Raw genomic sequence first — 144179 nt, 5'->3', positions numbered from 1 at the left:
GAGTACTTAGGTTTTACTGGCTCAGAAGATAGATATCTGGCTTAAATTTAGTATCAAATAATATGAAGTCTTGACTGATTTTAAAGTTATTTTTTTTTAAAATCAGGCTGGAATTTGGGGTGACCTCATGGTAGCTGAGTTAGACAGACAGTCCCAATTACCATGCTTAAAGGACTTCCCAGGTGGCTCAGCTGGTAAAGAGTCTACCTGCCAATGCAGGAGACTCAGGTTTGATCCCTGGGTGGGGAAAATCCCTGGAGAAGGAAATAGCAACCCACTCCAATATTCTCGCCTGGGAAATCCCATAGACAGAGGAGCCTGGCAGGCTACAGTCCATGGGGTCTCAAAGAGTCAGACACAACTGAGCATGCACACATGCCCATGCTTAAATCCCAGTATAATACTTTTCTTTTAGACAGGCTGATGGTGAATATTCTCATTCTGGGTTGTGGACTGAGGGAGACTATCTGCTTCTATTTTAGTCTGAAGGAGTTTTCTGGGATCTTTGCTGAGAGCTGAGTTTAACTGGGGAAGGAAGTTTGAGCACAGTGAGCGTGGAGCAGGGAGGGATGACAAAGATAAGGGAGCAGGATTAACAAGGTGTATACACAGACAATGAGGACTGGACATGGGGCATTTCAATGGATATTGCTTTACTGCTTCCAGGGCCAGTAAGGTATATCTCTGGACATTATGCAGGACTACAAAACAACGAATGGACCATCTTCCAGAGTCTGTGTGACCACAGTTGAGCCTCCGTTTGGAGGCAAAATGAGTAAATGCGTGTGTTGCTCATTTAGTGCTTATGGAGGGAGAGGATGTCTTATACTGTGCTTGGATGATGCATTCTTTTGACTCTTTGAACACAGAATAACTGTTTAGGCATCTACACTGTTTATTCTCTCTCCCAACCCTTCAAATTAACAGTTTTTCTTCCATCATTCATGTCTTGCCTCAAAGGTTAGTCCTCCTTGGAGGCCTTCCTCTGAATTATTGTGTTAGGGCCAAACCTAAGTTAGTTAATGAAATCATGAGATTCCAAAAATATAATATTCTCTTCTTTTCCAATTTGGATTTCATTTGTTTTTCTCCTCTGATTGCTGTGGCAGAACTTCCAAACCTATGTTGAATAATAGTGGTGAGAGTGGACATCATTGTCTTGTTTCTGATGTAGAGGAACCAAAGTTAAAATTTTTACCATTGAGAATGATGGTGACTTACCTGGTGGTCCAGTGGTTAAGAATCCACACTCTTCCACCAGCAGCGGGCAAGAGTTTGATCCCTGGTTGGGGAACTGAGATCCCACAGGCTTCACGGTGCAGTCAAACAATTAAAAAAAAAAAAAAAGAATACATCTCTTTGGACTGGAAGATGCTTTGTTCATTCAGGAGGATTCTAATATGAGGGGTTATGTGTCTATCTTTCTGCAGTGTTTGCAGAGTTTGAGGTCGGCTTCAGTTATTTTAACAACTCACACTCAAACACACTATGAGGAATTACACAAATATTGGCTCAGCACCTCATATATTAGCTGACATAAAATAAGAGCTAAATAAATACTTATTAAATGAATTAACATAGACATTTTCACAACCATCTTTTTGATAAATATTATCTATATTTTACAATTGCCCAGGCAACAGTAATAAGAGCAATTGCTTGTATAATAGGCTGACCTGGGAAAAGTCACCAAGGAATATTCAGGGCTATTTAGAACCATTAAATGTTTGCCTTGCCTTCTGAGCAGCAAGGCAAACAGTTCTTTTCACAAGAAGATATTGTAATTTGTCTCCTTCTCTGCTCCTCTAATTCATTAAAATTAAAATTTAAAAATCTGAATATCTCCCAAGGGTGTCCTAACAGCTCTTGGTGTTTTGTGTGATTTCTTTGTTTAGCGTACGGGTAATCACATGCCTTGGAGCTTCCCTGGTGGCTCAGGGGTAAAGAATCTGCTTGCAAAGCAGGAGATGTGGGTTCAATTCCTGGGTGGGTCAGAAAGAACCCCTGGAGGAGGGCATGCAACCCACTCCAGTGTTCTTGCTGGGATAGTTTCACGGACAGAAGAGGCTGTTGGGCTACAGTGCGTGGGGTTGCAAAGAGTCGGGCAGGACTGAAATGACTGAGCGTGCGTGCAATTACATATGCCACAGAAGGCTTGACTGCTCTTTCAAACATAGTGGCACTTCATTAGATTTTGAATAGACTTTAATATTTTGCCTATTTTTTGATGGGAACAATCTGCTTTCTTGGTTTTGGAAAAAATTGGGACAAATGTATGTAATATAGAGGTCATCTGAATTTAAGATTCAGGAAAGAACTATTGAGCACTTACTTACAAGGGGTCAGGGCTTCCCTGGTGGCTCAGATGGTAAAGAATCTTCCTGCAAAGCAGGAGATCTGTGTTCAATCCCTGAGTTGGGAAGATATCCTGGAGAAAGGAATAGCAACCCACTTAAGTATTCTTGCCTGGACAATCCCATGGACAGAGGAGTCTGGCTAGCTATAGTCCATGGGGTTGCAGAGTAGGACACAAATGAGCAACTAACCCACACATACAAGGGGTCACACATGAGTTACATAGTGCCAGATACTTACATATACAGTCCTTTGTCTAATTATGTCAATGATAATTTCAGCATCTTTCCTATAAATTATCTCATTGTTGGACAACTTCTGCATAATTGACCTTTTATTTTGGACTTGTGTGAATCTGCTTAAAAACACATTTGTAATTTCAGCAATTGTCTAATTGCTTATTATAGAATTGATTGATTATAGTTGATGAAGAGCTTGCTGAAACCAGGAGCTGTTCATCCATAGCATTTATCGCTTAGAGCCTGACACAGGGCACTGACTCAAAATATGTCTGTTGAAAGAATGAATGAGTGAGTGACCCAGGAAACTGGTCACATCCTGTATTTTGTGTTTCTCTCTACTAAATTTAGGGTGTGCCATGCATGCCCTTATGATGCCATCTGTTAGGGATTTACTCAATAAGTTTGACAAGAGCAGAAAAAAGCTAGAAGCAGGACAAGTGCATAAGTTAATAAGCTAGCCTCATATAGCTGCTTGGGTATAGATAGAAAACATGAGACTCCTGGGTCAGAGACTAAGGGCTTTATCATCCACTGTAAAATCAGTAGCAAGAGTATTAGCCTAGTCGCACCGTTCCACAGCCCCCAAGTTGCATTCAGCCACAAAGAGGCCACAGAAAGGCCAAGTAGAGCCTTTCTGCTCAGTGGGTGCACCACAGAGAGGGCTTTGGGATTAGGGCCTCTCCTGCTCTTACAGCGAGGAGTGAGCAAGCCTGTGCTGCGACCAGAGGGACAGCACCTGCTAGCATAGGTCCACGTGGCGCATTTCTCACTTCTCAGGATTACCAACGGCATAAAAACAAGTCCCGAGAAGCAGCACAGCAGCGTTTTCACGGAGTGAAAGCCTGGTCAGGACCTTGTAATTTTGGCCTTCACAGCCAAGACATGCAGGGAGTGTGAGACGCCCATGGCAGGCTGAATCCAGCACCAGCGGGAAGACACTTTCACAGGATGCGGAGAAGCCTGAGGCTCTGAGAGGTGAAATGACCTGTTCACGGTTATACCTGCTTTCAGGACAGAAACCCATTTCTCCAGACTCTAAACCCCAGCACTCTTTCCAGGGCACTACCCTTGCCTCTCCATATTACTTTGGTCATTCTTATTCCTTACAGCTGTACCACGATTTTCAACTGCTAAACAAGATTCCTTATGTATTCCTTTGCTTTATTTTATATCCACAAAAATAAGTGCTTTGGTCCTGTGGTTCATGGCTTCACAAAGCAAACTGTATTGAACACTGGGACAGCAAAATGTGCTATGGAAAACCATTCAATCCTCAAATATGTTTAGAAAAGACTGCACATACTGCTCCAGAGCTAGAGATTCATAACATAGGGAGCATACCTTATAAAGCTTAAGAGAATGGGCTCTGAAGTCAGGGAGATTTGGGTTCAAAAACTGTTCATTGAGTTTATGATCTTGACCATGGTATTTCAATTTTATGAGCTATAGTTTCATCCTCAAAAAGTGTAGATGATAATATCTTTTCCACAAATTTGATGAAAAGATTAAATGAGGTGATGTATTTAAAATGCTTGGCACATTATCTGACATATAGCTTAAATATGGGTTGATAAGTTTGTCATAATTAACACCGAGTAAAGGTTCTGAGAAATCCTGCACTAAAGAAACCTGCCAAACAAGCAGCGTTTCTCAAATATTCAGACCACGCAGCAGTAAATCTATTTATTTTTTGCATTGCTAATCTTAATGTTGCACAGATCTATTACTCTGAAATACACATTAAACGGAAATTTACTGAAGAAACAAAAGGGTTCTGCCTCATTTAGAGATGGCTAAACCAAGGAATTAAACTCTATAGAGAGGAGTTAAATTTCATGAATAACTTCCCTAGTATCCTTGAATCACTACACAAAACAGGAAAAGTTTCGCTTTGGGGATGTTCTGAAACTCCGGTAAGGGTTCTTGGCAGTTTCTGAGATATGTTAAAACATCCCAGCTTGTTGACTTAACTGTATTCCACCAAAGAGGCTGATTTCCCTCTGTCACCGCAGGGGAACATCTTCTGATGGCAGGTTCAGTGACTTTTTATTCCAGGGGAATGTGGCTAATTATCTGAGCAAACACACCACTCCAGAATGCCAAAGACTCTTCCTAGATGCTGGTAAACATAGGTGGGACCCAGCAGTCAGGCAGCTCTGCTTTCAATGACAAAAGGGCTCTCTGAGCTTAGGTTGGTCCAGACTTTCTGCTCAGAATTTAATAAATATTGTGCATCCTGAGTTCCCCAGCTGAGTGCCCCAGCTTTTGGGGGGAAAGCTCTCTGTTTAGAAAACTCTTAGTTGAAAGGTCAAACACACAAGAAAGCCTTTGCCATTGCTTCTAAGAACCTGCCCTATACTGCCAGGGTGTACTGGTTTGTAAGACGAACTATCGTCACTCTTACCAACTTTGTGTTCAATGATGTCTTGTTGGTAGCTTGACATCGGCCTCGGTGGGAGCTTTTCCAGCACAGAAATCAGGAAATGCTAAAAATCAGAGCTTCTCCCACCCCCAGAGCTGGCTATCAGCACACTGCCACTGTTTTCCATCACCTTAACCCACGGGCATTGCATGGATTATTTGCTTTGCCCACTAGACTTGAGGGCAAAAACTGCATTTGCATTTCCCCATGTGTTCAACATCTATCACACGGGTAGGTATTCAGTAAAGGTGGTTGAATCCATAAATGAATTAATGATTCTGTGAACCAGTCACTTACATGTGATTTTATTTTCTGTGAGGGTGGAAAGAGTTGTGTAGGTATATGCTTTACATTATTAAACAACGTTGATGCTGAGGCTGAAGCTCTAATACTTTGGCCACTTGATGAGAAGAGCTCATTCATTGGAAAAGACCCTGATGCTGGGAAAAACTGAGGGTGGGAGAAGGGGGTGACAGAGGATGAAATGGTTGGAAGGTATCACTGACTTAATGGGCATGAGTTTGGGTAAGTTCCAGGAGTTGGTGATGGACAGGGAAGACTGGCATGCTGCAGTCCATGGGTCCATGGGGTTGCAAAGAGTCAACCATGATTTAAGGAGTGAACAATATTAAACAATGTGGTCAGTTCCACTGGAGTACTTGTACTGAATTAGGTTGCAATGTATGGAGCTGTTCCAAGGATAGTTACTCTGTATCTTTATTCCCAGAGCTGGATTGCCTGATTGCTATGGCATCACCCTGGGTGACCATTTGGTGGGAGGCAATCAAAGCTAAGTCTAATTGCTTTCTGGGGCTACTAACCCCTCCCATTCTCTCAGGAACTAGATGGGAATGCTTCCTCCTCAGAAGGAGATTGAAGTTATAGCTTTTGCTAGAATCACAAATTATTCGTTAGGGTAGAATGTTCTGTGTCAGTATGGTTTCAATCAGGATACCTGATTGAAAAAACTTTATGATGAAGTAAAGTAAAATAAAGACTTTATGATGAAGGATCACTGTTCTCAAGGTTTAAAGAGGGTGGTGTTGACAGATGACTAAGAATTGGTATTTTAGTCAGAACTGAACGCAGAAACCACATTTTATTGAGGATTAAAAATTAGGGTCTAAAGGAGGAAATGACTTTGTCTAACTGTGCCATTAGGATGGATGAAAGACCTTACGATCACCTGGTTCTTGTCCTTTACATGCTGAGGCCAATGATTGTGGCCACTGTGTTTTGTGTTTGGTACTAAGAGAAGTTAAATTAATTCTGATGAGAACGAAGGAGTTTTATCAGAAGAAATAAAAGCGATCTTTTATTCTGTGCTCACTGTGGTGCCAGGCCTGCGCTAAGTGGTTTACATATATTATTTAATCAGCAAAATCAAATGAGGGAGAGATGGTTATCTTCATTTTTACAGATGAGAAAACTGGGACCCAGAGTGATTGACTTAGCTGTCCATGACCACACCTAGTGGTCTGAACTACTTAGAGGCAGACCGGTGCTTGCATCTAAGTGTGTCTCCTACCAAAGCCAAAGCTGTTAACCAGTACAGTACAGTCTTCCATATACTAGGGCAGGGCTTCCTTCTCCTTCCCTCAGTATAATAGGTGAGTTTATGACAAAGATGGTCTCTACTACACAAAGTAGGCATGTGTATGAGTTGCTAGAACCAGAAGCCCAAATGAAGCAGGAACAGCCTCTGGAAGGCAGCCGTGCCCTAGAGAGCTTATGCCATGTGGTTTGGTAGCACAAACAGAGATAGAGGAGGAGGTTTGCTACATTTGAGTGCAGTAAGTTAAAAAAAAAATCAGCTCCAGTCAAATGCAGGAAGTGCATCTCAACCATGTCCATGTTGAAAGTATGAAGGTTTTACTGTATAAAGAGCAAGACTGAATAGATGCAATTTAAGTTCTGTACTTGAGGGCATTAGAAGGCTACACCTTGTGTCCTCAACTAGTCCCCAAAGCACATTTCTTTTGCAATGGCTCTTTAATCATTTCTACTGAATAAAGGTGCTACTTGCCTTGGGGTCAAGCAAATTTAAGGTGAAATCTTGGTCCTACCATTTACCTACTGGCTGTCCTTGGCTAATCACTCAGCTCTCTGAACCCTGGTTTTCCCATCTGGACACCCAAACAAGGAACAGAGCTGCCTTGTACCTGTGAAGTAGCATTTAGATCCACTTCATAGTCATTCTTTCACTGGCATCTCTCAGTAACCCAGAGCCACTGGCAACGTGGTAGCAGAGCTAGGAAGCCGACTCAGAGCTTTCATTTCCACGGCTAGAAGATGCTGGTACAAAGAATATGGGTTTTACAAGGAGAGCATCCTGTATACAGAACCTCTTCTAGCATGCTTAGCTTTTTGTAACTCCTCCAAGTCTCAGCCCCTTGCTGTAAAATCCCCATACAAATACTTCACTCTTGGGAAATACTGGTCCTTCAGATATATTTACATCCTTATCCCAGAATCTGTGACTATGTTACCTTTCATGGCAAAAAGCACTTGGCAGATGAGATTAAGGCTCTTGAGATGGGAAGATCATCCTGAATTTCTCTGTTGGGCCCAATGTAATCACGAGGGTCCACAGAAGTCAGTGATAGGAGGGTCAGCGTCAGAGAATGGGATGTGACAATGGAAGTAGAAGGTGGATAATGCAGGGAAGGAGCTGTGAGCCCAGGACTGCAGGCAGACTCCAGGTGGTGGAAAACGCGAGGAGATGAATTCTCCCTTGGAGCCTCTGGAAGGGACATGAGTTTAGCACTTCTGACCCCCAGGACTTAAGATAACAAGTTTGTGCTGTTTTAAGCCACTAAATCTGTGGTCATTTGTTACTTCAACAATAAGAAATGCACATAGTAATAATGATAATTTATAATAATAATGATGATTAATGACAATAATAATGAATAACAATGCTGAATATGGTATCTATGTCCTTGACATTTTCCCAAGTTTTATAAATGCATATAGATTTTATATATCTTCTAGCATATATTTTACATATTATTATGTAATAAAAAATAAATAAATATTTTACATATTATTATGTAAAGCATATTAATTAATGCTTTATATATTTATATTGAGATACATTTCATATGTTATATATTTACATAATATTTCAAACAACCCTCACAAAAGCATTTTACATAGGAGGAAATTGAGGCAGAGAGAGGCAAAGTAACATCCTCAAGGTCACACAGGTAGGGATAGGAAAGGTTGGCATTTGAATGTAGGCCATCTGTAAAGTACCTACAGAGAGTCTGGCACATGGTTCCTTCCTAACACATGGAGGCCAGTTATTGCTATTCTCGCTGCATCACACTGCTTCTAAATCTCTACAGCCATGAGAGTCCTCCTATGGAAGCAATGACTGGCACTGCTGAAGTTTCTTTTTCTCTATCTCTTTTTAATTTGTTTTTTAATTGGAGTATAATTACTTTACAACGTTGCATTGGTTTCTGCTGTACAACCATGTGGATCAGCCACATGTGTCCGTATATCCCCTCCCTCCTGGACCACTCTCTGCCACCCCTCTAGGTTATCACAGAGCACAGTGAGCTGAGCTCCCTCCTCTTCCTGCTAGCTCTCTGTTTGACGCAGGGTAGTGTCTCACAGGGGCTGCTCTCATAGCTCAGTTGGTAAAGAATCAGCCTGCAATGCAGGAGACCCGGTTCAATCCCTGGGTCGGGAAGATCCCCTGGAGAAGGGAATGGCAACCCACTCCAGTTGGAGAATTCCATGGACAGAGGAGCCTGGCGGGCTACAGTCCGTGGGGTCACAAGAATTGGACACACCACCACGGTGTCTCACATGCCCCCTCTCCTCTCCTCCCTGCGCCCACCCTGTGTTCACAGGTCCGCTCTCCATGTCCATCTGCATCTCTATTCCTGCTGGAGCTCTCCTCTCTTGATTACAGACACAGTCTGCAGAGCCGCCCCCTGCCCCCATTCCAGGATCGGGCGGAACCAGTTCTTACCCTCCTCTGTGGGCACCGGGGTCGGGACACTGAGGTGTGGGGAGACCGCCCTGGGGGCGTGCTGGCTGCTCCCGCCCTTGCCTTCCCACGCCCGCGTCCTCCTCCTTCGGAAACCACAGATCGCCCAGCCAAGCCCTGGGGACAGGATGATGGAGCCGGCCGGTGCTTGCAGCTGGGCTAAGTCCACAAAGGTGATAATGAGCACTAAACGGAATCTGAAGGATGGCTGCAAAAATTGCTGCAGTTGATATTCCTGGCAGCCATCTGCTGCAGAAGCAGGCTGGAGTGGGTCGTGCCACGTGGCGCATCCTGTGGAGACAAATGGTGGCAGCAGTGAGGAGAGCTTTCGTTTGTGTGGCTTCTCTGAGCAGCTTTAACATATATTATCTAATTTTGTTTCTAGAAAACCCCTGTGAGGTCAGACTCCTTTCACAGGTGAGGGGAAAGGAAAGCACACACCTCAGAGGACTCATTTCATTACTGGACCCTTTTTGCCTAATGGTCGCTTCAGAAAGAGTGATTCTGGAATGTCAGGAAGGACAGACTTTGGGGGTCGTGGTTGGGAGGGGTCTCCCCAGACCCCTCACTAGGACAGTGGCTTTGGTTGCACTGTTGACAGCCCCAGGCCAGCGGAGCTGTGCTCATTTGAAATTGTTCTGCCTCATAAACATTAAGGAAAGTGAAAGTGCTAGTCGCTCAGTCGTGTTCAACTCTGCGACCCCATGGACTGCAGCCCATCAGGCTCCTCTGTCCATAGGATTCTCCAGGCAAGAATACCAGAGTGGGGAGCCAGGACCTTCTCCAAGGGATCTTCCCCCCACCCAGAGATTGAACCCAGGTCTCCTGCATTGCAGGAGATTCTTTACTGTCTGAGCCATCAGGGAAGCCCTCTCCAAGAACTGTTAGGACCCGTATCCAACCCCACATCTTTACCCTCCTCTCAGCACTTGGCTGGCTCTCCCCAGATCCGTTCTCAAGTCCTGTGCCCCAGGTGGAAGGAGTTGCTCTAAACCCTGCAGTCCCATACATGGGCTCCTCAAAGCATGCTTTGCCCCGGGGACATCCCCAGCCTCTAGAACTGGCTCTGCACACAGTAGGTATGCGATAAAATAGATAGACAATTCAAGGAAATATTTAGGTTCATGAGACACAGTTTTCCATTTGTGGTTCTGTAGAACATTTTTAGCAAAAGGCGTTTTTAAATCAACTCATTGTTTTGTTGTTTGTCTGTTTAGTCCTATTTGTTAGTCTTATTTCACAGTTACATAAGAAGCTTGAATAAGCCTTGTGACAGAACCACAGTGGTCACTATTTTAAAATCGCAGTGTGGTAGAAGAGCAGGAAGTCCCAGGAATCAGATAAAATGAGGACTGAGGAAGAGTGAGTTCAAGGTCATACAGTGAGTTCATGGTTCACGGTAGAGCCATGACAAGAAAGAATGGACTGATATATATATACACTGCTGCTGCTGCTGCTGCTAAGTCGCTTCGGTCATGTCCGACTCTGTGCGACCCCATAGACGGCAGCCCACCAGGCTCCTCCGTCCATGGGATTTTCCAGGCAAGAGTACTGGAGTGGGGTGCCATTGCCTCCTCCAATATATACACTAGCATACGTCAAATAGATAGCTGTGGGAATCTGCTGTATAGCACAGGGGGCTCAGCTTGGTGCTCTGTGGGGACCTTTAAGAGTGGGATTGGTGGGGAGGACATATACACATGTTCAACAGGGAGGGAATATATATATATATATATAGCTGACTCACTTTGTTGTACAGCAGAAACCAACACAACATTGTAAAGCAGCTATATCCCAATAAAAACTTTTTAAATTTAAAAAACTTAAATTTTTTGTATTTGTATTAAATATTTTGTATTTAACTTTTTGTATTCCCTATAGAAAAAGTATGATAGTAGTTCTTATATGCACACATTATTTTATGTAACCTTCAACCTATGGGCCTTAGGAAGATTAAATAACTTGCCTACAACACAGTTTGTAAAGTGAAAAGTATTAGTCGTGTTTGACTCTTTGTGACGATATGGATTATAGCCCGCCAGGCTCCTCTGTCCATGGAATTCTCCAGGCAAAAATACCAGGGCAGGTTGCCAATTTCTTCTCCAGGGGATCTTCCTGACCCAGGGATTGAACCTGGGTCTCCCACATCACAGGCAGATTCTTTGCTGTCTTAGCCACCAGGGAAGCCTGTGTTTTATACTTTACAATTTGTAAAGAAAAGATGAAAGTTGGATTCTGACTTAGGACTTTGAGTCCAGAGCCCTATCCTTTAGGGAATCAGGTTTCCCCATACCTTGAATTATTTATAATTTATCCTAGTTCATGGCTACATCTTCAGGAGTCACACTTAATTAGACCTCTTGTTACACAGAACATCTTACTATATTTGTTAGAAATAAATATAATTTCTAGCCAGTGGAAGAGCTGATCCCTACTCCCACTGACAGTCTCCAGTTTAAAATGTAAATTGCTGAATTCTTTTCCTAAGGTTACAGAGTGACTTTTATAATCCTCTACTATCAGAGTCTTGGTATGCCTGTTACTAGTTGATAGTTGATCTGTGTTTTGTTTTTTTGCCACTTTATTTCTTTTTTAATGGAAGGATAATTGCCTTATAGAATTTTGTGGTTTTCTGTCACACATCAACAAGAATCAGCCATAGGTACACCCATGTCCCTTCCCTCCTGAGCCCCCTTCCCATGTCCCTCCTCATCCCACCCTTCTAGATTGTCACAGAGGCCCTGTTTGAGTTCCCTGAGTCATATAGCAAGTTCCCATTGGCTATCTATTTTACAGATGGTAGTGTACATTTCCATGTTACTCTGTGTTTTAAACTATACATCATATAAAATACTTTCATACATTCATTATTCTACTGGATTATTGTAGCAACAGATATGTGATAACCCATATTATTCTCCTGTTTTCCAGATAATAAGACAATAACAGTGGAGTCTATAGAACTGCACTGCCCAAGGTCACAGTGCCCAAGGTCATGGTGCTTGGAAACTGCAGGACTAGGACCAGCCCTGCCAGAGAGTTGAAGATTGCGTGCTCCATCCTTCCCTGTGAGGCCTGTGTTTCTGCACTGGCTCCCGACGCAGGTGAGTGTAGAAGGGGAGGGCGGTGAAGTTTAGGTTTGGGCAACCAGATGTGCATGCATGGAATGTGCATCCTGGTGCCTCGTACACCTTCGTCCTGAGAGAACTATTTTCCTGAGCCCATTAGGAAAGACCAGAGCACAGGGGTGGTTACTGCTCAAAGGGGCCTGTATAGGTAAGTGATTAGGCAGCCTGGGCTGCTGTAACAAGAGCCCCCAGACTGGGTGGCTTAAACAATAGAAAGTCATTTTCTCACAGTCTGGAGGCTGGAAGTCCAAGATCAAGGTGCTGGCAGGTTCGGTTTCTCTCTCTTTGGCTTGCACTGTGCCCTCACGTGGCCCTTGCTCTACGTTTGTGCATCCCTGACGTCTCTTCCTCTTCCTATAAGGACACTAGTCCTGTTGGATTAGAACTCACCCTTACCTCCTCATTTAACCTCAATTACTTTTAAAGGCCCTGTCTCTCAACTGGGGCTTCCCTGGTGACTCAGCAGTAAAGAATCCGCCTGCTATTCAGGAGACACAGAAGGCACAGGTTCAATCCCTGGGTTGGGAAGATACCCTGGAGGAGGGCATGGCTACCCACTGGAGTATTCTTGCCTAGAGAATCCCATGGACAGAGGAGCCTGGTGGGATACAGTCCATGGGATCACAAGAACCAGACACGAATGAGTGACTAAGCATAGCATAGCACATCTTTCAAATTGGTTGCATTGGGGGTTACACTTCAACATGTGAATTTTGGGGGACACATGGTTGAAATGCATCTTGTTCAGAGAGTATGCCCTTCTTTGCCACAGCCTGTTTAAACATCTTCTATAGCTGTCGTGTGTATGGGCTTGGATGAGTTGTTTTTGAGACTACTAAGTCCCATTGATTTCCTCTCCAAACATTGTGCTTCCAAGCATACTGTACACATTGAAATGAGAAAGCAAGAAGAAAGAGATGCTGTCGTAAAGCTGCAAGCAAAAGGGGGGGAAAAAGACTGTGGAGAGATGGAAATAAGAAAACTGATAATTCTTTCTGAGCTGGAAAACAAAAAAAAATCAATTGTTACGACATCATCCCTGACAGTGATCTAGTTGAGATCAATTCAGGAAAAGTTAATAACACCTGCCTGAGTTCCACGGGAGCAGACTGTCAGTTTTATAACCAGTTCTGTAAGCGATGGATACCAGCTTTCAAAATAAATACAAATGAATGTTGGGATCTCAACCGTTACAAGGGGATTTGTTAAGAAATAATTCTTGCGTTCTTTGAACTGCCTGAGACAGCAATCAGCTTCGAGACTCAAATCACTTCTAGGAGGTGGCTTATTAGAGGCTGCACACATGCTCCACCAGACCCAGAGCTTCGACATGAAGCTCGGAGGGGAGTCTATGCCAGGGCTGTCTGACTCTGATGGAAAACGCCTGAGTGGTGTTGCTGTCTTCTTTTTATTTTATTTCTGTAGTCTACCAAGGACTTGTGTCAAGCAGCAGATCTTCCGCCCAGCCAGTTTTGGCAGGTGTTTGAATTGTGTTCTGAACCCAAAGTTCAAGGCCAGTGTTCCAGGTCAGTTTCCTGCAGACATTGGTTGAGAAGTACACCCCTCTCCATTGTGATGCAAACATCTAAAGCTGGTGCCCTCCCCCAGGCAGACGGCTTCATTCTGGACTGTCAGATGATCCTCTCATCTTCTCCATGTACACACGTCTAGTTCCTGAGAGCTTAAGGTGTGAGCTGTCTGCCATCGAGCCACCTGGTTATGAAGGGCGATTCTGAGCCCCCAGACTTGAAAGGATGGGGTGTGGCAGGGGCAAGAGATGTGAATCTTTTAGCTAGCATCCCAGGAGTTTTTGCATGCCATAGCTCAGGAACCACTAATTTCTAAGAGTTCCATAGGTCCCATAACTCCTGGACGACTGAGAAAGGGAAGGGACCTAAATTTTGTTCATTTCTTCACGCAGCATAGACTGCTAGTTGCTTAAAAAGTCCACATCCTGTTCTTTATAGGAAACAGCTAAACTACATTTCCCAGTCTCTGCTGTAGTTAGACATGGCCTGTTTGATTGAGTTCTAACCAATGGAATGTGTCTCTAGGATTGCTCAATAAAATGCAGGATACTCAGTTAAACTTGCATTTTAGATAAAATACATTTTGTATAAATATGTTCCCAATACTGCATAGGACACATGACTCATACTAAAAATCTGCCTTAAGTATCTGGAATTCAAATTTAAGTGGTTAAAATACAGGATGCCCACTCTGTGTTTTATTTTGCTACACCTGGCATCCCGGAACATCAGTAGAGTGGCAGGTTTCAGTCCCAAGCAGAGCTCACAGACACCTCCATGCGTGCGCCTCCGTGTCCTTCCCCGTTTGAGCTGAGTGGATAGAGATGATGCTCAGGGAGATTTGCAAAGCCAGATGAAGACGGCAGGCCCACCGTTGGTCTGGGTTACTGAGGGATGGCACGAAGGAGGGCCACTGCTCACTCATTCGTCCTCTCTGACCTGTTCTGGGAGCAAAAAAGATACATCCACTGTCTCTGAGCTGTGAAAACCGTGGGGCTCTCTTTCCCTCAGCAAGTGGCCTGCGCAGATGATACACTTCATATACAACAGAAGCTGCACATATGAATTAGTAATGAATCTTCCTGCAATTCCCTCAAACTGGTTTTGTCCCTATTTTACTCATGGGGTGAATGAGACTCAGAGCTGTTAAACAACTTACCAAATGTGCATACATGCTAAGTCGCTTCAGTCATGTCCGACTCTTTGTGACCCCACGGACTGTAGCCCACCAGGCTCCTCTGTCCCTGGGATTCTCCAGGCAAGAATACTGGAGTGGGTTGCCATGCCGTCCTCTAGGGGATCTTCCCGACCCAGGGATTGAACCGAGTCTCTTTGTCTCCTGCATTGGCGGGCAGGTTCTTTACCACTAGCGCCACCTGGGAAGCCCAAATTACCAAATACCTTATCACTAAATATGTGGGACTTCTCACATATCTCAGTTGGTAAAGCATCTGCCAGCAATGTGGGAGACCTGGGTTCAATTCCTGGGTTGGGAAGTTCCCCTGGAGGAGCAAACGGCAGCCCACTCCAGTATTCTTGCCTGGAGAATCCCATGGACAAAGGAACCTGGCAGGCTACAGTTCATGGGATCACAAAAGACTTGGTGCTATAAAAAAAAATATATATAGAGAGAGTAATATTTTTTGGTGGTAGAATATACATAACATTTCAGCATTTTAAAGTATCAGTTCAGTGGCATTAAGTACATGCCCACAGATGTGCAACCATCAACATCACTCATCTCCAAAATGCTTTCCTCTTCCCAGTCTGAAACACTGTACCTGTTAAACCATAGCTCCCCATTTCAAGCTAGTTACTTTTTGAAACTCTTTGTATTCATCTGTAAATTTTTTTTTAAGTTCTATCAGTTTATTGCTACCAACCCGTCTCCCTCCACCCTCATGCACACATGCTCAGTCATGTAACCCCAAGGACAGCCAGGCTCCTCTGTCCATGGGATTTTCCAGGCAAGAATATTGAAGTGGGTTGTCATTTCCTTCTCCATTATCTGTAAATTTGAATAATAAATAAAATTCCCTTTAATCATGAGATGTTCATAGTTTAGTGAGCTTCAGGTGTTAGTTCTAAATTAATTCATTGATTTGATTGGGGGGGGGTGCATCTAAAATGTTCAAAAGAGACTTCTCTGAAAATTCAGTCTCACTAGTACCTCTGTTCCCTAGCAACCAGTTCCCTAGGTGGGAAACAACAGCTGTTGCTTGTGTTTGTGTGTTTTGTGTGTGATGTGTGTGTTCCTGTGTGTATACTTTTAGTTGTATCCTCTGCATGCACACACACACACACACACACACACATACTGTCTTCTATTTTTTTTTAATTTTATTTTTAAACTTTACATAATTGTATTAGTTTTGCCAAATATCAAAATGAATCCATCACAGGTATACATGTGTTCCCCATCCTGAAGCCTCCTCCCTCCTCCCTCCCCATACCATCCCTCTGGGTCGTCCCAGTGCACTAGCCCCAAGCATCCAGTATCGTGCATTGAACCTGGACTGGCATCTTGTTTCATACATGATATTTACATGTTTCAATGCCATTCTCCCAATACTTCTATTTTAACCCAAATGATAGCATGCTATTGTAGAAATGAATGAATATCACCCATATGAGAAAAAAATCCCTGTTTATTCAGAGCTTGCCATAGCAAGAGAGTCAGCCACCATCGTTATGTTTGACAGAGACCCAAAGCATGGCAGGAGACTGAGAAAACTTCACAGGGAAGCAAAGAGAAGCCTTCCGACAGGCCCTGATGAAAGTTTGTTGGCCTGGGGAAGCTGGAGCTGGGCTAATTCGAAGCAGACCCCCCTATACGATCAGTCTGGCCTGCTCCAATTTGTCCAGAGATGAACATGGGGACAACAGACAGGGAGGCTGGTTACCCCTGACCAAGTTGTGACCAGAAGCTGTGGTTTGGCTCCCGCGCTAGTTGATGCAGGGACTATATGTCAGAATTTTACTGTCACGTATGACCTGACCACTGCCTGATTGTATATGCAGTCTTTCATTATCTACACTTTCCATTTGTTGATTTTTTTTTGTTAGACTAGAGCAATATTGGCCTTTTCAGTATAAAATCCTATGAATTTTGATATCAGAGCATATTCAGGTAACCATTATCTCAATCAGGATTCAGAACAGTTTTATCACACTGGGAACACTCCCTCTTGCAAATGTAAACAAACCATCCCTGGTTTTTCTATTGTTTTTGCTATCGCTTAGTCATGTCCAACTCTTTTGTGACCCCATGGACTGCAGACTGCCAGGCTCCACTGTCCATGGAATTTTCTAGGCAAGAATACTGGAGTGGGTTGTCATTTACTACTCCAGGGGATCTTCCTGACCCAGCGATCAAGCTTGCGTCTCTTGTCACTCCTGCATTGCAGGCAGATTCTTTTACTGGTGAATCACTGGTGAAATCCATTGAATCTGTTATACCATAAGATGCCAGCATGAATTCATTTCCATTCAGCAGACATTGAGCATACTTTTCTGCTTAACTACACATGCTGCTGCTGCTGCTAAGTCGCTTCAGTCGTGTCCAACTCTGTGCAACCCCATAAACAGCAGCCCACCAGGCTCCCCCATCCCTGGGATTCTCCAGGCAAGAACACTGGGGTGGGTTGCCATTTCCTTCTCCAATGCATGAAAGTGAAAAGTGAAAGTGAAGTCGCTCAGTCGTGTCCGACTCTTTGCGACCCCATGGACTGCAGCCTACCAGGCTCCTCCATCCATGGGATTTTCCAGGCAAGAGTACTGGAGTGGGGTGCCATAGCCTTCTCCATGACTACTACATAGTTGTAATAAATAGAAGGGTGTTACTCAATAGTTCTAAATAGAGAGATAAATAATGATTATGATTCCAGAAGCTGGGGAGTGGGGAGGCTCTCATGATCACCGTGGAGGTATGAGAAGGGATGGGTAAGTGTAATGTGAAAAGGATTGGTGCCTGGTGGTTTAGTCAGTCATGTCCAACTCTTGTGACCCCATGGGCTGTAGCCTGCCAGTCTCCTCTGTCCATGGGATTCTCTATGCAAGAATACTTGAGTGGGTTGCCATTCCCTCTTCTGGTGGATCTTCCCTACCCAGGGATCAAACAGGCGTCTGCTGCATTGACAGGCAGATTCTTTGGTGCTGAGCCACCAGGGAAGCCCCTGAAGAGGATTAAAGTGCCTCTAAATACACATTGCATGAACATAAATAAACCTGTGTGATTCTGTAATTTTGCAGTTGTATCAAATATTCTGCCATGCTTTGCACTTTAGTGATGGAGTATGGAAACTGAGGTCCCAATTTTACCCTCTAGGATTAAAATTAGTGAGGAAGTCCTCCAGCCAAACAGAACAAAGTACAGCATGCTCAGTGCTATGACAGGCACCTGCAAACACCACAGCTAGCCCAGAACGCGGGGTGGAAAGTGTTCAGGGAAGGATTCCCATCTAAACCGAATCGTGAGATATGGGTAGAATTTAGTCAAAGGGGAGGGTGGTGTGCATAAAGCAACATGCGAAAATCAGCAGAGAAGACAGTGTGAAGTGCCCAGTACAGGGTGAAAGAGGGCTAGCACACGGGGCCTTGTGTGCCATGTCAGTATTCTGGAATTTTCCCCCAAAGGCCATGGTGATTTTTATTTAGTTTTTAATTCATGCACCAGGCCTTCACTGCTGTGCATGGCTCTCTCTGGTTGCAGTGAGCAGGGTCTACTCTCTAGCTGTGGCGCGTAGGGGCCACTCTCTAGCTGCGGTGCCTGGGCTTTCGTTGTGACGGCTTCTCTTGCTGCAGAGCACAGGCCCTAGGGCACACTGACATACAGGTGTTGCCCCACAGTATGTGGAACCTTCCGGACTAAGGATCGAACCCATATGCCCTACATTGGCAGGCAGATTCTCAGCCACTGGCCCACCAGGGAATTCCCATGGTGATTTTAAACAGAGGGTTCATGTAACCATTGCAAAGCTGTGTCTGACTCACCAAGGCAGAGTTAGGGCTGGCTTCTCCTATGCCCTGAACGTTCTACACCCTTCTTCTTCAACAATTATCTCACTGAATTCCCACTGTTGGTAATTGAAAGGCAGAAGAGCACATGGGAATTGAGTCAGATAGAAAAGGGTTCAAACACCAACCATAGCGTTTATCCTTCTTTCCAGCACTTATTTCCTTTGTTTCCTTGGGCAAGCCATTATACTTCTCTAAATGCCAAGTTATACTCTGGAGGATGGGCTCATTCCCACATCATAAAGTTAAGAGTTAAGATTAAATGCTGTAATCAGTGCAAAGTCGCTTGCCACTTAGTAGGTCTTCAAGAAAATAGTAGCTATGATGGTTTGCAATGTTATCTCCCCAGTTTATTACATTCTAGAGTGCAGCGTCTTTTGTATTCCTTGCATGCTTGCAGCCCACATCTATCAAGTATCTGTCACAAAGGGTGTGCTCAGTAAACATTTGTGGAATGACTGCATAAATCAGATTCAGAGTTTGGAGAGATCAATTTGGGCTTTGGAAAATAGGTTGGTGAAAAATAAGCTTGTATGTTAGTTTATCCAGCAGAAACATCACCCTTCATTTTAAGCAAACAGGCTAGTTTGTGAGGCTGAAAGAAGCAATTTTGGTTATTATAAAAAGCAGTTGGCACCAATAGTCAGAAAAGGTTTCTTTTGGCATTTTAACTTGATCATTACTTATAAATAGCATTTTAAATTATCACTAACATCATCATCATAGGAAACATGATTTATGAATTTTTTTGTGTGCCAGGCTCTGTGTTAGGCTTTTATTTGGACTGGCCTATTCATTCTCACCATAGCCCTAAGAGGCAGGTAGTCTTACCTGCATTGTACAGATAAGGAAACTGAGATCTGGAGATAGAGTAACATGAATTAATATGATCCAGTATTGGTGTTAGTAAAGGGATAATGTGGTTTTTAAATTTTATATGTCAGTTGGACTAGGCCATGAGGCCCAGATACTTGTCAAGCACCCATCTGGATGCTTCTGTGAAGGTGTTTTTAGATATGACTAACATTCAACTGAGTAGATTTTGAAAAATTAAATTGTCTTCCGTGATGTGGGTGGACCTCATCGAATTACTTGAAGACCTTAAGGATAAAAGACTGAGCTACCAAAGGAAGAAGGACTTCGGCTTCCAAATTGCCTTCAGATTTGAACTTCAGCACTAACTCTTCTGCAAGTTTCCAGCCTGCACACCTGTCCTGAAATGTGGGATTTGCTAACCCCCATGATACGAGCTGATTCCTTAAAATAAACCTTTCTCTCTTGTTACATAGGACATATATATATTTCTACATACATTTATATCCTACATAGTTGGGCTTCTCAGGTGGCACAGTGGTAAAGAATCAGCCTGCCATTGTAGGAGACACAAGAGATCGTGGTTCGACCCCTAGATTGGGAAGATCCCCTGGAGGAGGGCATGGAAGCCCACTCCAGTATTCTTGCCTGGAGAATTCCATGGACAGAGGGGCCTGGCGGGCTATAGTTCATGGGGTCACAAAGTGTCAGACATGACTGAGAGACTAAAGCACATATTCTACATAGAACATATATTTATATGGTAATATGTAATATACATAGAGGCTTCACAGGTGGCTCAGTGAGTAAAGAATCCACCTGAAATGCAGAAGACACAGGAGATATGGGTTCATTCCCTGGGTCAGGAAGATTCCCTGGAGGAAGGCATGGCAACCCACTCCAGCATTCTTGCCTGGAGAACCCCATGGACAAAGGAGCCTGGTGGGCTACAGTCCACAGAGTGACAAAGAGTCATCAGACATGACTGAAATGGCTGAGCATGCACAGACATGTGTAATATATAATAGAATATATATATTTGATGAGGATGTATATTTTGTGTGTACACATATACTATGCATATAACAGACACATCAGATACATATTGTATAATGTATAATGTACTGCGCTGTGCTAGGCCGCTCAGTCGTGTCTGATTCTTTGCAACCCCTGGTGGGACTGTGGCCCACCAGGCTCCCCTGTCCGTGGGGATTCGCCAGGCAAGAATACTGGAGTGGGTTGCCATGCCTCCTTCAGGGGATCTTCCCCACCCAGGGATTGAATCCAGGTCTCCTGCACTGCAGGTGGATTCTTTACCAATCTGAGTCACCAGGGGAGCCCAGTATATAATAGGATATGTATGTATGATGTGTGTATACATATTCTTTATATGTATTACACACACATCATACACACACACTCCATATATACATATCCTATTGGTTCTTTTTCTCTGGAGATATCTAATATAAATATCATTATTCTATTTTACAAATGAAATTGAGGCATCAAAATCCCACAGCTAATAACTGTTATACCTCAAAATTCTTTCTTTTCATTTAAGATTGGGACACACCATTGATATTTATATGATGTTCCCTTCCCTCTCCTGTTTACTTTTGGAAGAGAAGGAAAGAAGGGAGATGTTAATGAAGGAACCTTAATAGAAAAGAGGACTGAATCCCGAGGAGGGTGACAGAGGGCAGACAGTGCAGACAGCCATGAAGCGAGCAGCCTGTTTCCTAAAGGCATCATAGTCATTTCCCTGGCTCCCTAGGGTGGCTATAAGTCATCAGGTCTGTTCCCGTAGAGTCACATGACATGGTGATCAGTAGGCCTTCCTTAACCCTATCAGACGCTGCTCCTTTCTGCCCATACGGGGATGTTATTCCCAATCATGTCATCTTGCTTTCTTCCTTTGTGGCTCTAGCAATAATCTCTCATTGTCTTGTTTAACTAAGTAAGTAAGCGAGTAACTACTTAGTTTAGTTGCTTATTGTCTGCCTTTCCAACTAGAATGTGCATGCTGGGAAGAAAGGGGTGTTTCCCATGTTCACTCACTGCTTCTGTTTAATTTAGAGCACGCTGTGGAAGCTGAATGAATGAGTGAATGCCGTGTTTTTCCTCACCTTCCTGTCTTCACCCGCTCTGTCTCCTTTCTCATTCTTCATTTCTTGGCCATGCCATGCAGCATCGTTCCCCCAGCAGGGGTGGAATCTATGCCCCATGCAGTGGAGCTGTGGAGTCCTAACCACTGAAGAGACGGCAAATTCTACTACCTGTTTTCCTCATCGCCTTCCTAATGGTACCCATCACTCCAAACCCAGTCTAAACTTCCATGTGACCCCAAGCCCTCCATGGTATGATCTGTCCCAGCCACACCTGACTTCTTGCAGCGCCTAAAACATGCAGTGTTTTCCCCTAGTTCCAGAGGCTCTTCCCTTTGCCTAGGATGCTCTCCAAACTCTCTCCTCCCTTTGCTCAGCCAAACCAGTTTGAACATCCCTCCTCTAGGAAACCTTCCCTGACTTCTGATAATATTGAAATCAATATCATTAACAGATCCTGTTATGCACTGTTGTAATTGCTTTCCCACCCTTTTTCTATGTTTTCATGATCGATTCCCTTTGTAATAATCAATACCCTTAAAATAACTTTCTATGGCTCATCAAGTTTGAAAGAACTAGTTCAGTATATACCTTGGCTTTTTGTGCTCAGTGTGTTCAGTCATGTCTGACTCTTTGGCGACCCTTTGGCTTCTGTATTTTAAATAATATTAAAGCAGTCCCAGTTTTCTCCTTTTGCTGCTATATCTACAGTAACAAATTCTTTGACTAGCAATAGAAATGGTGTTTAAGAAATATCTGTTGGTTGAATGACAGGACAGTATTCAATGATGTATGCATTTGCACAACTGTAAAAACAAGTATATGTTCAGTGATGAAATATAAAAATAGCTATCCAATTTTACCCACACAGCCCGGCATTTCTCATGATGTGCTAAGTTAAATATACAGGGTGACAACAGACAGCACTGCTGTACTTCTTTCTCAATCCTGAACCAATCAGTTGTTCCATGCAGGGTTCTAACTGTTGCTTCTTGACCTGCATATAGGTTTTCCAGGAGACAGGTAAGGTGATCTGGTATTCCCATCTCTTTAAGAGCTTTCGACAGTTTGTGATGATCCATACCCAGATGAGTTACAAGCTAGAATCAAGATAGGTGAGAAAAACATTAACAATCTCAGATATGTGGATGCCTCAGATATGCCTCAGATATTTGGCAGAAAGCAAAGAGGAACCAAAGAAACTCTTGATGAGGGTGAAATAGGAGAGTGAAAAAGATAGCTTAAAACTAAATATTAATAAAACTAAGATCATGGTACCTAGTCCCATCACTTCATGGCAAACAGAAGGGAAAAAGGTGGAAGCTGTGACAGATTTCCTCTTCGTGGGCTCTAAAATCACTGTGGACTGTGACTGCAGCCATGAAATCATAAGACAATTGCTTCTTGGCAGGAAAGCTATGACAAAGCTAGATAGTGTGTTGAAAAGCAGACGTCACTCTGCCGACAAAGGTCCATATAGTCAGTGGTTGCATATGGTTGTGAGAGTTCAACTGTAAGGAGGGCAGAGTGCCAAAGAATTGATGCCCTCAAACTGCAGTGCTGGAAAGGACTCCTGAGAGTCGCTTAGACAGCAAGGAGATCAAACCAGTCAATCTTAAGGGAAATCAACCCTGAATACTCATTGGAAGGACTGATGCCAAAGCTGAAGTTCCAGTATTTTGATCATCTGATGCAAACAGCTGACTCATTGGCAAAGCCCCTCATGCTGGGAAAGACTGAGGGCAGAAGGAAAAGAGGGCATCAGAGGATGAGGTGGCTGGATGGAATCACCGATGCAATGGACATGAACTTGGGAAAACTCCAGGAGATGGTGAGGGACAGGGAGGCCTGGCATGCTGCAGTCCATGGGGTCACAAAGGAGCAGGAGGTGACTAACACTTTCACTTTCTGGCTGTGGTGCACTTGGCCAGCAGACTTACATTTTGGGATTATCAGAGCAGTTACCAGCAGTAGACTTAACAGATGTTAAGAAGAAAGAGTTTGCAGAGGGCTACAGTTCAAAAGCAGAGACATTACTTTGCCAACAAAGGTTCGTCTAGTCAAGGCTATGGTTTTTCCTGTGGTCATACATGGATGTGAGTGTTGGACTGTGAAGAAGGCTGAGTGCCGAAGAATTGATGCTTTTGAGCTGTGGTGTTGAAGACTCTTGAGAGTCCCTTGGACTGCAAGGAGATCCAACCAGTCCATTCTGAAGGAGATCAGCCCTGGGATTTCTTTGGCAGGAATGATGCTAAAGCTGAATCCAGTACTTTGGCCACCTCATGTGAAGAGCTGACTCATTGGAAAAGACTCTGATGCTGGGAGGGATTGGGGCAGGAGGAGAAGGGGACGACAGAGGATGAAATGGCTGGATGGCATCACTGACTCGATGGACATGAGTCTGAGTGAACTCCGGGAGTTGGTGATGGACAGGGAGGCCTGGTACACTGCAACTCATGGGGTCGCAAAGAGTCGGACACGACTGAACGACTGATCTGATCTGATCTGACAGTAGTCTGAGCTGCATTTATGAACCATAGTGCTTGAACTGGTCTAGAAGGAAGTGTAGGATTTGCACATTTGGAAAGGAATAGAGGCTTTCAGTCATGGCATATACAATGTACATACTTTATCATGGAATGTCCTGTTTTAAGTGTTTATTCTATGGCCTCCCTACTCAAAATCTAGCCTGGGAGTGTGTTAGAGGTGCAGCATCATGGGTTCCACCCTAGAATCTGCATTTTTAACAAGCTCTCCAGGTGATTCCTATGTAATTAAAGTCTGAAAACCATGATTTTCTATGTTAACCTTGGCACCTCCCACCCACCTAATAAACTGGAAGGTCCTTTTAAGAATAGGGCATGACATATTAGAAGAATATTTATAGAAATAGTTTAGGTGCACATGTATTTATTTAATCCATTCAACCCACATGATACTGGATGCTTGGGGCTAGTGCACTGGGACGACCCAGAGGGGTGGTATGGGGAGGGAGAAGGGAGGAGAGTTCAGGATGGGGAACACATGTAACCTATGGCAGATTCATTTTGATATTTGGCAAAACTAATACAATTTTGTAAAGTTTAAAAATAAAAAAAAAATAAAAAAATTAAAAAAAAAACACCACCATGTGAAGTACACTATTGTTATACCCATTTTTCAGAGATGCAAATTGAGGCTTAGGGAAGTCAATTGTTACTTGTTATTTCAAGTCTAATGCTCCATCTACTATACGACCAGGATTTCTTTTATTCTTCACTCTCCTTCTGATTATCCAACACCATGAAAAACAAGATTGCAGGTTCAGAAAATTCCTAAAAATCATACATTTTTGTAATAAGCTGGAAGGAAATTTAGAAGTAACATTGCCAATTAAAGTTGAAGAAACGACTCTGCTCAAGGTCACAGAGCTAGCGCACGAGTGACGTAGTGAAACGAGCCTTCAGATCTCGGGCTCCGTGTCCAGGATGCTTTCCTCTACATCTTGGCGCTCACCTGTTTGTTGTTCTTACTCCTGCGACTGCCTTTTTTTTGCGTGTTACAAACATAGCTTCCTGGAGTAGCCTGGTTTTTAAGGGCCACTTTAAGACAGAGCCAAATAAGCACTTTGGGTAGAAAGCAGCTTTAAAATGTGCCTGGGTGGAAAATTACCTACAACGGACTGTACTTAGAGTCGCTGTATGGTTTCTGGTTATTTCATAGATGTAAGAGGACACGGGCCTCCTTTATATAAGTAGGTCCGATTCTGAGCCCCCCTGATGAAGTTTAGTCACCTGGATTCTTGCTGGCCTTTTCATTTCCCATCAGAATGTCTTCCAGCCCTGACTGAGTCTTTGGCCTTTTACTAGCATGTAGAAAATTGTGATAATAACTGTTTTTTGGGGGGAAGACAGTGCTGTCATTTTGGTTCACCTTTGGTTCTGACCTGTCATTAACATCGCCTGTGCATCAAGCTGCGGGTAACTCTCTGGAACCCCAAAGGCTGCCCCAGCCAGCTGCACAAAGCGGAGTGTCAGACTAAGTCTCCAAAACCTTTCAAGGAGTTGCTCTCCAAATCAGAGCCTGATTCTCAGCTCATAATAATACTTTTGTTCCAAATTTCGTTTTCTCCCTCTTCCTTGCTGTTCTTAATGCATTCTTGAAGCATGCAATCAACTTGAAAGGGACAAGTGCTCAAATTCAAGATCAGAACGAAAGCTGTCGCCTTCTTGACTGCTCTGGACTTGTGAAATTCTCTACCCTGGTCTCTTTCTTTGCTTTGGTGTCCTTGCACAGTCTGCAAAGCTTTTCCCAGGTTTATAACGAATAGTTTTACTCCCCACTTCTTCCTTTTAACCCAGGTTGGAAGTAATTAATACAATTCTAACTGGATAGGAAAAAAGGGAGGATCTTTGTAACTAAGGAGGGAGCAAGGCTATTACCACCTAAACCCAGGCTTGATTCATCCGGGTACCATGTGCTTCAAACAACTGCTTTATGTCTTCGGTGTTACTCTCTTTAGAGTAAAGTCCCATTTATTCAAGGAAAACTCCTCCAGTTCTGGCTTCTGCCTGAGACAAGGGAAGAGGTAGACTCTTACATACCTTACATGTTTGCTAAGTCCCTTCAGTCATGTCTGACTGTGTGACCCTATGGACTTAAGTCCTCCAGGCTCCTCTGTCCATGGGATTCTCCTGGAAAGAACACTGGAGTGGGCTGCCATGCCCTCCTCCAGAGGATCTTCCTGAACCAGTGATTGAATCTACGTCTCTTATGTTTCTTGCATTGGCAGACGGGTTCTTTACCAATAGTGCTACCTGGGAAGGCCCTTATTTATCTTGTGTTTAGTTGCTCAGTCATGTCTGACTCTTTGTAACCCCATGGACTGTAGCCCGCTAGGCACCTCTGTCCTTGGGGATTCTCCAGGCAAGAATACTGGAGTGGGTTGCCATGCCCTCCTCCAGGGGATCTTTCCAACCCAGAAATCGAACCCAGGTCTCCTGCATTGCAGGCGGATTCTTTACCACCTGAGTCACCAGGGAAGCCTTGTTTACCTTAATAAGTATCTAAAAACAGTGAAAACCAACCAGAGCATTGAAACCCTGAAGATTAATTCTATCATCCTGGTGAGTTTGCCACTCAGCAGGGAAAGGAAAATTCCTATTAGCTGGCAAGTCCACAGAAAGCCAATCTTGAACAAACAAAAGATATGAAGGAAGAGAAGAAGCAGCAAAGCAATGTGCAGAGTGGGAAGAAGGTGGCTGATCTCAGGCATGCAGAGGGGACTGGAGGTCATTGGCTTGAGTTTAGAAGAACCCTCTGGGGCTCATTTGGAACATGTCAATCTGACTTCACACTCAATTCAACCAGCTTGGTTATCTAGTTTTCTCAGTCTGCAGGAGATTCAAAGCAACAAATTAGGAAGCATGAAAGAGCCTGTAAGAAGCAGCGCACTGACAGTACCCAGAAAGGACATGCCAGCTCTCAAGGCAGAGAGTGGAAATCTGTGACATGCAGGCTGAGGAGTCTGAAAAGCAAAGAAGTCAAAGGCCAGCCAGAGTTAGAAGCGAGTCCAATAATCAAGGTTCCTAACAAAGACCCAGAGTCTTCCAAAAATGTTGATTTATTTCATGTATTGTACTTTAAGAAGACAGAGAAAAATGTAATATTTTTAAGGAATTTTTTTTTAAATGAAGCCTTTTGATGCTTAATGTAAGCCTTATTTACTTATCTGGAAGAGTCATTGCCATATTTTCTTTTCCTGGCATTCTATTCCCATCTTTAACAAATAGTTTTGTGCTCATAGTCCATGCCAGCGACTATGATGAACAGACTAAGCCATAGTCCCTGTTTCACATTCCTAACAGTTTAATCTCAAGGACACAAAATCAATGCTTAATAAGTAAAGTTTAATGAATGATGATTATTCCATTAGAATACAGACAAATGCCACCATAGAGGGACATTCTGTGCTACGTGAGTCTGCAGCATGGGGCGGGGTGGGGGGTGATGAAGTCAAAGGTCAGATGGCTCCCCCAAGGACTTGCTGTGTGTTGTTTGAAGGGTGAGAACTAACTAGGGGAGAAAAGGGGACTGCCTGTGTGTTCAGTTGTGTCTGGCTCTTTTCGACCCTTTGGTTGTATCCCTCCAGGCTCCTCTGTCCATGGGATTTCCCAGGCAAGAACACTGGAGTGGGTTGCCATTTCCTACTCCAGGGGATCATCCTAACCCAGGGATCGAACCCACATCTCCTGCACTGCGGGCAGATTCTTTACGGCTGAGCCATTATGGAAGAGAAAGGGAGACAAAATACTTGCAAGCAGAGAAAACCAACTCCTATGTTGGAAATGGGGATGAGCAGTCAGTGGGGGGCTGAAAAGTGAGCAGTTGGGGTACAGAGAGGAGGGGGAACAAGGGCTGGTACATCTTGGGATGAGGCTGGGGAAGCAAGAACCAGACCACGTTAGCCACTGCTGCTGCTGCCAAGTCGCTTCAGTTGTGTCCGACTCTGTGTGACCCCATAGATGGCAGCCCACCAGGCTCCCCCATCCCTGGGATTCTCCAGGCAAGAATATTGGAGTGGGTTGCCATTTCCTTCTCCAATGCATGAAAGTGAAAAGTGAAAGTGAAGTCGCTCAGTCGTATCCGACTCAGCGACCTCATGGACTGCAGCCCACCAGGCTCCTCCGTCCATGGGATTTTCCAGGCAAGAATACTGGAGTGGGGTGCCATTGCCTTTTCCGACGTTGGCCACAGTGGGCCTTATTCATGAATCCTGTCTTTAACTTGAAATCCAAGGAAAACCTTTGGAAGCCTACCTGATCAGATTTTCATCCTACAGGGGTCTTTGGCTGCCCTACAGAGGATTAACAAGTGGGGGAAGGTTGGTGGGGATGGTGGGCCAGTGGACATGGAGAGAGCCATTGTAATTCAAGGGGGCAATGGCAGTGGTTCGTATAAGATCAAGGGTGAGACTGAGAGAGCTAGACAGAACCCAGGGACATTTCAGGAAGTCAGCATGAAGGTTAGTGATTGGCTTCATAAGGGAAGTGAGGCAGAAGGGGTTCTATGGACCACGCCCAGGTTTCTGCCTGCACAGGTGAGTGGTGGTACTTAGTCACTGAGACAGGGAACTCTAAGAAGAGGACACAGCTTAATGAGGACCTCTCATTGAATTTGAGAGGTCCTAGAGACACCTTTCTCAGCTCTCAGGACTCGGCATGTCAGTTATCACCACTTCTTGAAAGCTTTCCCAAAGTGCTCACCATCACCAATCATGGGCCGGACACTGCTTCCTTAGAGAGCCTTGTGGACCTCTGTTTTCTGTGTAACCCAATCAGAAGGCAGCTTCTCTGGAGGAATCTTTTTTTTTTTTTTTTAATTTTGTTTTATTTTTAAACTTTAAAAAATTGTATTAGTTTTGCCAAATATCAAAATGAATCCACCACAGGTATACATGTGTTCCCCATCCTGAACCCTCCTCCCTCCTCCCTCCCCATACCATCCCTCTGGGTCGTCCCAGTGCACTAGCCCCAAGCATCCCGTATCGTGCATCGAACCTGGACTGGCAACTCGTTTCATACATGATATTATACATGTTTCAATGCCATTCTCCCAAATCTTCCCACCCTCTCCCTCTCCAACAGAGTCCATAAGACTGTTCTATGATAGACTTTTTTCTTTCTTTGCGTTCAGCCTGTTTGCTGCATACAGTAGAGGCTTAACAAGGATATCTCAAATGCGTGATGAGGAATGAGTAATCCGCAGGGGTGTTGGTGTTTCAGAGGTGAGGCTCCGAGCCTCAGAGAAGCTGAAAACCCCTCCCAGAGCACAGAGTGGCCGTGTTGGGACTCAGTCTCAGGTCTGTGAGATCAACTCTAACAGTCTTTATCCAAGTTCACAGGGGAGCTGGATCAGTCAGAGCCCAAACTGAAGAGCACATTACGTTAAGGTTTAAGTAGGGGCTGTTTGCAAAGATTTTGGGGTGGGGTGAGTGTAGGAAAACACAAAGGGTAGTGCGATCTTGGTGAGTGTCCGTAGACCTAGTCCCTCCCTTGGGATCTGAAAGGCGGTAGGGACTCTAGTAGAGGTGAGCACCTTGAGAAGAACCAGGGCCTTTGGAGTGGGGACAACTGGTTTGCGGTGACCTCATAGGGAAGGAGTCAGGGACCCCCAACCTCACCCTTCCCTTTCCCTCTGCTTTCTTACTGGGGCTCCCCACTTAGCTGGATTCAGTAGGAAGCCAGGGGGACCCCTTGATATAGTCTGTCTGAGCTGGCCTGCAGGGTGATGTGCAGGATAGAGGAGTGTAGAAAGGGGCGGGGACTCTGGAGGCTAACAGAGGGGTCTCACCCAGCACAGAAGGCAATTTTTAAGCCTGACTTTGAGGACTGAGCACAACGCTTGCCCAATGAGTCGAGGTAAGATATAGAATTTAACAAGCTCATTTATGATGCTAGGCAGCTTTGATGAAGAATTCCTAGATGAGAAACAGCAAATGGTCAAGGATAGAGCACTGGAATCAGAAAATATTTCTCGGTCCACTTTGCCTGCTCTGGCCTGCAGGCTCCTCTTGTGGCAAATGGAAACACCATTTGCTACTTCACAGGGTAGGGAAAGGATCAAAGAGGAAACTATATATAAAAATCCCTTTAGAGGTAATTCCCTGGCAGTCCAGTGGCTAAGACTTCGCCTTCCAGTGCAGGCGGCTGAGGGTTCAATCCTTGGTCGGGGAGCTAAGACCCCACATGTCCTGTAGCCAAAAAATCAAAACACAAAACAGAAGAAATACTGTAACAAAATCAATAAAGACTTTAAAAATGGTCCATATGCAAACATTTTTTTAAAAAATAATCCTTTCTAAGATTAAATAACTGTACAATTCATTGTGGTAAAGCAGAAAAGACTAGAAATGCTAGTTACTAGCTGATTGTGCTGTTTCATTGGTGCCTCAGTTTCCTTATAAGCAAAATACCAGTGATAATACCTATAACACTAAATGTTTTATGAGGATTAAATGAGATAATACATATAATACAGACTTTAACATGTAATACCCACCCAACAAAGGGCTTTCCAGGTGGCTCAGTGGTAAATCGGAGAAGGCAATGGCACCCCACTCCAGTACTCTTGCCTGGAAAATCCCGTGGACGGAGGAGCCTGGTGGGCTGCAGTCCATGGGGTCACTAAGAGTCGGACACCACTGAGCGACTTCACTTTCACTTTTCACTTTCATGCATTGGAGAAGGAAATGGCAACCCACTCCAGTGTTTTTGCCTGGAGAATCCCAGGGACGGAGGGGCCTGGTGGGCTGCCGTCTGTGGGGTCACACAGAGTCGGACACGACTGCAGCTACTTAACAGAAGCAGCAGCAGCAGTGGTAAATAATCTGCCTGCCAATGCAGGAGACACAGGAGACATGGATTTAATTCCAGGGGTGGGAAGGTCCCCTGGAAGAGGAAATGGCAACTCACTCCAGTATTCTTGCCTGGAGAATCCCATGGACAGAGCAGCCTGGAGGGCTAGAGTCCTTGGGGTCACAAAGAGTCAGACACGACTTACTGATGAACACCCACACACAATAACTGATTACTATCATTCTATACCCATTTCTTATTTCTACTCCTGGAGGTACCTAAAGGAAACTGTACCTTACACATCTCTGTATCTCCCCCAGAGTTCACTGTAAGACTCCCTGCACCCCATTGCCACTGATCAGAGGGACAATCACCTTACTTGGCACTTTCAAAATGTTGCTGCCTAGAGAGCATTTGGATTGTACTTAAAAGCACCCTAGACATTGTAAAAATAATTTGTAGGGAACCTCTAGAAAAGTCAGTTAACTCCTGCCATTCAGACCAACTTGGGCAAGATTATGAAGGTTTGAGACGTTCCTCTAAATGCAGTTATGTTTGTAAAAATATGCAGTATTTTGTAAGAATATTTGTGTGTAATAATATGCAATAAATGTGGCCACACTGTATGGCTAGGAGCATGCCGGTAGGAATTCTCAGTGCTTAGAGAACCAGGGAGGAGAGGCACAGGGAGACAGAAGAGAAAGCACGTGGTTTTCTCATTGAGATCGGAAGTGGCAAGTAATAAGCTGTTAAGAAATGGAACTTAGGAGAATCAGACCCTGGGATAAGATGAGGTGAGTGAGAAGTTCACCTCTGACTCAAATTTCAAGGTGACTGCCCAGACCTCAGCAAGCAACACAGACATTTTAAGGCAACATGTAAAAGAATCAAATCAACAAACTCCTGCCCGCTGGCTGGCTCATGAGTTTCTAAATAAAGTTGTACTAGAAACAGGGCCAAGATTAGGATGAGACTAGTAAGGCAGGCTGGAGCAGAAAATGGCAGCCCGCTCCAGCGTTCTGGCCTGGAGAATCCCACAGAAAGAGGGGCCTGCCGGGCTACAGTCCATGGGGTCCCAGAGTCGGACACGACTGAGCAACTGAGCACAGTGCAGTAAGACAAGATTGTATCACGGAGGGTCAGAATCTGTCCTTACTTAAGATTTAGATAATTTATCCATTATAGATTTTGTTGCAGTAATTTTTAAAATATTGCTTTAAAATAGTACTTATTTTGGTTCCTGAGTTTTGGGGGCTCCCTAAAACTTTGTGCACATAGGGGTCACTCACTTGCTTTACCTTGGTCCTGACTCTGAGCAGCAATATGCTTTTGGGGGTATATTTATATATATATATAAATATATATATATAAAATATAACATATGTACATATATGTGTACATATATGTGTATGGAATTTAGCATATACTACCTTTTTAAAAAATTAATTGTTTATTTTTGACTGCACTCATCTTTGTTGCTGCTCACTGGCCTTCTCTAGTTTTGGAGAGAGGGGGCTACTCTTCATTGCGTGTCTGTGGCTTCTCATTGTGGCAAGCTGGCTTCTCTTGCAAAGCACGTGCTCTAGGGCACTCTGGGCTCTAGGGTGCTCCGGGCTCTAGGGCTCTCTGGGCTCTAGGGCACAGGCTCAATAGTGTGGCTTAGGTTTAGTTGCTCTGCTGCCTGAGGGATCTTCCCAGACCAGGGATTGAACCTGTCTCCTGCACTGGCAGGCCGATTCTTTACCACTGAGCCACCAGGGAAGCCCAACATATATTTCATCGCTTCTATGTCCCTGTGAGATGGGTACTGTCGTCTTCATTCTTGACATGAGAAAACCACCTCCGAGAGAGAGGAGTAAGTTGCTAAAATGGCACGACTGACTGGAAAGCTCATTCTTCCTCATGCTTCAGGCATGGCTGACTCTAAACACTCCTCTCTAACTCAAGCCGCCCACCCCAGAGCAGAATCTCTGCAGAGCTGGCAGCCTTAAGTGGTGACTGTTGGTCTCTTCCCTGCGTGCCCCCGCCAGACAACACTACATGGGCCAGAGGAGAATCATATGCCCTGCTCTGCTTCGTGCTTTGTAGCAGCTCAAAGGAAAATAGCCAATCTTTTCAGCTGCAACATGCTGGCTGCCAGAGGAGGAGAAGAGTAGCAGCTGTTCCTGGGAAAACACGCCATGTCTCTTACCCAGATGGGCAGCAGTGGGCTCCTGGCTGAAGCTCAGGCGAAATGGTGGTTTTGTGGGTTGAAACTTGACTCCACTCTGAGGAGGCTCATCTTACAGTTGATCCATTTCAATATTTTATAGTTCACCAGCGCATGGGGGCCCTCCATAGAGCCCTAACTGTTCGAAGATGGCCCAGGGACATGCCAGGTTCCTAAAGGGGATACTCAGAAAGCCTGGGTGGCTTCCCGTTTAAAAATTTATTTGACTATTCCCTCGAAAAAACAAAGGCGCTGGAAAACTAAAGTCTATTAGACGTGCTACAGCAATGGCATCGGAACCGCTGCCACTCCTGACTTCTGAGACTGATGAAGATGCGCTGATAACAATAACTGGCGTTGGAATCATGCGCCACCTCGTGAAACAGAGCAGGACCTCAGGCCTGAGAGGGGAAGGACTATTCTTCTCCCTCTGTCTTATGTTTCATTCTGGATCAGAGACCCAGGTCTTTATTAAAATACCAGAAAATGATGTCTCCATCCGTTATGGACTGCATGCTTGTGGCCCTGCCGCCAAATTCATATACTGGAATTCTAACCCCTCATATGCTATGAGGAAATGGGGCTCTGGGTTGCAGTTTGGTCCTGAGAGTGGAACCCTCAGGAGTGAGATCGGCATTCTGTTAAGAGGAACACTTAAGACATAACAATTTGCCCTCTGCTACATGAGGAGACAATGAGCAGATGGCCTCTACCAACCAAGAAGGAGGACCTTCACCACAAAGGGGTGTGTCTTCACTTTGATCTTGGACCTCCCAACCTCTACTACTATGAGAAAGAACGGTTGTTTAAGCCACCCAACCTATGCTATATTTGCTGTAACAGTCTGGACTAAGTCACTACCCCTCTTCTAAATGGACACTCTTTTGAGGGAGTGCAAATATTTCCCCTTTATGCTCACATCTTTTGAGTATTCTTGTAAGACCAACAGACCATAAAATAGCTTCTCAGAAAACAAGCAGAGACAAAGGCGAGGAGCAGTACATTATACACGTAAGGTGGTGCAGTAAATGTTGGTTGAATGAAGAAAGGATTCCAAGAGACGCTGGACCCTAGGCACTAGGAAAATGCTGTTGATGGGGGTCAAGGCTGGCAGAACACTCCTGGTAACACAGGTTAAGACTACACATTTAGTTTTATATACATTCTGAATTATGAGTATAGAAGAGTATGGATATAATCCCAGATGGGATTATATGTTCTTCAGAAGAACATGAGAATAAAGCAGGCCAGCACAAGAAATTGTGATTGGATGTGTGTTGCTGATAACAATATGAGGAAGGTATTCCGTTAGTGAAAAAAGTGTTGAAAGCGTCAGTTGCTCCGTTGTGTCCAACTGTGACCCCACGGACTCAGACCCACCAGGCTCCTCTGTCCGTGGGATTCTCCAGGCAAGAACCCTGGAGTGGGTTGCCATTTCCTCCTCCAGGAGATCTTCTCAATCCAGGGATTGAACCCAGTCTCCTGTATTGCAGGCAGATTCTTCACTGTCTGAGCCACCAGGGAAACCCTGTACATAAGGAAGTCTTGGTACATACAGGCTGCGAAAGAAACCGAACAGCACCGGGCCTCCTGCTCACAGCAAACGCAAGGCTGCTGTGCATGCGGGCTGCGAAAGAAACCGAGCACCACCGGGCCTCCTGCTCAGAGCAAACGCAAGGCTGCTGTGCATGCGGGCTGCGAAAGAAACCGAGCACCACCGGGCCTCCTGCTCACAGCAAACGCAAGGCTGCTGTGCAGGCAAAATAAGCAATAAGAACAAAACCCCCAGACAGACAGAACATAAGCAATCCTCCATATTTACAAAAATACAGAAAGAGGCAAATGACTAAAGACTCAACGGAAGAGTGGGCCTTTGTTTATGATCGAACTCCCCCCAAATGTTTGGAAAACTCTTGAAAAGATCTATGAGATATAATAAGACAAGACCATTATGAAACAAGAGCAGAAAGCTAAAAGGGAGAATCTGTGAGAATCATCAACCCCATAACGTGAGGGTGATTTGTAAGACAAGGGGAAGTGTTGAAGAAATAAGATGAGGAAGAACAACAAGTAACATTGGGTAGCAAATTAACATGCACATGGGGAGTGTATGTATTTCTTAAAAAAGAAATATGAAGAAATAATACAGATATTAAGGAATTGCATAACAGAACAGGATTGAATCCAAGAGCCATTTCTTTGAAAATATAAAGAAAATCAAACTTTTGAAAGTGTCTTTTGAAAGAGAGAAAAAAGAAATGAAAAAGACTTATAATAATAAACAGAAGCATTTAAATTCTGAAAAACACGTGTTATAAAGCTCTATGACAATAAATTGGAACTTGGGTGAAATGGATGAATTTTGCCTGAGAAGAGTGTTTTATTAAACTGACTTAAAAACAAATGAACATATCAGCAATCAAGGACTAAATGGATGAGTTATCAAAGAATTACCTTCAAAAATATTTAGATGGTTTAAAACTTTGAGGAAACAAATGATTCTTTTGTAACCTACCCTTATTATGTGTACTCTATAAAAGCTTAGAAAAATATGACAAGATAACCAAATCATTTTATAAAAATACCACATGCTTATTCACAATTCTGACAAACATAATACAGGCCAAAACAAAACAAAACAAAAAAACAAAAAAAAACTTTTTAAAATGGACTTGGGTTTCCCGGGTGGCACTAGTGGTAAAGAATCCTCCTGCCAATGCAGGAGATGCAAGAGACATGAGTTTGATCCCTGGGTTGGGGAGATCCCCTGAAGTGAGAAATGGAACCCCACCCCAGTATTCTTGCCTGGAAAATTCCATGGGCAGAGGAGCCAGGCAGGCTATAGTCCACGGGGTCGAAAAGAGACAGAAATGACTTAGAGACTAAACAACATCTATTATTTTTACCCCAAACAACTTGTTTTTTACACTCATCCTCTGCTGCCCCTTCTCCTCCCACCTTCAATATTTCCTAGCATCAGGGTCTTTTCCAATGAGTCAGTTCTTTGAATAAGGTGGCCAAAGTATTGGAGTTTCAGCTTCAGAATCAGTCCTCCAGTGAATTTTCCGGGTTGGTTTCCTTTAGTATTGGCCAGTTTGATCTCCTTGCAGTCCAAGGGACTCTCAAGAGTCTTCTCCAACACCACAGTTCAAAAGCATCAATTCTTCAGTGCTCAGCTTTCTTCACAGTCCAACTCTCACATCCATATATGACCACTGGAAAAACCATAGTTTTCACTATACTGACCTTTGTCAAACAACTGATGTCTTTTCTTTTTAATACTGAGATGATTGGATAGCATCACTGACTCAATGGTCATGAACTTGAGCAAACTCTGGGAGACAGTGGAGGACAGGGAGGTCTGGTATGCTGCGGGTCCATGGAGTCGCAGAGTCAGACATGACTTAGCAACTGAACAACAATCAAAAATTTTAAACAATATTAGTTGGCTCTGTGATAGCCTATATTCTCAGATTTTTCTTTACCTCTGTATATCTTTCCTATCTCCTTTAAGGGTCATCTCATTGATGCAATGAATGTATATGATGTATAACCTTTCAATTTTCTTTGTTTTCGAGATAAGTGTACAGAAGGATGGCATTGAGGCAGTGGAGTAGTCGCTACCGCTTCCAAACAAGGGAGCATGAGATTTAGTATCAGACACTTCCAATTTCAGAGTCTAGCTCTGCAGTTTCTGAGTTCTGACCTTAATTATTCTCTCAGCCCATTTTCCCGATCTGAACTCTAATATGCTTGCAGTGACAGTAGTGGATAGCACTACTTTGCTATCCATGTTTTGAAGCTTAAATGCTTCCTAGGTGGTGCTAGTGGTAAAGACACCACCTGCAAATGCAGGAGACATGAGATGCGGGTTTGATCCCTGGGTGGGGAAGACCACCTGGAGGGGGAAAAGGAAACCCACTCCAGTATTCTTGCCTGGAGAAGCCCAGGGACAGAGGAGCTTGCCAGGGTGCAGTCTGTAGGGTCACAATGAGTCAGACACAACTGTAGCAACTTAGCCAGCACACACGGAGATTAAATGAGACAGTATACATACAGTAAATAGGTGGGCGTTTGGTAACTAGCAAAAGATCTATAAATGTTTATTAAGTAAAGATAAAAGTAAACTCTTCTAGGACTCGAAGGATAATCTTTTTGGTATATACTGATGTATTCTCAGATTGATAACAGAGTATATCACTTAAAGTAATATATAATGCGGAAAATCTCCAGGTTGTACTCTTTGTCTGAAATAGATTCTCTTGTTCTTTCTCTCAAAGCAGTTTTCTGTTTTCTTTGAAATTTAGAGACTGAATCTTTAGTGAGGGCTTCCCAGATATCCTACTTTTCTGAGACAGATAGTCAAAGCTCTGAAAACAAAAGAAAACAAAAGCTCTCCTTTCCTCCTCTGTCTGGAGGAAAGGAGCTGTGGCGCTTGCTGCCTGAGGGAAATCTTCCCCTTTTCCTGGCATTTTACGGCTAACAATGCCTATGAGTCTCATTTCAGATTCTGAGTCTCCTGAGTAGATACAATGCTTCCTGAGTCTTTCAGGATTGAAATTAGGCTGTCCGGATCCATGATTCTGTGGTTTATAACAGAAGACATAATCAGACATGGAACAATTTGGGTCTTCTTTTTTAAAAATTTTGTTGAGTTTTGTCTGCACTGGGTCTTCGTGGCAGTGGGTGGCTACCTAGTTGCGGTGCGTGGGCTTCTCATTGCGATGGCTTCTCTCCTTGGGGAGCACAGGCTCTAGAACACGGGCTCAGTACTTGTGGTGCTTAGTTGCTCTGTGGCATGCAGAATCTTCCTGGACCAGGGATTGAAACTGTGTCCCCTGCATTGGCAAGCAGACTCTTAACCACTGGACCACCAGGGAAATCCCAATTTGAGTATTCTTGGAGGGCTGTGTGCCCAGGATCTTTCAGTGTCCAAGATGAAGGGAGATAGCAAAACCCCAGATAATGAAGACTGCACATTCATTACCTGGGGTTTTCTATTCTATTCATTCTATTCGTTCAACAATCACCAAGCACCATCTAGCCAAGTGCAGGTTAGCAAACTATTACTGTCAACATAATCTGCTTCTTCAAGGGTTTTAGAAGACAGATTTTCCTTTGACATATCGAGCTCAGCCTCATGGCTAGGGATAGCAGAGGTGTTTAATATTCTGCAACACTGCTTCCCTGTTGCTGCCAGAGAACTGACAATGACCCAGCCAGACCCTGCTTACGATCTGCCCCTCACCCTCCTTCCTGCAACTCTAAGTAGAGACTCTAGCATACTTAGTGTATCTGTATATGTAGTGTATTCAACATGTAGTATATCTGTTACCCAGCCCAAATACCAAACTGTATGGTGGTGTCTCCACAGTTTAGTACTCAGTTCATGTGCTAATACTTGTGACTTGAGGTTGAGAGCAGTGATGAGTTCGCTAAAGAAAAAATGAGCCTTGGGCTCCATTTGTACGTGTGTGTGTGAATCTGGTTTGATTGCATAATTGTGCTTGTTTCTTTCAATTTTTTAATGTATGAATGTCTCTGAAATCCCAACTAGATTAATGTTCTTTATGAACCTGGATCATATTATAACCTCAAATTTTGATGCCTCTTGCAGTTATCTACTCTGTTTGGAGTACATTCAGCTTCATGATTCATACATGGTAGGCACAGAAATATCCATTTAATGAATGTATCAATGATTGATTAAATTAAAAAGAGAAAACAAAAGAGTAGGAAATAGGATGGGATATATAGTCAATGTGTGGTTAAGATGGTAGAAAGTGATGGCAGAAGCTCTCAATTAGAAGGCAGAGGTCAGGGAATGAGGAGGATTTTCCTAGTGTTTCCAAGTCATATCTCAGATTGTGAAGGTTGGGAAACAAAGATTTAGGGAAGAAAAGTGTATTCCTAAGGAGCTGGAATTCTCTCACACTAATCATTTCCATTCAAAGTCTAGGATTCTTAGATTTTAAGAGGCCATGTTACCTAATTTAAGACACAACTTTCAATAAGACATTGCCTGTCCCTATTTCTGGACCAAATGTGGAGTCCTGAGCAGCTGGAGGGAACTTGCAGGTCCACGGCTCCTGGTAGATGATTGCTGGTAAGTTCTTCTTTAAGAAGACCAAGCGTTCTGAAGGGATGCAGGTGGATAAGAAAGTACTCTGAAAGCAACTTTCAGTGTTAACCTTGAATCAGTTGACTTGGACAATTACTTGGACATAATGATAGTTCACTACTATTGCTGAGTACAGTCACTGTGTGCCAAACACTATTTATCACATAATCACCCCATTTAAATGTTACAATAACCTGATAAATTAGACAGTTTTTAGATGAGGAAAATGAAGCTTACTAAGTTAAGCAGTTTGCTATGACCAGTGCGTTGTCTTGGCAAAACTCTATTAGCCTTCGCCCTGCTTCATTCTGTACTCCAAGGCCAAATTTACCTGTTACTCCAGGTGTTTCTTGACTTCCTACTTTTGCATTCCAGTCCCTATAATGAAAAGGACATCTTTTTTGGGTGTCAGTTCTAGAAGGTCTTGTAGGTCTTCATAGAACTGTTCAACTTCAGCTTCTTCAGGATTACCAGTTGGAGCATAGACTTGGATTACTGTGACACTGAATGGTTTGACTTGGAAACGAACAGAGATCATTCTGTCGTTTTTGAGATTGCACCCAAGAAATGCATTTTAGACTGTTTTATTGAACATAAGGGCTACTCCATTTCTTCTAAGGGATTCTTGCCCACAGTAGCAGATACAATGGTCATCAGAGTTAAATTCACCCATTCCAGTCCATTTTAGTTTGGTGATTCCTAAAATGTTGACATTCTCTCTTGCCATCTCCTGTTTGACCAATTCCAATTTGCCTTGATTCATGAACCTAACTGCCGGAGTCCAGCTCCAGCAGCCAGGGGATCAGCCTGAGGAGATGAGCAGTGTCGGTGGGAAATGATGTAGCCTCTGACTGGAGGTATGGGACTACATGTTTATTTCAAGCATCAGGTTCTCTTTTATACTTTTTCAAAAGCATTAGGTCAGAGGTTTGACATTTTCAGCTCCCCCTCACCCAGATTATTGTCTCATTGTTGCCCTTCAAACAGAGCTCCTGCTTCAGCCATTCTCTCAGAAGCCTGTTTACTTGTGATTACATTGTAACTCATGCTTATGTCTGGGCCGCATACCACATTCCTCAGTTTATTTCTTATCTTTTTAAATCCTGCTTGCCCCTCCTATCCTGAGCTCACTATCTCCTAAAAAGGCTTCTAACTATTTTTAATTATTCCTAAACCCTAAACTCAGCAAACTTCTTTTGCCATAAACATTTCCCTCACAAACAGGTCTCAGGTAACAATCTTTCCCATGGCCTCAAGCTGTGGCCTACATGCTCATCCTGGGACATTCTTTGCAAAAATCCTTGAACAAATGTCAATGGTTACTTTACAGATTATTTTCTGGGCACAACTGCAGAAGGCTTTGTGCTTTCTCATGCTTCTCTCAAGAACAATAAGCACCTTAACATTCTTGCCAGTCAACTCAACCGAAAAAAGGAAGAAACAAGTCAGAATCACAAGAGCTAACTCCTTCATCCCAGGTCTGTGCTTGTGGAATGAGGAGAGGGGGCTGGGGCCGTGCCTCCATTTTGTCAGTAATGCCTAACATGGTTCCCAACATGTAACATTCCAGGTTCCTATGCAATATTGCTCTTCACAGCCTTGGACTTTGCTTTTACCATCAGTCACATCCACAACTGGGTGTTGTTTTTGCTTTGACTCTTTCTCTTCATTCTTTCTGGAGTTATTTCTCCACTGATCTCCAGTAGCATATTGGGCACCTACTGACCTGGGGAGTTCATCTTTCAGTGTCATCTCTTTTTGCCTTTTCATACTGTTCGTGGGGTTCTCAAGGCAAGAATACTGAAGTGGTTTGTCATTCCCTTCTCCAGTGGACCACATTCTGTCAGACCTTTCCACCATGACCCATTAGTCTTGGGTGGCCCTACACAGCATGGCTTAGAGTTACATTGAGTTAAACAAGGCTGAGGTCCATGTGATCAGATTGGTTAGTTTTCTGTGACTGTGGTTTTCAGTCTGTCTGCCCTCTTATGGAGAAGGATAAGAGGCTTATGGAAGCTTCCTGATGGGAGAGACTGACTGAGGGGTAAACTGAGTCTTGTGGAACTGTGTTCCCTCCCTGCTATTTACCTGGGGCCAAACTATGGTGGACGTAACGATAATGGTGACCTCCTTCAAAAGATCCCATGCATGTACTGCTACACTCACTGCCTCCAATCCCCCCCCAACCCCCCGCCCCACAAAAGATCTTCATGACCTAGATAATCACGATGGCATGATCACTCACCTACAGCCAGACATTCTGGAATGTGAAGTCAAGTGGGCCTTAAGAAGCTTCACTAAGAACAAAGCTAGTGGAGGTGACAGAATTCCAGTTGAGCTATTTCAAATCCTAAAAGACGATGCTGTGAAAGTGCTGCACTCCATATGCCAGCAAATTTGGAAAATGCAGCAGTGGCCACAGGACTGGAAAAGTCAGTTTTCATGTCAATCCCAAAGAAAGTCAATGTCAAAGACTGGTCAAACTACCGCACAATTGCACTCATCTCACAAGCTAGTAAAGTAATGCTCAAAATTCTCCAAACCAGGCTTCAACAGTATGTGAACTGTGAACTTCCAGATGTTCAAGCTGGTTTTAGGAAAAGCAGAGTAACAACAGATCATATTGCTGACATCCATTGGATTATCAAAAAAGCAAGAGAGTTCCAGAAAAAATCTATTTCTGTAGATTCCTGTGAGATCTACATCTATTTCTGCTTTATTTACTATGCCAAAGTCTTTGACTGTGTGGACCACAATGAACTGTGGAAAATTCTTAAAAAGATGGGAATACCAGACCACCTGACCTTCTTCTTGAGAAATCTGTGTGCAGATCAGGAAGCAACAGTTAGAACTGGACATGGAACAGTTAGAACAACAGACTGGTTCCAAATTGGGTAAGGAGTACGTCAAGGCTGTATATTGTCACCCTGCTTATTTAACTTATATGCAGAGTACATTATGAGAAACACTGGGCTGGATGAAGCAAAAGCTGGAATCAAGATTTCCAGGAGAAATATCAATATCCTCAGATATGCACCTCAGATGACACCACCCTTATGGCAGAAAGTGAAGCAGAGCTAAAAACTCTCTTGATGAAAGTGAAAGAAGAGAGTGAAAAAGTTGGCTTAAAGCTCAACATTCAGAAAACTAAGATCATGGCATCTGGTCGCATTCAGTTCAGTTCAGTCGTTCAGTCGTGTCTGACTCTTTGTGACCATTTATCGCAGCACGCCAGGCCTCCTTGTCCATCACCAACTCCCGGAGTTTACTCAAACTCATGTCCATCGAGTCGGTGATGCCATCCAGCCATCTCATCCTCTGTCGTCCCCTTCTCCTCCTGCCCCAATCCCTCCCAGCATCAGAGTCTTTTCCAATGAGTCAACTCTTTGCATGAGGTGGCCAAAGTACTGGAGTTTCAGCTTCAGCATCAGTCCTTCCAAAGAAATCCCAGGGCTGATCTCCTTCAGAATGGACTGGTTGGATCTCCTTGCAGTCCAAGGGACTCTCAAGAGTCTCCTGCAACACCACAGTTCAAAAGCATCAATTCTTCAGCACACAGCTTTCTTCACAGTCCAACTCTCACATCCATACATGACCACTGGAAAAACCATAGCCTTGACTAGACGGACCTTTGTTGGCAAAGTAATGTCTCTGCTTTTGAATATGCTATCTAGGTTGGTCATAACTTTCCTTCCAAGGAGTAAGTGTCTTTTAATTTCATGGCTGCAATCACCATCTGCCGTGATTTTAGAGCCCCCAAAATAAAGTCTGACAGTTTCCATTGTTTCCCCATCTATTTCCCATGAAGTGATGGGACCAGATGTCATGATCTTAGTTTTCTGAATGTTGAGCTTTAAGCCAACTTTTTCACTCTCCTTTTTCATTTTCATCAAGAGGCTCTTTAGTTCCTCTTCACTTTCTGCCATAAGGGTGGTGTCATCTGCATATCTGAGGTGATTGATATTTCTCCCGGCAATCTTGATTCCAGCTTGTGCTTCTTCCAGCCCAGTGTTTCTCATGATGTACTCTGCATATAAGTTAAATAAGCAGGGTGACAATATACAGCCTTGACGTACTCCTTTTCCTATTTGGAACCAGTCTGTTGTTCCAGTGGTCATGTATGGATGTGAGAGTTGGACTATAAAGAAAGCTGAGCGCTGAAGAATTGATGCTTTTGAGCTGTGGTGTTGGAGAAGACTGTTGAGTCCCTTGCACTGCGAGGACATCCTACCAGTCCATCCTAAAGGAAATCAGTCCTGAGTATTGATTGGAAGGACTGATGTTGAAGCTGAAACTCTGATAGTCTGGCCCCCTGATGTGAAGAAATGACTCATTTGAAAAGACCCTGAAGCTGGGAAAGTTTGAAGGCGGGAGGAGAAGGGGGTGGCAGAGGATGAGATGGTTGGATGGTCTCACTGACTCAGTGGACATGAGTTTGAGTAAACTTCATGAGTTCGTGATGGACAGGGAGGCCTGGTGTGCTGGAGTCCATGGGGTTGCAAAGAGTTGGACAGGACTGAGCAACTGAACTGAACTGAACTGAAGTTAAGTGGTTAAGTTCACACACTTGGTAAGTCATAAAGCTAAAGAGTCTTTCTTCTTTACTTTGCTCTTCCATCACATTGGGCTGCCTCTGTCAATCAATTAGACTGGACTATGGGTTAGGGGCAGCTAAGAAGGAACTTCTATGCATAATCCATTGCCATTCTGTGGCCTTAAACTAGCAACCACTCTGTTACTAGACAGCACTAAGAACTTTACATGGATTAATGCATTTTATTTTTGTGAGATAATTGCTACTGGTATCTGCACTATATAAAAACGAACCCGCAAACAATACTCAAAGGGAAATAAAATTCGACTCTTTTTTTTTTTTTTTAAGATTTTTGTTTGTTTGTTCCGTGTGGACCATTTTTAAAGTCTTTATTCAGTCTGTTGCAACACTGTTGTCTTCTGTTTTGTTTTTTTCGTAGCTACCATGTGGGATCTTACCTCCCAAGCTGGGATTCAACCTGCATCCCCTGCATTGGAAGGCGAAGTCTTAACCACTGAGTCACCTTGATTGATTGACTGGGAATTCACCACTGGAAGTCACCTTGATTGACTGATTCAAGGGGAAGTCTCATTGGTTCTTAATTATACCCAGTAGAGACATAACCTGTTGGGAGATAGTTCCAAACCATCTTCCATGTGTTTGTTCATCTTAGGAGAAGAGGCACTGATCACCTCTGTTCCGGACTATCTTTTCCAGCATGTCTGTATGGGGAAGAGTCTTGAAAGCTAGGAATTGTGTCCTCTGAAACAAAAGTCAGGCAGGCTTACTATCTAGCATAGTAAAGTGAGTAAGACAGTGTTTCCCTTTGGATGGAGGGCCAGACAAGCTTACTGCACATTATAAAAGATTTGGGTTCCCACACCCAGAGTCCCTCTCCCGAAACACAACCTGTTGTGTATTCAGGTGTGAACTGACCCTTTTTGAATCACCCCATGGGAATTTGGGCTTAGAGAACTGACAAAAATGTTAATACTCTAACAATTGCTGTTGCTGTGAGTAGTAAATTGGCCTTTGTCTTTGACACAGGAGTCTTATGTGTCATACCAATATCCATTAAACTGTGACCAGCAAACTTACTAGCTTACAAGTAGAGTACAAATCTCTGAACCTTCAGAGCTATATCAAATTCAATTCAGTCTGAGTCCAAAACCCATAGTCTTTACCATTGCACTTTTGTGCTAGCTGTCGTGTGCTCAGAGGTAAAGTGATATAAGCTGAATGATATTATCTTTTCTCCTTCCTCATTGAGCCATCTTTTTCATTCAAAATACTTCCTGAGGAAAATGGCAGTTTTGACTTGTAAGCCAGCTCTGATTCTGTTTTCTTGTCCTTTATACCACTTTTAGAAGATGTTTTAGACTCTGACAGTGAACCCTCTTCAGTAACTAGGTTTGGGGTATGGAGGAAAGAGTCTGTGGTCTTCTGACTCTGTGGGGATAAAATAGGGAACTTAATCTGGGGTCAAGGTGGGGGCAAATACCAAGCAACTTGACACCGTTTTTCCTCATCTTACTTGTCCTTTCAACACACACACACACACACACACAGAAGGCTCTAAATTACAGTTACTGGCTTATATACCCAGTAGTTTGCAGTTTACTGGCCTATCTCAACTCATCCTATGAGCTGAATTTACCACAGTAGCCTTCATATATATATATATATGTAATTCTTCACCATTAACCAATTACAAAAATTCAAGCATTAGTTGCCTATTTGAGTACAGCAATCATTTTGTAAGGTTCAGAGAGGTTAGGTGACTTACCAAGAGTCATACTGTTCTAGAATTAGAACTTGAACCAGATCTACTGACTTCCTGCCCAGTGTCTTCTCTGCAGAGATTTCTCTCACTGAATTTTTCTTCAGTTCAAATTGGCCTTCATACCCTTTGTAAGGATGTCCATGCTTTAACAAGAAATGAGCCCTCAGCTAATCTCAAATGAGCAACAAACTAGATAATTTCAGTCTACAGGGAAGTGATCAAAATCTTGCCTCTCCAATATTCCAAACTAAAGGAAAGCATGAAAGTGCAATTTGGAGGTCAAGGAGCACACGGTAAGTATTCAATTTGTATTGATTGAGTCACAAATTAATGGAATTTCTCTCCGTAGAATAATACATACCATCTCCGTCTTCCACCTTCTTATTATGAGATAAGTATGGATTCCCAGGTGGCTCAGTGGCAAAGAATCTGCCTGCCAATGCAGGCGAGGCAGAAGATGCAATTTCAATACCTGGGTCAGGAAGAATCCCTGGAGGAGGAAGTGGCAACCCACTCTAGTATTCTTTTTTTCCCCCCAAGTTCTGATAGGAAATTCTTCAGTTTAGTTCAGTCGCTCAGTCGTGTCTGACTCTTCGAGACCGCATGAATCGCAGCACACCAGGCCTCCCTGTCCATCACCAACTCCCAAAGTTCACTCAGACTCACGTCCATCGAGTCAGTGATGCCATCCAGCCATCTCATCCTCTATCATCCCCTTCTCCTCCTGCCGCAATCCCTCCCAGCATCAGAGTCTTTTCCAATGAGTCAACTCTTCACATGAGGTGGCCAAAGTATTGGAGTTTCAGCTTCAGCATCAGTCCTTCCAAAGAAATCCCAGGGCTGATCTCCTTCAGAATGGACTGGTTGGATCTCCTTGCAGTCCAAGGGACTCTCAAGAGTCTTCTCCAACACCACAGTTCAAAAGCATCAATTCTTTGGAGCCCAGCTTTCTTCACAGTCCAACTCTCACATCCATACATGACCACTGGAAAAACCATAGCCTTGACTAGACGGACCTTTGTTGGCAAAGTAATGTCTCTGCTTTTGAATATACTATCTAGGTTGGTCATAACTTTTCTTCCAAGGAAATTCTTAGATAACTTAAAACATAGAGACCCATGCACTTCCAACTTAAAATGATTCCAAAGTTACAAAATTTATAAGTAAATCACGGGCAAGCTCTGAACCCCATGTACCATGAGTTCACTCCAGATACAGACCAAAATACCATTAAAGCTGATTCACAGCAACGGACTAGATGACACGTGACAAACGACACCAGCAGGAGACGCAAGAGATGACCTAACTGCATAAGGTGAAGCAACTTCGATAAAAACTGTTGGGTTGCATCACACTGAGAGTCTTCAAGTGCCAGGGCCCAGTTTACATGGTCACGGCCCTTGGTGCAGGTGCACGGTCAGGACAGTGGCTGCAGGGCACAACACTGTCCCCTGCCCTGACAGGGTTGGGAAGTTTTCTTTGGAGTCAGTTCCTGCGAGTCCTGCCAGCTCCACCCTCGGGCTCCTTGGCACTAGCCTGGGAGAAGCAGGTAAATGGACAGGCTCCAAAGGGCTGCCTGCTGATGCGCCCTCGCAGGGTCACATACGTAATCCAGGAACAAGACATTTCTGCCTGGACATGACGCTGGCTCCAGACCCAGAAAAAGATGCTCTTGGGTGGGCATGGACTAGTTCCAGGGCCTAGGAGTTGTCCACCACTGCTTGGCGTCTGCTCAGAAGCCCATGGTCCCCAGGTCAACCAGGTCCTCTTGAAAGCCAGCTTCACACTGAGGACCCTGCAGAAGGTGTCAGCTTTGCCTGTGGAAGGCCGATGGAAAGCCTCCCACCACCGCCTTGCGTCGGGTCGAGACCCCAGCGTCCCAGGGGCGTGTGGGCCGGCTAGGCTGTCAGGGGATGGACGCCCTCCTTCCTCTGGCGGCAAGGCAAGGGCGGCGGCTGCACCTCCCGCAGTCACAGGCGGCCCTAGCGCGTCAGGTCCGGGGCTTCTCCAGCTTGTCCCCCAGGCTCTGCCTGTGCCTCACCAGGGCGCGGCCACGGCAGCTGTGGGACGTGCATTCGGCGTCGAGGTGCAGGTCGTGCTTGCACGGCACGTTGACCGGAGCCAGTCAGGCGCCCGACGACGCGTCCTCACCGTGTAGGCACGCAGGTCCTCTCGGCACAGGTGCAGGTGGTGCGCCAGGTCGGGCAGGAGCACACGGCTGCCGCCAAGTGCATACGGGAGGGAGTGGTGGCACAGCTGCCTGTGGTCCCGGGCCGGCCACGGCCACAGCCCCTGAAGAAGCCCCGGTAGAAGCAGCGGCAGCGGTGGTGGTGGTGGAAGCGGGGCGTGGGGAGGGGTGGGGTTGGGGGGGTGGGGTTGCGGGCTCGCGAACGCGTCGTTGTCTGCTTTGAGCGGGAACTCGAAGGCCACGTACTCTTCTAGCCAGGCCAGTACGGCCGGCTCCTTGGCCGTGAGGCCCTAGGCGTCATGCGGCCTGGGCGGCAGCAGGTCACCACGCTGGCCTGCTCTGGCTCCAGGGAGTGCCGCTCCTCGTCGCCCAGCCACACACATACGCACGCACGCACTCACACACACACACGTCATTAGAAATTTTATTCCTACCTCATAGGAATGTCAATCAGATAATTTTCAGAGCAAAACTTCCTCCAGATGTGCCAGTGTCTTAAGAAGTTTTCTTTTCTTTTCTTTCTAAATTCCTCAAAACTTTTATGTGAAAGTACTGTTTCAGTGATTGAGGAAATGAGAATGATGAATTAAAAAACCACCTCTTTCATTGAATATTTTGCATTCCTGAGGTGATTTCAGAAATATATGCAACCAGCTCCACCCCCCCCCCCCAAAAAAAAGCATGAAAGATGACCGTTGTAGAGAAAAGGTCAAGTCGTTGTATGGGAACAGATAAATGGAGTCCAGTTAGCACTACTGGTAATGGCTTTATTACAAAGATGTGTTTGAACCAACCAAGTCTTCCAGGGTGGGTAGGGTTTTGTTAGAGAGAAGAGACCATTCCTGGCAGAAGGAATAGCATAGACATAAGGGATGGAAAATAAAAGTGAAAACTAAATGAGAGGGAAAAGTAGAATTATGGGGTTTGGGGAAAAATATAATGGACAGTGAAGACAGGAAAGTAGGAGAGGGTTAGAGTGAAGAGTGTTCAATGACGTTTGTGGACACAATGCACGTTGATTTATAGTCTTTGCCGAGTCATTGAAGTTATCTGGGGAGAGATGTAGCATGAATCATACTCTCCACAACACGAATTACATGTGTTGGCTGCATTTTCTAGAAACAGAAATGGAAACTTAGAAAAATAACCTTCCCTATGTCACCATATTGGTGACAAAGGAAAGCTTACAGCCCAAGTCTTTTTCTTATGTGGCAGCCTCCAGCATGGAAAATGACCACTTTTGTAGTCCTTTCCATCACTACTAAGGAACAAAAACAGAATGCTGAAGGTAAATGGCCTGGTATAATTGCAGTGGGGAAAACTGGCAGTCCCTTTTCATTTTCTAATTCAAGGATTCTTAAATTTTAGAGTGCGTACAAATGACCTGGGATTCAGATTCAGGAGGTGTGGGAAATCACCTGAAATTCTGAATATCTAATAAGTTTCCTGGGAATCCTGATACCTTTGATTCTGGAACCAAATTTTGCACAGCAGGGCTCCCCAATGTGCCTCTTGCCTCCTAGCCCTATATTGAAGACACACATGTACTTTAAATTTCACGCACCTTCCCCAAAATGAGCTCAGTAACATTTCCTTTTGTGTGTTACCCTGCGTGGGTTGTGTCTCTGGCTTGTGAAGGAGAATTGAATTTGTGAAGGAGAATTGACTTTGCAAGAGCACCTAGTACTGTCTGACCCATGTGGCCTGGCTTGGCTTGGCTATCCATGTTCTTATTGGAAATCCCTCCTTTCTTTTATAAGGGAGGTCCCCAGCCTTTTTGGCATGAGGGACCAGTTTTGTGGAAACCAATTTTTCCACAGACTGAGGGGCAGGATGGAGCATGCAGCGTAGATCCCTCACGTGGGCAGTTCACAGTAGGGTTCCGTGCTTCTTGATCTGACTGGAGGCAGAGCTCAGGCAGTAATATGAGCTCTGGGAGTGGCTGTAAATATAGAAGAAGCTTTGTTGGCTCCCCACCTGCTCACCTCCTGCTGAGTGGCCAGCTCCTAACAGGCCACGGACTGGTACCTGGAGCTGGGGACCCTGGCTCTATTACGTCTACAGCTCACTCTCTTCTCTCAGTGATTCTTTCCAAGTGAAAATATAGATTAATTATTTTAGGGGAAAAAATCAATGAAAAATTAGGATTTTATTTCTTGTGAAAGAAAGTTCAAATTTAAAGAACTTTATGAATTACCATTTCTAAGCTAAAATCACTTGGTGATTTAGAAGTTCAGAAATTAAGCTATGATGCTTTAGGCAGCTTCTGCTTTGGAAGATCTGAGCCCTGTTCAGAGGAGCCCTGGCCCCCGCAGGTTTCTCTCCACTCTGTATCGTCTCTATGAATTCTGAGAAGCAGGTCTCTGGGCTGACTGTGCCAAGAGCATCACGGGTCTCAGCCTTATTTGCTCTCTGCCGTTAGACTCCATTTCTTCTCCAGTGCCCTTTCTTTTTTCCTCTCTCTCTCTCTCTCTGCACTTTGAAGCCCGTCTCATTATTTTTCTTTGATCTCTAGTTTCTCTGACTTCTTTCTATTGTCTTTTTGTTAGTTGTCATGGGAATAGTATTAGTTGAAAGGGCCAAATCACGAGGCTACAGGCAGACCTAGTCTGTACTCAAACATCCATGGAATACTTGTTGCATCTGGAGAAAACTAAGTGATCCCTCATCACTTCTTAAGGCAGAGAACAACAACAATAGCAAAACCCCAAGACTTAGTGAGAAACTGACTTTTCCAGCGAATCTGTCTCCTGACTGATTAGACACATGAACCTTAGCTTATGCACGTTCCTTTATCTTCACTGATACGGAGACGAGGAAGAGCTGACAACCATGGATTCCTTAGAGTGCACCAGATGCTGTGCAAGGTAACTTCCATCTATAACTCATTTTAGCCTCACAAAAGCTATGTAAAGTGGGAATCACTGTCTCTGTGGTACAGAGGAAGAGACTTAAGTTTCAGAGAGGGTAAGCAGGTTTCTTAGAGCTGCTCAAACTAACCAGTGGCAGAGCTAAAATGAAAACTCAAGGCTCTGTAATAACAAATCCATAGGAATGATAAAGACTAAAAGTGGAGATTAATGAAGAACAAGGGAACAAAAAGCAGAAAATATCAACAAAAGAAAAAGTTTGTTCATTAAAAAAAATCACTGAAATCGGTAAGCTTCAAGCTGGGTGAATCATGAAAAAATAAGAGAAAACACAAATGATTAACGTCAGTAATGAAAGAACAGGCATCACTAACAATGCTACGTAGACAGTGAATGCATAGTAAGAGACTAGCATACATAGAATGCCCACAAACTGGATACATTAGATGGAACTGCTAAGTCCCTGAGATACAAATTATCCAAACTGACACCAAAATAAGTCCTAAAATTGCCCTGTACTTACTAAAAAAATTGATTTCATAGTTAACAATCTTCCCACCAACAAACTCAAGGGCCAAATGGTTTCACTGGTGAATTCCATTGAACATATAAGGAAGAAATAATACCAGTCTTATATGAACTCTTTTAGAAAATATAAAAAGAGGTCCACATTAACCTGATACCAAAACCAACAAAGATTAGAAGAACAAAAGCTACAGACCAATGTAACTCATGAATAGGGATGCAGAAATCCTCAAAAATATGTTACCAAATAAAATTTAGTAATATATCAAAGTGATAATACATTAGGAAGAAAATCAATTTATTATGGAAATTCAGGTTTGTTTAATATTTGTAAATAAATCATTGCCATTCAAAACATTAAGAATAAAAGACAAAATATCCTAGGACCCTGCAATTCCATTTCTAGGTGTTTACCAAACAACAACAACAAAAACTAAAATCACATGATAGGTCAAAATAAAAGCCTTTTGTGCACACAAAAGAATTTGTATGTATATGTTTGAAATAGCTTTCTTCATAAGAGCTGAAAGCTGGAAAAAGCCAAGATGTCCATTAATAGGTGGACAGATGAACACGTTGTTGTATATTCATACAATGAGATACGACTCGGTTATAAAATGAAGCAATGTCTGATAAATTCAAGACTGCAGGTGAGTTTCAAACATACACAAAGAGAAGCCAGCTCAAAAAAGAGTACATATGCTTCCATTTCTTTAAAATTCCTAAGTAGGTAAAACCAAGTTACATTGATGGAAATCAGAGCAGCTGTTGCTTCCAGAGAGATATAGTGATTTGCTTGAAGTGACAGGAGGGATCGTTCTGAGATAATGGGATGTTCTCTTTCGATAGGTGTGTTTGTTATAAAAGTATATGTCTCTATCAAAACCTTCCAACCCACATACTTAGGATGTGTGTATTTCACTGTTTGTAATTGATGCCTCAGGAAAAAACCAAATCAAGTTATTGTCAGCTGAAACATGTCACTGGCTACGCAGACCACATCAAACCTGTTAAGGAAAACTCTTACTTTGCTGAAAGGATGAAATATAGTGTACACTCAATGATGAGCAGATCTATTGAGAGAATTGCTTCCAAAGGTATGAGAAATATGGATGAAAGGGAAGAACTGAGGGAATGGGGGAAAGTTAGACTGCAAAGAGGGAGAAAAGCACATGGTACATGGGACTGAGTAAAGGGCAACTCTAACTGTGGAGAAATTTAACCTTCTTGTTAAATCTAGTCACTCTGGTGACTCAGATGGTAAAGTATCTGAGTTTGATCCCTGGGTTGGGAAGATCCCCTGCAGGAGGGCATGGTAACCCACTCCAGTATTCTTGCCTGGAGAATCCCCATGGACAGAGGTGCCTGGCAAGTTGCAGTCCAGGGGTTGCAAAGAGTTAGACATGACTGAGCAATTAAGGCCTTGGACTGCAAGGAGATCCAACCAGTCCATTCTGAAGGAGATCAGCCCTGGGATTTCTTTGGAAGGACTGATGCTAAAGCTGAAACTCCAGTACTTTGGCCACCTCATGTGAAGAGTTGACTCATCGGAAAAGATTCTGATGCTGGGAGGGATTGGGGGCAGGAGGAGAAGGGGACGACAGAGGATGAGATGGCTGGATGGCATCACTGACTCGATGGACGTGAGTCTGAGTGAACTCCGGGAATTGTTGATGGACAGGGAGGCCTGGTGTGCTGCAATTCATGGGGTCACAAAGAGTTGGACATGACTGAGTGACTGAACTGAATTGAGCAATTAAGCACACACACACACACACCCTCCTCAGGGCTTGCTTCCCAGGTGGCTCAAATGGTAAAGACGCCACCTGTCAATGCAGGAGACACGGGTTCAATCCATGGGTTGGGAAGATACCCTGGTGAAGGCAATGGCAACCCACTCCAGTATTCTTGCCTGGGAAATCCCATGGACAGAGGGGCCATGGGGTTGCAAACAGTCATGGGGTTGCAAACAGTCAGACTCAATGACTAAACAACAACATCCACCACCTCAGGGCTCAGTGACCTGTCTATAAATATAGCATGCTGGGACAGGTGAATCTCCTTTCTCTACTGTGAATCTCATGGTCAAGAAGGAAAGAGGTGATTCATGGGTTCCTCTTGCTCTACAGGCTGGGGGGGTCCTCCCCCCAGATTGTGTTTATTGACGAAGACATATTATAGAGAAGGACATCTACTCACTTAGTAGATGCTTATTGAGCTGCTGGTATATGCACAGTGCTTGTCAAGGAGCTGTGGATACAACAAAAACAAATGAGGCAAAGTCCCTGTTCTCATGGAGTATACCTTCCAGTGAAATGTAGAGACACCAGTCAGCAAGCAAGCGAATGTGTACATGCTGTGTGCGAAGCAACCAGGGGAGTCTCTACCTCCAGGCCTCCTGGCTCCAGTGATCCAGGCTGCGGGGAGAAGGAAGGTTGAACGAGGGTGCAAGGGGAACAGACCCTGGGAGTGGTCCCTGGGGCTATCTGGCAGAGCCTGTGTGCTGTCCCAAAGGGTAGGGCGAGCCCAGAGGATTAATGGGACATTTGCCATCCAGACGGGGTTCAATGTAAGAGGGAGGTGGGAAGGAGGAGTGTTTGGGGATTGCATTCCTGAAGTGAGGCAAGTAGCTTTCAGGAGTACCATGTCATGCTCCAGGCAGTGGGTTAAGCTCTTTTCTGCAATATCTTAAGTCTCCATGAGTCAGGTACTATTATTATCTGTTTTTACAGGTGAGGAAACCGAGGCACAGCAAGGTTAAGCAACTTGCACAAAGTAACACAGCTATTAAGCAGCACCACTGGGACTAGGTCCAGTGTGAGCTGGCCCCACTATCCATGCTCTTACCCATTCCTGTTTACTGCCCTCTCCCTCTCCCACAGAGTCCAAAAGACTGTTCTATACATCTGTGTCTCTTTTGCTGTCTTGCATACAGGGTTATTGTTACCATCTTTCTAAATTCCATATATATGCATTAGTATACTGTATTGGTGGTTTTCTTTATGGCTTACTTCACTCTGTATAATAGGCTCCAGTTTCATCCACCTCATTAGAACTGATTCAAATGTATTCTTTTTAATGGCTGAGTAATACTCCATTGGAAAAGACTCTGATGCTGGGAGGGATTGGGGGCAAGAGGAGAAGGGGACGATATAGGATGAGATGGCTGGATGGCATCACTGACTCGATGGACGTGAGTCTCAGTGAACTCCGGGAATTGGTGATGGACAGGGAGTCCTGGCATGCTGCGATTCATGGGGTCGCAGAGAGTCAGACACGACTTAGCGACTGATCTGATCTGGATACTCCACTGTGTATATGTACCACAGCTTTCTTATCCATTCATCTGCTGATGGACATCTAGGTTGGTTCCATGTCCTGGCTATTATAAACAGTGCTGCGATGAACATTGGGGTACACGTGTCTCTTTCAATTCTGGTTGCCTTGGTGTGTATGCCCAGCAGTGGGATTGCTGGGTCTTCCGGAAGTTCTATTTCCAGTTTTTTAAGGAATCTCCACACTGTTCTCTGTAGTGGCTGAAATAGTTTGCATTCCCACCAACAGTGTAAGAGGGTTCCCTTTTCTCCACACCCTCTACAGCATTTATTGCTTGTAGACTTTTGGATAATTGCCATTCTGACTGGCATGAAATGGTACCTTATTGTGGTTTTGATTTTCATTTCTCTGATAATGAGTGATGTTGAGCATTTTTTCATGTGTTTGTTAGCCATCTGTATGTCTTCTTTGGAGAAATGTCTATTTAGTTCTTTGGCCCATTTTTTGATTGGGTCATTTATTTTTCTGGAATTGAGCTGCAGGAGTTGCTTGTATATTTTTGAGATTAGTTGTTTCTCAGTTGCTTCATTTGCTATTATTTTCTCCCATTCTGAAGGCTGTCTTTTCACCTTGCTTATAGTTTCCTTTGTGGTGCAGAAGCTTTTAATTTTAATTAGGTCCCATTTGTTTATTTTTGCTTTTATTTCCAGTATTCTTGGAGGTGGGTCATAGAGGATCCTGCTGTGATTTATGTCAGAGAGCCTTTTGCCTATGTTCTCCTCTAGGAGTTTTATATTTTCTGGTCTTCCATTTAGATCTTTAATCCATTTTGAGTTTATTTTTGTGTATGGTGTTAGAAAGTGTTCTAGTTTCATTCTTTTACAAGTGGTTGACCAGTTTTCCCAACACCACTTGTTAAAGAGATTGTCTTTAATCCATTGTATATTCTTGCCTCCTTTGTCAAAGATAAGGTGTCCATAGGTGCGTGGGTTTATCTCTGGGCTTTCTATTTTGTTCCATTGATCTATATTTCTGTCTTTGTGCCAGTACCATACTATCTTGATGACTGTGGCTTTGTAGTAGAGCCTGAAGTCAGGCAGGTTGATTCCTCCAGTTCCATTCTTCTTTCTCAAGATTGCTTTGGCTATTCGAGGTTTTTTGTATTTCCATACAAGTTGTGAAATTATTTGTTCTAGCTCTGTGAAAAATACCGGTGGTAGCTTGATAGGGATTGCATTGAATCTAAAGGTTGCTTTGGGTAGTATACTCATTTTCACTATATTGATTCTTCAGATCCATGAACATGGTATATTTCTCCATCTATTAGTGTCCTCTTTGATTTCTTTCACCAGTGTTTTATAGTTTTCTATATATAGGTATTTAGTTTCTTTAGGTAGACACATTCCTGAGTATTTTATTCTTTTCGTTGCAATGGTGAATGGAATTGTTCTCTTAATTTCTCTTTCTATTTTCTCATTATTAGTGTATAGGAATGCAAGGGATTTCTGTGTGTTGATTTTATATCCTGCAACTTTACTATATTCATTGATGAGCTCTAGTAATTTTCTGGTGGAGTCTTTAGGGTTTTCTATGTAGGGACCATGTCATCTGCAAACAGTGAGAGTTTTACTTCTTCTTTTCCAATTTGCTCTGATTGCTGTGGCCAAAACTTCTAAAACTATGTTGAATAGTACTGGCGAGAATGGGCACCCTTGTCTTGTTCCTGACTTTAGGGGAAATGTTTTCAGTTTTTCACCATTGAGGATAATGTTTGCTGTGGGTTTGTCATATATAGGTTTTATTACACTGAGGTATGTTTCTTCTATTCCTGCTTTCTGGAGAGATTTTTTTTTTTTTAATAATAAATGGGTGATGAATTTTGTCAAAGGCTTTCTCTCCATCTATTGAGATAATCATATGGCTTTCATTTTTCAATTTGTTAATGTGGTGTATTACATTGATTGATTTGTGGATATTGAAGAATCCTTGCATCCCTGGGATAAAGCCCACTTGGTCATTGTGTATGATCTTTTTAATGTATTGTTGGATTCTGATTGCTAAAATTTTATTAAGGATTTTTGCATCTATGGTCATCAGTGATATTGGCCTGTAGTTTTCTTTTTTTGTGGCATCTTTGTCAGGTTTTGGTATTAGGGTGATGGTGGCCTCATAGAATGAGTATGGAAGTTTACCTTCCTCTGCAATTTTCTGGAAGAGTTTGGGTAGGATAGGTATTAGCTCTTCTCTAATTTTTGGTAGAATTCAGCTGTGAAGCTGTCTGGACCTGGGCTTTTGTTTGCTGGAAGATTTCTGATTACAGTTTCAATTTCTGTGCTTGTGATGGGTTCTGTTAAGATTTTCTATTTCTTTCTGGTTCAGTTTGGGAAAGTTGTACTTTTCTAAGAATTTGTCCATTTTTTCCACGTTGTCCATTTTATTGGCATATAATTGCTGATAGCAGTCTCTTATGATCCTTTGTATTTCTGTGTTGTCTGTTGTGATGTCTCCATTTTCATTTCTAATTTTATTGATTTGATTTTTCTCCCTTTGTTTCTTGATGAGTCTGGCTAATGGTTTGTCAATTTTATTTATCCTTTCAAAGAACCAGCTTTTGGCTTTGTTGATTTTTGCTATGGTCTCTTGTTTCTTTTGCATTTATTTCTGCCCTAATTTTTAAGATTTCTTTCCTTCTACTCACCCTGGGGTTCTTCATTTCTTCCTTTTCTAGTTGCTGTAGGTGTAGAGTTAGGTTATTTATTTGACTTTTTTCTTGTTTCTTGAGGTATGCCTGTATTGCTATGAACTTTCCCCTTAGCACTGCTTTTACAGTGTCCCACAGGTTTTGATTTGTTGTATTTTCACTTTCATTCATTTCTATGCATATTTTGATTTCTTTTTTGATTTTTTCTGTGATTTGTTGGTTATTCAGCAGCATGTTGTTCAGCCTCCATATTTTGGAATTTTTAATAGTTTTTCTCCTGTAATTGAGATCTAATCTTACTGCATTGTGGTCAGAAAAGATGCTTGGAATGATTTAAATTTTTTTGAATTTACCAAGGCTAGATTTATGGCCCAGGATGTGATCTATCCTGGGGAAGGTTCCGTGTGCACTTGAGAAAAATGTGAAATTCATTGTTTTGGGGTGAAATGTCCTATAGATATCAATTAGGTCTAACTGGTCTATTGTTTCATTTAAAGTTTGTGTATCCTTTTAATTTTCTGTTTAGTTGATCTATCCATGGGTGTGAGTGGGATATTAAAGCCTCCTACTATTACTGTGTTACTGTTAATTTCCCCTTTCATACTTGTTAGCATTTGTCTTACATATTGCAGTGCTCCTATGTTGGGTGCATATATATTTATAATTGTTATATGTTCTTGGATTGATCCTTTGATCATTATGTAGTGTCCTTCTTTGTCTCTTTTCACAGCCTTTTTTTTAAAGTCTATTTTATCTGATATGAGTACTGCTACTCCTGCTTTCTTTTGGTCCCTATTTGCATGGAAAATCTTTTCCAGCCCTTCACTTTCAGTCTGTATGTGTCCCCTGTTTTGAGGTGGGTCTCTTGTAGACAACATATATAGGGGTCTTGTTTTTGTATCCATTCAGCCAGTCTTTGTCTTTTGGTTGGGGCATTCAACCCATTTACGTTTAAGGTAATTATTGATAAGTATGATCCCATTGCCATTTACTTTATTCTTTTGGGTTCGAGTTTATACACCCTTTTTGTGTTTCCTGTCTAGAGAATCTCCTTTAGCATTTGTTGGAGAGCCAGTTTGGTGGTGCTGAATTCTCTCAGCTTTTGCTTGTCTGTAAAGCTTTTGATTTCTCCTTCATATTTGAATGAGATCCTTGCTGGGTACAGTAATCTGGGCTGTAGGTTATTTTCTTTCATCACTTTGAGTATGTCTTGCCATTCCCTCCTGGCCTGAAGAGTTTCTATTGAAAGATCAGCTGCTCTCCTTATGGGAATCCTCTTGTGTGTTATTTATTGTTTTTCCCTTGCTGCTTTTAATATTTGTTCTTTGTGCTTTATCTTTGTTAATTTGATTAATATGTGTCTTGGGGTGTTTCGCCTTGGGTTTATCCTGTTTGGGACTCTCTGGGTTTCTTGGACTTGGGTGATTATTTCCTTCGCAATTTTAGGGAAGTTTATAACAATTATCTCCTCAAGTATTTTCTTATGGTCTTTCTTTTTGTCTTCTTCTGGGACTCCTATGATTCAAATGTTGGGGCATTTAACACTGTCCTAGAGGTCTCTGAGATTGTCCTTATTTCTTTTTATTCGTTTTTCTTTTTTCCTCTCTGATTCATTTATTTCTACCATTCTATCTTCTAATTCACTAATCCTATCTTCTGCCTCTGTTATTCTACTATTTGTTGCCTCCAGAGTGTTTTTTATTTCATTTATTGCATTATTCATTATATATTGACTCTTTTTTATTTCTTCTAGGTCCTTGTTAAACCTTTCTTGCATCTTCTCAATCCTTGTCTCCAGGCTATTTATCTGTGATTCCATTTTGATTTCAAGATTTTGGATCAATTTCACTATCATTATTCGGAATTCTTTATCAGGTAGATTCCCTATCTCTTCCTCTTTTGTTTGGTTTGCTGTGCATTTATCCTGTTCCTTTACCTGCTGGGTATCCCTCTGTCTCTTCATCTTGTTTATATCGCTGAGTTTGGGGTGGCCTTTCTGTATTCTGGCAGTTTGTGGAGTTCTCTTTATTGCGGAGTTTCCTCACTGTGGGTGGGGTTGTACAGGTGGCTTGTCAAGATTTCTTGGTTAGGGAAGCTTGTGTCAGTGTTCTGGTGGGTGGAGCTGGATTTCTTCTCTCTGGAGTGCAATGAAGTGTCCAGTAATGAGTTATGAGATGTCAATGGTTTTGGAGTAACTTTTGGGAAGCCTGTATATTGAAGCTCAGGGCTGTGTTCCTGTGTTGCTGGAGATTTTGCATTATATGTCTTGCTCTGGAACTTGTTGGCCTTTGGGTGGTGCTTGGTTTCAGTGTAGGTATGGACGCGTTTGATGAACTCCTGTCAATTAATGTTCCCTGGAGTCAGGAGTTCTCTAGTGTTCTAAGGGTTTGGACTTAAGCCTCCTGCTTCTGGTTTTCAGTCTTATTTTTACAGTAATCTCAAGACTTCTCCATCTATACAGCACCATTGATAAAATATCTAGGTTAAAGATGAAAAGTTTCTCCACAGTGAGGGACATCCAGAGAGGTTCACAGAGTTACATGGAGAAGAGAAGAGGGAGGAGGGAGTTAGAGGTGACCTGAATGAAATGAGGTGGAATCAATAGAGGAGAGAGCAAGCTATCCAGTAATCACTTCCTTATGTGCACTCTACAACTGGACTGCTCAGAGATGTTCATGGAGTTATACAGAGAAGAGAAGAGGGAGGAAGGAGACAGAGGTGGCCAGGAGGATAAAAGGGGGGAATCAAAAGGAGAGAGACAGATCCAGCCAGTAATCAGTTCCCTAAGTGTTCTCCACCGTCTGGAACACACAGAGATTCACAGGGGGTAGGGAGGAGACAGAGGCAACCTGGTGGAGAAAAAGGAGAGTCCAAAGGGGGAGAGAGAGGTCAAGCCAGTAACTTGCTCCCAAGTAAAAATGGGTACTGAAGATTGGGTTCTTAAAGGTACAAAATTGATAACAAATACCAAAAAGCACAGATTAAAAATCTAGAGTAGAGTTTGGAATTTCAAAAATACAATATTAAAGAAAAGAAGGAAAAAAAAAGACAGAGAAAAAAATCACAAAAATGATTATATATATATATATATATATATATAAATATATATATATATAATTTGCTTTTAAAAAATAGGGTCTTTTTTTTTTTTTTTGCAAAGTAATAGTAGGTTATAAAAGTGAAAATTAAAGGAGTAATAGAGGACTTAAAATTAAAAAAATAAAAAAAAAGAATGATCATAAAAATAATAAAAATATATCTAGGACTTTCTCTGGTGTTGTTGTGGGTATTGTGGGGTCAATTCACTTTCAGATAGTTCCTTGGTCCAGCTTATATTTCTCAAATCTATAGGCTCCTTCCCATGTAGTCGGTACTAACGACAGGGTTTTAATCTATTGCACCTGTCACTTCCAAGGGGGTTCCCTCTGTTTTAGCTTCTTCTGTTTGCTGGTCTCTTCAGTGTCTGATTTCCACCCTGACACAAAGGGGGCGGTAGTGGACACTCTTTTAGGCTCACTTGTTCAGTCGTGCTGTGGGGAGGGAGGGACACAGTGGGCTGCTTTTCTGGGTGCCTGATGTCCTCTGCTGGCATTCAGAAGTTGTTTGTGGAATTTACTCAGCGTTTAAATGTTCTTTTGATGAATTTGTGGGGGAGAAAATGGTCTCCCCCTCCTATTCTTCCGCCATCTTAGGACCGCCCCCTCAATTCCCAATTTTTTTTAAAAAAGTACTATGATATTTACATTCAAACTTTGTTATTTCCTCATTTTCGTTGCTGTAGTTATTCTAGGGGGTTGTATTGGTGGAAGGGCAGAAGCTGGCAGGATCCTCTAACAGGTAAGGGCTCTATTAGCAGTGACAAGATAGGAAAACATCCAGGGAGGCTGTCTGGAATATGAAAGGTGAGTATGATAGATGACAAGCTCCTGAGTCTTCGCCAAACATCACTGAGAGGTGGCTGCGGAAGTCAGGGCGAGGTGAGGTCCCCGGGCCATCCATGTCCCTGCTAAATCAATAACTGTCAGGGCCGGGCAAGAAGGATGGAGGTGCTGCAAGGAGGTCGAACTTCTTAAGGTTCCCTGAAGTTTGCAGGCGGAGCTCTCAGCGGCAAGGATGTGTTTTACAACACAAGGACTCAAAGATGCTTGGGAGGGAAGCAGGCAGCATTACGACTTCCTTTCCACCTCCACAGTGGGCTGTAAATGGAGAGAAATGGGGAAAGTGTCCAGGACAATCGCCTCTCCCAGCAGCAAATGTCTAGCCTGGGAAGGGCGGCAGCTGACGACCAGGAGGCTCACATCTGCCTGAGGATGTCCCTCACGGTAACCGCGATTCTCAGATGGGGGAGGGACTTCATCAGGGTGTGGGGTAAGAGGTCAGGTAAAGCCCGAAAACCACACAAGAAAATGACTCCCCCCTCCCACTTTCCTGCCCCCTTTCACGTCTTCTCTCCCTTCCCAGCCAAGGGCTTCTCAACACAGTGTTTTCCCAGCCATGCTCTGCATTGCCCTGGGCATCCCCTACTTTGTCTCCATGGCTGTAGGAGTGACAAGTGAAGCACGGGGAGAAGCCAGGATGGCTCCACCATCATCTATCACCAAACAGAGAAGCTTCTTTTTGGTTGGTTTGTGTTACCTATTATGGGTTACAGTTCTGAGGTTTCATTTGCAAAAATGCCTTTTGTTCTTCAACACCCATCTCCCAACAAATCCAAACCAATCATGTGGGTTATTTGGGGGGATAATTTTGTTTATTTAGTGAGTTTTGGTTGTGCTGTATCTTGGTTGCTGCACGGACTTTTCCTAGTTGCGGTGAGTGGGGTCTCCTGTTTGCTGCGGTGTGGGGGCTTCTCATTATGGTGGCTTCTCTTGGGGAGCACAGGCTCTAAGAACATGGGCTTCAGTAGCTGCAGCACGTAGGCTCAGGAGTTGTGACACATGGGCTTAGGTACTCCACAGTGTGTGGGCTCTTCCAGGACTAGGCATCAAACCCATGTCCCCTGCATTGGAAGGTGGATTCTTCTCCATTGTACCATCAGGGAAGTCCCATGTGGGTTATTTCTGCCTTTTTGAGGGCATAGCACCTGATGGGCACTTGGTACATAGTAGCCATTATTCAGGGCTTCCCTGGTGGCTCAGACAGCAAAGAATCCGCCTGCAATGTGGGAGACCTGGGTTCGATCCTTGTCTTGGGAAGATCCCCTGGAGAAAGGAATGTCTACCCACTCCAGTATTCTTGCCTGCAGAATCCCATGGACAGAGGAACCTGGCGGGTTGTAGTCCATGGGGTCGAAAAGAGTTGGACATGACTGAGTGACTAAGCACCACACAGCATGTAGCACAGCCATTATTAATCACGATGCCTCACAGCATCTGCCCTCTGGCGTGCTGGCATTCGAGGACACAGACGATGCGTTCCTCTTCCTGTTTCAGGAGAAGCTGTGCTAGGCTGTGCTCACACCACACCCTCCCTAATCTCTTCCCGGAAGATGGGTTATACCCCTGCTTGTTCTCTGTAGCCTGAATTCCAAACTGAGTCTCTCCTATCCAGGAGCAAACAGCCTAGGATAAAGACAAGACTCATGTCAAAGTGCTCCTTCAGTTGTAAAAGGCTGTAAAAATACGTGCCGTTGTCCTCTTATTGTATTTCTAGGAGGAAACAGACTCACAATGAATACTACTAGTGGGCAGTTTGAATTCCCCCAGCAGACCTGCTCCAGTTCTCAAAAGCAGCCTATGTTCCCCAGGCACTTCACTATGGAACACTGACAGAGATGCTAAGAAGCTCGTGGGACAGGGTCATTGCCTCTAGAGCCCCAACTGGAAAGCCGCAATTAACCAGACCCTACCCGGCTGTGTCTTCAATTAAATAGAATGACAGTACTTTTTTAAAAAACACTTTTATGAAAAAGGTAAATGCCAAAACGACAAAATTACATTATTACTTATTTTTATGTTTGTAAAAGTTTATTTTGCAAGGGTAAATTTAGGGTATGCCCCGTGGTAATTCACTGAGTGCATGTTTATGAAGCTGTACTCTGACCAGGGCGTGGAGACCGGAGGGAGACTGTAGGGTAAGGACTGACCTCAGACCCTGGTGCAGTCTTCGGGATAACACAGACCTGCAGGAAGATGGTCGAGTGCAAAAGGATGACAAGTGACATAAAAGCAGTACAGAAATCATATATTAACTTTTAAAGTAGGAATCAGAGTCATGCAGAGAATGACTTTAGGATGTTGCAACAGTGAGGGGTGAAATAGCTACTTTAGATACGCTGGTCAGGAGAGACCTCTACGAGGAGGGAACATCTGAGCAAAGACCTGCATACAGGGATGTAGGTCCAGTGTTCCAGAAACAGGGGATGTGCAAGGACCTTGAGGCAGAAGTGTTTAAAGTTTGAGGAGCAGAAAGAAAGGCAGTGCGTTACAGAGGAATGCCTGAGAGAGCAAGCACCAAGGCAGGAAGTTAGACAGGCAGATGGGATTTTGAACTTTGATCTTAATGTAATTAACAACAACAAAAAATCTCTATCTATTCATCATCTACGCATCCATCTATCCAAAACAGTCTTTGAATCCAACCTCAGATCCCAGTACCATTCCAGGTACATAGTAAGTGCTCAATAAATAATTGTGTCTGTTGACTAAGCAAGGGTCAGATCATAAACCAAAGTTATAAAGTCCTGATGGTAAATGAAGAGGCATTTCTGCCAGGAGGTAGAAGACTGGAGGGGTCCTCCAAGTGTCCCAAGGAATATCCTGTGAAATGGCCACTGTCCACAGACCCCAAAGACATTCACCTTCTCCCCCAGCCCTCTTTTTTGATCCCATGGATTGTATCCCACCAGGTTCCTCTGTCCACCGGATTCTCCAGGCAAGAATACTAGAGTGTGTTGCCATGCCCTCCTCCAGAGGATCTTCCCAACCCAAGTATAGATGCCTTGTCTCTTAGGTCTTGCATTGGCAGGCAGGTTCTTTGCCACTAGAGCCACCTGGGAAGCAGATTATGACTACGCTAAGACATGATAGATTTCTAAAACATTCAGCACTGGTTCACACCCCATATGTAACCAGGAAATTGGACTCTACTTTTTGGAAAGATTTTTCTTTTTCAGCTAGAGCGTTACCAAAAGGGGTGGGGGATTTCTGCCTATTGATATGTTAATCTGAATATCCAATTCCAGGACAATTTCATTTGATTAAATTTCATTCCATTTAGGAAGGGAGGGAGGAAGAGCACCTTAAGAGTTTGGGTAAGTTCTTTTCTCAGTCTGCCAGGTTTCCCTGGATGAGACTGTTCCAGTCCCCCAGCTTGTGGGGGCAGCGGGAGAAAGGCTCATTGGCGTGAATCTGAAGTTTACAATGACCCAAGCTAACCACATCTCTGGCATGCGATTGACCATTTGAAAGCAGATCTTCTGATCATTCTAATATTGTAGAAACTGTTGGCTGGCTTACTTCTGAGCTATAGGTAAGTGTACATTGATTTTAAACCTTAGTAAGAACATGAATTCTGGCAAAGAGGCTGTTGTTCCCACAGGGATGTTCAAGGCTTCAGAGGAACAGATGAACATTTGCATAACCTTCAATGTGAAGACAGCAGCCAGCACTAATTTTTTATTTTCCCCCAGAGTAAGTATCTCTTGGTAACTCTTGGTCAGCTAGACAATAAGGGTTTGGTAAAATTGTTTAAAAGTCAGAAGGAGAAAAAAATTCCAAAGATGCTGAAGGTGGGAGGGGAGTTCAGGATGGGGAACATGTGTACACCCGTGGCGGATTCATGTTGATGTATGGCAAAACCAATACAATATTGTAAAGTAATTAGCCTCCAATTAAAATAAATAAATTTATATTAAAAAAATATATAGCAGATCATGCTAAACAAAAAAATAAATAAAAATAAAAAAATAAATGTACACACACACACAAAACAAAGGTGCTGAAGGTGAAGGGAAAATAAATACTCATGGATGGACTGTTTTGCTTCTAAACTCAAGTGTATAAAAATGAAAGTTGCTGAGTTGTGTCCGACTCAGCAACCCCATGGGCTGCAGACCATGGAGTTCTCCAGGCCAGAACACTGGAGTGGGTAGCCTTTCCCTTCTCCAGGGGATCTGCCCAACCCAGGGATGGAACCCAGGTCTCCTGCATTGCAGGCAGATTCTTTACCAGCTGAGCCACCAGGGAAGCCTGAGGTGTATAAATGGTATAGAATCTGGTTTGCACTGTAGACTTTATGGAGTGACGCTGCATGTTTGAATTTGCTGAGTTTTCTCTCTTGCTTTGGTATAACATGATTTGTTATGGACTGAATGTTTATGTCCCCCCTGCCCCAAAATTCATATGTTGAAATGTAATCCCTAATGTGATGGTATTTGGAGGTAAGGCCTTTGGGAGGTGACTAGGTCAGGAGGATGGAGCCCTTGTTCAGGACTGATGCCCTTATGAGAGCGCAGAGAGCTAGCTTGCTTTTTCCTGCCATTCAAGGATACAATGAGCAGTCTGCAGTCTGTACCCTAGAAGAGGATTCTCACAGGGAGCTGACCATGCTGACACTCTGATCTCAGACTGCCAGCCTCCACGATTGTGAGAAATAAATATCTGTTGGTTATAACTCAGTCTTATGAGACTTTTTATAGCAACCTGAACTGACTTGGACATTATTCCATGGCCCATTTAATTAAAAGAAAAGAACTATAATGATTGGTATAAAATGACTATAATGAGGATGAGATGGTTGAATAGCATCACTGATTCAATGGATGTGAACTTGGACAAACTCTGGGAGATGCTGAGGGACAGGGAAGCCTGGCGTGCTGCAGTCATGAATGCAATGAGTCAGACACGACTTAGTGACTGAACAACAAGAACTATAATGATAGGTTTTTAATTACTTGAAGGATACTTTTGGTGATCTTTCCTATCTCTTATTATGGAAATTGTTTCAGATTTTTAAAATAGAATGAAGAATCATAAGACTCATGGTTTTGGCTCCTGGGTCTGTGCAAATAACTGTTCTGGGGAGGAAAGGTGGTATATCTTAGCTTTTATCCCAGGAAATTTCAACCAACCACCATCTCACCACCAACCAAGTAATAAGTCCTGTCAACAGGGCCATGCAAATATTAATGACAAATATTTGCTTAGCATTTATCATTTAGAGTATACATTTGTTTATGGTATCCAACCTCAGTAACACTTTCAGAAAACATCATCACATGTTGAGGAAATAATAATAGCAATGAAAGTAATGATAATAATAATAATAATGAGGAGAAAGAAGAGGAGGAGGAGGAGAAGGAAAGAAGACTGTGGCTTGCCCTAAATCATACAGACCTGAGGACACAGCGAGGCTCCAGACTTCTTTCTTCTGATTCCAAATGTAATATTCTTTCCACAGTGTTTGTTTTCTAGAATCAAGGGTAAATGTGTGAGACTGATTACAGAATTTCAGAATTTTGATTCACAGAGTTGAAAGAAACCTTAGGGACCTAGAAAAACATAACCATCTTCCTACCTTAGGAAGATGGAGATGAAAAGAATCACTGCTTGCGCCTGGACCTTTGGTGGGAAAGCCTAGTCATCAAGCAAAGCTTCTGGCATCTGGTTTCGTCTTCTCATTGCACTCTCTCCTCCTCCCAATTCATGGCACATGGCAATACATGTAGGCATGCACTTACTAGTTATTTTTGTGCTTGCTTATTTATTTATTTTTCTTCATTACAGTAAGTGCTCTACACATGACAAGTTCCATTCCAAGAGTATGTTTGTAAGTCCAATTTGTTTCTAAGCCCAACAAACTTAGCCTGCATGCCCAACTAACACAGTCAGCTTTATAACACTGTACTCTAATAGGTTTATCATACTTTTCACATAAATAATACATAAAAGTAAACACAAAAAATAAAACAGTTGAATCTTATAGTATAGTACCTTGAAAAGTATAGTAGTACAGCTGGCATACAGGGGCTGACATCGAGTGAACAGGCAAGAACAGTTACTAACTGGAGGAAGGAGAGTAGGTGGGAGATGGTAGAGCTGAAGGATCATCCGAAACAGAGATGGAGGGCAAGCTGAGATTTCACTCATGCCAGTTGATGCATTGATGCATTTCAATACTGATGGAATGCAGGTTCGAATCTGTGAAAGTCCAATAGTTGAAGGATCATAGGAGACTTACGGTACTGTTTTACTTCTCAGTTGGTCAGGAAGCCAGAATGACATTTTCCAATAGAAGAGAAGACCTTATATTTTTTTATCTTATATACTTAACATGGTACAGATTTAGGTTTTAGGTTGGGATAGGCATCATTTTCCTATTTTGGCGAAGAAAATGAGATGTCAGAGTTCTCTAGAAATTATTTCCTTTATTCCTGCCCCCCCCCCCCCACTTTCCCTCTTGTATGGCTGCTCAACTTTTATTCTGCTGAGGTTTCTAGTATTTTCACGTAGATCATGCAGAGTGCCAAGTGTGAGTCAGTAAATAAGAAAAAAAATACATGGAAAACTGGCCAATTTGTGGAGTAAACAAACAGCAAAATACTTTTTCTTTTTTTCTTTTGGTGTTTGGATCAACCTGAATGCACTCCAAAGCTGGCTGTGACTTCTTTTCCCAGCCAAGTGAGTCAGTACATTAGTCAAGGTGGGAATGATGATTTACTGGAGTGGACATGTTTCAAAATCAGTTTGGCTTTAGAAAATGTTGCTGTCCTGTACTGTCATAAAACACACTGTGAAAATTATTAAGCTTGGTCCTGCAGAGATTTGAAGAAGGTGCAATGTGAGGTAGTCATTTCTACCATAGCCAGAGACCCTCGGGGCTGAAGAGTTACTGCAAATCCTTCACATTTCCACAGACTGAAAATATAGAAGTTGTTTATCAAGATGACAGGCTCACAAAAAACTCAGGCTGCTTCACCTACCCCAGCTTTCTCAGGTAAAAATTCATGTATTTTGGTCTGCTGACCCTGGTCATGGTTCTGCTCAGGGAAGTAGAGAAAGCTTCAGCCCAGAAAGGGACCATGTCGGGAATCGATTCGGGGAAAGAGAAAGGGAGGTAGCCTGTGATATTGAGCAACAAGGGCAGAGACAGAAATAGCCCCTGAGGCTGAGTTTGGAGCAAATTTGGGAAGTATAGAGACTGAGACTAGAGAGCTAAGGCAAGATATAAACAGAGTGAAGACAAAGCTGAGGAGAAAGGGATTTTTAAGATGACTTGCTGTGTGTAATTAATGGCTCTCCTTTGGCTCGTCTTATGGAGACTTTAGACAAAATTTAAATTGCTTTTAACAGATTCTATATTTTTCAAGCTATAATACCTGTGTTTTGAATCTGACAACGTCCTTGAATGTATCACTCAATGTGCAGATCATGACGCACCCGACACTTTCCGGGAGTATGTAGTTATTCTTGTAATTAATAACATAAAGTCCATTTAAAAGTGATCTTAAAATCATAATAGTCCAATATCAATATGCATTTGCTGAATCAGTGTGTACTATACTTCTACCATGAGGGGAGGCGATGTTTTTTTTTTTTTTCTGTCAAGAGTCCTCCTGCTCAAAAAGTTTTTAAAAGCAACTATGATAATGGCCATGAGATCAAGTTTGCAAATCTGCAGAGCTGTTTGTAAATGCAAAGCCTTCTTATCATCAATCTTGATAATATTTACTCCCTTACAGTAAATTCAGATGCTAGAACCCATGTTTAAGAAAAGTTGTCTAATTAATCCTCGACAGTGAATAACTATAAAATGGGTATAAAATACTGTGGAAGGAAGAGTCATTCTGTCAGAGGTGGTCTCACCTTCAGAGAAGAGACAAGATGAGAGTGTGGTCAAGTGTCTGGTGGATTCGGAAAGCAGACAAGATAAGTGGACGGTCTAGGAGAAAAGGTATAAGCAAACATGGAGAAATTTACCCAGGAGGAACACTATTTTTGCCATGTGGACTACTGAATAACAATGCAAAATCCTACCTAGAGGCTGTCATACAAAGTGAACTAAACCAGGAAAACAAATATCTTATATTAACATATGTATGTGGAATCTAGAAAAATGGCATCGCTGATCTTATTAAACAGAAATAGAGACACAGACATAGAGAACAAACGCATGGACACCAAGTGGGCAGCTGGAGTACATTGGGAGATTGGGATTGCTATATATGCACTATTACACTATGTATGAAATAGATGACTAATGAGAACCTACTGTGTAGCACAGGGAACGCAACTCAGTGCTCTGTGGTGACCTAATGGGAAGGAAATCCAAAAAGAGGGGATATATGTGTGTATACGGCTGATTCATCTGGACATCTGGCCCTTTAAAACCATTTTGCTGTTGTTACTTGCTCAACTGTGGCAGACTCTTGTTGATACCCATGGACTGTAGTTCACCAGGATCCTCTGTTCATGGGATTTTTCAGGCAAGAAGGCTGGAATGGTTTGTCATTTCCTTCTCCAGGGGATCTTGCTGATCCAGAGATTGAACCCATGTCTCCTGCATTGCAGTAGGATTCATTACCCACTGAGACATCTGGGGAGCCTTAGACAGTGTATTAAAAGGCAGAGACATCACTTTGCCAACACAGGTCCATATAGTCAAAGCCAGGGTTTTTCCAGTAGTCATGTACATTTTTGAAAGTTGGTCCATGAAGGCTAAGTGCCAAAGAATTGATGCTTTTGAGTTGTGGTGTTGGAGAAGACTCTTGAGAGTCCCTTGGACAGCAAGAAGGTCAAACCACCCAATCCTAAATGAAATCAACCCTGAGTATTCATTGGAAGGACTGATGACTGATGGCATCACTGAGTCAAAGGACACAAGTTTGAGCAAGCTCCAGGAGTTGGTGATGGACAGGGAAGCCTGGTATGTGCAGTCCATGGGTTGGCAAAGAGTTGGACATGACTGAGTGACTGAACTGAACTGATACTAATGCTGAAGCTCCAATACTTTGGCCACTGAAGAGCCTGCTCATTGGAAAAGACCCTGATGTTGGGAAAGATTGAAGGCAAAAGGAGAAGGTTGCAACAGAAGACACGATGATTAGATTACATCACCAACTGAATGGACATGAATTTGAGCAAACTCTGGGAGATGGTGGAGGACAGAAGAGCCTGGTGTGCTGCAGTCCATGGGGTCATAGAGTCAGACATGCTTTGCGATTGAAAAACAATAACATAGCTGATTCCCTTTGCTGTGCAGTAGAAATTAACACAATATTGTAAAGCAACTATACCCCAGTAAAAATTAATTTTTTTAAAAAAGCAACATCCTCAGCAGAAATGACTGTCTTAATGAAACGCACGCAGGTATCCTAAGGAGCTGAAGCTGTCAATAGGGAGCTTTGGTGATGATTGGAGCAACTGAATTTTCACACTATCCTTGGGGTAGGGACAGGAGACATATATTGTTGGAATCACTGTGAACAGCTCATTTGGTTATATTTAGTAAATTTAAATATATTCAAACCCTGTGTTATGCAGGTCTACTTCATTTTTCCAGAGGACACAATATAAGAATGTTTACTACAGTATTCATGCTAATACTGAAAACCTGGAAACAATTCAAATGCCTATCAACAGGAGGACAAGGAGATAAACTGTGCTATCTTCTTTTGGTTAAACACAGGTCAGTTCAGTTCAGTCGCTCAGTCATGTCCAGCTCTTTGTGACCCCATGGACTTCAGCATGCCAGGCTTCCCTGTCCGTCACCAACTCCCAGAGCTTAATCAAACTCATGTCTATCGAGTCAGTGATGCCATCCAACCATCTCATGCTCTGTCATCCCCTTCTCCACTTGCTTTCAATCAGCATCAGGGTCTTTTTGAATGAGTCAGCTCTTTCCATCAGGTGGCCAAAATACTGGAGTTTCAGCTTCAGCAACCATCCTTCCAATGAATATTCAGGACCGACTTCCTTTAGGATTGACTGGTTTGATCTCCTTGCAGTCCAAGGGACTCTCAGGAGTCTTCTCCAACACCACAGTTCAAAAGCATCAATTCTTTGGTGCTCAGCTTTCTTTATAGTCCAACTCTCACATCTATACATGACTACTGGAAAAACCATATATTTGACAGATGGGCCTTTGTGAGCAAAGTAAAGTCTCTGCTTTTTATATGGTGTTTAGGTTGGTCATAGCTTTTCTTCCAAGGACCAAGCATCTTTTAATTTGGTGGCTGCAGTCACTGTCACAGTGATTTTAGAGCCCAAAAAATAAAGTCTGCCAGTGTTTCCATTGTTTCCCCATCTATTTGCCATGAAGTAATGGGACCAGATGCCATGATCTTAGTTTTCTGAATGTTGAGCTTTAAGCCAACTTTTTCACTCTCCTCTTTCACTTTCATCAAGAGGCTCTTTAGTTCCTCTTCACTTTCTGCCATAAGGGTGGTGTCATTTGCATATCTGGGGTTATTGATATTTCTCCCAGCAATCTTAATTCCAGCTTGTGCTTCATCGAGCCCAGCATTCACATGATGTACCCTGCATATAAGTTAAATAGCAGGGTGACAATATACAGCCTTGACATACTCCTTTTCCAATTTGGAACCAGTCTGTTGTTCCATGTCTGGTACAAACTGTTGCTTCTTGACCTGTATACAGATTTCTCAGGAGGTATTTGGTTGAATATATACAGCAGTTAAATGACCTGAAACTATCATCATCATAGTTAAATCTCAGGAACATAGTATGTAATGAAAAAGCAAATTGCAAAATGAGATGTACAATATGATGTTGTTTCTATAAGTCTGAAAACAGTGTAACATTTTATTTGTAGAGGTGAACCCACATGATGATGGTATAAAAATATACAAAGGTTTGCAGCATAGCAATTTTTCCAGGGAGGGAAAGAGTAGGAATGGGATTAGAAAGTATCCCCAAACTTCAACAATATATTTTTAAAAATCTGCCACAATTATATGAATTTAATATGTGAATTCTCTACCTTTATATGTATGATTGAAATAATTTAGAAAACAAAATTAGAAAACATTAAATACTGTAACATAATTATTGAAATAATAAAAAATTAGAAAACATTAAATAATACAAAATGATTATTAAAATAAGCAGTCCTTGGTCTTTCTCCTTCACACCCCTATTTTTATTCCCCAAAGGTAACTGCTCTGAAATTGTTTTGGTATTCATGTCCATATTTTTTATCATACGCTTTTCCTGCCATTTTTTCTTTATAAGATTAGGCACTATCTACTGTTGTCTAATCTGTGATTGAAATTTAGCTTCCCCATTCAGGTTTGCTCCTCCTATTCTTTTAAAATAAATACATGCTTCACAGTTTGGGATTAAATCACTAGTCAATGTTTATTTTATTGCGATCACATAATTAGTGTTTACAGCTGAGCCCTATAGTATTCCTCTATAGTACTATTTTTTATCTTGAGCAAAAAGTGACTCTCATTGACATATTATTTACCAGTTTTCTATATACCTACTGGTAATTTTCTCTATAGACTTATAGAGTGCCTCCTTCATAAATTTTCCAAATGCTCTAACAGACAAAATAATTAAAAAAAAATATTTCCCTGGAGACCCTAGTCCTATAAGTCTGTATTCTCTGTTCTACTGGGGATCGAACCCAGGTCTCTTGCATTGCAGGTAGATTTTTTACCATCTGAGCCCACCAGGGAAGCCCCATTAGGGACTAGGGTATCTTTAAGCCTGGTTCATACATCCCTAAAAGGGACTTCCCCAAGCCAAAACTTTCATTGGAACTCTTGTGTCCTGGTTCTTCTGTTCTCCTTCTAGATTCATTCTTCTGATTTGGTGTAGCAACTTTTTACTAGTTTCCTGAGTAAAGATACTCATTTGATTGACAGCTGGATAGAAAACTGTGAGAAATAGTTTCTCTTTTAAAAAAGTATACTTTTTAAAGATATTGTTCAGCAGTCTTATAGTTACCATGTTTGCTGCTGGAATATCCATTGCAATTTTGTTTTTATATTTGGTGTGTGATTGCTTAACCTTGAGGAAAGATTTTAGAATCAATTCCTTACTCCTGGTTCTGTAAACTTTCACCATGATGCTGCTCAATATGGACACTATTCATTTATGTCAGATACTTGTGGGCACTTTCGGCTGCAGACAAGGGAAACTTGTGTTTTTTGTTTTTATAATTTCGTCTCCTCTATTTTCTCTTTCCTTTCCTTCTGGAACTCCTGTTTATTGGATAGTGGGCATCCTGGATCAATTCTCTGGTTTTCTTAACTTTATTTTTCTCTTTTGTACACTATTTTATGTTTGCTATTCTTCCTGCAGATTGTCTCGATTTTATCTCCCAATACTTGTTTTATTTCTAGTATTATTATTATTGTTTCTAAGAGTTACTTTTCTTTTTTTTTTAGGTATCTTTTACTTGTTGCATAATGTAGTCTCTCTCTGAAGAAGATAATTTGTCTTACCATTCCTGTATTATCTTCTCTTCCTAACCAGTCAGCCTTTTTTTCTTTTTCCCTTGGACTTCCGTGTTGATAACTGGTGATACAAAATATTCTTACTAAAAAAAAGAGACACCCAAAAGTTATGAGAATGCCTCCAAATGTGGGGAAGATTTACTAACAAGTGGGTTCACGAGGCGGTGGCTGGACGGCCTGCCCGCCTTCCCAGGTGGAGGCCCCTGAATGGCGGCATCTAGAGATCTCTTCCTCGGCAGGGCTGCGTTTCTCCTGGCTCTTTCCTTGGGCATTCAGTCTTATAAACACTCCGGCGTCAGGATATGAGCGGGAGTCAGTGGCCTGTTTCTGTCCGCCAGCCCTACTTCTTGCTCGTGTGTCTGACTCCAGCTACTGGGGCCTGCTCGTTCTCCTCCCTGATCTGGAACTTACCCGTGCAGCTGAAAAAAGGCGCGGACGGGGGCCCGGTGTCCTGTTCTCAGGCTCAGCCTTCACCACTTCACTGATAATTGGTGCCTCCAACTCCGGAGTGGCCAAGTTCTGCTGGGGTTTCAGCTTCTTTCTGTATTATGCTTAGGAGTCCACATCCTCTGCCTCACAGTCAGTCGCCTCTCCCTTGTCGGGAAAAAAAAAAAAGAAAGAAAGACTTGACATCTCCTATCAGCTGTTCTGTCTTCCCCCTTTTCTTTGTCATTAGAAATTTATACCTTTTTCTTTTTTTTTCAGTGGGGTTTCTGGAGGGAATGAAGATAAATTCATATGTTTAATAACAGAAGTGAGTAAAGCAACTTACTGTTCCTCAGTATCCTTTTGTACAGGATGGGAATATAACATCTACCTCAGAGCTGTGAGGAATAAATGAGTTGCAAGTGTGCATGCTAGGTTGCTTCAATAGTGTCTGACTCTTTGCGACACTATGGACTCTAGCCCACCAGGCTCCTCTGTCCATGCGATTCTCCAAAGCAAAAATATTGGAGTGGGTTGCCACTGCCTTCTCTAGGGGATCTTCCTGACCCAGGAATCAAACCCACATCTCTTATGTCTCCTGTTGGCAGGTGGGTTCTTTACCACTGTGCCACCTAGGAAGCCCAATAAATGACTTACTACATGTCAAATGCTCAGAACAGTGTTAGCACATGGAACATTCTCAGTATTTGCTACCATATTTTTATTAGTATTATTATTCAAAATGGCAACCCACTCCAGTGTTCCTGCCTGGAGAATCCCAGGGGCTGGGGGTGCCTCGTGGGCTGCTGTCCCTGGGGTCGCACAGAGTCGGGCACGACTGAATCGACTTAGCAGCAGCAGCAGCAGCAGCAGCAGTGCCTTTCTCAGCTAACAGTTTCTTAGTTGGCTCTTGGCACCTCTCTTGTAGCACACATGACTAAAAAACAAAACCGATGCATTGAGAATTAGAATATTTGATAAAAAACTAGAATGGTAGATAAAAAACCAGAGCAGTATAGAACACATAGTAGGTTCTCAATAAATGTTAGTAATTCTGGATCTGTATCTTTGTTTTCTCATCCCAGACTCCGAGAACCTTTGTATATCCCAAGGGCCCGATTTAGTACTTAAGCTTATAAGCTGTTCCCACGGCTATATCAAGTTGAACCAAACTGAATTTGTATTGGCACCTGTTTTGGGAAACATAGATATACTACAAAGCTTGATTTAGATGTCAATAAGTTGAGTTAAATACAGATATTTTTAACCAAAATTTTAGTAATGCTGCCTCAAAAATCAACATATTTTGAGGGAACGTTTTTATTACTTTATTTCTACTCCATGAATGTCATAAAAAAATTCAGCCAGCAAAACGTTGCCTTGTGTACACTGTGTTCTTTGTTTACATTTATGTATTTCTTTGGATGGATTTGTTTCAATGCTGCTTACCCATCATAATGTTGAATTTTCCCTCTTAATTATCTTTAGCAAATTGGAGTCTGTGACAGTGCTGAAATATTTCCTTCTAAGTTTTCCTGATTTGGGACATTAAATCAACATTCCTTCTTCACGTATTCTTAGACAGATACTGTTTGAAATCCCAGCTCAGACTTCCCAGGCCGTCCAGTGGGTAAGACTTTGCCTTCCAGTGCAGGAGTGTGGGCTCAATCCCTGGTCCAGGAGCTAGGATCCCACATGTCTTGTGGCAAAAAAAACCCCCAAACCCAAAACAGAAGCAATGTGGTAGCAAATTCAATAAAGACTTAAAAAAAAGAATGAGTCCCAGCTTAGTTCCCAAGAAGACTGTTACTATGTCATGAGTGTTTTGCAGAGCGAGCATGCAGTATATACTAGGGCCGAGGTGGATCCTGCCCTTCGGACTCTCACTAGGGATGCTGTGGTATAATGTCAGACAATCCAAGGACGTGGGCTCTGCCGTCTCAAGAGCCAACAGAGGAAGGTAACCTAAGGCTATGTGCTACCGTCCGCGAAGGTCACCACAGTGACACAGGGAAAGATCTCACACGGGCCTCTGTTTCCCTCACTGAGTGACAGGCTTGGTATGCCTTTTAATTCCTCTCCCAGATGTATGCAAAATATAAACCAAGATATAAAATTCTCTTTTTATAGCTATTTTCAAAAAGCTTGGACATACTTGCACATCGTTCCCCCTGTGGAATTGTATTTGAAAGCTGTTTTGCTGTTTGTTTTAGTTGCTAACTCCTATCTGACTCTTCTGCAACTCCATGGACTGTAGCCCTCCAGGTTCCTCTATCCATGGTATTCTCCAGGCAAGAGTACTGGAGTGGATTAGCATTTTCTCTTCCAGAGGACCCTCCTGACCCAGGGATCGAACTCGAGTCTCCTGCGTTGCACATGGATTCTTTACCACCAATCCACCACGGAAAGCCTGAAAGTTATCTTAAATTGCTTTAAAAAAATAGTCCTCTTGTCTTGGCTGCTTTTCATGTCAAGTAAGGTTTAGGGCAACTGATGCCACAGAAGCTCATATTTGGGACAAAAAGAAATAAGACTCTAGAAGCTAAATTCTGCAGTTTTAAAAGGAGTCCAACCTGAGACTTTCTCTGCCTGCATTTGAAAACTGTACCAAAATATGGCGCTCTTCTGCACAGGGAAGCTTTCTGTTACTGGGCTCAAGCCTGCCTGAGCAAACCATCTGCATGACGCAGGAGGCCAAGCTGCCTAGTGCTTTTGACAGATCCTCTAACAGATATGCTCTCACGTGGATCCTCCTTTCCTCTGCTCTGAGGGTAGCTTTAGGCTGCAGGAAATAAAGCCTGAAATGATATAACTGGAATATTGGTTGTGAGACTCTTTGATCTAACAAAGTCCCTTTGTAGTCAAATAAAACAACTCAGGCTCATTTTAAGTGAGAGGAACCTAAGCTTTCTCATGCACTCTGTAACTCTCACCTATCCCAGTGAGATGCTAGAAATATTTTCACTTTGAGTTTCTGGAACCAATCCTGACTTTAAGACGAGGTAACCTCATGGTAGAGACCTGGCAAAGAATGACTGTGCTTGTAATTTCCTGGATCTTTCCCTGGAAAGATTTTTTCCCTCGGTTGATAAGTTTGGGAGAGTAAACTAGAAACCTGAACAACTAGGCCACGTGGGATGCACTTATGAAGGTTTAATATTTATCTTTAGGCCCAGACAGTTATGCAAACGCTTGGCACTATATTCTCCCCACATAAAAATAGACATCAAAAATAAGTTATGGCACATTTCAAAACAGTGCACACATCAGATATTACTAGTCGGGTGACATTGGCACACAAACCTCTGCCCATCATGAACCCATGGCTTGAACTGGCAGGGCGGGTGCTCAGAGGGAAGGCTGACCTGTTTTTATTACTCAGAAGAAATGAACTGTTACCTTTTACAGACACATGTTTTAACAGGGGCTCAAAGGAGTGGCAGACCTACGCACTGAAGTGGAGGTAACACTCCACAACCCCAATAAAGGATACAGCTATATGTACCCGCATTTATTTTCTGACTTCGCTTTCTTCAAAGACTGAGTATCCTCAACATTATAAATTACATTAATATTTCTGAACAAACATAAGATTGATCGGTGTGTGGGATTTACACATATTTTCTTATGACCTAAAGGGGTTGAATGCTCCATGTTAAATACAAACTACTAAAGTATGAGAGATGTATCCAAACAATACATGTCTAATGAAGACTATCCATCACATTTCAGATCAAAATTAATGTCTGTGCAACCAATCTGCAAGCCTGTAATATTTTAGAATCCCTTTCAATGCTAAGCCCTGCTTCACTCTAGCATTTGTTCTTATTTACTATAGTCTTAATAAGCAGTACTTCATTCTTCGTGTTTCAAATGATCACTAATGGAAAAAGAAAAAAAAACCCATAACAGTTTACTCTGTAACTCAAGGATAGGCAAGGGACAGTGTCTTTCTTCCTCTGAAGAGGTGTTTCATGCTAATATCCAAAGATTACTCAGCAATCCCACGGACCTTCCAAGCACTAAGAGCAAATGTTCATGTACTCGATACTCATATTCAGTGTGACACTTGAATGAAGCTAATTTATTCAGCACAAACATGACCTTGAATTATAGCATAATATTTTAATGTTGTGCTTAGGAACTTAAATCCCTGGGAAGAATTTTAATTAGGGGATAAGAAAAGGCACTTAGTTTGGTTCATTGACTTGTTGCTGTTCAGGAAATAATTGGCACTGTTTGCACACTGTGTGGAGGGTTTCACATTAAAGAATCATTTGGACAAATTTATCAAGCTATATTTTAGAGTGGGAGTAAGTGAGTCTGAGATTCTTAGTTCTCTTGCTCATCCATGAATGAAATTAAACAATGCCGAAGGTTTAAAAAACCCTCTTTTGAAAGCATATCTTTGGTAGAAATCCAATATTTTGCTGCTGTTTTTTTTCCCTTCTATAATTGTCAGGACATTCACATTCAATAAACTATCGAAAAGGAGTCCACAGGTCTCACTGTTATTTTCAGCCTACCCATTCATTCAGAAATATTTTAAAGCTGTTTTGGGTCTCCTCGGTACTGTCAGCAGAGTTTTATTGTTTTGGAGCATGGTAGTTATCCAGACCATCTTACCTGTCTCCTGAGAAACCTATATGCAGGCCAAGAAGTAATAGAATTGGACATGGAACAACAGACTAGTTCAAAATGGGGAGAGGAGTATCACAAGGCTGTATATTGTCGCCATGCTTATTTAACTTCAATGCAGAGTACGTCATGTGGAATTCTGGGCTCTAGAATCACAAGTTGGAATCAAGATTGTTGGGAGAGAAATCAACAACCTAAGATATGCGGATGTGCAGATGATACCACATTAATGGCAGAAAGCAAAAAGGAACTAAAGAGCCTTTTGATGAAAGTGAAACAGGAGAGTGAAAAAAGCTGACTTGAAATTCAGCATTCCAAAAGCTAAGATCATGGCATCCAATCCCATCACTTCATGGCAAATAGATGGGGAAAAGGTGGAAACAGTGACAGATTTCATTTTCTTGGGCTTCAAAATCACTGCAGATGTTGACTGCAGCCATGAAACTAAAAGACATTTGCCCCTTGGAGGGAAAGCTATGACAAACCTAAACAGTGTATTTAAAAAGCAGAGACAACTCTTTGCTGACAAAGGTCCATAATAGTGAAAGCTGTGATTTTCCCAGTAGTCATGTGTGGATGTGAGAGCTGGATCACAAGGAACACTGAGCACTCAAGTACTGATGCTTCTGAACTGTGCTTTTGGAGAAGACTCTTGAGAGTCCCTGGGACCTCAAGGAGATCCAACCAGTCCATCCTAAAGGAGATCAAACCCTGAATATCCAGTGGAAGGTTTTTGTTAAAGCTGAAGTCCCTATACTTTGGCCACCTGATTCAAAGAGCTGACTCACTGGAAAAACCCTGACGGTGGGAAAGATTGAAGGGAGGAGAAGGGGATGACAGAGGATGAGATGGTTGGATGGCATCACCGGCTTAATGGTCATGAGTTTGAACAGACTCTGGGAGATGGTGGAGGACAGAGGAGCCTGGCGTGCTGCAGTCTATAGGATCATAGAGTTGGACAGGACATAGCGACTGAACAAGTGAGCAAGACATACCCCAGTCTGCCAGAGGCTTTCAGCCTACAGGGAGAAACTGACGTAAACAGGCATTAAAAAGCACTGTCACATCTGCGATAATGGGTGAGCCAGCTTGCTGTGTTCATCTCAATATATCCCAAATAAGGTAAAGTAGTGCATCCAAGATTATTTCAAATATCCTACTGATTGTGGGTTTTAAAATAATTATTAAAACTATGTTTATTATAGAATAAAGTATAAATCTAGAAAAACACTGGAGAAGGCAATGGCAACCCATTCCAGTACTCTTGCCTGGAAAATCCCATGGACGAAGGAGCTTGGTAGGCTGCAGTCCATGAGGTCGCGAAGAGTCAGACATGACTGAGCGACATCACTTTCACTTTTCACTTTCCTGCATTGGAAAAGGAAATGGTAACCCACTCCAGTGTTCTTGCCTGGAGAATCCCAGGGACAGGGGAGCCTGGTGGGCTGCCGTCTATGGGGTCGCACAGAGTTGGACACGACTGAAACGACTTAGCAGAAGCAGCAGCAGCAGCTAGAAAAACACTGGAGCTGCATCATAAATGTAGATAACTCATATAAATTCAACCATTCCTTTTTACCATCCTTTTTAGGTCTCACAAATATTTCCTTTGACTTCCAGTCTAGAGGGAGAAAGCAGACTCTTCAAAAGGCCTCATTCCCAACACTATGAAACCTCTCTTTCAGTGCTTTTGCTATTGAGATAGTTTTACTTTAATCTGTGAGATTATTTGATTAATGTCTACTCCCTATGCTATGTTATCAAGCAGGGGCCCAGTCTTTTTTCAATTTACTTTTGTGTTCAGAGTGCCTTGCAAAGTGCTTGTCTCATAGTGACTATTTAGTATTTATTGGTGGGTGGATAAACAAATATATAAAACAGGGGTACAGAGGTAGAACCCTGGCACAGAAATCATGATGACCTAGACTAGAGAAGTGACATTGGAACTGTGGGAACATGGATGGATTTAAGAGATTGGAAGGTAATGCAGAACTTGGTTATTGATTAAATGTATGGAGTGAAGGAGAAAAAGGCGACAAGGACGACATGCAGATATCTGGTCTGAGTAATTGGTAGATGGTAGTGCCCTTCCTCGAGACAGATGGATAAATCATATCCCAGTGCACTAAAGGACTTGCAGATGTAATCAAAGAACAACTGTCAGTAACTGGTGAGAAATGAAAGAAAATGAGAACCGTACTGAAACACAGGGATCAGATATGTTTTGAAGAGCCTCTGGGAGAATTACTAAGAAACTGCAGCTTGATTTAGTTAGACATTTAATAAACCCACTTGTATTAATTTCCTAGGGCTGCCATAACAAATGACCACAAACTTAGTAGTTTAAAACAACAAAAACTTATTCTGCCACAGTTCTAGAGGCTAGAAGTCTGAAATCAAGGTGTTGGCAGAACCGTTGTCACTCTGCAGGCTTTAGGGAGAACCTTTCCGTGCCTTTTCCTGCTCTGGAGCCTTGTGGCAGTGTGACTCCAATCTCAGGCTCTACATGCATCTCCTTTCTCTAAGTGTCTTCTTAGAAAGACACCAGTCATTGGATTTGGTCTGGACAAAGACACCAGTCATTGGATTAGAGCTTTAAGCTCTGATACTTTGGCCACCTGATGTGAAGAGCTGACTCACCGGAAAAGGCCCTGATGCTGGGAAAGATGGAGGGCAAAAGAGAAGGGGGCAGTGGAGGATGAGATGGTTAAATAGCATCATCAACTCAACAGACATGAGTTTGAGCATAATGAGGGAGATAGTAAAGGGTAGGGAAGCCTAGCGTGATGCAGTTCATGGGGTCTCAAAGAGTTGCATACAACTTAGCAACTGAACAAAAATCCAATATGACCTCATCTTGACATAATGACATCTGCAAAGATCCTATCTACAAATTAGGTCACATTCTCAGGTTTTGCATGGACAGAGATTCTGTGGGGACAGAATTTATTCTACTGCATCATTCAACCTATTTCTGTGAACTGGAATTATTAACTGATGTATTTGTCAATTATTTTTAGTGATAATTCAATCACAAATGTTTATTATTTTTACCTGACAGATGGAAAAAGAACGTGAGTGTAGTAAAATGTAAGGAAGCCTCTTTAAAAGCTCTTTATTGGCTATGTGGCTTGGGCAAGATACACATTCAAATTTCAGACTGCTGCTGCTGCTAAATCGCTTCAGTCGTGTCTGACTCTGTGCGACCCCATAGAGGGCAGCTCACCAGGCTCCCCGTCCCTGGGATTCTCCAGGCAAGAACACTGGAGTGGGTTGCCATTTCCTTCTCCAATGTATGAAAGTGAAAAGTGAAAGTGAAGTTGCTCAGTCGTTTCCGACTCTCAGCGACCCCATGCACTGCAGCCCACCAGGGCCCTCTGTCCACGTGACTCTCCAGGCAAGAGTACTGGAGTAGGTTGTCATTTCCTTCTCCTCAAATTTCAGACTAGGTAACTGTAAATCTCTGCATTCAAATACCTAGAGATTCTGAACTAAATATAACAAAGAGCATTTTAACTACATAGCTGAATTCATAAACAGGAGAAATTGCATGGGGCCATAAATGAAGAGGAAAGTGAAAGAGGTTAAGTAGGTGAGCCCAGAAGCCCAGGGTATGGTTGTCTGAACCAAGCAGATAATCAAGCTTGGTAACAGAAGGGCTTAGAAAAGAAGATGAAACTTTCAGGCACAGGAGGCAGGCTGTTAAAACTGAGACCTCTCCCTGCCCTCTACCTCCATTCATCTCAGGTCATCAAAGCTCTGCCACAGTTTAACTGAAAAGGTTGATTTAAAAAAAGAAAAAAAAAAAAAAAACCCTCAACAAAGCCTCCATTTGGGGTAGCAAAAAAGTGTCCCTGAGAATTTACAATAACAACCCTAAATCTTCTGTGGGTTGAAGAGGTCTGAGAAATTGATATGGAATTGGTCAGTGATGACCCTCAGGTGCCTAGAAGAGGCAATAAAAAACATATTCTGTACAGACAGCATTTCAGTGCAGGCTATGAAGACGTCCCCAAGATAAAGTCTTACTGAAGATTAATTTATAATAAAAAATGTGAAACTATGAGGGAAACAGTCAAATATGAATAAGAATGAAAAGACACTCAAAAAAAGACATTAGACTCCTAAACCCTTTAGATAATGACATAATGCAATGTAAGCTATAAAATACATATTCTATAGATACAATTTGAAATTTAAGAACAGTTTTAGAATATATAAAAATTGTGAGTATACTATAGAGAATTCCCATAGACTGTATACTATATCCTCTACTAACAATATCTTACATATCATCAGTGGTGATGTTGACCTTGATCACCTGGCTGAGACAGTGTCTGTCGGGTTTCTCCAACTGGAAAATTGTAAAACTCTTTTTTTTCTCCTTTTCATGCTCTTGTCTTTAGAAGGATATAATTGTATACAGAGCACATTAAGAAGTGAAAAGTTACATTCTACCCCTGTAAGAGCAGATCACTCTTTTGCATGGAGAATTTGTTCTCCCTCATTTACTTATTTATTCATTAAATTATATCAGTCTTGACTCACAGATATTTTTATTTTATTCTATAATTTATGTTATAAACAAATATGGTTTTATTTCTTCTTTTGCTCTAATTCTTCTAGCTTTGGCAATTGGAAGCTCTTTCAGCTGACTCTGTGTCCCTTTGGCATACTCCTATCATTGTGGGTCTCTGTTAATTTTCTTAAAGCAAGTTCTTCATTTTTGGTACTACAAATGCTCCAGTATTTCTTATGTTTTTCCTGTCCCAGTCCTAGAATCAGCCCTTTCTCTGAGAAGCCTTGGTTTCTTCAGTTGCAAATGACACTAGAAATCAAGATCTTGATGCTAGTTGGGTTCATTACTCTGGGGCCGTCTTTGCCTCTAGATTTTTCAGTTAACAGAACAAAGAAATGCATGTACACTTACCTGTGTGCAGACACTACCAACAAATATTTATATGTTAATCTCTGCAACCACATAAAGCTAACAATGCGCTCACATTGATGCCTCCACCTCTAATCCATTGCCACAGAGATCACTCTCATCTCCTCCTTTCAAATAGTTATCCATATCTGGTGGGCATACATATGGTGCTATCAGAATTGTTAACCTGTATCCCCCTGGGAAACAATTTTATCAAGTAAGATTCAAGGCTCATGTAGTTTCTTTAGCTAAAATACATACTTTAAATGTCTACATAAGTAAATATATTAACATATAATAAAAGAACAGGACATCATAAAATAATACACTGTTTTGAAAATAATCAAATACAAATTCTAGAAATTAAAAATATAGTCAATGAAATTAAAAACCTATTATATGCATTCAACAGTATAGTAAACTCAGATGAAAAGAGAATTAGAAATGAAAAATAAAAGAGAAGTTCAATGACATCATGGATGGAATAAGAAAATTCACTATATGTTTATTAGGAGCTTCAGAAAGAAAGTACAGTGAGAACAAGAAAGAGAAAATACTTTACATTATAGTAAAGACTTTATCCAGGATTTATGAAATAGATGACTTCTCAGAAAACGTAAGCACATTGCAAGCAAAATTCATAAAAAGTAAGCTTCACCTTGACACATCATTGTAAAACTGAGAAATACCTAGAGGAAAAAACCCTAAATGCAATCAGAGAAAAATACAATTTACTTAAGAAAGAAAAGAATTGTCCATCAGCCATCTTTTCAACAACAGTGATAGAAATCAGAATACAATGGAAAAGATTTTCAAAGTGCTGAGATGAATAACTGTCAATGCAAAACTCTACAGTTCAATGTGAGGTCAAAATAAATACTTTTTCAAATAAAAACGGAAGTGGCTCCCCATGAATAGATTATTGTTGGAAATGAGTCTACAAAATTTACTTCTTTTAAGTGAATTTACAAAATGTACTTCAGGAAGAAAGAAATTGAACCCAGAATGAGGAAGAGTGAATAATGAGGAATAAGTGTGGGCATGCACAACACAAACATTAAGCTGCCAGCCTCCTCTGTCTTCCGGTGGAGGAGGTCTTCCCGGGTGGCACAGTGGTAAAGAACCCGCCTGCCGATGCAGGAGACAGAAGAGACAAGGGTTCAATCCCTGGGTCAGGAAGATCCACTGGAGGAGGGCATTGGCAACACGCTCCAGGATAGAGGAGCCTGGTGGTTACCGTCCATTGGGTAGCAAAGAGTCAGACACCACTGAAGCGACTTAGCACCCAAGCACGCATGTCAAATAGAGAAGACTGTCTAACATTCAAACATTGAGAAAAAGAGAGGAATAAAGTAAATGTGATCTATGCAATAGGAGATTAAGAAGAAACAGTAAGTAAATAAGACACAAAATAAGATGGTATAATTACAAGTATACAGTGGTAACACTACAATTTAAAGGATTTAAATTAACAGTTAAACAATATAGATTATCAGAGTGAAATTAAAGAAAAGCTACTACTTATAGCTTACAGGAGACTCATCTAACTCATAAGGATACAAAAGAAAATGAAATTTAAATGATGGAAAACTTAAACCATAAAAATACCATCCCCTGTATCTGAGGGCTCTGCATGTGTGGATTCATGGAGCTGACTGTACTATAGCATTTTATATAAGGGACTTGGCCATCTGCAGGTATCGGTATCCATGGTGAGTCCTGGAACCAAAACCCTGCAGATACTGAGGGAGATGGATGGCCATACTACCTGAAAGAAAGCTGATACAACTATACAAATGCCAGACAAAATCTGTTATAGCAAAGAGGGAATATTCAGGATAAGGAATGATGAAGCGTTCCTTATGAGCATATCTAATTTAAACATACAAAGTGTGTTGTGTATAAAATATTATACATATATTTAATATATTTTGCTTACATTTTAATACACATACATTATATATATGTATATATATATGAGTGAGATATAAAATTTGATAAATCCATCATCATACTAGATTTCTCTCATAATTGGTAGTAACAGGTAACATTTCTTAAGATTTTACTGTCATATACTGTTCTAATTGCTTAATATGGGTCAGTATATTCAATAGCCATAACTTCATAGACATATGTTGTTTTATAATAACTTTGTACTACTTTAAAGTAATACTTTTATACAGTAGATATTAGCACCTCGCTTTGTAGATAAGGAACTTGAGGTATAGAGGGGTTAATATAGACCATGTTATATGACATGATTAAATTAAAAGTCAATAATTAAAAACTGGGCTTCCCTGCTGGCGCACTGGTAACTATCTGCCTGCCAATACAGGAGGCATGGGTTTGATCCCTGGGTCAGGAAGACCCCCTGGAGAAAGAAATGGTAACCCATTCCAGTATTCTTGCCTGGGAAATCTCATGGACAGAGGAGCCTGAGGACTAGAGTCCATGGGGTCACAAAAAGAGTTAGACACAAATTAGCAACTAAACAACAACAAATTAAAAACCATTGCCAATACAATTGAGTTTTTAAAATACATATTGCTAAGAAATATGTAGATTAAAGAAGGAATCATAGAATTTAAAAATATTTAGATGGAAATGAAAATGCTATCAAAATATATATGAATACATATACTATATGTAAAACTGTTACATTTAGAGATATTATACATCAAAACTGATTGCAGAAAAACATTCTAAGAAAATCACTGAAACACTTCATATAAAAGAAAAAAACCTAAAAATTAAATAAGCTGGAAAATATCCAACAAACTAAACTGAAGAATTAATGACATAAAATAGAGCATGTCAAGAAACCCAAAAGCTTTAAAGACAAATAAAATGGTTAAAACTGTCAAGATTGATCAAGAAAAAAAGGAAAGATATTTAGATATTTTAAAAAATGGTTAGAAAAGGTATTAACAATTTAGCACAATAACTTGGAAATTTGGATGTAATGGGTAATGTCATAAAAATATTAATATTAAATATATTTAATGATAAATAGAAAACCAAAATAGACCTCTGATAATTAAAGAAAATATGTAAGTTTTAAAAAATTCTCCAATCATCTTCCTTTCAAAATGCACCAGATCTAGATGCATTTTTCAGTGAGTTTTCCCAAAGATTCAATCTCAAACTCATATACAGTTTTCCCCAGAGGTTAGAAGAAGAAACACTCTTATTTATGAAGTAATATGTCATTAATAATTTGGTTCTCTTCCTTTTGGAAACATGAGAAATTAAAAAAAAAGATTTTAATAGAAAAGAATTTAGTAAAAATTATAAACATACAATTATATGACATTAATTGGATTTTAAACACATCACAACAAATAAACAAAACATATAATCTGTGAAACAACCAAAACTATTTTTTAAAAATCTAGGATTCTATCTAAAAAACATTTGTAAGGCTCTTAAAAAAAAAGTATGGCATTCATGAAATAGACAAAAATAAGCCATATTAAATTTAGAGATAAAGCACTGAAGAATTGATCCTTTTGAACTGTGGGGTTGGAGGAGACTCTTGAGAGTCCCTTGCACTGCAAGGAGATCCAACCAGTCAGTCCTAAAGGAATATTCATTGGAAGGACTGATGCTGAAGCTGAAGCTCCAATACTTTGGCCACCTGATGGTAGAAGAACTGACTAACTGAAAAAGACCCTGATGCTGGGAAAGGTTGAAGGCAGGAGGAGAAGGGGGTGACAGAGGATGAGATGGTTGGATGGCATCACTGATGCAATGGACATGAGTTTGAGCAAGCTCCGGGAGTTGGTGATGGACTGGGAAGCCTGGCGTGCTGCAGCCATGGGGTCGCAGAGTCAGACACGACTGAGTGACTGAACTGAACTGAATTGATCATATTCATGGGTAGGGAGACAGTATTATGAATTGAATATTCTTAAAATTAAATTAGAACATTAAGTACACTTTCAGTAAAAACATACAAAGGATTGAGTTCTTTGAAATCAAGTCAGTAAATATAAGGAAGAATAAATGTAAAGATCAGTCACGGCAAATGTGATGGGTCTTGCTTATGTATGTGGATATATATGGCACCCCACTCCAGTACTCTTGCCTAGAAAATCCCATGGACGGAGGAGCCTGGTAGGCTGCAGTTCATGGGGTCGCTGAGGGTCAGACACGACTGAGTGACTTCACTTTTACTTTTCACTTTCATGCATTGGAGAAGGAAATGACAACCCACTCCAGTGTTCTTGCCTGGAGAATCCCAGGGACGGGGGAGCCTGGTGGGTTGCCGTCTATGGGGTCGAACAGAGTCGGACACGACTGAAGTGACTTAGCATTAGCATATATATATGTAACTGTGACATGTACGGAAAGATAAATAGATGACTTTAGGAGAATAAAGAGCACAGAAACAGACCCACCATGTATGAAAACTTCGATTATAACATAGGTTGCCTACAAAGCAGTGGGAAGAAAATAGATTATTTAATAAATGGCTATGAAAACACTGGAAAGGAAGTCAACAAACTGGAAAGACATGAAATTAGAACTCTACTTTTTGCCCTCTGTACAAATGACTTCCAGGTGGACTGAGGACATAATGAAAAGCCAAACATAATAAATAGAACTCTTGGGGTACAAGATATAATTTCTTGATAAACCACTAGAACAGAACATTTAAAATAATGATAAATTTGACTCCATTAAAATTTAAATTCTATGTGGCCAAGACCTACAAAGTGAAAGATAAACCACAGATTTGGAGAAAATATTTATAATGCATATAACCAAGAATTAATATTTAAATGCATATGTAATGACTGTAAGTAAAAATATTTGAAAGACAAACAACCAGAAGGAAATTAGTAAAAGGGATAGAACATTTCTTAAAGAGAAGAACCAATGTCTGATAAGCAATAATAGTCAGGGAAGGACAAAGGAAACCATGAAGTTATACCATGTTACTCCAACAGATTGGCAAATATTAAAAGACAAAACATACAAAGTGGTGGCAAGAATACGGAATAATGGGAGCTCTCAAACTTTACTAGTGGGTGTATAAAAATGTATACCACTTTGGATTTGGCAATATCTAGGAGTTAACAGTAGGGCTTCCCTGATGGCTCAGACGGTAAAGGATCTACCTACCATGCTGGAGACCCGGGTTTTATCCCTGGGTAGGGAAGATCCTTCGGAGGAGGAAATGGCAACCCACTCCAGTATTTTTGCCTGGAGAATTCCATGGACAGAGGAGCCTGGCAGGCTACAGTCATGGGTCACATACAGTCAAATACGACTGAGTGATTAATACACACACACAGGAGTTAACAGTGGTGTATATTCTTCAACAAAGTCATTCCTCTAGGTCTATATTTTAGATTAGAACCATTCACACATGTGTAATGTGATACTTGCATAAGAATATTCACTGCAGCATCATTTGCAAAAACACAATATTGAATGCAACCTAAGTACCCATTACCAGAAAAATAGAAAGACAAAGTTAAGATACTGCATACGAAGTCATATTAAAATTATATGGATATGCCAATGTTCCATGTATTAGAAGATGTATTTCAAAGATCTAATGTTTGGTGAAAACAAAGAAAGTTGAAAAATGGCATTTAGTTTGAATATGTGCAAAACTCATTTTATGTTATCCATTATGCTGACTTACATAATCAGTTCACATAAATATGCCTGGCAATAATACAAATCAAATTCAGGATACTTTTTGGATTTAAAGGGGAATTAATCACATCTGTTATATTTTACTTTTTAATGAAAATATATCAACTCATGTTCTTACAAAGCTATGAACCATATGTAACATATATATTTTTTTGGTAAGGAAATACTTTGTAAAAAGGTAAAAAAATATTCTTTGAGTATTTCACAATAAAGTATTTTAAGGGAAAAAATGATGCTTATTAAATGAATATCGGAGAAGGCAATGGCACCCCACTCCAGTACTCTTGCCTGGAAAATCCCAGGGGCGGAGGAGCCTGATAGGCTGCTGTCCATGGCGTTGCGAAGAGTCGGACACGACTGAGCAACTTCACTCTCACTCTTCACTTTCACGCATTGGAGAAGGAAATGGCAACCCACTCCAGTGTTCTTGCCTGGAGAATCCCAGGGACAGGGAGCCTGGTGGGCTGCCGTCTATGGAGTCGCACAGAGTCGGACAGGACTGAAGCGACTTAGCAGCAGCAGCAGCATTAAATGAATATAACAGTAAATAATGCAGGCTTGGAGTATGGATGGGATTTTTTTTTTTTTAATAGAAAATGCTTTAATTTTCCTGAGTCCTTGGCAGGCAAAAAAACAGTTTTTAAAATTTTCAAAGTATTCCTGTTTGCTTTTTCTTGGGTACCCTCACAGTTCGGAACGGCACGTGTCTCACTGTTAGTTGTTACATATACAGGTGAACAGATACCACTGGTGCCAATTTCCAACGACTAATCAAATATGGCGATTGAAAAAAAACACCCATCATCTACGAAATTGCTCAAAATGAACATTTCTTGACATTGTTATAAATGCAGTATCAATTTGATTTTCTGACCATACAAAAGTATAAATTTCTATTCCATTAATGGTACTGAATGATTAACATCATAACAGTGATAAAAATTTTAAAACATTTAAAAAATCCATAGGATCCCGTTTTTACATCATAATTCTGATGTGCTGTTGTGCCTTCTATTTTGTCTGCAAAACTTCTATAGGGTACAGTGCACTGATGTGATAAAACCAAGGCACAAGAATACAGCTACAATAATTGTATATAAACCTTTAGCACTCTGTGCCAATTTTGGAAAAATTTAGAGAGGAGATCAAAAAGCTTGAAAAATTTTCACATCCCATATGATTAATGAACAATCAATTATGAGAGGGAGAAAGAATTTGGATGAGAATCTGAACAAGGGCAAAGGCGCAGTGGCAGGGCCAAGCAGGGTGAGAGGAGAACTCCCAAGCTCTGAGAGTGTGCAGTGGCGGAGGGCAGGGCCTTTAGAGTCGGGGACAGGCTTGCTTCTGCTCCCAGCTCTAGCGTCCACATCGTGTGGTCGTGTGGAAATTGAATCTGATGCACAGGAAAGGTCTAAGCCTCATGCTCGGCCCTGAATTCCCCCCACAAGTGGCCATTCTTGTGGCCACGGGGAGGGCGGGGGAGGGCGGAGGAGGGAGGCAAAGGCAGCTTGGGGCCAGATCCGCAGCCTTGATCCTGAAGACAGTGGAAAGCCACTGGCAGCATCTCAGTAAGAAAAGAAGCCAAGGACACCGTGGTGGACACGCAGGCGTGAGGGGATAGGGGACAGGAGACCTTCCTCAAGGGGGCAGTCAGAGTTTCACGACAGAAAGGGAGACGGGGAGGCTGGCCAAGGATGCTGGCATTTTAAGCCTGAGTGAACGAAAAGTATGGTGCTGTTAGCACGGATAGAAAGGAGCATGGAAAGTTAGTTTCGATGTAAAATCTGTTTCACAAGACATGAAAGAGTTCCACTGGTCCGGTCCAGCCATCAGTAAAGCCTCTGAGTACTCTCATCTTTTCAGCTTTCCATGGTAGGCAGTGTGTCCCTGTGAATGGTGTATGACTTAAGTAGAGAATATCTGGATTTTAAATCTTGACTCTGCTAACATAGTACCAATCTCAACATGTTCATCTGTTGAATGGGGATAATAACACCTAATTTGCAGGAAAGATGAAGTGCATTTTGTTCCAGGCCCATAATTCTGCTTAGAAATGTGCACTGGGTCTTAAATCAGAGAGGAGGATGAACTGTTGCCAAAAACTCTAAAGTGAATGGGCTCCCAGCTGATTGCAGGTTTACAGAAAAATGATGAAAATTTCTGGCTTAGACAGTAATGAAGAGGTTCAAAACAGCAATTCTTCTTTCACACAAGGTAGTAATTTAGCTTGAGTAAGTTAAAGCACCGGTGAATAATTGATTGCAAAATATGCATTATGATGTGCATAATTTAGTCAAACAAAAGCTCATGAAAAAGTCAACTTCAAAAAGAGGCACATTAACTCAGGCTATAGGCACAGTGTTTCTATCTAGAACATCCTTTGAAATTTTACAACATAAGTGGATTCAGGGAAATTGTCAATTACTTATTTGAGAAGAAACAGTTTTGTGTGCATGTGAAAATATGTATGCTACATAATTAAATACTATTGTATATTAGCATAGACACCACATGTCCTATATATTATATTGAAGAGTTACCTTATAGTCAGTAGAAATCATATTTTTGTAAATACTATATGTGATATGCATGAGTGCCAAGTGCCTCAGTCATGTCTGACTCTTTGCAACCCCATGAACTTCAGCCCACCAGGCTCCTCCAGGTGATTCTCCATGGAGGAGTCCATGGGATTCTCCAGGTGGAGTGGCTGCCATGCCCTCCTCCAGGGGATCTTCCTGCCCCAGGGAACAAACCTGTGTCTATTATGTCTCCTGCATTGGCAGGAGTGCCACCTGGGAAGCCCGCTATATGTGATATAGAAATAGAAATATACTTAAAATAGGCACCGTATATATTATATATTAACCAGATATTATATATATAACCAGATGGAGTACATACACTAGGAAGTACTTATACACAGGCTAATGAATCTATAAGTTATATATATCCTTATATCAATATCTCTGTAGGTGTGCTGTGCTGTGCTGTGCTTAGTCACTCTGTCGTGTCTGACTCGTTGTGACCCCATAGACTGTAGCCCAACAGGCTCCTTTGTCCATGGGGATTCTCCAGGCAAGAAGACTGAAGTTGGTTGCCAAGCCCTCCTCCAGGGGATTTTCCCAGCCCAGGGATCAAACCCAGGTCTCCCACATTGCGGGTGGATTCTTTACCACCTGAGCCACCAGAGAAGCCCATCAATACTGGAGTGGGTAGCCTATCCCTTCTCCAGGGGATCTTCCCAAGCAGATTTTTACCAGCTGAGCTATCAGGGAAGCTCCATCTCTATAGATACTATACATTAAAATATCTACTTGGTATATAGAAACCAGTGAAAACATATAAGTAAAAGCATTTTACATGCTTTAAGACATTATATCCACCTTACCATGCATACAAATCCCAATCTGCCAAAAGATTGTAATAGGGAAGAACAAATCTGAATCTGTATTAAATCTGTTTCTTTTTCTTTAACCTTTCTGCTCTGTTGCCTGGGCTTAGTCATGCTGACTCTGCACCCTTTGCAAAAGAATGTTGCCTATTGCCTGAAATACACAAGATAGCCCATTTTCAAGCTCTGACCTTTAAAGGTATAACACTCTTCCATTCATATAGAGATAAAAAGTTGGAGAAGAGAGAATAACATTTGTCTTGCTGGAGGTTTACAGGAACATCATGACCTGATCTACCTGGACATCTACAAGACCAAAGGATTCTGACATCAGGAAGTTTGCAGGCACTTACAATACACACTCAAAGAGATAGTAATACCAGACCACCTTACATGCCTCATGAGAAATCTATATGCAACAGTGAGAACCAAACATGGAACAATAGACTGGTTCCAAATTGGGAAAGGAGTACGTCAAGGCTGTATATTGTCGCCCTGCTTATTTAACTTATATGCAGAGTACATCATGAGAAAGGCTAGACTGGATGAAGCACAAGCTGGAATCAAGATTGCTGGGAGAAATATCAATAACCTCATATATGCAGATAACACCACCCTTATGGCAGAAAGTGAAGAGGAACTGAAGAGCCTCTTGATGAAAGTGAAAGAGGAGAGTGAAAAAGCTGGCTTAAAACTCAGCATTCAAGAAATGAAGATCATGGCATCTGGTCCCATCACTTCATGGCAAACAGATGGGGAAACAGTGGAAACAGTGAGAGACTATTTTCTTGTGCTCCAAAATCACTGCAGATGGTGACTGCAGCCATGAAATTAAAAGATGCTTGCTCCTTGGAAGAAAAGCTATGACCATCCTAGAGAGCATATTGAAAAGCAGACATTACTTTGCCAACAAAGGTCCATCTAGTCAAGGCTATGGTTTTTCCAGTGGTTATGTATGGATGTGAGAGTTGGACTATAAAGAAAGCTGAGCACTGAAGAATTGATGCTTTTGAACTGTGGTGTTGGAGAAGACTCTTGAGAGTCCCTTGGACTGCAAGGAGATCCAACCAGTCCATCCTAGAGGAAATCAGTCCTGAGTATTGATTGGAAGGACTGATGCTGAAGCTGAAACTCCAGTATTTTGGCCACCTGATGCAAAGAACCAACTCATTGGAAAAGACCCTGATGCTGGGAAAAATTGAAGGCAGGAGAAGGGGACGACAGAGGATGAGATGGTTGGATGGCATCACCAACTCGATGGACATGAGTTTGAGCAAACTTTGGGAGTTGGTGATGGACAGGGAAGCCTGGTGTGCGCAGTCCATGGGGTTGCAAAAAGTCAGACACGACTGAGCAACTGAACTGAACCACACCACTTCCCCTTTTACTATAAAAGAAGCCTGAATTCTAACTTGGGTAACAGGGTTCTTTGAAACATTGGTCTGCTATCTTATTGGTCTGCTGGCTTTCAAATAAAGTAATTATTCCTTGCACCAACAACTCCTCTCCTGATTTACTGGCCTGTTGTGTGGTGAGCAGAATGAGTTTGGACTTGGTAGCAAGACCAGAAATATATAGAAGAATTACATACTAGGGCTTTTAGTGTTAGTTGCTCAGTCATGTCTGACTCTGTGATCCCATGGACTGTTAGTCTGCCAGGTTCCTCTGTCCATGGGATTCTCTAGGCAAGAATACTGCAGTGGGTTGCCATTTCCTTCTCCACAGGATCTTCCTAACCCAGGAATTGAACCCTGGTCTCCTGCAGTGCAGGCAGATTCTTTATCTTCTGAGTCACCAGGGAAGCCCTTTTAACACATTCCTAATATAAAACTGATCTACTCCCCTCTTCACAATTATTAATTTGCCATGGTTCAAAATCTCCAGTGAACCCCATCTATGGATCACAAATATTCTGATCAAAACCAAATAATTTTTTTTAAAGAATGTTCACCAAAATGAGACTTTAAAATTTTTTTTAGTTTATAGATTTTTTTGTTTATAAAGGTTTATTAAACATCAGTAATTTTACAAAGAAAATATTAATAGAGGTTGTTAGAAAATTTTTGCCAAATATGTACAAATGTAAAAAGCCTTGATGACTAGCAACTCATTTTATCAAATCAAACCATCCTTTCTACTTTCAGACCTCCTGGAGAAATAATTTACTACCAATCCTGAACCAAAGCATTGACAGAAAAAAACAAATTTACAACAGTATCAGATAATGTGCTCAGTTCCTGGAAAGTTATAAAAAGATATATGTATAAAAAATCCTAAGCCACAAATACTTTCATATAGAGCTAATATAAATCATGTTTTGTTAGTTATAGTATCTAGGAGGTTGTTCAAACTTTCATATTCTTTTATATTTTCTAAAATATCTAAGCCAAAAGAGGCCTTCTCAGATTATTAAAATGCATGAGCTACTGCATATGGTATACATTCCTGGGTCATCATAACCTCCAGAGTGTTCCAAAGTCCTTTCAGTGGGGGCTCTACTTCCCTTCACCTGCACTCTGCTTCTCGGGCTCTGGACCCATGTGGACACAGAGTCTGGCTTTCTGATGGGTCAAACGTTAATGGTGCTGCAGGGTTTCTGTATTCATGGGTTTCGATGACAGGATCTCTAATAAGAGACCATAGTAGCTATGCCTTACACATGGATTGTCAGGTAGAACCACCCAGGTGGAGAAGGCTGAGACCCTTCACCTTGAGCCCCAGACTACTCCTTCTATGGCAGCATGCAGTCTTGTTTTCTAGACTTGGGTTTGCCGTGGAAACTCAGATGATCAACATTCTTAAGAGTCAATGGATGGCAAGGGATGGTTAGCAGCACTTCCCCACTTTACTGTAACTGACATCATGTCACAAATACTAATATTGTGTGTTTCAAGGTCTTTTCGCTCTCCTCCAGGCGCCTGAGTACTTGAATTTGCAGCACTCCAGTACATGAACAATTACATTTTTGGGTAAGTGGCTAACAATTAGTGAACACTGGCATTGCAGTAGACAGGGTGGTAAACCCTGGGAATACAAAGATCAATACCATATACAGACTGTGTGAAATTAAAAAAAAACTCATAATGTAGAGAGGGAATTAATGCAGAGCTAACTACAATGTAAATGTGACATATACAATACTAATGTTGCAAGGAGCATAATCAAGCACCAAGGGAGCCCCAAGGAGGTCACCATGGGAGAGAAGGCGAGAGAGCACTCCACGGGAGCATCAAGGAGAATAATCAAGTCTATCTGGAAGCCTTCGCAGCTTCCCTGAAGGACAGGTCAGGTTTTGATGAGTTAAGAAGGGAGAAGTGATTATGAAGGGCAGTGTGAGTGAAGAATCTGATAGACTTACAGGGCTGGACTGCAGCAGGCATGGAGAAGGGGCAAAAGATGAGTTGAACAGGTTGCAGGAGACAAGAGCCTAGATGAGTATTTTGTGAAGGAAGATGGCAGGAATGGAATTCCAGCTTCCCTGGTGTGCTTTCATTTTGAAAGCAAGCTGTACTCGTCCCCGACAGACACCAAATATGCAGGCAGTCCCGCACAACAGCACCCTTTGGATTTGTAGCTTCAAATAAGAGAAGCCATAGAAAGGAGCTGCCAGCAACCCCGACATTGCCTGTCTAGAAAGCTGTGGACTCCTGTCGGGCCTCAGAAAGTAATCACTTTGATGTTAATTGATGCCAATTGGAGAGTATTTACAGTGATTTGGAAGATCAAAGAAGACATTTTAAAAGTAATTTTTGAGATAAGACCACATGACAGTTGTAAGGAAGAAATCATTGCGCTTGGATTTAATACCTATCACTATTACTCTTACGGTGGCGCTTCCCTGATGGCTCAGTCGGTAAAGAATCCACCTGCAATGCAGGAGACCTGGGTTCTATGCCTGGGTGGGAAAGATCCCCTGGAGGAGGGCATGGCAACCCACTCCAGTATTCTTACCCGGAGAATCCCCATGGATTATCCCCAGAGGAGACTGGCGGGCTAGAGTCCCTGGGGTCTCAAAGAGTCGGACACGACTGAGCGACCAAACACAGCACTCCTACTGTGGGGTCTGACAGTCACTGAGGTCGTCTCCTCTCAGGGCCCCTCGGTCAGCAGGCAGACGCAGCCCAAGACTCACAGAGGACACAGAGAACCCTGCTTCTAAAGTCAGGGAGCCAAAGAAACCCCGTGACAGAAAAAACCAGAAGCCCCCTCTCATCCTGTTTCACACAGAGGCCTGCAACCAAAGGCTTCAAGGGAAAGAAGGCTTAATTTTCTTGCCGGAAAGCCAGTGATAGCGGCGGCAGACCGTAAGACAGCTCTATCCTCTCACACTGCATTTTCCAAATGAAAAAGCCAGGACTCATCAGCACCATCTTCCCAGAGTCTGTACATATGCATTCCTATACGATGTATGTCTTTTTCCTTCTGACTTACTTCACTCTGTGTAACAGGCTGTAGGTTCATCTACCTCATGAGAACTGACTCAAACGTGTTCCTTTTTGTGGGCGAGTAATATTCCATTGTGTATATGTGCCACGCTTCTTTATCCATTCATCTGTCGATGATGAACCTGTCTGCAGGGAAGCAATGGAGAAGCAGATATGGAGAACAGAATTGTGGACACAGTGGGGGAAGCAGAGGGTGGGATGGATGGAGAGAGTGGCCGGGAAACATGCACATTACCATGTGTAGAGTGACAGCCAGTGGGGATTTTTCGTATGACTCCGGGCACTCAAACCAGTGTCCTGTGTCAACCTGGAGTGGGTGGGGTAGAGTGAGAGGTGAGACAGAGGTTCAAGACAGAGGGGATGTATGTCTACCTATGCCTGATTCATGTTGATAGATGGCAGAAGCCAACACAATATTGTAAAGAGATTATCCTTCAATTTAAAAGAAAAAAAAGGTCAGGGCGTGTACTCTGACAAAGAAGATATTCCAACTTGTGATTAATTTTCATGGGAAAACAAAGGGGTAAAACATTTGCAGTGTAAATAGTCCTAAAAAATCCACGTGGAAAAGGAATGCATTGTCTTAGGAGGACACGGATCTGGCCGCTGCAGCTGTTTCGAGTTGCAGCCCCACTGTTAGAAGGCATCGGAGTGCCAGCCACAGCACGACAAAGGTGAGAGGGGGATACTGCCTAAGGAATGCATTTACTACATACTTATTACTGAATACATTAATAGCTACAGTCTGTGGACCGTCTAGTCAAGGCTATGGTTTTTCCAGTAGTCATGTATGGATGTGAGAGTTGGACTATAAAGAAAGCTGAGCGCCAAAGAATTGATGCTTTTGACCTGTAGTGTTGGAGAAGATTCTTGAGAGTCCCTTGGACGGCAAGGAGATCCAAGCAGTCCATCCTAAAGGAAATCAGTCCTGAATATTCACTGGAAGGACTGATGTTGAAGCTGAAACTCCAATACTTTGGCCACCTAATGGGAAGAGCTGACTCATTGGAAAAGACCCTGATGCTGGGAAAGATTGAAGGTGGGAGGAGAAGGGAACGACAGAGGATGAGATGGTTGGATGGCATCACCGACTCAATGGACGTGAGTTTGAGTCAACTCCAAGAGTGGGTGATGGACAGGGAGGCCTGACGAGCTGCAGTCCATAGGGTTGCAAAGAGTCGGACATAACTGAGCGACTGAACTGAAATGACAGACTGTGGAAGGCAATAGGTGATGGGAAGAACAGATAAACAAGCCTGTCCTCAGGCTGTGGAAAGAACTGCAGTCCTGCTCTCAGGCCTTCCTACTTAAAATGTGGGCCCTAAACACCAGCAATGGCCTGCTCGGGGAACTTGTTAGAAATTCAGAAGCTCCAGCCCCACACAGACCTATTAAGTTGTTATCTACATTTTAACCAGCTCCCCAGGTGATTGCATGTCCAGTCAGAGTCATGAGAAAGGAGAGATGCACGGGACACAGAGTCATCTGAAGCTGACCAATCACTGTCTGCAGGCTGTGAGGACAGGTCGTCACAAATCACAGGTTTCACAAGGAATAAACACACAGAATAGGGACAGACAGAAGCAATCACAGGCTAGAAGAGATGATCACAGTCAGAGACGATGTGAGAGACAGAGCAGGCACAGGAACAGAATAAATGAGAACTGGCTAATGTAAGGGTATATGGACTTCCCTGGTGGCTCAACTGGTAAAGAATTTGCCTGCAATGCAAGGGTATACACAAATATTTTCTTAAAAATTTGAATTAAACATTTCCCCTGGGACTTCCCTGGCCCATTTAAGATGCCAGGCTTCCGCAGTAGGGGGCGCAGTTTCCATCTCTGGTCAGGGAATTAAGATCCCCCTTGCCATGTGGGCTTCCCCAGTGTCTCAGATGGCAAAGAATCTGCCTGCCAATGCAGGAGACCCAGGTTCGAGCCCTGTGTTGGGAAGATACTATGGTAAAGGGAACGGCAACCCACTCCAGGATTTTTGCCTGAAGAATCCCACGGACAGAGAAGCCTGGCGGGCTATAGTTCATGGGGGTGCAAAGAGTCAGACACAACTGAGTGACTAACACTTTCACACGCCATGCTGTGCAGCCAAAAATAACTGAAATCAATAAATGACTTCATGGGAAAAAAAAAAAAAAACAAAACACAAAACATTTCCCCTGGTGCAAAAATCGAAAGAGAATTCCTCCTCCCTTTTCTTTTAGCATTCTTTTTAGAAAACTTGACATTGGAAATGCTTTCTCTGTCTATTTCAGATGTATTATATATGTAAATCTTTTTAAAAGCTAAGTAAGCCTATGGTCAGTTTTATCTCCCAAGAATGTCTTCCTTCAATGCCTCCTGGCATGTCTTTGCAATGTAAGCAAGGGGAGGATGGTACCCTTTCCCAGTCTGTGTGGGAGTTTAGCTTAGACACCCAGCTCCAGGTTGTAACTAGCTGCTTTGTCATAAAGTTAAAGCTTTATTTTTCCTTGGGATAAAGATAATTGATATGTATGTAATGGGTTGTATTTGCCTGGCTATATACAAAGATGGGGTTTATTTCTGTCTTTGCAACTGTTTCATTCTTTTCTACGCTTTTGCAGAGGATTCTTTTGGGCTGGCAGGAGGTTTTATTTTTAAATTATTTCTCCATCACCAATCACAAAAGGCATGAGGACTGGGAGTGTCTTCGTCACCAACTGTGACAGGTAAAATGACTCCCATCACAGTCGCAGGGAAAGGCAAGAGAATCAAGGGTGGATTGTTATTTGATTTGTATTTGACAGCTTAGAATGTACAGTGGTAAGTGCTTATTATGTGTTCGTGCTCAGTCGCTCAGTCGTGTCCAACTCTTTACGACCCCATGGACTGTAGCCCGCCAGGCTCCTCATGTCCATGGCCTTTTCAGGCAATACCGGAATGGGTTGCTATTTTCCTCCTCCACGGGATTTTCTCAACCCAGCGACTGGACCTCATCTCTTACGTCTCCTGTGTTGACAGGCATATTTTTCACCACTAGTGCCACCTGGGGTGTTCATTACATATCTTAAAATGGAATTAGGACGGTGTGACAGTGGAGAAACACGAACTGTTTTTAAAGCTGACGTGCAAAATCCTGAAAGCATAAATTTCTTAAAACCCTTTTCCTTAAACTGGCAGAGAAAAAGTGGTCCATCTAGTTCTAAACATCACAAATGATGATGGTGTGAGAGGAAAACCTGAGCAGCTTGCCTGTCCCACCAGAGAGACCCTGGCTCTGAAGGCCTAGAATCACTGACTTTCCCAGAGGGAACTGGAGCCCAGGGGAGTATAACTGCTTCCACAGCAGGTCCGTCTCCTTTAGAAGATCCCCACAAGCCCACTTACTTCTTCATTCATTCCTATCCCCAACACTTACTGAACATCCTAGGGGAAAAGTTTCAGCCCCTAGAGCTGGATATATAATCTGATTAAAGCTCAGGTCTTACTTTCAAGGAGCTTATGGTTTGTTGAGGAAGAAAAGACCCATAAAGGAAAAGGATTATAGTAGAGGGTGATAAAGGCTGCGACTGGAATCTGTACAAGAAGTGAAAATTCTGAGGATAACCGAGAGCCTGGAGGAGGTCTGGGAAGTCTCGGGGAAGCTGGGAGTCCAACCTCTGTAAATGTGGCTCTCACATTTCTTCCATTTGGACTGGCAAATTCCTAAAACCTAGATCCTGCAGGTCTCCTTTTATGTGGCCTCCACTAGGGAGGCTTCAGGGGCCTTGCGAGGCCAGGATCGGGACCCTCCTTTGTGACCCAGTACAGCATTAGTCTTCACTGTTATGCCCATTTACCGGTCTCAGCACGCTGTGAGCCCCTTTAGGGCAAGGGCTGTGTCATATCACTTCTGCATCTCCAGCACCTGGCATGGTGCCTGGTGCACAGGTTGTACTTAATAAATACCTGTGACATGAATAAAAGTTAGGTGAAAGGCAGTCCTCAAGGTAGGAGAGAGAGGGAGTGGGAGGCGGGGAGAGGTATTACTGACAGTCCCAGTAGAGAGGCTGGAGAAGGGAATGGCAACACACTCCAGTGTTCTTGCCTGGAGAATCCCATGAACAGAGGAGTTGGCAGGGAACAGTCCATGGAGCTGCAAAGAGTCAGATGCGACTGAGCGACTAAGCACTAGTATGGAGAAGAGCATGGACACACGAAGGCAGAAAACAGCTAAGTATTGTGATTACAAAATGACAAATATTTTGAAGTTGCTGGACCATACATTGCAAAGGAGAATGGCAGGAGATAAAAGTGCAAAGCTAAGCAGAGACCCTGCTTCAGTCTCAAGGTAAACGGAGTCAAGTGCCCTTTTCCACTGATCTCTGTTTCCCTTTGGCAGGGTCTCAAGGACTGCTCACTGAAATCGACGTTTGTCTAATATGAACATGGTACAGACAATTCTCCCTACTACGGGATCCACAGAGATGCAGTATTTATAGCAGTGGAATTCCAAAACAAATACAACCCTAACTAACAGCCTACTGTGAACCTCCTCTGGCGGACCCTTCTCCAGAAGAAGAGCTAGCCACCTGAGAGGGAATCCTCACACAAACTGGATCCAGGAATTGGGAACGACAGGCAAGCACAAACATCCAATTAGTACCTGACGTGTGCCAAGTTGAAGAATGTCTAAGAACTTGCATGGCCCCTAGGGGTTTTCAACACAAGCTTGTCAATGGGTTAGGTCCACCGTGGTGGAGGATAGGAGGCCAGCTGTGCTTTAGTATCTTTGTATCCCAGTCTGACTCAGTTTTGGGGCTCAGTACCTTATAATCCTTACTGAGACCAGCGCTGACCTCAGAGATGGTCTTGAGAGAACGATGGAAATCAGCCAGCTCGCTGCACTGGGATGAGGTTTGGATGGAAGGTCAGAGGACCTGAGTTCTGTCCTGTGCTGTGTCTCAAACATTTTCTGTGTTCGCTAGCAAGTTATTTACTCCGGCTTTTGAGAATGCTAGGAGAGCTGGGATGCAGAACTCTAGAATAATAAACAATTATAGCACTTTATTACTTATAGAAATCAGTGTTGAAACTTATCAAGTAGTCACTACAAGCCTATTTAAATACAAAGGCAGGAGGGAATACAGCAAAGAAAACTTTCTGTTCCTAGTGTTGAAACTTATCAAGTAGTCACTACAAGCCTATTTAAATACAAAGGCAGGAGGGAATACAGCAAAGAAAACTTTCTGTTCCTACCCTCAAGGTTTTTTTTTTTTTTTTTACTTTAACAAAGACAGAACTGACACACACACAATAGAGAACAATTAGCACTGATCCTTAAAGCAATCTGAGTTCAGACAAGAGGAATCTGAACAAAAGAATTTTTGAGGTAGGCTTCAAACTGAATGGGACAGAATGAATTTATCCTCTCTATCTCGTTTCTTACTCTTTCCCATTCCTACATTTAAAAAAAAGAACAACTTTCTATACTTATTCATCATAAAAACTCTCAGTAAGCTAAGACTAGAAGGGAACTACCTTCATTTGCCAAAAGTCACTTATGAAAAACTGACAGCCAATATTATATCTACTGGTTAAATTCAAGGTTGTCTGCTCTTATCTTTTAATTCAATACTCCGCTAGAAGTTCTGAAAATGCAATGAGGCAATGGAAAGCTAATAAAAACAACTAACAGAACTATAATAATACGTGAATTCATCAAGGTTACAGGAGTCAAGATACAGAAATTAATTGTAGTTTTATATATTAGCTGAAAGCTTTTGGAAAATGAAAAAAATATTTATAGTAATTCAACAGAGGAATATAAACTATTTAGACATAATTTTAACAAATGTATTCAGCATCTATACACTAAAATTGCTAAGACAAACAAAGACTCAACTAAAAGCAATACATACCATATTCAAGGTTTGGATACAACTCAATAGACAATTATTTTTAATTTATTTAGAGTTCCAAAATAGGAAATACTAATCTAGAGTTGAAAAAATTCAGAATACTCTGGAAAGGTAAGACTAAGAAAAGACACAAGGACATTTTCTAAAGCCGTGGAACTAGTTCATGTATTAATAAGAACGGGAATGATATAGAGGTACACACTTGTCAAAACTCGAGAAATTTTATATCCAAGATTTTCATGTTCACTGAATGTAAATTTTATCTGAGTAAATATGCAGTCATACTGAACTCTAGCAAGTGTGCTTTCCACTGTGGTGTGGGATAGCAATTCTAAAGCTACTCTTTGCATATTATAAGCTTGAACAAGTGAGTAAATGTAGTAAGAAAACGGGAACCAGGTTTCTCACCAATATGGGTATTCTTACTACTACACATTTGTGTGTGTTTATACGTATTTATATACTATTAAATAAATCACTGCAGATGGTGACTGCAGCCATGAAATTAAAAGATGCTTACTTCTTGGAAGGAACGTTATGACCAACCTAGATAGCATATTCAAAAGCAGAGACATTACTTTGCCAACAAAGGTCCGTCTAGTCAAGGCTATGGTTTTTCCTGTGGTCATGTATGGATGTGAGAGTTGGACTGTGAAGAAGGCTGAGCGCCAAAGAATTGATGCTTTTGAACTATGGTGTTGGAGAAGACTCTTGAGAGTCCCTTGGACTGCAAGGAGATCCAACCAGTCCATTCTGAAGGAGATCAGTCCTGGGTGTTCTTTGGGAGGAATGATGCTAAAGCTGAAACTCCAGTACTTTAGCCACCTCATGCGAAGAGTTGACTCATCGGAAAAGACTCTGATGCTGGGAGGGATTGGGGGCAGGAGGAGAAGGGGATGACAGAGGATGAGATGGCTGGATGGCATCACTGACTCAATGGATGTGAGTCTGAGTGAACTCCGAGAGTTGGTGATGGACAGGGAGGCCTGGCGTGCTGCAATTCATGGGGTTGCAAAGAGTCGGACACGACTGAGCGACTGAACTGAACTGAATTGACTGATAATATGTATATGTACATATATGTATATCCCTGGATATGTCCATTGAGATAAAGCTGTAACACATCAGTAACCTTGAATCCAGATCTTGATTTATAAATATCGTTTTCCAGGACTTCCCTGGTGGTGCAATGGATAAGAATCTGCCTGCAAATGGAGGGGACACAGGTTCAATCCCTAGTCTGGGAAGATTGCCCATGCTGTGGAGCCACTAAGCCCGTGTAGCACAACTACTGAGCCCATGCTTGCAAATCCTCAAGTCACAACTATCGAGCCTGTGAGCTGCACCGACTGAAGCCTGGGGGCCCAAGAGCCCGGGCTCTGCAGCAAAGGAAGCCACTGCAGTGAGAAGCTCACACACCGTGATGAAGAGGAGGCCCTGCTCGCTGCAGCTAGAGAAAGCCCACCCAAAGCAACGAAAACCCAGTGGAGCCAAATATATATATATATATATATATATATATATATATATATATATATATGTTTTCTATTAAATGGAGCCAAGACCTCTTAAAGAAGTAAATGACTCTAGGAATGAGGGAGGGGAATTACAAGTTGATCCTAGAATATCTTATTTTGCCAGAAAGTAAGGAATTATTCAAGGACATTATGCTGATTTTATAAAGGATCCCAGAGAGGGATTGAAGCAGCTCCCACTGAACAGATATGGGACAGTTTAGCCATCAGAATAAATACATAATATATATTTACGTATGACAGGATAAACCCAAATTAAGAGACATTCTACCAAATAACTGTCCTGCTTTCTTGAGAACTCTCAAGATCAAAAAAGATGAAAAAGAATGAAGAAATGATTCTATATGAAAGGAAACTACTAAAGGGGTGTGACAAATGAACGAAATGTATGATCATGGGTTGGCTCCTTAACTGGGGGGAAAAGGTTATAGGATATATTGGAGCAGCTGATAAAATTTTTAAATGGATTGTGGATTATAAAACAGATTCTGGGAGTATTAACTACATTTCTCAACTTTGGATAACTGTATTTGATTATATAAGAAAGCACCTTTGTTCTCAGGAAATACAGTGATCTTGTTCTTAGAAAATAGACATATTTAGGGGTAAATGAGAAAATTGTCTCCCAAGTTATCTCAAATAGTTCATAAAAGAGTTTATGTAATGATATAGCAAATGAATAAAATTTAAACAAATGGTAAATCTGGGTAGAAGTGTATATAGGATTTGTTTGTACTATTCTTGCAATTTTTTTGTAAGTTGAAATTATGTACAAATTAAAATTACTAAAACGGTGGCAGGATGACTAAAAGAAGTCAAGATGCTGGTTACATCTTGAGGGAAAGGGAAAATAGGGAGATCCTACTGGGGAAGAGCATGTTAGAACATATTGAGATTTATCATGTGCTTGGAATTTTCTGTTTCCTAGTCTGAATAATAGATCTATGGTTATTATTATGATGATTATTAAAACTCTGAATATGTATTTTATGCCTGTTTCTGTAGATATGATTCATTTAATAATAGAAAATGAGAATCTGAAAGGATAAATAAATAACCATCCAAAATGGTGCTATTTGTTTACACTGATGACAGGGTTAAAACCCAAATCTTGGATTCCCATCAGGTTCATTTCTCTGCCAGGTGACAACGTTGGGAACCATGGTGGGGTTAATACATGCTGGGCTAGGGGACTCAAATCCCAACCTCACCTGCCATTCCTCTCCACGTGGTCCTGAAGGGAAATGTACACACAGAAAAATGTCCTGGTGACTGACAGAGCAAAACTTCAGCACTAAGTCCCTGATCCCTAAACTCAAGGCAATCTCTGGTGAGTAATTGGATCAAGTAGAGAACTTCTCTTTAGACTCCAGGTGGCCAGCCCATCACAGCAGGCTGAATGGCCTCTTTATCCACTCTCACTAAGTACACCCAAGTCTTAGACTGTGTATGAACTTATCGGTGACAAAAGATTTCACCAGGGCAGCCCAGCTGGTGAGTAGAAGAAAAAGCCTCTGTGTGTGTAAATACTTACTCATATCCTGCTTAGGTCCTATTTAGTAAAAGCTGCCCAATCAGTATTCTTGCCCTCAACCAAGTAAAAATTATACTACTTACCCTTGAGAATAGAGGGGGAAGTGAGTTGTGAGCTTGTTCTGGTCAACAGACATTGTCGTCTGTTCTTATTTTAGGTTATCCTCAGAGATTGATTCCTGGGTCGGGAAGATCCCATGCAGAAGGAAATGGCAACTCACTCCAGTATTCTTGCCTGGGAAATCCCATGGACAGAGGAACCTGGCAAGCTGCAGTTCTTGGCTTGCAAAGAGTTGGACGCGACTTAGCGACTAAACAACAACAACAGGGCCAGCAAGACCAGAGAGGCGGGTACATATTTGAGACCCACTTGCCTTGTGAATATAGACAACTAAAGGAATTCATGCCTGTGGCATCTTGTGAGCAAGACCAACCATAACATTTCTTGTCTGCTTTCCTATTACATGACTATAAAAAGATATCCAAAAGTACATTTAAATTTTCCTGTAGAGAGGAAATATGCAGATCATAATGGAGGTAAGAAAATGCTCATAACCATATGTTTGTTCTCACACACAAAATGTGCCAATATAAGAAATGTTCCCTTTTGAAGTTTTTGATACCATGTGGTGGAGGTGGGTTGAAACTTCCATGGTGGGTTCGTTTGGTTTTTCTCCGCCTCATATTATATATTTACATTGTACAATCTAAAGGTTCCTAAACACCACCTCCTCTGTGCCTCCTTCCTCCCCACCATCACCCTCTCCTTTGTATTAAGGTGCAGCCTGAAAACACATTCCAAACAATGTCACATTCCATATACTTAGAGACAAAGGATATGGTTGCTTAGCAACAAGGCCCTGGTAAAAAAAATTTTGAGCATTCTTTTACTTTCCAATTTAGGGCAATGCTCAGGAAGCTGTTTGCAAAGAGATCCAGGCTTAGTAGAACTCTGTCTGAAACAGAGGGAAATAGCAAAGGAGGAAGAGAAAGAGGAGGAGGAGGAGGAAGAGGAGAAGGACGGGTGAGAAGGAGGGGAAGGGAAAGGGGATAAGCATTAAGGTCCTTTCATCACAACCAAAGTGTTCGACAAATGGGAGCAGAAAGACTTGGCCAAAGAGGAATGGAGCACTTCAATTATCCCTGTCTCTTCTGGTTTCCCTGATGTTTCTAAACTTAATCCCAATCCATCAGCTGAGACTAGAAGGCACTCTGAGAAGGGCACCATCATTCTCTCAGCAATTCAAAGCTGTCTGATCTTGAGGACTCTAGGCCCTGCCTGGGAGTGGGAACAGCTGAAAGTTAGTTTTGTCTTTTACTAGCTCCCCTTCAGGGCTTCCCAAATGGTGCTAGTGGTAAAGAACCCACCTGCCAATGCAGGAAGACCTAAGAGATGCAGGTTCGATCTCTGGGTTGGGAAGATCCCCTGGAGGAGGGCATGGCAACTAGCTCCAGTATTCTTTCCTGGAGAATCCCATGGACAGAGGAACCTAGAGGGCTACAGTCCATAGGGTTGCAAAGAGTTGGACACGACTGAAGCGACTTGGCACGCGCGCATGCAGGCCTCCTTAAAACAACTGTCTGGCCTCTGTAGACTGACAACTGTTATATTTCAATTGATTTTCTTTCAGGGACATTTTCCCACATTATTAAGTATTTAATGAAAATGTGATTGTTTGGAAACTTCTGCTGTGGGTACCACATGATTGACCTATGCATCCCTTACTGTACATTTCATTTACTCTGAGCAATCTGCTTCCATTAATGCTGTTTCTATGAATTTACTCTTCTATAACTATGTATCTCAAAATTTCTGTAGGATGGATGACTAAAAGAATTGGTAGATTTGAAACTGTTAAATTCTTAAAAGTTTTGAATATTTAAAATAGTCTTGATATTTATAAACTAATTGCTTCTAGAAAACTTGTACTAACATACCAATAAGTGTTATCTGAGTTGATGGGAATTAACACCTTGATACAGTGGCACCCCACTCCAGTACTCTTGCCTGGAAAATCCCATGGATGGGGGAGCCTGGTGGGCTGCAGTCCATGGGGTCACTAGGAGTCAGACATGACTGAGGGACTTCACTTTCACTTTTCACTTTCATGCATTGAAGGAAATGGCAACCCACTCCAGTGTTCTTGCCTGGAGAATCCCAAGGACGGGGGAGCCTCGTGGGCTGCCGTCTATGGGGTCGCACAGAGTCGGACACGACTGAAGTGACTTAGCAGCAGCAGCAGCAACAGCAGCAACACCTTGATATCAGGTTTATTTAGCTATTACTTGGTTATTAGGTTGTGCATGTGTGCTAAAGGTTTTATATATACATAAGAAAAACTTCGTTTATACATATATATGTATGTTACATATATACATATGTATATATGTGTATACACACATACATATACATAAATATATATTACTTGGTTAACATATATTATTAAATATATATATATATAATATTTTTTATAGTCCATTTCTAAGCCTTTTTTCCTGAAACTTCTGATCATATTATTATCCATTTACTTCCTATTTGAGTGTTGTCTTTTTTCATTGATTTTTGAAAGCTCCTTAGATGAACACACACATAACACACTTACACATACATGCAAATATATTCTTAATATGATGACTACTGAAATAAGGATGGAGTAAAGAGAACTAATATAAAGGACATATCAGTTCAGTTCAGTTCAATTCAGTTCAGTCACTCGGTCATGTCTGACTTTTTGCAATCCCATGGACTGCATTGCCTTTCTTTGGGATTGGAATGAAAACTGACCTTTTCGCATCCTATGACCACTGTTGAGTTTTCCAAATTTGTTGACATATTGAATGCAGCACTTTCATAGCATGAGCTTTTAGGATATGAAATAGCTGGAATTCCATCACATACACTAGCTTTGTGATGCTTCCTAAGGGCCACTTGACTCCACACTCTGGTCATGTTTATTGAAAATACTTCTCTCAATTTGTTATTTGCCTTTTACTTAATGGGATTTAAAAAAAATTATTATTATTTTTAACTTATTGCCATACTGAGAAAAAAGTCAATATAGTTTTAATATTTACTGGGTCAACTCTGACCTCATCATTTTCAAAATTCTCCTATTTTCCAGCTGTGAAGTTGACCAAGTGATTATATAAACCATTTTGATATGCTAAAAATGTCATTGGGATTTTGAATAAGGTTATAGCAATCTATAAATTGATTTGGGGAAACAGATACTTTATTTTGTTTCTTCTTTTACAAATCTTTCATATATCTCAATAGTTTTTTTTAAGTTTTTCCACAAAGTTTTCCACACGTTTCTCAATATTCTTAGCAGTTAACATCTTTTTAAATAATTATAAAAAGAATCTTCTCCCCTAGAACAACTAGATATAGGAAGAAAAAAGTAATAGTCGTAGTTCTTGACTCAACCTGAACTTTTTCACCCACAGGGTCTCTGTGTATACTTTTTGTAGGATATTTGTCTGACTCAGGAACTACTTGCCAAATATCATTTAAATCTGAAATGAGAATGCTTGTTTCTTAAAGCTATTTTTTCCTAGTCTAACCAATTTTTATAGTGTCCGAAATGTATGTAGGATTTATTTGCAGACATAGGAACGATCTGTGTGATAGAACTGGTGTTAGAGAACTGATTTAATGGTGGCTGTGATGGGGACTAGGGAGAATGACTGGCGCTCAAGATAAGGGTCTAATTTGAAGTGTGATTTCCTATGGGACCACGGGAGGTGATCTCTAGAAAGTGACATTTGAGCTGAGCTCTGCGAGAAGAATAGGAATTAACTAGGCAACCTATGAATGCTTCTGACAGAGAAATAGACCAGCATGCAGGAAGCTCAAGGAATTAAGACAGGGTTTCTGTGGCTGTCACACGGAAATGGGGAGATAGGTGGGAAGTAACATTAGACCAGAGAAACCACTGGGGGTAGGGTCACAGTAAGGTTCTTAGCCCCAAGAGGAAAACAGAAATCATTTGTAAAAAGTTAAAAACAGAAAAACCATCAAAATTCGGAGTATCATGCATATTTTTAAAATAAAATCTTATATAAATATACACACTATTTATCTTTATGTATTCCCTTGGAAACCAGGGTTGTTCCCATGGTTATATTGCCATAGTCCCCGAGGAAATATCTCTGTGGCAATTACTGTTCTTTAGCCTGGAGGGAAGAAAGTCTAGCTTCTTCAAGATTTCCAGACAGAGTTTGTTGCCATAAACAAAGACCAACCAGGCCTCTGCCTGCCACGAGATGGAGAGGTATCGAGACATTACTGACTGACAGTCCTGTTCTCTCTGCAGTTCTCTTGTTAGTGCTGTTGTGAGAAAACCACCGCCCATTTTGTAAAAGTATTGGGATGGCCAAAATGTTCCTTCTGGACTTATGGCAAACCTGAACAAACTTTTTGGCCAACTCAAAAGTTTTTTGTGGAGTAATTGTATAGTCCCTTCTGTGAAGCTTCAGTCTGCTAAAATAGGCTTCCCAAATAGGCTTATGTAATGTTAAATCACCCGTAGGACCTGAAGAGTTTGACTGTAGTGTTTCTCGATTTTGGACTAGTAATTACTTGTCTTGGGGGCTGTTCAGTGCCTTGTAGAGGGTTTGGTAACAATGTCTTGGCCCATACCCACTAGGTGCCAGTAATACTCTCCTCTAGTTTTGACAAGCAAATGACATCTGAGGGGCAGAATTGCCCAGATCAAGAATCACTAAGTTATAGAAAATATTAAAGTCATTCTTCCCAGTTAAAACTATTATACTCATTTTTGCTTTACCATGAATTCACTTAGACACTAACATTTAACAAATGAGATTCAGAATTATTATTAACAGTTCATTCATATACTGCATAAAGCACATAAAGAATATACTATATTCTTTATTCACTTATTTCAGCAAACATTTATAGAACACTTGCTTTTGAAGCCACTATGCTGATTGCTAGAGCCACAAGTTTCAATGAGACAACTTTGCAAGGAGTCTAGTCTACAGGGAAGACAAAAATAAGTGAATATATCATGGAAACCTGATAGAAATTCAACAGAAGTTTACTGAGGAGAAACCCAGGTGAGGGAGGAGCTATCAGGGAATGCTAAGAGTTAGGAAGTGACACCTGAAACATGATATTTTTCAGGCTAATGGATTTGGGAAGTGTTTGGAGAGCTGTAAGACTTACAATAATATTCTAAGACATATATTATGATCCTCTCTTTTAAGGATGAGAAAACCAAAAGGTTAAATATTTAGCTTAGGGTCATTTAGCTAGATAGCAGCAAAATTAACCTATGAATTTAACCATTATCTCAATTAATGGTATTTGTCTTATCAAGTTGAATACAATGGAATAAGAGAGATTTGGGGAACATTCTTGATGAATAGATCTCTTAAAACTACAGTGACAAAAATAATACTCCCTTATATGAATATGGGGCTTCCCTGACGGCTCAGAAGGTGAACAATATGCCTGTAATGCGGGAGACCGGAGTTCAATCCCTGGGTGGGGAAGATACCCTGGAGAAGGGAATGGCTACCCTCTCCAGTATTCTTGCCTGGAGAATTCCATGGACAGAGGAGCCTCGTGGGCCACAGTCCATGAGGTTGCCAAGTCAGACACCCACTGAGCAACTAGCACACTCACTTTCCCTTCACTGTATGAATGTATCTCACAAGGCACATTCACAGAAATGATTTCTTGTGATCCTTCCGTCAATCCTGTCAATTCAACAGTAGGCATGCATATCACCTCTGCTTTCTAGAGTGAAAGCAGAGACTTGGGGAGTTTGGTCATAGAGCTTACAAAGCGTGTTGCCCTTCTCAGCATGGACATAAGGTTCCCAGAGGGCAATGGAATGATCATTGTATTCCAGCTTGTCATTGTATTTTAGCACCAGGATGCTGCCATCTTTTTTCTGCTATCCTTGAAAGCAGTTCAATTTCTGCACTTAGAGCTGAAATTGCAGTATCTCAAAGCTAAATTTAAAAGAGCAATTTACTGCAGTCCCCATGAAGAAACAGAACCAATCAATGTAATAAAAAAAAATTAAGATCATTCTGTACTTTGTATGGTTGCTATTGTGGTCATGCGAATCATAGGGAGCAGCAAAATGCCTGTCGTTATGGAATATTTAGAAAGCAGAACAGTGCTTGGCCTGAGGTAGGTACTCAAGAAGTGTATGTCAGAAGGATGAAAGTGAGAGTTATTTGGTCAGTCGTGTCCAACTCTTTGGTACCCCACGGACTGTAGCCCGCCAGGCTTCTCTGTCCATGAAATTCTCCAGGCAAGAATAATGGAGTGGGTTGATGTATAAATAAAGAAAGAAAGAAAGAAGTGGGAGTCCTTCTCTAGGGAATCTTCCCCACTCATGGATCGAACCCATGTTTCCCACATAGCAGGCAGATTCTCTACCATCTGAGGCAGCAGGGAAGCCCTGTTAGAAGGATAAACAGTGGAAAAGTGAATGGATGGATGTGAAGGCAGATGGAAGGGTGGCCACTTCCAGAAATGAGAAATGGTGAGCTGCTGTCAACATCTACCTCCATTTTCTGTTAGGAACAATTTCCTTGTTGCTGGCTTTCACAGGGTTTCTAATCTCAGTTCTTATCTAAAAGAAGAACAAGAACAGGTAAAAAAAAAAAAAAATGGAACTGTAGAGGAGCAAAACTTGCCACCCCCAAATAATCTCTTTGGCATGCAGATTACTTTGAGCTGTAAAACCAAACTCAAAAGACTTAGGAAAAACTTTGACCTCCCTCCAAGATCCCCTGGAGAAAAAAATGGCAACCCACTCCAGTTTTCTTGCCTGGAGAATTCTATGGACAGAGGAGACTGGCAGGCTACAGTCCATGGGGTCACAGAGTTGGACACGACTTGGCAACTAACACTTTCACTAACTGCCTAAAGAATGTCGATGGAGGACTTGCTCCAAGAAGGAAGCTGCCACCACAGATGTCTATAGGATCAACTAGGTGTCAGACAGGGATGGACCTAGCAAAACCTGTTTGTCAAAATGCTTCTCGACAGATCCCAGCAAATATTTGCTTACAAACGTTTGCTTTTCCAACTCCATGTCAGTTGCCTTCCTCTCCTCTGAAGTCCCAACCCATGACCCCCACATCCTCTTCAGTCTCCAGATGAAGACAGTATTCAAGGTAACCGGGGTCAGCTGTTTTGCTGAAGATATTCAGTCCTTTTGAGTATCTCCCATGTATACATTACTGAACCTTTACTTACTTGACTTCTGTTAATCCATCTCATGTCAATTTAATTCTTCTATTAATACCAGCCAGAAGAACCTACAAGGGTAAAGTTTCTTTGTCCCTGGCCAAATCAAGGGCAGCCTTTGAGTCTGGAAACCTCCTTCCTGAAGGAGACGTACTCAAGACATTTGAGTTGTTTTCCGCGAATACTGTAATGATCAGACTCAACTTGGCCCCTCCCCCTTCTTTTCCTAGTTTTCTACCCTATCCCGTGAGTTACCGAGTCCTGTCATAACTTTCTCTCGCAGAGCATTTCAAAACTGTCCCTTAATTTCCATTTCTATTCTTGTTGTTTTAGCTTAGACCCCTATCACCTCATTTCTAGGCTGTTATTCTAATGTATCAACTACTCTGTCTTCACATTTTTCCATTCTCTCTTAAGCATTGTGTTAAACTAAAATTAAAATAATTCTTTTGTTATTTCTTTTGTCTTCAGTGACTATACATGATTATGTTCAATTTTCTTTTTCCAGCATACTAGACTTCCCATAATGAGGCCCTTCTTATTTAATCTCTGCATGAAGCTACTCAAACCTGAACGACCTTCACTGTACACAGAACATCTTTTACACGTCACCTCCCACAGTTAACATTGTTTTCTCCAGTATTTACTGAGAACCTTCTATGTAAGCTGCGTGTTAGATCATGAGTATTCAGAAAAGGACAAGAATATGAACTGGCAAACTCCTGCCCTCCAGGTCTCAGTTTCCTGGGATAGACAACTATTTTATTAGAGAATGAATATGCTGCATTAGGATAAGAACAAGACTCTGGAGGAGTTCAGGGGAGGGACACCCCTAGACTAAGTCTCAAACTTCCTTCTGTGGGTCACTTCTGTATCTGTATTTCATTACTTCTTGTATTATAATTTTATATTTACCCTAACATATAATTATTTACCCCTGAAATCAGAGATAGACTCTTACTTACCTCTGGCTTCTAGAAGCCCAGTTCGGTGCCAAACCACCACACATCAACATATACAACAGTTGCTAATTCTGTGAGAGGTGTCATGGTGAAAGCTTTGTTCACATTTTCCCAGCTGACTTCCACAGTGCGGTAGGTGTGATTAACGTATTATAGTATCTCTATTTTGCATGGTGATATCAAATAACACATCCAACCATTAAGTGGAGGAGCCAGGATTGGAATCCTGTCAGTGTGATGCCAAAGCCCACGCTCCTAACTGCTTCCAAATACTAACGTATAGATGATTTACTAATGAATGAATGAATGCTCTTCTTTCTCTTTAGGTGGCTCCTTTGGGACTTCATGAAGTCTGGGAAAAAGTCAGACACGTTCAAACATTATTTTCCTTTTCCTTTAAAACAAGAGTTATGGAAGTTGAAATGACAAAAATGAAATTAGTCACCCCAGGGAAGCTGCAAGCTCCAGGCACATGCAAGGTGTTGGGCCAGATAAGAAGTGTGATGAGAACTGAACGCTGATCCTGGGAGTTCTGGAAATGGAGCCCACACAGTTATCTAGAAGGGATAAGAGCAAAACACGTAATGTGTTTCGCTTTATGTGACCAATAAAATAATGCGACCAGGGGAGGGGGTGACACGTCGAGGGCAGGGGGACGGCTGCTTTCTGGAGATCTCTGCTAGGGCTCTTCTCCGGCTGATCTGGCTGCCTTAAGTCGTCCTCTCTGCGGAGAGAGAACATCTCCTTCTTCTCCAGCTGCAAGCCATTAGAGAGACGATTTCAGGGGAGGAAGCTTGTCTGTGCAGAGGGACAATGAGCAGCACTGGACCTGGCAGGATTGCTTCGCCGGCCACCGTACAGTGTAAGACAAGGGGGACCGAGCTAGTGAACAGTGTCGGCCAGCTTGCTCCTGCCCCCATCCCTCTCCTGAACATGTCCTCGGGCCCTGCAGAGGTTTCATAGACCAGACTTTTCAAATCCTCAAGCTCCTGACTTAGCTGAAGCTAACCTTGAGGATACACCTGAGGTCAGAGCTATTGAGAGGAAGGAGCTGTGATAAAGTGGAGAGAACATGGGCCCTGACTTCAGGTGCTGACTGTGTCTTGGCTTCTTACCAGCTGGGTGTGCCTTTTTGAGTTTCAGCTTAAGGTCTGTAAATGAAGATAAAATACCCACAAAAGGTTATTTTAATGATTACATGGAATTTTGCTTGTGGAAGTGTCTAAAACTTAAGAGCTACTCCAAGTTTTTATTATCTTTAAATCCCCAGTTGAATAATTCTCTCACCCTCATCCCCACCCTGGTGGATTTTGATGGAGATTGATCTTTGCTGATCTATGGAAAAAAGTGATGTAAAAGCAAACAATGGCCACAAACTATAAATGTACAATTATTTCTAGCCTCTTTCCTTGGCCAGTAAGGAGAATTCTGGCATTTTTTGCTCTTCTGGGATACGGTTGGTCAAAATTCCATTCACAAATCTGAAGATTTCCTGAAATTTACCAAATAATTAACATTTTCCTCTTTTTCTTATAACTCTTTAACTGTCATTCATTGTACTTAAGAAGTGAAATCTCATCCCAAAGTAATTAATGAAATAAAGTACAGTAAGAAATGAGGATATGTAATGATTTCAAAATACTGTGAGAACTGTCTCTGTCCAAAAATTATATTTTCTTTCTGTTTGGAAAACAGCCCTCTGGAGGCCTTGCTACTATGTACTTAACTGGGTAGAAGCAGACTGATAACTTGGTGAGCAGAGTGCAGGCTCCATCCTAGCCCTTCCCAGTTCGGTGCTCTTGTGTGACACCTGGACCACTGTTCCTCATGGCCCTGATTAATGGGATTACAGCATCCCCTCCTCTTTTAAAGCCTTTGTTTGCTGATGTCACTAGAGAGTGATTGTAGACTGCATGCACACCTCTATGCCTTCTTCTAGTATCAAGTTACTATCAATTGAGAATTGTTCAGAATTATAAAGAAAAATATTGATTAAAATATCAATAAAAGTTTATTGAGTACCTATAAGTGCACTACGGAGAAGGCAATGGCACCCCACTCTAGTACTCTTGCCTGGAAAATCCCATGGACGGAGGAGCCTGGTGGGCTGCTGTCTATGGGGTCGCACAGAGTCTAACACGACTGAAGCGACTTAGCAGCAGCAGCAGCATAAATGACTAATCATCGAGACTGATGCTTTTAAAAATATTGTTTCATTTAATCCCACAGTAGAGCTGGAGGAGGTTATTATTGTCCCTACCTTACAGCCGAAGAAATTGTGGTTTGGAGGTGAATAAGACCACATAAGAAACAAATATCAGAGGCAAATCTGAATCTGAAATCCTTTCATAGCATTGCATGCATGCTAAATCACCTCAGTTATGTCCTATTCTTTGTCATCCTGTGGACTGTAGCTTGCCAGGCTCCTCTGTCCATGGGATTCTCCAGGCAAGAATGCTGGGGTGGGTTGCCATGCCCTCCTCCAGCCAATCTTCTGAACCCAGTGTCTGAACCCATGTCTCTTTCGTCTCCTGCACTGGTAGGCAGGTTCTTTACCACAAGCGCCACTTGGGAATATCTACCCTTTTACAGTATGACGCTGCCTTAAAACTACCCATCTGGGTGATGTCAAATTCCCTTCATCTCAAGGCTTCTCCCACATCACAGTGTGGGCGGGTATGTAGATTATTCCTCCAGGATAAGTGTGAAAGTGGGCTGTGCGCTAAACTGAACAACAAGGCGGACAATAAACGGCACAACATGGATTTAATTTGAATAACTTCCTTTTCTCTTTTCTTGATTGATTAAACTTGTCAGTGAAGTGAGCTGTTCAGAGAAAATAAACAATGATCCATTTGACCTACCAGCATCCATTAGGCAACGTGGCTAATAAATCTATTCATTCATTACTTTAATCATTCATTCAACACAAATGTTTACTGATATTTTATTCAGTTTTAGACTTGGCTGGGAGTCTAAAGAAGATGAATGGGGCTGAAATAAAGGGTTTTGCTCACGTAGGGAATACAGTCATGTGAACAAATAATTATGATACTCATCCTTCAAAACTCTGCCAAAATGTCTTCATCTCTAGAAGCCCTCCTGAGTTATATTAAGTACTTGTCTGTTGTGTTATCATGGCAAACCATGCACAATGCTTTGTTAGCATTTGGCCATATAATACTGAAATCTGTTGGTTGTACATGACCACCTGAATAAATTCTGGGAAAGTTGTAACCAAAAACAAAATCTTTCTTCATTTTACTCAGTATCCTACCTTCTCTTCTTCCTTCTGTGTCCAGACCCGGCTATAACTCAGCCTAATTATCAGGCTCATTTTCCTATAGGTTTGTTTGCTTGATGGCTCATGTTACCAAACCACCATATCATTACTGGGCCATATGAAGTTTTTTATAGCACATTATAATGAAAATACCATAGGGTTGATTCATCTGCACAACATGTAGTTTTATGAAATTGACACATACTCTTGATTCTTGTTATGAGTTTATCCTTAGGTACATCAGGGTAACGAGTGCAACAACTGTTATTAATAATTAAAGTCTGAACATGTATATTTGAATCTCAGCTCTACCAGCTCAGTCACAAAATGGAAATTATACTAAAATTGAAATTACCCTTCTTTTTCTGTCTCCAGGTTTATCTATGTGAAGCACATGAAGAGATGAAAAAACCCTTTGAATATACAAAGTACACATGAAGTACAAACTTAGTAATTAGGTACATGGGTTTTGAACTCAGAAGATGGATTCAAATCCTGGGTCTGCCAGCTTGTTTGACTTTTTGTGACCCCAAGGACTGCAGTATGCCAGGCTTCCCTGTCCTTCACTATCTCCCTGAGTTTGCTCAAACTCATGTCCATTGAGTCGATGATGCCATCCAACCATCTCATCCTCTGTTGTTCCCTTCTCCTGCCTTCCATCTTTCCCAGCATCATGGTCTCTTCCAATGAGTCAGTTCTTTGCATCAGGTGGCCAAAGTATTGGAGCTTGAGCTTCAGCATCAGTCCTTCCAATGAATATCTTGATTTCTTTTAGGATGGACTGGTTTGATCTCCTTGCTCTCCAAGGGATTCTCCAGTCTTCTCCAGTACCAGCTACTAGCTAAGTAATCCCAAGCAGTCCTGTGCATTACTTTCCATATCTATATATGTTCTTTAGTCTAATCACAGGGTTCTTTTGAAGAACCTGAAGAGTAAATGTAATAATGTGTGGTGGTTGTAAAACATGTCTGCAAATTCTGACACACTCCCCATTGAGATGTGGTCTGTGTTCCTTACCTTGGATCTGGATGAGCTTATGAGCAACAGTGAGAATGAGCTATATAACTTCTGAAGTTAGGTCACAAAAAGCCTTGCAGCTTATTTCTTGTTCCTGGAATACTGAGCAGCCATGTAAGACTACTAAGGCAGGAAGCTGGAGAGACATTAGTTGTAGAAGCTCCACCAACAAGGTGCCAGACATGTGAATGAGAAAATTACTCTGCAAATCGAATCTTCCAGCCTCAACTTTCACAGTCCCTAAACACTCAACGTCCCACCAGCCATTTAAGTCTTCCTAATTGAGGCTCTCGGCATGGAGAAGCAGGGGCAAGACTATGCTCTATTCAAATTCCTGGGCTGCCGCAGAATTCATGAGCATAATCATGTGGCTGTTTTAGTCCACTAAATTTTGGGTGACTCATTACACAGCCGTGATACGAAGTTGGTTGAATCCACATATGTGGAACCTTGAATATGGAGGAACAACTGTAGCTACAGAAGGCTGACTATAAGTTAAACGCAGATTTTCCACCGGGTGGAAGGTCGGCGCCCCTACTCCCTGTGCTCCTCAAGTGCCAACTGTGTTTAGCACAATACCTTGCACATAAAACTGAATAAAAAGCGTCTGTCTACCTCATTCTGCTGATGTTATAAACATCCTTGGTTATGGCTTCAGAATCCTCCCCATTCACTGCCATGCTTTCTTGCCCTCAAAGTACCCTGGTACTTTTTTTAGATTACCTGCCTCTCTCCCACTGCTAACAGATGCTAGGGACTGAATGTGTGTGTCCTCCAATATTCATGTGTTAAGCCATAATTTCCAATGTGATGGAATTTTGAGGTGAGGTCTTTGGGAAACAACCAGGTTTAGATAAAGTCATGGGGGTTGAAGCTTCATGATGGGAATAATGTCCTTAAAATGGAAACAGACCAGAACTCTCTCTCTCTTTCTACCTGTGAAGATACAGCAACAAGGCAGACTGAAAACAAGGAAGTTTGTTCTCCCCAGACACAGAATCTGCTGGCACCTTGATCGTGAACTTCTCAGCCTCCAGAACTATAAGAAATAAATGCTTGCTGTTTAAGCCACCCAGGCCATGGTATATGCTATCACAGTCCTTTTGAGCTGCTACAACAGAATATCATACACTGGATGACTTATAAACAAAGAAACTTATTTCTCATAGCTCTAGAAGCTAGGAAGTTCCATGATCTGGTGGGCCCCCACTTCTGGGTTCATTGTTGGCCATCTTTTTACTGTGACCTCACATGGCAGAAAGGACAAATAAGGCCTCTGGGATCTCTTTTATAAGGGTACCAATCTCATTCATGAGGGCTCTATTCTCATGACTTAATCACTTCCCAAAGCTCCACCTTCAAACAACATCATATTTGAGGTTAAGATTTCAGCATATGACTTTGGGGGACAAAAACATTCATGCTTATAACACAGCTGGAGCTAAGATGACAAATTTACTGGGTGAGATCCTGTCCCCACTTCTGAAGGGAAGGGGATTGAACAGTTTAAGCCAGTCACTGTATCCCCATTCCCTGGCAAGAGGGATTGTTTCTGAGATAAACCTGAGACCTAATGAAGTTCTAGCAGAAAGAATCAGTCTGATGAGAACCAATTTAGGCCAATAAATTCCAGTCCATGTGAAAAGTTACTGGAACTCTCTTCATTATTTTTCTGAAAAGAAAGAAGTGAGGTATTTCACTGCAGTAAAGAAGTTTAAAGCTGCTGGCCTGAGGTTAGAGATGTCAAGGGTAATGGTGGGCTGTACCAAAATGAAGTTCACAGCGTGGAAGGCAGAATAGAGATGGGAGATTTGGGGCTTTTGTACACATTTTGACCATGACACCAAAGCCTTATTTAGAGTCTGTTTTCTGAATTGTTCAATTAGAAGCTCTAATAATTTTTCTCTTTCAGTTTAAGCCATTTGGGGGTGAATTTTTCATCACTCTACTCCAAAGAGGCCTTCTAATTTTAGCTGTTGTTGTTGTTGAGTTGCTTAGTTGTGTCCGACTCTTTGTGACCCCATGGACTGCAGAACACCAGGCCTCCCTATCCTTTACCATCTCCCGCAGCTTGCTCAAATTCATTTCCATTCAGTCAATGATGCCATCTAACTATTTCATCCTCTGTCATCCCCTTTCCTCCTGCCTTCCATCTTTCCCAGCATCAGGGTCTTTTCCAATGAGTCAGCTCTTTGCATCAGGTGGCCAAAGTATTGGAGTTTCAGCTTCAGCATCAGTTCTTCTAATGAATATTAAGGACAGATTTCCTTTAGGATGGACTGCTTGGATCTCCTTGCAGTCCAAGGGACTCTTATGAGTCTTCTCCAACATAACAGCTTAAAAGCATCAATTCTTTGGCACTCAGCCTTCTTTATGGTCCAACTCTCACACCCATACATGACTACTGGAAAAACCATAGCTTTGACTAGATGGACCTTTGTTGGCAAAATAATGACTCTGGTTTTTAATATGCTCTCTAGGTTGGTCATAGTTTTTCTTCCAAGGAGCAAGCGTTTTTTAATATCATGGCTGCAGTCACCATTTGCAGTGATTTTGGAGCCCAAGAAAGTAAAATCTGTCAGTGTTTCCATCTTTTTCCCCATCTATTTGCCATGAAGTGATGGGCCAGATGCCATGATCTTGCTTTTTGAATGCTGAGTTTTAAGTCAGCTTTTTCACTCTCCTCTCTCACCTTCATCAAGAGGCTCTTTAAATCCTCTTCATTTTCTTCCTTTTCTGGGTCTTCCTTGATAGCTCAGTTGGTAAAGAATCCGCCTGCAGTGTAGGAGACCCCAGTTTGATTCCTGGGTCGGGAAGATCTGCTGGAGAAGGGATAGGCTACCCACTCCAGTATTCTTAGGCTTCCCTTATGGCTCAGCTGATAAAGAATCGGCCTGCAATGAGGGAGACCTGGGTCCTATCTCTGGGTTGGGAGAAGGGAAAGGCTACCCACTCCAGTAATCTGCCCTGGAGAATTCCATGGACTATACAGTCCATGGGGTCGCAGAGTTGGACATGACTGAGCAACTTTCACTTTCTGCCATAAGGGTGGTGTCATCTGCATATCTGGGGTTATTGATATTTCTCCTGGTAATCTTGATTCTGCCTTGGGCATCATCCAGCCCGACATTTTTCATGATGTACTCTGCATATAAGTTAAATAAGCAGGGTGACAATAGACAGCCTTGATGTACTCCTTTCCCTATTTTCAACTAGTCTGTTGTTCCATGTCCCATTCGACCTGTTGCTTCTTGACCTGCATACAGATTTCACAAGAGGTAGGTAAGGTGGTCAAGTATTCCCATCTCTTTAAGAATTTTCCACAGCTTGTTGTGGAAAATTTTGGTAAAGCTGATTAAACAAATTATCTCTAATGCTACATTTTTGGCTGTTGTTTCTCAGCAAAGTTAACTTGGAATTGTAGCTGTTATTTTTGTATTAAAAAAAAATTTTTTTTGGTGTGAACCATTTTTTAAGTATTTACTGAATTTGTTACAATACTGCTTTTTGTTTTATGTTTTGATTTTTTTGGCTGTGAGGCATGTGGGATCCTAGCTGCCCAACCAGAGATCAAACCTGCACTCCTGCGCTGGAAAGTGAAGCTCCAACTACTGACTTGCCGGGGAAGTTCCATGTAGCTGTTACAGGGCTTACGGGATCATTACAGTGACAATGCAAGTAGATGATGCAGAAGAGCACGCTCCTCTCAAATGGACATGAAATAACCAGATTCATTATTTTTTGTTTGAAATGATTTTCTCATTGCATAATCATACACTAAAATTTCAAATCATTCTTAGTGTAGAATTAACCATGGAAACTATTTATTTGTGTTATTTATTAATAATCTTTTAAACATTCCTGAGAAACAGGAGCTATTTTTAAGATATAGCTATATAAATTCACAGCAGATGGTGACTGCAGCCATGAAATTAAAAGACGCTTCCTCCTTGGAAGGAAAGTTATGACCAACCTAGATAGCATATTCAAAAGCAGAGACATTACCTTGCCAACAAAGTCCGTCTAGTCAAGGCTATGGTTTTTCCTGTGGTCATTATGGATGTGAGAGTTGGACTGTGAAGAAAGCTGAGCGCCAAAGAATTGATGCTTTTGAATTGTGGTTGTTGGAGAAGACTCTTGAGAGTCCCTTGGGCTGCAAGGAGATCCAACCAGTCCATTCTGAAGGAGATCAGCCCTGGGATTTCTTTGGAAGGAATGATGCTAAAGCTGAAACTCCAGTACTTTGGCCACCTCATGTGAAGAGTTGACTCATTGGAAGAGACTCTGATGCTGGGAGGGATTGGGGGCAGGAGGAGAAGGGGACGACAGAGGATGAGATGGCTGGATGGCATCACTGACTTGATGGACTTGAGTCTGAGTGAACTCCAGGAGTCGGTGATGGACAGGGAGGCCTGGCGTGCTGCAATTCATGGGGTCGCAAAGAGTCAGACACGACTGAGCGACTTTACTGAACTGAACGGAACTGATGTATATGTTTGTCTGTATACATGTGTATATACACATATGTTTATATGCAAAAGATATAACAGTCCATATAGATACATGGAAAGATACACAAACCACTTTTCTGTGTATCATTTTATAATTTGGGGAGTGCTTACATATCTATTACTTCATTTCATCCTTATAATAGCTGTAGATTGGTGTTTTGTCTTCATTTTATTATTTATGTTAGACTGGTACTATTAACATAAATAAGAACATGTACTAATTATTTCTGCTAATTATTAAACTAGTTATTGCTAATTATTAAGACTGAGTGACTGAACTGAACTGAACTAATAATTATTAGCTATTTATCATTTATTCATTTAGTTGTTATAAATTATTAATTTAGCTAGCTAATCATTAACTAATACTTACTGCTAATCATTAACTAATTTACTGCTAATTAAAGTATTTATATACTAACTACATAAAGAAGTTACATAAATAATAAAATTGGTTTCAGGGAATTTATGTGACTGCCCAATGACACAGAAATACTAAGAGATAGAATTTCTGCATCCAGAAAGATTGAGGAGATGTATTTTTCCCTGTTTCTGCTGCCAAGTACAGATAGAAATCCTAGACATTACATATAAAACAGACATAGGAAGACTTTGAAGAAGAAAGCGAAGGCAAATAGGCTAGGGTTTTTAGGATCCAAAGGAACAACCTGCTTCCTTTGGAGTATGTTGCCATGCCTTCCTCCAGGGGATCTTCCCCACCTGGGGATCTATCCATTTCTTGCCTGGAAAATCCCATGGACAGAGGAGCCTGGCGGGCTAGAGTTCATGGGGTTGCAAAGAGTCAGACACGGCTGAAGCAACTGAGTGGAAACGCAAAAATGAGGTGAATGTGTATCTTCCACATGTATGCCTGCATGTTGGTATATTTGTATATGTATTTATCCTCTTTGTGGTTTTCTGTTTCTTAAAGTCCTCTTTATTATATATAAGTATCTATATACATACAGATAGATGTAAAATATATGTATGCGTGCTCAGTCACTTCAGTCATGTCCGACTCTTTGTGACCCTCTGGACTGTAGCCTGCCAGGCTCCTCTGTCCATGGAATTTTCCAGGCAAGAATACTGGAGTGGGCTGCCATGTGCTTCTCCAGGGGATCTTCCCAACCCAGGGACTGAACTCGGGCCTCCTGCATCTAATACATTGAAGGCAAATTCTTTATCTGCTGAGCCACCAGGGAATCCCCATAAAATATATAAAAATCAATGTATATTTTTAAACTCCAAAAATAATGTTTGTGGAAAAACACATTCCACTTTCTATTTAGTTACAAATGCAGAACAAGTTTATAATTTGCCAGTCAAGAAAAGTATTTGTAGGGATATTCATCCCTTTGAGATATTTCACTTATGCTGTCTCATTAAATTCTTCCCCCCCAGTTTCACAAGACAAGTATTACTACTGACCAAGCCTTTATAGATCTGGAAACTAAGTTGAGGTATTTTATCACATATTAGTAAACAGCAGATCTAGATTCAAAACTCAAGTCAGTCTGATACCAACTCTCTGCTCTTTAGAAAGCAGAATGTATGTGTTGCAAGGAAAATCTAAGTTTCGCCAGAGCAAAAGAATATTTGAGTTTTAAACAAATATCCCCTTCAAATGCAGACAGTTTAGAAGGGTATTTTCAGTGTCTTTAGCTCTTGCATAGCTGTTCATATGTCTAGTATTTAAGATTTCAAAGTTTAGCCTAATCTTCTTGCCATCTGCTCGGAAATGATGAGCCCATCTGTCAAGATATTCAAGACAGTATCAGATTTCATTAATTCTATGAGAAGACAATGACTTTTGAAATATGAAATTTGAATGTGTCTGATTATAAGATTGTGTTATGCTTAAAAATTGAAAAGCTAGTTCTATATGGTTGAATGATAGCTGAAGTCCCAGCATTGATTAAAAGTGACAATGAAGCAGCCACACGGGGAAATCCAGACCATCCAAAGCTGATTTGGGGATCTTTCAGATCTGGCATGATGGCCACTATCTCAACTGTTGTTGTTTAAAGGTTCATTCCTGGGTTTGAATTCCTAGGGAAGATACCCTAGACAAGGGATAGGCTACCCACTCCAGTATTCTTGGGCTTCCCTTGTGGCTCAGCTGGTAAAGAATCTGCCTGCAGTGTGGGAGACCTGGGTTCAATCCCTGGGTTGGGAAGATCCCCTGGAGAAGGGAAAGGCTGCCCACTCCAGTATTCTGGCCTGGAGAATTCCATGGACTGGATAGTCCATGGGGCCACGAACAGTCAGACATGACTGAGCAACTTTCACTTTCATTCACTAAGTCATGTTTGACTCTTTTGCAGCCCCATGGACTGCAGCCCGCCAGGCTCCTCTGTCCAGGGGATTTCCCAGCCTGGCAGACTACAGTCCATAGAGTTGCAAGAGTTGGACATGACTAAAGTGACTGAGCAAAAAAATATCATCATCTCACAGTGACTGTTAAAAAAGGACAAAAAGACCATTCCAGGTGGACAGAACAGCATGTGATAAAAAGCCTTGCATAATCAATTGATTAAAAGTGACTGATGCCTCTCATCCTTCAGATCTCAGTATAAATATTGGGCTTCTCTGGTGGCTCAGATGGTAAAGAATACACCTGCAATGCAGGAGACCTGTGTTCAATCCCTGGGTTGGGAAGATCCCTTGGAGGAGGGCATGGCAACCCGCTCTAGTATTCTTGCCCGGATAATCCCCATGGACAGAGGAGCCTGGCAGGCTACAGTCTGCGGGGTTGCAAAGGATCGGACACAACTGAGCGCCTAAGCACAGCAACATATAAATATCATCAGGCCCTCCCTGGTGGCTCAGTCAGTAAAGAATCTGCCTGCAGTGCAGGAGACCTGGGTTTGATCCCTGGATGGGGAAGATCCCCTGAAAAAGGAAATGGCAACCCACTCCAGTATTCTTGCTAGGGAAATCCCATGGAAAGGAGCCTGGCAGACTACAGTCCATAGAGTTGCAAGAGTTGGACACCACTGAAGTGACTGAGCAAATAAATATCATCATCTCACAGTGACTGTCCATGGCCACTGTATCCAATGTAGTAATCCTTTATAAAGGAGTCAAATTATTTTGCTCATTAGCGTCTACCAGAGTGTCATATTTTTTAAAAAAAATAAATCAAGTAACATTTCTTCCCAAGATTCTTCTATATTCTCTCTAGATGAAATTGATTTTTTTCAATCACATCTAATGGCATAATGTATGTAGGTAATTATGTTGCATTTAATTGTTTATATGACTGTCTGTCCCACCAGTCATTGAGATTCTTGAAGCCTATATCAGACATTTTTGTATTTCCAGACCTTGAAAAATACTAATGTCTCAATCAGCAGCAGCTGAATACAGAGAACGAATGAATTCAAAGTTTGATTTCATGTTTGAATAACTCAGAATCTCAGGGCACCAAATGCATGTCCATGCACAGGTCAAAGTATGGGGCCATGTTATAGGATTTAGTTTAGCAGACAAATCTGTCTTATGTTCATCTTTCTTCTTTTCCTACCCCAGCTCCTTCAAAGATAACTTGGACCAAGAAACGTTTTTCCCAGTATGCTTAGGGAAAATGTCTGTGCTGAGCAATACTAAGCATATTCACTGCACCCTGCCTACCCAGACAGACTTGCTATCCTATTCTAGAAGCTTTATCTCCTAGTGTTCTATCTGCATTGGGCCTGTATTTGGGTTATCTCAGCCCCTGACTCCATCTCTGATATCATCTACCAGGTCTTGCTAAAGAAGTCAACCTAAATAGCTGTATTTATGTATCAGCTGACCTCTGCATTTGACCAACGATAACTGGACTAATGTGGAGACTGGCCCAAGCTAAGTCAAACAGGTTCATTTATCCTAAGGCAGAAGGTCACAGTCTGAATATAAGTTCTCCCACTTTCCAACCTAGACACTTGGACTTCACATCCCTATTTTCTTTTCCCTGTCTCGTTCATAAGAGAAATTGAGGTTGGCTGAGGATGGAGTGCAGTTATGATCAGAAAACCTGGTAGTAACGGTGATGCTTGCAGGGAAGAGTGAAAGTGGTTTATGAGTTCTGAATCCCTCCAGAAGGAAACCATTTCAGCTGCAAGATGCAGCTGAGCAGAAAGTGGAAAGAGAGGATGCTATAAACAGCTCTAACACTTGGGAAGAATGGCCTAGAGTTTGAACCACACTTGCATTGGTGAGTCCATCCTGCCCAAAGCCAGGTAGCACCTGCTGGGCTTATGAACCAAGTCCAGGGACTGGAGACACTAGCTTGCATGCCTGTATTATGTAATCTTGGGAAAAATCACTTGACTTCTTGAATTCGTTGTTTCATCTCAAGGGCAAGATATAATAACTGTCTCCCTTTCCTCACCAAGTCTTCTCTTTTTCTTAACTATTTATTTATCTACATTATTTGGCTGGTCAGGTCTTACTAGCAACATGTACAATCTTCATTGCATCATATGGGATCTTTCGCTGTGGTGCACAGACGGTCTAGTTGTGGCCACGGGTTTAGTAGTTGAGGTGTTTGGGTCTAGGTGCTCCATGGGATATGGGATCTTAGTTCCCAGACCAGGGATTGAACCCACGTCCCCTGCCATTACAAGGCAGATTCTTAATCTCTTGCCCACTATGGAAATCCCAACAAGTCTTCTTTGAACATCAAAATAAATAATGAAAAGTAAATAAAACTTCTTAATGAGTAAAGCAAAAATTTAGACTATTATACCTTAAGAAACAAAACAACCAAATGGATGGCAGAGGATAATATGTGAAGCTGAATCTGTGTCTAAGAATATAAGTAAATCTGACAGGAAGATGAAAAGATTTTAAACGCACCCCATGCTTGGTGCGTTGCTGCACTGCCGAGGTCGTTAAAAACCCCCAATGCGTGTGCTAAGTCACGTTCAACTCTTCACGACCCCATGGACTGTAGTCCACCAGGCTCCTCTGTCCATGGCATTTTTCAGGCAAGACACTGGAGTGGGTTGCCATTTCCTTCTCCAGGGGATCTTCCCCACCCAGGGATCAAACTTGCATCTCTTGAGTCTACCGCATTGGCAGAAAGATTGTTTTTTTGTTTTTTTTTTAACCACTGGTGCCACCAGGGAAGTCCCAAGTAATGACTGTTATATAACCAGAGGCCATTCTTCCTTCTTTGCTTCACAGAACTAGTTCCTTTTATTATTATTCAATCAGAAAGAAAGATATGGGTAACAGAAGAATATGATTTTACCTGAAGTGATTGTGCAGTAAATTAAAGTCTGGTATTATATGCTTAAAATTCTGATCCTTTTTGATAACTGTTGCTTTGTAAATAGGGAAAGAGAATGAGAGACAGAGAGGGTGAAAGGGAGAGACAGAGAGAGCCAGCCAGACTTTTCTAAAACTTAAATCTTCCTTTTTCCTTCAGCACCAGGTTCAAAGTGAGTATTGCTCTTTTAAGTTTAATGTCCTAAATTCTTTCCCCTTGAGCTCAAGTACTTCTTCACCAAGTCACTTTCTAAAGGAGAAGAATACTATACCTCTGGACCTGATTTTTAAAACTCTAGATTGGATTTTGGATTTCTGCAAGTTTCACATTAAAGTTAAAAATCTTTGCCAGCTTCACACAATTATGTCCTTTTGTATTTCACAGTAAAAGAGCAAAGTAGTTAGAAAATGTTTGTATGACTCATTTTTTCTATAACTCTGAAGTTTGGAAAAACTTTCCCTTCTAATAAATCCCTCCTGTTAACACATCCCCACCCCTAGCATCCTGATGACTTTTACTTTCATCTCCAGGTCGGGTGGCATATCCAGGCCAACCTACTGTGGGACAGATACTTAATAAATATACCGGCACATAAGCCTAAGGAAAAACAACTTAGGATGTAGATATTTCCCCTTTACTTTAATGATAAGGAAGCCAAGGATCTACAGAGTTAAGAATTATACTGAAAATCTCAGGTAGGAAATGGCAAAGTTAGAATTTGAACTGAGATTATTTCTTCCCTTCAGAGCTCTTTATACTGCCATGGTCTTGCCTTCACCTGGGAATAAAGAGTTATTTATATTCTAACTGGAGACACAGCTGGAGAGAGAGTGCTGGGTGGGCAAAGATAAACCCCTCACAGTCCCTTCCAACAGACATTTATAGTCTAGAAGTGGAGATAGATGCAGACATAAATGATAATTGCAAAATTCTGTGATAAAAAATAATCATAGACCACATTACATGCATTGAGTGTATTCCATTTGCAAAGTACTATCTTAAGTGCTTGTGTTGACTCATATGTATAAAAATAGAGGAATGCATGAGGGGCATGGTGGCCAAATAAAGGGAGGAAGCAGATCTGTTACAGCAGGCACCGAAGGTTGGTTAAGACCCCATGGTATGTTTGGGCGGGAACACTGCAGGCAAGATGGATATACATGCAGGAGCAAAGAAATGTGCAGAAGCTTGACCTCTGGGATTTGCCCAAGTGGAGGGAGAACGTAGGAAGTAGATGGAGCGTCTGGAACAGGTACATAGAGTTCAGGTCTGGAAAGGCCACGCATACCATGTTGCAGACTTTGAACTTCTTCCATCAGCAGAAGTAATTAAAGGGTTTTAAGCTGTTGAATGACATGGGACCTCAGCCACGTGCAAACAGCATTCGGGGGTGTCTTTTCCAACCATAAATGCTGAGGTCAGGGGGCAGGTTGGAGAGAGGGTTCTCTCCACATCACGGGAAACACAAGCCCTGGACCCCAGACCTCAACGACGGCAGTGCAGGGCTAGCACTTCCCCAGTCACATGGCCTAAAAGTCCCGGTGCCCGAGGATGATGGCCCGGCTCCCAGAGTCCAGTGACAGCCAGCTAGATCCCTGGGTGCTACCCCCAAAGGTGGTAGGAAACAGAATCTATACATTTGCTATTTCTCCTGTCTTCAGAATTTCCCCAATTTAGGGGGAAAGCTTGGCATCCAGACTCACTCTGGCTTGTTTATCAGGTATATACTAATACAAACCTCTCCCTATAAGGTGTGGCAGAGTTCCCTGGCTACAAGTTAAGCACAGCTTTACTTCTTTCCCTGTTGGCTTAGACGTCATTCCTCCTGAAGGCAGGAGGATGGAACAGAAGGCTTTTATCAGTCCCTCTTAACTCGGTTTCTGCAACAATCCTCTCTCTATTCTGCGATACCCTCATCACTTAATTCAGAGAATAATGGTGTATCCTTCTCCAATTTACTCTTGCCATTTCCCCAGCTTCAATCAGAGGTCTCTTCAGAGCTTGCAGCCTCAGGCAGATGTGGGATCCTTGTGTCAGGCACAGAAGCAGCTGGATTACAATCACATTCCTTTAATGATCTCATTCTAACTTGGAAGCAGCTTGATACCCCCATCAAAGATCCGCCTTCAGGGCTCTGTCACAATGTCATGCTTGGATGTCTGTCCTTCTATTTCTCCTTCCTTATGACAAGAGGCAACAGTTAGAATCAGACATGGAACAATGAACTGGTTCCAAAATTCTGAAAGGAGTACATCAAGGCTGTACATTGTCACTCTGTTTATTTAACTTACATGCAGAGTGCATCATGTGAAATGCCAGGCTGGAAGAGTCACAATCAGGAATCAAGATTGCCGGGAGAAATATCAACAACCTCAGATGATAGATATCACTATAATGGCAGAAAGTAGAGAGAAACTAAACAGCCTCTTGATCAGAGGGTGAAAGAGGAGAGTGGAAAAACCTGGCTTAAACTCAACATTCAGAGATTGAAGATCATGACACCCAGTCCCATCACCTAATGGCAAATAGATGGGGAAAAAAATGGAAATGGTAACAAACTTTATTTCTGGGGGCTCCAAAATCACTGCAGAAGGTGACTGCAGCCACAAAATTAAAAGACACTTGTTCCTTGGAAGGAAAGCTATGACAAAGCTAAAAAGCATATTAAAAAGCAGAGACATCATTTTGTCAACAAAGGTCCATATAGTCAAAGCTATGGTTTTTCCAGTAGTCATGTAGAACTAGACCATAAAGAAGGCTGAATGCTGAAGAATTACGCTTTTGAATTGTGGTGCTGGAGAAGACTCTTGAGAGTCCCTTGGACTGCAAGGACATCAAAACAGTCAATCCTAAAGGAAATCAGTCCTGAACATTCATTGGAAGGACTGAGCTGAAGCTGAAGCTCCAATATTTTGGTCACCTAATGCAAAGAACCTACTCATTGGAAAAGATTCTGATGCTGGGAAAGATTGAAGGCAGGAGAAGAAGGGGGCAACAGAGGATGAGATGGTTAGATGGCATCACCAACTCAATGGACATGCGTTTGAGCAAACCCTTGGAATTAGTGAAGAACAGGGAAATCTGGGGTGCTGCAGTTCATGGGGTGGCAGAGTCAGACATGACTTAGTGATTGTAAAACAACAACAACAACAAATTTATGAAGCACCCAATTGTTCAATGGAACAAATGAATCCTTCTTACCTTCCCTCTAGGGGCATTTGCTAAGTTTGTCCTTCTTGCCCCATCACACTTGGTTACCAAGCTCACTGAGCAGGGCACTGCCTAGGAGGGTGCTCTTCTGCTGGCGGCTTGCTCTTCTCTTTCCACCAGGGACACTAAGAATCTGCCTCCTTCATTCCTTCCGAAGTCCGTCTCATGCCATTATTCCTCTAACCTCATTTTCTAAGCCAATTATGATCCCATTATCTCTGTTAACTTGCTACATTATGCACACATAGATTACTGAAAATGAAGAGATGACAATCTTAATATTTAACTGCTTTTCATAATGCGGCATTTGTTTGGAAATGAAACTCTGATGTGGTGACATTTCTCTTTTGTATACTGTTCAGTGACAGTCAATTAACTGCAAAAGAAAACCAAACAAAACCTTAGTTGTTTTTTTTTTTTTTTCAGGAAGAAAGGGTATTTCTGCATAAGCCCAGATTACTGACATTCATCTATTTAAAATGAAAAGGGGAACGTGGGGACCTTAAAGAGAAACATTACCTCAGAGCTATAGAAAATATTCCTTCTCCAAGGAAACAGGGTGGATCTGATGAAGGAACTCTCATTCCCCGTCAACACAGTCTGTCCCAACATGACTCAGAATCATAAATGGAGGTCATTTATTCATAGAAATCCATTCCATTCAAACACAAATTGATTGACACAGTCATCCACTCAAATACTTAATGAGCACCGACAATATGCTAGGCACCAGAAGTTGAGGTTCAATAAGACATAACTCAATGGACGTGAGTCTGAGTGAAGTCTGGGAGTTGGTGATGGACAGGGAGGCCTGGCGTGCTGCAATTCATGGGGTCTCAAAGAGTTGGACATGACTGAGTGGCTGAACTGAACTGAAGACATAACCAATTTTTGCCTTCAAGGATATCAGGTCATCAAGGAGGTTGGCAGAAAAATATAAAAGGGTCACATGAGGAGAGAATGAATTTACACAAAATAAAGAGTCCTGCAATCAGGGGCAGTGATGATCAAGTTGAGCATTAAAGGTTTAGTTGTAATGAGACAAAGTAGAAGAGGAACAAGATCTTGTTGATAAATGAAATAGCCTGTACAGAAACATCAAAGCTATAGTCTGGCTGCCTGCAGTTGGAATAGTTCTTCAGAAAAGTTCTGTTTGGTCTCAGCATAGAGTTTTACATTTTACTTTCAGTGGGGTTTTGCACACTTGCCATAGTTTTCACTGCTCCCTATTACCTTCAACTCAGGCTGTTTTACACACTCATGTGGTCTCTAAATATATTGGAGTTTTCAAACTGTGGCATAAATAAAGCAAACAGAATGGGGCAGGCATTGGAAAAAGCTATGTGTTAACAGCTTGGTATGGGCAGAACAAAGTGTGGATGTGGAGAAGAGGGAGAAAGGAATCTGTAGACATGAGAATATCAGATATGAAGGGCCCTGTATGCGCTGATGAAGAATCTAAGTTCCATCCAGAAATTAAAGGAAGCAGTTAAAGCAGATTAAGCAGGAAGTGTCAGGGCCAGGTCCGTCTTACAGAAAGATCACGAGGCAACAGTGTGCAGGATGGAATGGAAGAGATAACAAATGGAGACAAGGATAAAAATCCTGATATTATTGATTAAACCAGGCTGAATATCATAAAGGCCCACATAGTAAGCATCAGAAAATGTGTGGGACATATCTTTTGAGATATTAAAGAGGTTGAAAGAATACAACTTTGCGGATGATTGTTGTGGGAAATGATTAAAAGGGAAATATCTTGGTTGAAGTCAATTTTCTGTCTTAGACAGCTAGACTGATGTTGCTGCCATTTGCCAAAACAGGAAGGGAAGATTAAGTTGTGGGAATGAAAAACCCTTCTTTTTTTGTCCCCACTCATCATCCCCTCGTGTAGACATAAGTACTCTGCTTGTATCTCTGATCCTGCACCGAGGCACCGAGGATGAAGATTGTTGTTTCATGAAGAGTGTATTAGGTTCAATCAGAAGACCCAGTTTCATACCATCTCTTTATATAATCTTGGACATGTTATTTTTCTGTGCCTCAAGTATCTCATCTGTAAGATGGAAATACTAAAACTTTCTGCTTAGCCCAAGGCTTGTTGGGAGATTGAATATGCTGAAAAAAGTGAATTTACTTTGGGAAGTGCAAAGGGTAACGTATTACCTAAGAAGTGAATTAAGCCTCTGGGGCACATTCATGTCAGAAAATTAAATATTGACCCAGAGGTTATCATACAGGCTGATTAAATGCAGCAAGGGATATAACAGGCTTGCTGTGTCAAAACTGGAAGCAAATGAAGATAAAATAAGTAATCAGTTGTGTTGAGACCCCATGGACCACAGCCCACCAGACTCCTCTCTCCATAGAATTCCCCAGGCAAGAATACTGGAGTGGGTTACCATTTCCTTCTCCAGGGGATCTTCCCCATCCAGGGATCAAACCTGGGTATCCTGCCTTGCAGGTGGATTCCTTACCAACTGAGCCACCAGGGAAGCCGAAGTGTAAACTGATGAGATGCAATGGAATCTTCAAAGTCAGATTGGACGGAGAGGGAAACAATCTCTCTGAGGAGTCAACAAAAAAAGCACGTAGAAGCATTCTGGATTTGCTCCGTAGTTCTCTCTTTGGAGAAACAGGCTGGAGCTTCATTTAAGGTCTATCTGCTGTCTCTGTAAACCCTCATTCAAACAATGCATTCAAACCCTAGAATGTAATGCTTATGCAGAAGCTTGTGAGCTGCACAGGGCAGCTGGAGATACCGTTTACTCTGTATCTTTCAGGGATGCTGCCTCCCTTGGGGCTGGAGGTTCATTTGTGGATGCTGAAGATCCAATCTGACAGTGACCTCTGCCTCATATCCTTCTGGGAACCTCTTCTCAAGCAGATGTTTAGTGGATCCCTGAAGCATGATCATAAAGAGTTTGCTTACACGTAGGGTGGTTTTCTTAAGCAGGATGTGGATGAGGTGGCTATTAACAAGATATCCCAAATACAGTAGTGTAAAGAAGAGATAAATTTATTTCTTTCTCCTTTAGAAGTCTTGTTAAGTGGCCCAGGGCAACGTTGGTGATTTGACAGGGTGAGACCCAAGCTCCTTTTATCTTAATGCACCATCATTGTCTTACCCACGTGTCTAAAAGTAGTTCGATATTATAATTGCTGGAAGTACATTTTGGCTGGCAGAGAAGGGTAAAGGAGAGGAGAAATCACGCTGTCTCCCTTTTAAGATCATAATGCAGAAGTTGCTTATGTTCAACTAGGCAGAACTTAATCTTCAGTCTAGGATTCCCAGGTGGCTCAGTGGTAAAGAATGCATCTGCCAGTGCAGGAGACACTGGTTCCACTCCTGGATTGGGAAGGTCTCCTGGAGGAGGAAATGGCAACCCATTCTAGTATTCATGCCTGAAAAATGTTATCGAAGAGGAGCCAGGTGGGCTATGGTCCGTGGGATCGTAAAGAGCCAGACATGACTGAGCATGCATGAAATCTTATGTCCAAAGCTAACTTTAAGAAAGGCTGAGGCGTGTGGTCTTTAGCTGGTGGTTCATATGCAGCTAAACTTGGGAATTACGGAAGTAGAAAGGGTGATTGCATACGGGGCGAGGGATTGTAACTATCAGTCTCTGTGTAGCAGTAAAAGCAGTTTGGTCTGGAACTTTAGCAATAAAAATTGTCTCAGAATTAGTCCTTGTGGATAGCTTTGAAACTAATCCTCAATCTGAAGAGATGAAGTGAAATACGACTCTGATGAAAAATCAAATTATAGCTTCTATTGCATTTTCTTTTTATCGAGGTATAATTTATGAGATAACTAAGGTAATTTATACCCAGCACAATGTACAGATCTTACTGTTACAATGAACTTTGATGAATATATACCTGTTAAGACAATGAGCATTTTCATCACTCTAGATCACTCCTTCATGCCCCTGTAAGCCAATCCCCAACACTTAGATGATCACTGTTCTAAATATTATCACAGAATAGTTTTACCTATTTTAGTGCTTCATGCAAATGAAGTCAAACAGTGTATACCACTTTACTTCCTTCACTCAGACAAATGAGTTTTAAGATGCATCTGTGTTGCTATGACTAGGATTCCAATATATGAGTTTACCAAAGCTTGTCTGTCCATTTTTCTGTTGATGAACATTGGGGCTATTTACAAATTTAGATTGCTATGAATAAAGTGACTATGAATATTCATGTGTAAGTATTTTTATGGACATTTGTTTTCATTCTCTTGAATAAATATCTCAGAGTGGAATTGATGGGTCACAGGATTGATGTATGTTATGTTCATAAGAAATTGGTAGTTTTCTAGCCAGCAATTTATGAGCATTCCAGGTGCTCTAAATCCGCACCCATATATGCTTTTAGCAGAATTTTCAATAGAAGCTCTTCTAATGATCCTACTGCGTTTTAAAAGGGGAAAAATATGATTTGATTTCTGATTTGCATATTAGCATATATTTCAACAACTCCTTTCCACACATCAGCAATACCTAGAAAATGTGTATAAAATTCTTTGAAATATACAAAATCTTTTATAGAAAAATGAGCCTATGACCATTTTTTAAATAAAAAGGGCTCTTAATAAGACTTTATGGTATAATGAATGCTTGGAGCCAGAACACCTGGGTCTTATCTCTGAGCCCTAGATTTTTCATCTACAAAATGAATAGCCTTTTCAAGGTTTTTGTGAGATCTAACTCAGGTAATATGCCCAGCAGCAGCATGGCGCCTAACACAGAGTAAAGGATGAGTATGTTTTATTAGAATCTTATCACATAATCATGAACATGATCATCATCACCATCATTATCCTTATCTTCATCACTTCATCATCACCCTTAACTGTTCCCCAAACTTTACCATATTCCAGGAACTGCTGTGTACTTACATCTTCTAATTAAATTCTCAAAACAATTCCTAACTTCAGCACTGATGCTTTAATTTGTTATGCATCAGCTGGCCCATGGGTTCCAGCTTGTGCCAAGTCATGCTCACTGCTTTGTGCTCTCTGTATGCTAGGGGAGCCACCACTGTACCAGGAGCTTGCGCAAACACAGAGGCATCGCTTAACGCAAACCGGAACTCACGGGCAGAAATGTCAACTGTGATACTGGTCCTCCATTTCCTTGTCGCCCGTTGGAGAGGGGCTCCTTTCCTGGACCGGACTCCACAGTGCATCTGGCTGCGGCTCATCCCAAGCATGTCCTCTGCACTGCTCTAAGGGCACGGGGAGCTTGTGCACCTGCTCATCCTTCTGACTACAGGTTCCAGCCTGTTCCAAGGGACACTACAGCTGTCGTTTTAAACGCACTGCTTGCACTATATAACAGATGAAGAACCTGAACTCGGAAGAAGGGCATCATTTGCAAAGTTAGCAAGCTGAAGAAACAACATTCAACCCCAGGCTGTGTGACTCAAAGCCACTACTCTAAGTTACTGTGAGATACAGACGCCTTACCTATCGTAAACCAAACTGGGACGTCACTTCTTTTTTGAATGCCAAAGTTTCTTCACGCATTGTGTCTGTGGAAGCCATGTGGAGAAATCAAGCGCATGTAATAAATTTGCACACACAGAAGAGTGAGAACTGAAAATGAGAGCATTGACCCAACAACAAACATCTGAGTATCTAGGTCATTTCAAAGCAGATCTTTAGGATACAGCTTTGGTTTAAAGATTAGAGGGAACAGTAACTTTGGTCAGACAGACCAAGATCACAATCACATCTCTCCCATTTACTGGCTGTGTAATCTGGGACCTGACTCTGTTTTCAGGAATCATTTGGACTCATACGGCTAAAGGAAGGTTTCTTAGCATGTCTGGCTTTGCATGGCGAACTGTCACAGCATCCATTTAGCTGGACTTAGGTGAAGATTTGTTTCTTTAGAAATTAAAGCATTTTCCACTGTTGTGAGTGAGAGCAAGTCAACAGCTGCTGTAGAAGTGTCAACACTCGCAGATACCTTCCAATTATCCTTGAAGCTCTGATGACAAGGAGAAAGCAATAGTCTTTGCCTGAGGAGTTGCCTGTGGGAAAAGCACAGGAGTTTTCAAGAGCACTAAACAAGCAGATTTGACAGAGTAAGTGAGAGTATCTGAATGGAACCGCAGTTGGGCAGAGTGGCTTTCATCACGGTAATCTCTGCCAAGTCCAGTCCTTTCCTCTCAGGGTACAAAGGGGCCTATTTCCACATGGCAAAGGATATGCTGTATGAGATTGGAAACAGCCTCAGGTTTCTGGGAAAAAAAAATTCTCTTGTTTCCACATATACAGATTGAGCATACTATTGACCAGAGTTGTGGCACCACCCTGGTTTTGACCTGACAATGGAGTTTTTTATATTAATAGCCTGAAATCAAACCAAGCGAGTTTGCATCACAGTTCTATCACTTACTGGATGTGTTCTCTTAAGGAGATCCCCTAATCCCCTGGTACCACAATCTCTTTCCCATTAATACGGGAAATAACAGAGTTGATCTGAGAATTACACCACTTAGTTATTGTACTTAAGGCAGTGAGCTACCACAAATCGTTATTAGCAGCTATTCCTCCCTCAACCTTCCCGTCTCTGCCACTGTGGTTGACACTTGTATTCTGTGTCCTTTCTGTCAAGGTCATGGTTGTCACTACTGTCACATGTAGGTAGGGTGCTTTATGCTCTTTAAAAAGCCTGCCTATTCCTTCACTTAGTTATGTTTGTAACAGTCCATGGAGGCAAAGAAACTGCAACTCGGGGGCTCATGCAATAAAACATGTAACCTAACAAGCAACTGTCAGGTGCATTAGGGCCTGAATTATGTACCAGGAGAAATGCAGAGACGTTTAGAGGGGCTTTCAGACTAGTATGAATAGGCAGAGAGATTTAGAAACCAACACTGTTGACTAGCTACAATACTGCAGACGTTTTGTTGGGTGAATCACCAGTATTAGCTACTATTATGCTCACTATGCTGCTGTTGTTGCTCAGTTGCTACGTCGTGTCCAGCTCTTTGTGACTCCATGGACTATACAGTGCAAGTATAGTTTAAATTGAGGTTTCACAGGTAGTAATGATCAGAATGGAATTTAGCCCAGTTATACTTGACTGGAAGCTTCATGTTCTTTCCACTATGCAATGATGTTCATTCAAATAATAATAGTAACTAAAGCATGCATAAGGGCCACCCATCACAAAGCAATTAGAGCTTGCACCGCTATGTCCAGTGTACAGATTCTGAGGGTGAGTGACTGGGAGCCTCAGGAACTGGTATCAAAGACAAGGCTCTAATCGATCAGCTTTCTGTCTCCAGCGCCTATCACAGGGCAGATCACGGGGATTGAGTCTGTGCTGGTGTAATGACGGGGACAGAAGAGGTATCGAGCAGTCAGGAGAAGGAGCAGGCTGGGTGCAGAAACGGCCCACTGGTCTTCAATATCCCTACAGGTTTCCACTGTCCTTTTGACATGCTTCCTGAGTCACTAAGGGTTTTGCTCGTTTCTCTTTGTGTGCACTCTGTTTTTCCAATGTTCTAGATATGAACACAGTTTCCAGGTGTTATTTGCTGACAGATGATTGATACAGCCTGTAAAAGGATTGTTGTTTCTGTTAGGTTCTGAAGGCAAGAACATTTTGGCAATAGCACCACAGTTGCTCAGACCTATTACTAAGCTTCCCATTAGCAGTTACCTGAGAACCTTTTGACAGCAGCCCCAACATTCTGCACATGCATGATTGATTTCTTAAAACGGAAACTCAGAACTTGACAGTTACTTCTGCTGGGCTGTTTGTGAAGCGATGGCTTTCTGAAAGATGCAATTTTAGGGATTGTTTAGATGGTGGGAGTGGGTAGGTTGAATGTCAATGTAGGTAGAGAGGGTCGTTAGGCTGAAGGTATGTGCAGGGATGGCTGAAGAGATTGATAAGTAGCTTTTGGTCCAGGGGCCTGGCCTGGTCGGGGAAAGGAGACTTCCTGAGAGAAGACCCTGTAGGAGAGGGTGAAGGCTAGAAAAAGAGTGTAATGAGAAAGGTGGCCCTAGTGGTAAAGAATCCTCCTGCCAGTGATGCAACGTAGGAGACGGGGGTTGTATCCCTGGGTTGGGAAGATCCCCTGGAGGAGGAAACGGTAACCCACTCCAGTACTCTTGCCTGGAGAATCCCATGGACAGAGGAGCCTGGCGGGCTAGGGTCCCTAGGGTCACAAAGAGTCAGACGTGATGAAGCTACTTAGCACGCACACATGCATAATGAGAAACAGCTGTAAGGCCTGGAATGGGCTGGAAGGAAGGAGAGAAAGTGAGCTCTGGGAGGACGTGGGGCCTCTCATCTTTCCCATCTCCTCAAACCCCTCCTGGCAGGACTCCTGTACTGTGCTCAGAAGCACCAAAGAGAAGCTTAAGCAATAGGTTTTCTGTCTCCAGTAAATCGAGTGTCTACTTCCATGTGTTAAACCTAGGATAAAAATACCGTGAACAAGCCTAGCTTGATTCAAGGGCAGCATTTCTTCTATAAGTCCCATATATTGAGGATGATTCATAATTACAGTGGACGCTAGAAATAGGAATCCCATTGTGGTCCTGCAGAGTGTTCCCACATTCAATTATTGCCTTTCGCTTACCATGCCTAATGAGTTCCAGCAGTTAATAGCTAATATAAGAAGCAGAAAGCCACTTGTCACATTTTTAAAAATATTCCATTTCTTTCTGGCTGCTCTCATGGCTTTCTATTCGGAAAGCCAAGATTTAGCCTCAGCACCTTCTCACTCCCTTTTTACCCATTTGAAAGAACTAACGTTCTTAGTGCCCCTGACATCATTTTTGGCTGAGGCCTTTTTTTGTTTTTTTTGTGTGTGTTTTTTTTTTTTCTTCTGGAGGGAATTTTACCAAGTATTTTTTTCATAGCCTTAAAATTTTGGTAGAGACACGGTGATAAGGGGATTAAAGGCAGGAGACCAACTTAAAATGTATTTTTAAAAATGATTGTTGAGTCGATCTGGTTTTACTAATCATAAGCAGAAGTTATTCTTGCTTTCTGTTACGTAGAATATTATCACTGAAAAATTATAGCAAGGACAGGGAACTTAGTGATTTTAGCAAGATGGAAGGAAATGGGGTTCTTAGCATTTTGCCACTTACAGGTCTCCTGAGAACAGAACGCCTTTACTAAAGCTGACCTGGAGAACACGAAGAGTGAAGCACTTGGGTCTCCTCAGTCACCGGCCTCTGAAGCAGTGGAGGGGAGAGTGCTGGTCTACTCACCACCGGAGACCCCTTCAGAAGTGGCTCAGGGCTTGCCATAGGCTGACTGTGAGGTTGCTCTTGGGAGTTACAGAATTGCAAGGCATCGAAGATCCTCATCTCAATGATAAGGTGTCCAGACATAACATCTGGGAAGCCATCCCCTCAGAAAACACAGCAGTTTCTTTGTCTCTCTTCTTTTCCTGGCCTCGCCATCTCCCAGGACTCCCATCTAACCATACCAGCTTACCCCAAACTGTCTGGAATTCAGAATGTCTTTCCAACTTTGCTGTCTGTAACTAGATCCCCTGGACTCGATGGAATTAAGATGTTAGGAAGCTGAAAACTGACCTGGCAGGTCTCCATCTGTGATAGAGAAAGTAGGTTTGTACTTTATTGCTGCCTCATCCAGGAGTACAAGAGGAGAGACCTATAAATCAACAAGGTGCTATGAGACTGACTCCTAGGATCTCTGCAATATTCCAGCTGGAATCCTGTGGCCAGAACTCAGCAAAGGCTGGAAGCAGTTTAGGATTCAGGAAGAAAGCACGTCCTGAACTGTCACATGTACCTGGTAGTTGGAGAAGGCCTATTTTGTGGTTCAGCCTGGGAAGCCATCTGAGTGTGGAGGGCCCCTGAAATGTTGCAAAGGTCACCAGAGGGGCAAGTAATGTTTTACTTACATAAGAACATAATGGTTAGTTCTGCCCCTATGAAAAAAATATTTTGAATAGTAACACGTGCATCAGAGAAAAGTTTTTTCATTATTAGAGCCATAGCTGTAGAAAGAAAAGCTAAAGACTAAACTCCATCAATGATTTGAGAGAATAGCACTGAAACATGTACATTGCCATATGTAAAACAGATGACCAACATAAGTTCAAGACATGAAGCAGGGCATCCAAAGCTGGTGCTCCGGGACAACCCAAAAGGATAGGGTGGGGAGGGAGGTGGGAGGGGGTTTCAGAATAGGGGGACACATGTATATCTGTGGCTGATTCATGCTGATGCATGACAAAAACCATTACCATATTGTAAAGTAATTATCTTCCAATCAAAATAAATTAATTAATTAAAAAAATTAAAGCAGAATGAAACACTAAAAAAAGAAAAAGAAAATGGAGGACCAAAGAAGCAGAGTAACATTACCAATGGCACACAGCTTAGAAGCAGCAGAGCTGGGGTTCAGACTTAGTTCTGTATGAAATAAGTATCAAGAGTTAGACTCATGATAATAGCTTACTGTCTGAAAGAAATAAGCTACAAATAAAGTACTAATATAAATACAATTAAAAAAAATTCAAACAAAGAGTATTACATATGAATAGGGAAAGGTTATTCTCTGGGATATCTGTGATTAGGTCAACAGGGAATAAATTTATATTTGCACAGAGAAGTTCAGGTTAGACTTGAGAGATCGAGCGCCTTTTCTGGAATGATTATGTGATCCTAGAAATTTTCAGAGGTCATGAAATCCTTGGTGAAATATCTAGTTATCTCTACGTAGGCCCCTGTCTTCTTATTCCTTGAATTTTCTTTGGAGGCTGTTTGAATTAGAAAAGTAATTTGTTTTATTTTGTTTTTGAAACTAAAAGGCCAAATTTGGGTCAAGAATTAAGGACTCTGGTTAGTTTATTTTTAAATTTTACATGGCATTTTTATTTTTATTCTTGTTTAAAATATTTTCATATTCTGTGAGTCCACTGTCTCTGCCTTAGCAAGTCAAGTATAGTGAATATTAGTACAAATGTTGTTGATTCCAGATTCTACAGTGACTATTGTTTTCATTTCAGTCAACTGAGGATTCTCCAATGGGCCTGATGACATACTAATGCTGCTGCTGCTGCTGCTAAGTTGCTTCAGTCGTGTCCGACTCTGTGACACCATAGACGGCAGCCCACCAGGCTCCGTCATCCCTGGGATTCTCTAGGCAAGAACACTGGAGTGGGTTGCCATTTCCTTCTCCAATGAATGAAAGTGAAAGTGAAAGTGAAATAGCTCAGTCGTGTCCGACTCTTTGCAACCCTGTGGACTGTAGCCCACCAGGCTCCTCTGTCCATGGGATTCTCCAGGCAAGAATACTGGAGTGGGTTGCCATTTCCTTCTCCAGGGGATCTTCCCAACCCAGGGATCGAACCCAGGTATCCCGCATTGCAGGCAGACGCTTTAACCTCTGAGCCACCAGGGAAGCTGATATACTAATAGTTGGTCATAAATGAGGTTTTGGTAGACAGACAGTAAGATAAGACTCAGATCTTGACTTCAGAGTGTTTATAATTTTTTTCAATTCAGTGCAAATCCTATGGAAAGAGACAATACCCAAATGAAAAGAGAGTGATCTAATGTCCAAGGTGAAAGAACAGCGAAAGACATGGGCTTTTTGCGTATTTATGATATAATCATGTTTCAGGGTCTAGTCCTAAAATGAAATTTAACTGCCAGCTAACCAATGGATAAATAATAGGAGCAGTTTTCTCAAGTCCCTCATTGTTATGTTTTTCTGTTTCAAAATGGAAAGAAAATGTTAAGAAAAAGATATGGGGACTGCCTAGTATTCTCAGGCAGTTTCTGTGGTGTTATACTAATAGTTGGTCATAATTGGTCATAATGTTTGGTCCTTAACTTTTGACCAAAATTTAGCCTTTTAGTCTCTTTCTATTTCTATGGTGAAACTGGGTGAGTGCTGTTTTAGTTCAGTTTGGGCACATTTCATTTAAAATTTCAATTTATATCTGAATACTGAAATGAGACATATTAAACATATTTTGTATTCTTTTATTTTTACATTTTTAAGCTGTTTCTTTTTAACTCTTTCTTCTAACTCTCCTGCCATATTTTCCTGTGAGAGAGCTTCAGTGTTAGCATGCTGCTGCTGCTGCTACTAAGTCACTTCAGTCGTGTCCGACTCTGTGCAACCCCATAGACAGCAGCCCACCAGGCTCCACCGTCCCTGAGATTCTCCAGGCAAGAACACTGGAGTGGGTTGCCATTTCCTTTTCCAGTGCATAAAAGTGAAAAGTGAAAGTGAAGTCGCTCAGTCATATCCGACTCCCAGCGACCCCACGGACTGCAGCCCACCAGGCTCCTCCGTCCATGGGATTCTCCAGGCAAGAGTACTGGAGTGGGCTGCCATTGCCTTCCCCAAGTGTTAGCATAGCTGCTGATAAAAATTTAAGAGTCATGAATCAGTATGACTGCTTGGAAAATTATTCTCTTTTTGAAGCAAATTTTCATCAAGTTAAATTGCATACCCAACATCTCTTCCCGGTTTATTTCCTAAGAGTATATCTGGGAAATGTTGTGTCAGTCTGGACCTGATTCATTAAACAAACTCACAGGAGAGGTTTTTATGAGGGATTGGCTTCACGCCTGATCCTTGAAGGGTTTGCAACATCATTGTGCTACTCAAGTGACATGAAGTCATGTTCATGATCAAGCCTCAGAAC

General features: G+C 42.0%; 1 long non-coding RNA gene across 1 annotated transcript; it reads right to left on the bottom strand.

Annotated features, from left to right (window-relative positions):
- Window positions 1-63118: 63118 nt before the first annotated feature.
- LOC133241026 (uncharacterized) lies at window positions 63119-106797 on the bottom strand. Its single transcript, XR_009734482.1, has 5 exons — window positions 106109-106797; window positions 101865-102076; window positions 73996-74178; window positions 66494-66567; window positions 63119-63279 (listed from the first exon to the last, which is right to left on the bottom strand). It is a non-coding gene; the product is annotated as an uncharacterized LOC133241026 (long non-coding RNA).
- Between the last annotated feature and the right edge of the window lie 37382 nt (window positions 106798-144179).

This window comes from Bos javanicus, chromosome 29 (genome assembly GCF_032452875.1).
Source record: "Bos javanicus breed banteng chromosome 29, ARS-OSU_banteng_1.0, whole genome shotgun sequence".
NCBI lineage: Eukaryota > Metazoa > Chordata > Mammalia > Artiodactyla > Bovidae > Bos > Bos javanicus.
Note: the sequence above shows the minus strand (reverse complement) of the source record. Positions and strands in the feature narration are given on the sequence as shown.